Raw genomic sequence first — 142,883 nt, forward strand, 5'->3', positions numbered from 1 at the left:
TACATCAAGGGGAGAATAATCACTTTATATTTTCTTATCATAACTTATTGGTCATGCTTTGTTTTTGAAAATATAATAAATACATCATCAGTTACTTAAGTTTTACTCTTCTAAACGGACATATCAGCAGTCATCTGGAAAACTTAAATATACAGCAATGCACAAAACACTACAACACCAACGTAAATCTCTTAGTTTTGAATTTTATCTCCTCAAATAGGGTTTTTTATACACACACACGCACACAGGTACACAGAGTCTGTATAAATTAAAATGATTTGAAATAGCTGAAGTTAATGTCACTAATGAAGATATTAGCCAGTGGCTTGGATTGAAAAAGTGAGCATAGATTTTATATTTTATTTTCTTCTGGTTTAATAGAACATAGCTTGTATATTTGACTACCAAGCCCTTTAAGAGCAATAATAAACAAAAATATATCACATTTTTCGTCTTTTGCTTTTCAACCACGTTAGGTTTAATAAACTTAAAGCTATAGGAGCTTTATCTGTCTCCACCTTTCAAAATTTTAATTTATTGCTTGATTGTTTAGACTAAATGTCATGTTCTCCAGTGTGGACTTGCGAGCTGACTGCCACGGATTTCAGCACTGACTCTGAAGATGAATGGTTCTCAGGCTAACATGGACAGTTGCTTTTGGCCCTGGCAGCACTTGTTCTCATGAAGAACAGTGGGATTTTCAGTTCCAAGGTAGCATCACATTGACCTACGTCTAAGAAGCTGGTGGGAGAGCTTGGAGACTGCTGGCATTGTGCCTTGTCTCAGTTAGGAAAGCACAATAAGCTGATGCTGAAGGAGGACCAGATAACTGGTATCCAAGGGTCTTGGCTCAGCAGGGATTAGTTCTCAGTTGCTCATCGTGGGCTGAAAGTGCTCTTGCAGTTGACTTTGTATTACTGAGCAAAATGTCTGTCTCCAGCACAAAGAGCATGGGCAACATTCCTTTGTTCTATTTTATCTTGAAGGGCTCTACACTTAAATGCTGACCAATGAGTATGACTACTACCTTTGTCCTAATTGCCTGGTATTCACAGAAAAAAAAACAGTTATGTCTGCTCACTTCCACGTGACCCCACTTGTCTCCATCTACTTCTGTATATTTGCTTGCCCGTATCTTCTGCACCTCGTTCAGTTACAACCTCTTAGCTGGAACTTGGAGCTTTCTAGTTGAAACAATCCTAAAGAAATTCTCACGCAGCTGGGGCTTTGTCTTCCTGCGTTTTGGTGCTGGTTGGCATGCTTGGTAGGTCTGAAGTGGCATAGTTGTGTTAAGTGATAATGCAACTTCTGTGGCTTCAGAGCAAAACTTTATTAGAGGAGTCATTCCCAGGACATCTCTACCTGATAGCAGATCCTGCTGGCACTGATCAAGGCAATAAAAGTGAGAGTTGGGACAAGGTCTTCACTAACAGTTGGAGTAACTAGTGAGCAGGGGTTACTGTATGTCTGATAATTGCTAAAGATACTGTTTTTGTCAGGGACTTCCCCAAAATCTGCTTTTGATTAAAGAAATTTGGGGTTGGAGGCTTTTAATAATGTTGAGTTTGCACTAGGCAGAGCGTTTCAGCTTGAAGACAGATAACATTCACAATTTTTGGCATCTTGGAGAAGTGTGTATGAAGTCTAAGGTCAAGATTGGACAGACCTATCCAAGTCTGTTTCAGTCAGATGCTTGAGGACAATGCAGATAGAAGTGAAAAATCTGTTCCTAGTTTGAAAATCAGATGCAACAGTGGAGCTCGCAGCATCTCCTGGCTGCCTGTGCATTTACGTCACTTGGTGTGAAGTTTCTGGTTCACAGCAGAGGATCACTACACATTCTGGTTAACGCCTGTGGAAAGAAATGCGTCCCTGTAATGGTGATGCTTACTTTGTACTTTGACCCAGTTTGCCACAGCTACTCTTTTCAATATTTCTGAACCTTTTGATCCATAATGCGCTGCTCCAGAGCTGCCTGTGCTGAGCAAAGCCAGGATTTGAAGCAGGTAGGAGTCATGCTGAGAGCTGCAAGATGTATCGCTGCAGGAAGAGGGAGCACTGCAAGGTGCATCGCTGGAAGGAGGAGGAACACCAACTGATGCAGCCAAATTCTTGCCCTGAGAAGATGGAGCAGCTTGCCAGGAGCTTTGCAAACCAGAGAGAAGTGTGTATGTGGGCAGGCAAACTCTGACTGCAATACAAACGTGAAACTTTCCTATGACAACTTAGAGGGTAACCCTTGCCATGTTCACTGGATTGGTGCCAGAATTTGTCAATAAGGGCTTGTTACAGATGGCAACTCTTCTGCCACACTTCCCACTATTTATCTTGAAGACAAGTTTATCCAAGTGTCTCAGCAATCTCTGCATCACGGTCCGTGCAAGTTGTTGGCTGTGGTTTATTTACTTGCTTGGTTTCAAGGAAAAACTTTCTGGAAGTCAGTATTACAGGCCCGTGCTGTGTTTGGTAGCCACCGGAAAATACCATGAAAATATTTCATCGTTCGGAACTGGGAAGACAGTGGATTGGCTCCTGTTGGCCAGACATGTATTTCTCCTGTCCTCACCCACTCTGGGTTTGTGGGAAGCTGTCCGTATGTCTTAAAATGTTGTGCCTGTAGTTACAAGCCACTCTTCAGTTTTTGAAACTGTGAAGAAAGTTCATTTGTGCACTTCCACTTTTGAAAGTGGTTGAGTGTCACTGATTGTCTACTTCTAAAAAGCTTTACGTGAGCAGAAGCAGCATTTCATCTTTTTAAGAGGAAAGGTATTTCTAAAATAGACACTTTAGCAGGAACTGGAATACAATAGTACTTTTAAAATCTGAATTGGAAACTTTCTTTAGTACAGGGTCTACCACTACCAATTTGCAATTTAGACAAGTTTTATGTCTTATTTTAATTTTGGCCAAGGTGTGTTTTCAAGGAAAATTGATTTACTGGTCCTACTAAAACCTAATTTGCAAAGGGAGGAAGAGTGGGCAGCAGAGGCTAGTAAGGAATTAGTTTTTTCTTTCCCAAGGCATGAACTGGTTCTCTAGACCCTTATTATGTGCATGTGCATCTGTGCAGAGCGCCGAGCTGTGCCCCTTTGTATTCTGTTGCTTCAGCCTTGTCCGAGCTGTACCTTGTGACAACTGAATGCTACTTTGCCTGGACACCAGGCAGCCACTGTTGGCTGGTGCGTCACGCACTCCTGAAGATCACCAGCAAGTACTGTAGCTTTAATGAAAACCACCTCCCTGAGAAAACTCACTGTCCTTAACTCAACTGATTTGTTACAAACTTGTCCTTTGGAGGGAAGTGTAAGTACCGGATGATCATTATTAGCCAAATCTATCGAGTAATAAAACTGTATACAGGGTACGCATTTACTGTGCATGTGTATATATTTTTTGTACATTTTTACAGTTATTTCCTACTCTTGATTTTATGAGAGATGTGTCCGAATCTGGTTAAAAATGAGAAGCTATTAAGGAAACCCAACCCTGTCACCTGCTGTAGTTTCTGCTAAGAACTGTGCCCAAACAAATAAGCAGATTTACAGTGCTATGCAAATATTACTAAGTTGTCTCTTAAATTTTGCTTAAGTAGTTCACGCTGTTTTTACTGGGCTTTCAGAAAGATTAACGCAAAAGATTCATCTTGTAAAATAAAATAGCTTTGGCTGTATGAAAGTATTGGATACTAGAATCTCATTCACGCTTTCAGTTTCTTATTTTGATTGTGCAATAATATGCTGGCATAGAGAGTTTTTTTAATTGTACTTGAATGAAAAAGGGTGACCACCCAGCATCTGGTTTTCTGCAGTGTTACTGAGTAAGCAGTTGATAATGTAACTAGGAGATCTGCATCCTTTTCCTATTTGCCACTCTGGTTTTGTAACTAAATATGCACTACTAAGGGCTATTTTCTTTTTGGTTTGGTTGGGTTTATTTCCATTTGTGCTTTTTGGTCTCAGTCCTGCAACCTGATCCATGTGAGGACCATGTGGCTGCAGCAATAATCTGGCTGGATCATTTTGTCAGGGCTGGGAGCCGAGGAGTGAAGAACAAGCTTAACCCTACGGTTGTTCCTGCACTAAGCCAGTCCTTGAGAAATGGGAAGGGATTGTGTTACTGTAGCATTTATAGAAACAGCATATGAAGTTTTGCATGGTTCCTTCAAATGACCAGGATGGAGGGGATGGATGTTCCTTTCCTGAAGAATCCTCCAAAATAAACCCAAAGCTGTATGATCTGAGAACTTGAGATTCCAGCGGGGTAAGCTGGCTGTACAGATAGATGCTGTAGATTAAATCAGTTTTTCAAATCTGTCATTTTCAAGTTTCTATTTTTCACTGGAAGATTAAGACCTTCACTCTTCCTCAGCTGTACGTCATATCATACATTCCTACCTGAATGCAAATGAAGACCCACTGGAAGATCACCTGGCATTTCTTCTCCCTTTTCCATATTTTTATTAGAAGGGTGCTCAACAGAAGTGTATCTCTAATTTCTGTCTCAAGTATATCCCTGGCCTGCTTCTTGGTCCCCTAAGACATCAGCTGTTCTTCAGAACATTTGTGCCTGTAGCAAATGACAAGCTGTGGTAAGATAGTGTTCTCTCATCTTGCTAGACTGCAAGTGCCGAGTTCTTGGTTTCTTGTGTTGGTTTTCCCTTCCTCTATGCCCTGCTCCTTTGAATATTCCAGGTTGTACTGAGCTGCCTTAAAAGATAGATCAGTTGCACCGTGTGTTGCTATACAGGCAGAGCTTTGTGTGGACGGGATGGGCTTTTACCAGTACTCAAGCAGAAACAGCTTTTTGGTTCCTTTTCTAGTTTGCACAAACACAGCTTTTCTTATCTCTGCGCCTCCACTGAATCTCCTCAGACCCCTCGTTCATTTTTAATGGCCAGTGATTTTGATCTGGAAATCCGAATGTTTTGTTCCAGGGCTATGTTTTTCAGCTTTAAGGTGGAAAATATGGGTTGGATTTTTTTTTACCAGTACAGCAAAATAATTCATTTGATCAAGACAGTAGGATCCTTAGTACCTGCATACAGAAGCCAGGCCATGAAAAGTAAAGCACTGGCTGATGGCAGCTGTGTTGCTTAATGCCTGTTGCTGTGTGCTACAGAAGAGACATTTCTGTTGTTAATTCTTGTCCTCAGAGATACCTGCCTTCCCTCACTGCTTATCTACCTGCCCTTTTGCAAGTCCTCTTTCCTGAGCTGCTTCCTCTTGCTGAACCAGGCTGTGTCAAGAGGTCACGTGCACTTGAGAAGGAGAAGCAGACGTGTGTATGGACAAGGTAGGTTAGTGGGACAGCGTGTCACCACAGCATTTGATGGGCAGCACTGTGTTAGGTAGTTGGAAGAAACAATTTGCTACTTGGATATGTTACTTGCACAGGGAATGTTTTTAGGTGGTTTGTTTCTGTATTAAGCAGTTTGCACCTCGGTGACCTTTAGGTTGTGGGAGCCTCTTACACATCCTCCCTTTAAATTGCAGACCTAGTAGGAAGTTGACTGTGGAGGCACTTTTTGGGGGTAGCTCTTCTAGATTTCTTAAACTCACTTATTTCTCCCTTTTTCTTCCAATACTGCATTAATATATTCAAGAAAACAGCTTGGAGTGCTATAGAAGCAATGCTGTGTCCTCAACACCAGACACAATCAGTGGATTCGTTTGGAGCAAGTTAGCATTTCAAATGTGCTACACTCCTGACAGTGGTTTTGGTGAGCAGAAGGTTTTCTGGGTGGAGGAACAGGGGAATGCACTTTCTAGATACTTCTAAAACTGGAATCTGTTCCTGACAGGCTTGACAGTCTGCATGCATCTATAAAATAAAACTATGCAAGTATACTATTTTTATAGGTAGATATAGGCTTAATAACTGGTGTATGGGTTAATTACTCTTCTGGACTTTGCCACCCTATGGGTTCACATCCACAAACCTTCTATTTTATGTGTGTGCGTCAGAGTCAAATACTCTCACTGCCTTTTAGATATCCCACATGTAGAGGGGGTGATGTTTAATATCAGCTTTACTTGTTTGAAGATAGCTGTTGTTACATGGGATTTCTGATTTAGCAGCGTGATACAAGTTATACTGAAGCCCAAACACAATACAAAATGTAAGTTACGCTCAGCAAAGTGCAGCAGTTGCACTACACAGTTCAAGCACAATGCCAATGGGATCTCCATCTCCAGCCTTCGTAATGTGCTCACCGTCAAGATGCTGGGCATCCCCAGTCACTGGTAAGGAATAGATAGGTCGAAGCCAGCTCGCACCCATTGCTCACTTTGAAATTATTTTGTTAGTTATTTAGGTTTTTGATTCTGGCTGGGGCTCAGCTATGGATTCATCTTCCCCCCCCCCCGCCCCGTGCTGCCAAACTCAGGGAGATGTTTACACCAGCAGCTGATCACTCAGTGGTTGATAGCTGTTTATCTAAAACAAAGGCCATGCTCTGGTGCCTTTTGTGTTGAGCTAAAGTCAGCTTGCTTTGCAGCAGCTGCCGTCAGTTAAAACCTGCAATATTCCCTCAGCTTCACAGGTGCAGGACCCTTGCCCATCTCCACTGAGCCTTCTTCCCTTCTAGGGGTTTACTGGTCAGTCACAATAATGTCATATATGATACATGGCATGATATCAAGACATTGTATGATAGATAAGAGTCAAGGTCCTTGAATGTCTCCAGAGGACAGCAACAAAGCTGGTGAAAGGGCTGGAAGGAATGTCCTATGAGAAGCAGCTAAGGGCTTTGGGCTTGTCTAGTTTATAGAAAAGGAAGCTGAATGGCGACCCCGTGGTCTTCTACATCTTCCTGAGGAGGGGAAGTGGAGAGGGCAGTGCTGATCTCTTCTCCCTGGTATCCAGTGACAGGAGACATGGGGACAGTTCAAAGCTGCAGCAGGGGAGGTTTAGGCTGGATATTAGGAAGCATTCCTTTATCAAGAGTGTGATCAAACACTGTAACAGGCTCCCTGTCTAGAGGTGGTTGATGCCCCAAGCCTGTCTTTCAGAGACATTTAGACGATGCCCTTAATAATAGAGTTTAACTTTTGGTCAGGCATTTGAATAGGTGGTCATTGTAGGTCCCTTCCAACTGAACTATTCTATTCTGCAGATGCATCCCCTATAATACCAACATCATTATGTTCCTACTGTGATAAAAATGTGAGCCAAACTGGCAGGATTGTGGTGAGCTATATGGTGAGCTGGCTGGAGCTGTGACACCTAAGGTACTGTGTCTGGAGCAGGCATTCCTGCTCGCTGCTGGAAAGACAAAGCACTGCTTCCCAAGCCATTTGTTAGAAAACAGACTACTAAAAGGAGATGCTACCTTTCCATAAGTGGTAAATGCCTCTGCTTACAGGCTCAGAACTGACAGGCTATAATGGGCAGGGACTGATTGCAAAGAATGTAGTACAGAGCATAGTTGACTAGGAATACAGATTGTTCTTTTTCACTGTGACTTGTGATGCGAACTGTCTGTTTTTCACCTTGCTGATGTAGGGTGACACTGGCAAAAGCCAAATTCAGCAGTGGCCTAGTTGTCTTGTGACATGTCTTTTATTCATTTGCCCAAAGAATTTATAAGCATCTACATGCTAGTAATTGCTCCATTTATGAGGAAAATCAGTAGAACAGAGAAACTAGACAGGGCTTAAGAACCTCCTCCCACCTTGACTGCAATGAAGTACAAACTCTGCAAGTATTTTCAGGAAAAAGCTATTTCTGGTATTTTTTCCATCAGCTCAAAGCTCCTTGTCAAAGGCAGGAAAGTGCTACACTCTCCTTTTTTCCCCGTCTTTTAATTCAGCAGTAGCAAAGTTAAAGAGTCAATACTGGGTCTGGAAGCTGCACCTTTTAATTATAGACCTCTACCATGCAGATACACTGAAGTGTGCTGTTATAGGCTGCTTCTTTCCTTCCACAGAGAGAAGGCTCTCATGGCAGTGATTTGGGCTCTCCCTTGGCATTTGTGTTTCCCCCGTTACCCTGGGGAAATGTTAGCCCCTTCATGGTGGTTTCCAGAAAGGAGGACAATGCTGCACCTTATTCCATCTGGTCAAAGTGCTCCACTTTATAATCCAGGACCCAAGGAGCAGAATATGGGCCCTGCAGATTTGTTTGGCCATCAAACATTTCCATTTATGTGGTGACATTTAAAATGATGAGTTTATTTGACAGAAATCCTGTTCAGACCATCGCGGTGACTGGGTTGTGCATTATTGTCTCCTTAGCCATTAGAAGGCAGAAAACAGCCCCATACAGCTGATACACTTACCTCTTTGTAGGCAAGAGAGGACAGTAGATGGAGGACTGCAGACCTACTGACCACCCTCTTCTTCAAAGCTGGTTTGAAGGTTGCATAAGTGGGGTCCACTGGTGTCCCAGAGCTGAGCTGATCTCCTGAGGCTTCCTGGGGGAAAATCCTTCCCATTGCAATTGCTCCTCTCTTCACACAATATCTATGAGTGTCATGTTTGAGTCAGTAAGGCTAACTTGTTTTACACAGGTGGGCTTTCTTCCAGCTGTAAGGCGTTACTCTAAGCAGTTGCACAAAAAATAAGGCATAAGGAAAATGCAGTCGATGCCGAATGGGTGGACTAAGCCCTTCCTGTTTCTTAAGTGTTTTTCCCTGTTTTGCTGCTTTCGTCCTCCCATGTTACACCCAGCACACAATCACGTAATTTACAAAGCTTTATTCCAAATCTCTGATATTTCAAAGGACTATATTAACTTTTTTTTTCTTTTTATAAGAAGTTAAAGGTTTTCAGTCCAGAGCATTTATTCAGGTTACAGTGGCAGAATTCACCTCTTCTGCAGTGCAGAGGAATGGGGAAGCATCGCTTGACTCACTACTTGAACGTGATAAAAGACTTTGCCTGGAAAATCCAGTGTTTCTTATCTGATTACTTTAATGTTGATTGCTTACTAAAGGATTGAAAAGACCTTCTCCAATTGGTAAGAATTGCTGCCATGAAAGGGCTTTTGAATATTCCGCAGCTGTGAGGTGCAGAGAAGACACAACCATGTGCTGCAGAGTGAAACCCTGTATTTTTGGAGAGGGAAGCTTGCTCAGTTAGTCCTCTGTCAGATGGGCACAAACAACGTCCCGCCCACCCCTGGCCCAGAACCACAGCAAGAAGGGAAACTTGCAAACTTGTTGTTTCCTGAGACTATGCACTATTCTGCTGGCAACAGGACAAGAAGGCAGCTGGCCTGTCTAAATTAAGTACTGCACATAATGGAACATAAATTACTCCTGTTAACTCCAATGCGATAATGTGGTTAGGGAGAACAAATGGCACTAAAGCAATAATTTCTTTTTTTTTTTTCCCTACTTTCAGAGGGATCTCTCAGTGGAGCAACCTCTGGAGCTAATATTAGGTCTGGGAATTTCACAGGCACTAATAGGATTAGGCACATGACTTCCTTCTCAGTCTCATGAGAGTCGTGTTTAATTCCCTTGGGCTTCTCTCAGCTTTCAGCATGGATTCAAAAGCAGCACCCAAACCATCAATACATGCAGATTTTCCTCTCTGGCTGTCCCCCAGGCAAGGAGAGATTTGGCAATCCACCCATCAGAAGGGCAAATGGCCTTTCCAAGGAAGAACATTTGCTTTGCAACCTGGGACAGAACAGTACTTGAGCCCACTCAATATGTAAAACAAACCAAAGTATCCTAACTTTGCATAATATCTCTGCCAAGAATAATAAGAGTTCACGTGCAAGAGGAAATCTGTTCTCATTTACCAACAACTCATTTGAGGCAGGTTTACAAGCTTAGTCTTACCTTTAGTTGGTGCATAAGGCAAGGTTCATGGTGCCTTTCTGTCTTCAGTCACAGCTGAAGAAAAGTTCCAGCATGGTAGAAGCAGTGAACACTTGATCACAGTGCTATTAGAGGACTTTGGATGTAAATTGCATCATCCATTAGAAATATTTGCTGTTTTATTATTTGGGGGGCAGCAGTGGTCAGAACAAGAATCGATGAGCGATTTCATTGTCCTATCTTGCCCATCAGTTATAACTTTTTAGTAGTTTTTACTAAGAGCTTTACTAAAAGCACCAATAACTAATAGGATCAAACCCTGAAATAGAAATCTGTGGCAGAAAAAGCCTGTGCTGCCAGGATGTTCTTGTGATCTCAAAACTTACATTACTATTGTGTCTCTGGTTACTTAGTCCTCCTTCTCAGTAGAATCACATATACACTGAATTTAAGATGTGGCAACTGTCAGTTGAACCCTCTGTGAGGGGGTACTGTTATAATGGTAATTAGGGTATCAGGCCTTTCCTTCAAAAGTGAAGGCTAGTGTTGGCAGAGCACCTTACCATTTGGTGGTGCTATAGGAAGAAGTCCCCACTTAATGGCAGGCACTCCTGTGAATGCTTCAGCTACCAGAAACCACATTTCATCTCTGCTCCTGAGCATGAAAACATCTGACACCTTCATAACTATGTTCCAGTGCACACGTAAAAGCTGCCCCTTCTCCATCCAAACTCAAGATTATTAGTTTGATTATACCTGTCATGTCACTGCAGAACACAGTTCTACTGATCTAAAGTAGGCAAAAAATTACTCTAAAGTGGAGGATTATTACCTGAATATTTACTTTTATGTTTATCATGATGGCTTTCTGTGCCTCTTCTTCAGACTTCATTACGCTTGTAGTACTTCCATTTTGTCACTCAGGGAGGGCTTGCCTAAGGTAAGCTTGCAAGGGAATCTAATTTCTAATTAATACTGCATTTTAATTTAATAACTAAAAGCTTTTTATGTGCTAATTTTGAAATGAGCTTTCCCTTGATGAATTCAGAGATGAGTGTTTAAATAATGGTGTAACGTACATTAAGATTGCCTCCTTCCCTCCTCCCATCAGTTTTTAATTACACCTTGGATGTGTGAGCTGTTCCCCAGGCTGGTGTGATGGCCAGAGAGAGATCCTTATTGCCTACAGAAAATCAAATTATAAATGTTATGGTCAAGCTTTTACCACATGCACCCGTACTCTTCAGAAGCTAGTCCTGAGCAGGAGGATAATGAAATTAACAACCCACAACTACTCTGTTATGGTATGATTGTGCAAAAACCATAATTAGTTGGTAAATGTTCATTTTATTAATGTTTACTTTAACATGTTTTCTAAAGTGACTTCTAGAAATGACCACACATATATGTGTCTAAGAGTGTAGTAAGTAAAAATGAATAGTCTCGTGTATAAGCTGGAGGTGTAAAATACTGGATATGTAAGCTATCTCCTACCATTTCATGAAAACCCCAGAACTGTTCATCTGCCTCACAAGCTCTATTTTACATAGTGGTGATGCCAAAGTCAGGGCATTGTTTTATGAGTATCTCTGGCATAATCTGACACTAAGCCGTGTCAGGAAAACCAACCCAACCTGTTTAAATGGCTGGTTGTTGGGAAAACAAAAGTTGGGCACAGTTTAACTGGTACTAGTTTTTGTGCCTCCGCCATAAAGCTCTGTGAAGAAGAATCTTCAAGACCTTCTAGACAATTGAAAGTTGGCATAATGATGATCTAAATGACTTAGATATGTCACTGGATGTGACTGGGATGGAGTTAACCTTCATAGCAACTCATGTAGCACTGTGTTCTGCATTTGTGGCTAAAAGAGTGTTGCCAACACTCTAAAGTTTTAGCTGTTGCTGAATAGAGCTTGCACAGCATCAAGGATTTATCTTTTTGCCTCTCTTCTCCCTCAGCAAGGAGGTTGGAGTGGGCAAGAGATTGGAAGGGGATACTGTTGGGACAGCTGCCCCCAGCTGTCCAGAGGGCTTTTCCATACCATAAAATACTGACTCCTTGAGATATAGACTCCTTGAATCCTCCCTTCGAGATAAGGTTTCCCAATACATAAAATACTGTAACATCGCACTCAGCAGTAAAAACTAGGGTAAAGGAAGAGGAGCAGTTTTTGGTTTCCCAGGCTGCTACTATTCAGACTGCCTGGGCATCAGTGTCCTTGTGGGAAGTGGCAAGTGATTTCCTTTGCTTCATTCTTTTGTCTCTTTCCCTTACGTATTAAACTGCCTTTATCTCAACGTACATGTTTTCTCACTTCTGTTCTTCCTGTTTTCTCCTCCTGTCCCACTCAGGGTTGACGAGTAAGCAAGGGGTTGTGTGGCTACTGGCCAGGGCCATCCCACCACATGAAAGAGGGGGGGCTTAGATGCAGGGAATAAAGATACGCTTTTTCTTGAAAAATCTTTCTTTGGAGGTCATCAAATGGGAGTGCTGGGATATGTGGATTAGAGGCAACAAGGAATTTTACATTCATGACTGCTACTGCTAGCAGGTCCCAGAATCCCAGCATCTACCATGACACTGCCAGGCCTGTTATCTTAATGGCTATCAGGCAGTCAAAGCTGGGGAGAGAGAATCAACTTACACCGTGGACACTGCTGGTTTTGTCTTTGTCCTGAACACAACCTGGCACAGGAATTTTATTTTCCTCCCACCACACCCTTGCCTGCTGGGTATCATTTCCCTTCCTCAACACCACTCCCTGTTTGTGTTCTGTTCTCTCTTTACCTCCTCAAAATAGGGTGGTTGATATAACCGTCAAACACAGCAGGAAGATTTTCAAACGTGGATTTCTGCCTGTAATGGGCTTTCCATCAAAACATAAGGTAATTGGGGATACAATTTAACTGCTTTCCTTCCTTCTTTATGCTTCTTAACTATTTGAAAGAATTTGAACACAGGTTGTCCCAGTAGGGACCTGAAGACTGACATCATATTTTAGGATTTAGTATTATAACAATGAGCCAGGGTTTAATTAACCTTCTAGCCCTTTGGGAGACCTGAGACAGAGGATCCAGTTCCTCACAAAAACACTGCTTCTCTTGCAGTTATTGAGCTCATTAATCTGTCTGATAGTATACTTAGGACTACAGCTATATTTGATTTTGGTCAAGTTAAAGTGCTAAATATTTTATAGAGATAATTAAATTCTTTGTCCTGCTTTGCAGAGGATATCATTCGAACAAACCAGTAACAGAAGAACTGAAGGAAAAATAAGGAAAGGGAAATTCAGAAGCAGAAAAAGGTGTGGGACATGTTGATTCCCATTTGCCTGACACCTGTGCCATGTGGGTTTGTGCTTCAAAACATATGGAATGTGACAGAAGGGGACAATGAGAAATTTAGCCCTTTAATTGTTTACATTAGCCACTGTACAATATATATGAATGGCACATCTGAAACCAGTTTCTTTCTCTGGAACAATCCTAACATTTCAAGTAAGACTTCATTCCTGGTCCAGGGAGAGAGTTCCCCAAAGCCACAGAAACTGCCCATGAAACGAGTCTAACCTGAAACGAGCCATGTAACGTGATTCATGTTATACTGATGGCACTACCTGATTGCAGTGACAATTGGGCGTCTAAACCTCTAAGCAATCAATGACAAGAAACATTACAACAGAATATTAACAACTGCAACTGTGCAAAATTTTAATGGGAGAAAAGTTTAAATTCTCTATGATACTTTATAAATCCTATTGCAGAGAGAAGTAATGAAATGAGGAGAAAGCAACCTGGCTAGAAGATCAGAGTGCACATAAAAGTAAAGGTAGAAAGAATAAACACCAGCTATTGTTATTGAAACAGTTAACCCAGTGAAGTATAAAAAAAGTTATCATGAGGAGCAGTGTCTCCACTTTCAAAAGGAAGGAGTGAATTTGTGCACCTTGTTTTGGGACAGAGTCCACTTCTTCCCAAGGTTATTTTTCCTACTAGTATGTTCTCACGCGCCCAGAGCCCTTTTCCTACAAACATCCACCTAAGGGAGTTGATGGTGTGTGCTACAGCCCATCCAGCCAGCACGCCTCAGCTGCCTTTGTGCAGAAACCAGACTGTGGAGTACAGACAAAAGGAAGGGCCGGCACGTACTTCTGTCCACACCAATTTGAAACCCAAAAGAATTGCGCACAGACCTGGAAACCAGAAAACTCTTCTTGGTCTAGTAACTTATATGTAGTCTTTTAATCCAGTCATACAGATGCCTCCCAAATTAATGTGCTCCTTTATACTGCATCTCAAAGCCAAGATCCATCCCTGTGGTGACCTACTTGGGCCTATTGCTATAATAGTGATGATAACTGCTGATGCTTAGAAGCATTTGCATAGGCTTTGGCTGGCTATAAAGTGCCTCAAGTTCAGCTTCTCTGATCTCATGGATTCATCATTGAATTGCAGGTATAATTCTGCTCTGCTAATGTGACTAAGGAAAAATGTCAAGCACCTGACAGCAAACAAACTGAAATGATGAAGAGAATTCGCTAACTGCTTTGCTAAAGAGAATGTTTTGTATGAGTGGATGTAATTTTATCTTGCCAAATATGTAAGGTTGAAAAATTGGAGAGAAATGTAGCACCATTACAGCTGTGGATACAAAATTAATGTTCACTTAAATCATGTATGATTATCAGTAAAGATGGAGAGTATTTTAGACATTGCTGGTGTGAAGGAAAAAGGAAAATTCTAATTGCCGTTCAAATTATGTCTGTTTTTCCACTTTCCAACATTTTTCCCCAAGGGAAAATTTAATCCATTCATTTCAAAATGCAAGGTGAAGTCCCAGTTCCAAATGCTTTATTTTTTCTCCTTATGGTTTGCTAAAAAGGACCTACTATTTCCATTATAGAACAGTGAATTTCAGCTCCCAGTCAAATTAAGTTTCAAGTATTTTTGGCAATTAAACACCTGAGAACACAGTGAAAAGTTGTTTTCCTTAGTCTTCAAGATCTCTTTGCCTATGTTAATGTCTGTCTCTTTTTTCTGTCTCTTTTTTGGGGTGGTGGCAGGCAAGGTGGAGAAAGATAGTGGGGAAATAAACCACAAACGCAGATGTATTTATTCACTTGCTATCAAAAACAGTTAGCAAGGTGAGAACAGACACTCTGTGGGGTTTTCTTTTTTGTTTAATAGAAATAGCTATACTGCAACTGTAAAAACCTAGAGAGAGGAGGGTGAGTGTATATGAAATTCTGTGGTGATTAAAACTTTAATCCAAATGAACTATTGACCTCAGTTCTAAGCTCTGAGAAAAGGGGACGAGTAGTCTCTGCTAAGGGGAGATTGCTGGAAGAGATTCTTGCTTATTTGACTTGGGTTTGCCTGTTTTCCTACCTGTGTTAAGATTGCGCAGGATGGACTATCTGACAGATGCATGAAATGTGTTACTTTGGGGCTTACTGGAAGTATTTCCACGTACTTAATACTTACAGTGTAAAATATATAACATTATATTGTGCTCTATAAGATTCTTAAAAGTTTTTGCCTTGTAAAGAATTTTGTAGGAAACAAGTCTCAAACAAAGTGAGAGAGAAGTTCTGTGCAAATACCGATGAAAATAGTTGAAGAATTAACAACCATTAATCCCGAAAGCAAACCAAGATAAAATTAGGAATATTCCTATGCAGTATGGGTTGAAACATGCTACAAGGGTGCTGTAATTATTTTTGAAACAACATTCTAAGCCCAGGAAATAGGGTTAAGATTTTGTTGAAGAGAAAACTCTGAACAAATTGACTTCTGCAAACACTTGAAAAACACCCAGTCCACTTCAGCACAACGTTACCGTGCAATAAACAGTTATGATTAATATACAATTATTTATAGTCCTACCTTACATTACATTTGGTTTTACACATGTATGCAGTATTTTTCGGGTTTTTTTACCCCTTCTGGTAGATGACTTTCAGAATGGTCTCGTACAACTTATTTACTTATATTTAAGCTAATAAGTCTAAATCTTCCAAGTTTAGAATTCATGATTCTGAAGAAACTGCAGATAACCAAATAGTAGATTTATTAAAAACAAAGGAATATGATCTCAGTCTACTGTAAAGCAAGGGTCAATTTTATGAGTACTGAAGTCTAGTACAAGTAATTAGACCCAACAGAAGCGTAATATTTATTATTTCTATACATTTTTAAAACCTACAGTATAAACCCTTGAACTTTAAGGGACACATTCGCTGGTATACTCTGCTGTGCATTGCTCTGGAACAGAACTATGATTGTGCCTCCTTTGCGTGAGCCAGTTTTGCACTTACATCTCATTCACCATCACTTACTCATCTGCCCACGCTACGTGCTCTTTTCTATTCCCTGTAATCTTCCCTCTGAGCTCACATTCCATACACACAATTCCTCACCCTTTCTTCTTCATAGTTCCCATATTCCAAGAAAGCAACCAGCAAATTATAAGGCCAGCCATCTGTTGCCTGATTCACTATGATCTGCAAAGCCCATCTTCAAGATGTCCTGCAAACAAAACTGCTTAAAGTATTTGAGGTCAGTGGAAAATACAATCCCTAATGCACTTATTCCCATTAACTTAACTGAGCTGTAGGCTCTAACAGCCATGACAATGACCTAGGATCTGAAGCATGTGCCACAGAGTCCTGTGAATATGTTTTATTTTCCCTACCTGGGCAGAAAAAGTAGCAGTAGCTTTCCATGCTGCTACAGGGGATTATTTGAAGAGCGTGAGAAGAGGCTTAAATCCACTTGTGAAAATTGGCAATGCATCTGTCACACGTCTCCCCCCAGTTTCTTCTACGCCCAGAACCACCACCTGTTTGCCCTCGGGCACAGGGAGAGCACAGCCTGGCAGGCCCCCCTCCCCGCCCCTGTCCACAAAGCCCACCACAGCCTTACACAAGTCCTGGAATGATTTTTTTAACAAGATTCACGTCGTTCAGGCTGGGTATCAGTGAACTGGGCAGACTGGGCGGGGGGGGCTCTCTCTCACAGTGCCCCCAGAGCACCCAGCAGTGAACTGGGCAGACTGGGGGGCTCTCTCACAGTGCCCCAAGAGCACCCAGAATCACAGAATAACCAGGTTGGAAGAGACCCACCGGATCACTGAGTCCCAGCAGTTAACTGGGCAGACTGGGAGGGCTCTCTCACAGTGACCCCAAAACACCCAGCAGTGAACTGGGCAGACTGGGGGCGCTCTCTCACAGTTGTCTCAGAGCACCCATCAGTGAACTAGGCAGACTGGGGGGCTCTCTCCTACAGTGCCCCCAGAGCACCCACACTGGGGGTCTTTCTGCTCCCCTTTGCCCATCCTTGCCGGGGGGGGGGGCATCCCCACACCCGCTCCGCGCGCGCCCCTTGGGCGGGAAGCAAGGAGGGCGTCCCCCGCCCCCTCGCTTCGCAGCTGCGGGGAGTGGGGGGGGGGGGGGGCTGTTAACCCCTGCGCCGCCGCAGCGCGGCCTCGTCGCTCCCCGGAAGCGGTAATCGCTCAGCCGGTGATCCAGGAAGCGGATGAGCCCGCCCGGCCGGCCGCCTGCCTTCCCCTCCGGAGCGGCGCCGGGGGTGGGGGGGGTGGGGGGGAAGAAAGGGAAGGGAAGAGGGTGACGCCGGCGGCGAGACCCGAGGCGGAGCGGTCCGGCGCCCCCCCCCCCTCCGCTCCCCTCCTCCCCGTCCCCGTGGCGCGGGGGGAGCGGCGTTGTTGTTGTTTCCATGGCGCCGAGCGGGCGGGGGAGCCGGGGCTGAGGACCCCGCCCGCTCATGGACCCCGCCGAGGAGGAGGGCAGGGAGAAACCCCCCGTCATTTACACCATGGAGAACAAGCCCATCGTCACCTGTGAGTGCGGGCGGGCGGCAGCGGCGAGACTGGGGCGGGCGTTAACGGTCCCGGGCGGGCGTTGACGGCCGCTCATTGAAGGGGCGGGGGGGCCCTGCCCGCTGCCCCCCAGCGCTGTCAGGGAGCGGCCCTGGGGGTGGAGGCGCCGCCAGGGGTGGCCCTGGGGCTGGCCTCGCCGCTGGCTGCTGCCCTGGGCAGGGCAGGGGGAGAAACGGGCTCGTTTCTGTGTGTTCCGGGGCTGTAGCAAGCGGCAAACTCGAGTGTCGCGCTTACAGGTGCTCAGGGGGAGATATTCAAATGCAACAATAATTATAAACCCTAAACTTCTTGCCATCCAGCTCTGCATAAGAGGAATCACGGGTAGTAAGGCATCCTCTGTGGGGAGATTCCCACTGGTGGACTCCCACTGATATTATAATTTAATCTTTAACTACTGTGCTTTGGATCCGTCTGAGACGCCTTATTTAACAAACCGGTTTGCATGGTTGCAGCAATGAATTAGGTCTTTCAGGTGTCAGAAGCAGGCAGCCAGATGTGCACACACCAGTCCAGGTCTAAAACCATCAGCTCGCACTGGTCCTGGCCTAAAACCATCAGCCTGTGCTGGTCTTAGTCTAAAACCTGTTCTAAAGCCATGAGCTCGCGCTGGCCCTGGTCTAAAACCATCAGCTCGCGCTGGTCTTGGTCTAAAACAATCGACTCTTACTGGTCCTGGTCGAAAACCACCAGCTTGTACTGGTCCTGGTCTAAAACTTTCAGCTCCTGTACTCTTACAGGTATAGAGTTTGGCACAAAGTTCACTTAATATAAGCACATGAACTACATTTACTTCTGTGCTGGCTTCTGCCCTTTGTGGGGCAGGGGTGAAACTTGGGCCTGTTTCTGTGTGTAAACACCAAACCCGGATGTCGTGCTTACAGGTGCTCAGGGGAAAGATATTCAAATACAACAATAAATTGTAAACCTTAAACTTCTTGCCAGCGAGCTCTGTGTACTTTTGCACTGGATAGGAGAAGTAACTGGAAGTAAGGCATCCTCTGTGGTGAGAAGAGATTCCTAGCTGATGGATTCCCACTGGCATTATAATTTAATCTTTAACTACTGCACTTTGGTTACATTTCTGAGACAGCTTATTTATCAAACCAGATCACATGGTCACAGTAATGAATTAGTTCCTACACGTGTCAGAAGCAGGCAGTCCAGATATGTGCACGCTGGTCCTGGTCTAAAATCACAAGCTCCTGTGCTCTTACCAGTATAGAGATTGGCACACAAAGTTCACTTAAAACAAGCACATGAACTACATCTACAATGCTCTTAATAAAAAAATAAGGTGGATGAGATCAGCATAGAGAATTCTGCCTTTTTTTCTTTTAACAAAAGGTTAAAGTGGCTGTTAGTTCCCAGTCAACAATATCTCTATCGATGACATAAACAACTACATGTTTGCACTTTATCAGTAAAACACTGGGAATGCTTTATGTGCTTATGAAGTAGAAACGTTTCACAGGTATGCCTTGTCTTATTGTGGGGTAAACACCTACTGATGATTAAGGTCTTAAACTGATATTGGTATTTAGAAAAAAATATCCCAACTTTAACCTCATGTCTATAAAATTATGGAACTCTGTGCATTTTCTTCAGAGTTTTGTGAAAGTGTTTTTTTTTCTTCCTTACACTTTATTTGGATACAGTTCATAAACTGAAGTCAGTGGTATCTGTATTGAATCTTCTGTACTCACCTACTTCAAGACTTTTGAAATCCATTTCACTTCAGGTTTAAAATCAGAAAAATGTACGTATCGGAAACATCCAGAGGGTATAATTGCCTTCCTTGTTGATGTTATATTCAGGCTATAGCAGATTGTTTTTCAGATTTGCTGGCTTTATCCTGCATTCAGAATTGGAGAATCTGTATGTGGTTGGGGGGGGTGGTGGTGGTATGTGTCAGTCATTACTGTGCAATTTCAGTAGGTAACGTATTTTTCAGCCTGTTGAAGTACATGCAGTTTTATGTCAGGCTTGTTTTTTTGTTGGTAAGTTCAGAAGAGGACTCTGGCCTCCTTATGCAAGGATTTTTTCAGAATTCCAAACATCAGGTTCAGTCAAGCCCAATTGTCTGATATTGAAAATAGTATTGCTGGTGATTTATGAGGAGGTGCAGCTTGGTCTTCCAGGAAAAGAATTGTTGGCTTGGGGTTGATTTGTTGGAAAACACATTCAAAGCCACGATATTAGAAGCTGTTTAACAAATACAGTTTATATTTTGCTTTGTGGTTCTGATTTCAGCCAATTGGAATTTTCTGGGATAACTGCCCCACCTAGCAGGTGCACATGAGGGGAAAATAGACCTGCAAGAGGAAGGCTAGATTTTGATCATATGAAGAAAGGGTGAGGGTTAAGTGAGGTTGTGTCTCAGAACATAAATGTTTCCCCTTGTTACAGGATTTAGATTAAACTCTGTCAGGTAAACACTTATGTCATGAAATACTTCTGTTAACACTTAAGCTTTATTCTTACGAAGGGAGAACTGAAGAGAGAGTTTTGTTTGGAATGAAACTTACTTTCAACACTGTGCATACCGGAGATGTTTTGTAAACAAATGTTTTTATCTACTTGAAATAAATTTGACGGTACTCTGAAAGGAATGCCTCTTTGGTAGAGAGAGTTATGCATTCAGATCTGTGAGTTAGTCTCTATTTTAATGGTAGTTATTTGCTATATTGGTATAATCCTGAACTTAGTGCTCTATGTCTAGGCTGTGGCCTGTAGAATAAAAATTGCAGCTCCCATGTGGCTTGTATATTTGATGCTGATTGCAGATGCAGTTATCACCACCCTTTTCATGGCAGTACTGTAACTTAATAATTTTGTCCTCAGGATTTGTGTGTAGATGCAGTAGTCTTCTATTTATGTTATTTGCAATAGTCACAAACCCCTTGTCGTTTTAATAGAGAGTTTAGATTAATAGAATTCAGCTAGGTGAACTGTCTGAACAAAAACATCAAAACACATATTCTCTGGGCAAACAGACAATCATAAAAGTGCGTAAAAAGTAGTATATTCATGGAACGATGCTGTTCCTCTATGTGTTTTCCTCTTTTCTTAAGATGGTAGTATTCTCTTTGATATTAAATGATTCTTGTCAGGTAGGACTGAGTGCTGTGACAACTCCTTTCCAAATTATTTTGAATCACTTTTTCGTACTGTCAGTCCTACTAGATTGTAAACCCACTGAGGAGTTGCCCTGTCCAGCTCTGGTTACGCTTGCTCTGGTGTATTACCTTGCAAACTCTGAATTCAAGTTTGTAGCAATCTATCTTATTACTACCAGACCTTGTATGTCTACAAAGTATTTTCAATCAGCTTCTAGCTTTCTTACTGCTACAGAAATATATATTTTGGCATCACTGTTTTTTATCTGAAGAGCCAAGTTGAGTGTTTGCATCGGACATCTTGAATGTGCAATGTTGACTTGACATAATCTTTAAAACAATGAGGATTGCTTTCCTAGGAAACCTAAATAATGTTGCTTCCTTCTCATGAGACCTATGTGAAACTTTGAGAAAGTCTTCGGAACTTCAGTGTAATGTTCTTGCACATATATATTATTCTGATGAAGGAACTTCTTTGGTAGCTGGTTTGCATTTAAATTATTAGCTCTGTCTGTCTATCTGAAGAGGAAGCTGAAGACAGTCCTGCTAAGTGAAGTAATTAATAGGTTTTTCAGAGCTTTCCTAGCAAGTTGCTTTTGTAATTATCCTCATGCAGTTCTTGAATATTGTTTACCAGCTTGTCATATATGTTTCCGTGTAGCGTGTGTGCATATTTGTTCTCACTGCCAGTACTCTGTGTTAGTGCAATGAACATATATATAATCTTTGGAGAGAATGGGATGCATCACTTTCATCTGGTCCCTATTCAGAATATTCTGTGATACAGCAAGAGCAAAACTATTGGCAAAATCATTGTAGGCCCAAGAACGGAAAATGTTCTCGAATATCTACAAGAGCGGCATGAACAGAAAAGGTTAATAGAAGTAAAAGGGAAGTGGGAAGAATTTTATGTCTTTTTGGAGTGAAAATGCTTGCAGTTAAGAATATTATCCTGGAACTGGAAGAGCTTGATTCAAGAGGAGTTCTGCTACTAGTTAGGTAGATATAATAAAAAAATGTGCTGACAAGAAGTGGTGTGCAGCCCGAGTGATTAGAATGATTTGCTGCTAGTGAGACCCTTTAAACAATTGTATCCTGTAAATGCATTTTCCCTGTTCTCGAACAGCACGCCTGTCTGAATTGTAAGTGATCACTATCTTGTACTCGTTCCAATATTATTCTGTACTTAAATACCTGAGTACATGTCATGTAGAAGCAGCAGCATATTCTTGTTAGTGTTAACACCAGTTGTAGAGATTTAGTAGTGCAGCAGTAGTAAAGGGGTAAAGCTTTACTAAAAGGATTTTCTTCTTCAAGCTGTCTTGTGTTTTTGGTTTTGGACCTCTTTTTAAAATGTATCTGGGTTGAGGGGAGGAGGATCTTTAAAACAAGCTAATAGGAAAAAAAATGTCAACCTTCCAAAACTTCCAAGTGGATCCACTTATAATAGGCTAGTGCATTATGAAAAAAGATTCGCAGCAGAACTCTTTGCCAGTGGAAAAAATAAGTGGGGTCGCAAAGGTTAGCCATGTCAGATATTTGGGGATAAAAACTAAAAAAAACCACACTAAATTGTAGTCTTGGCACTGAGCTCTTTTAAAGGTATTTGAAGCCTTTTATCTAGGTTAACTAGGTTTGTCATTGGTATCAAAGAAAAATATTTGCCTGCTTTAGTCATCTGACCTGAGGAGTTTTCGTTTTACACTGCTTATGTAGTTAGTGAGTTGGAATAATTTCCTCTAGAGGAAAAAATTAATTGTGGGATATACAAATACTGCAGTGACAAAGCCTATAAGCAGCTGAGACATTTGGGAAGTGTTAGAAAAAAATAAATTAGATTCTTAGGGATTTGGGAGTTTTTAGGCAGGCGTCAAACTAAAAAAAAAGACAGTATTTTATGGTTATTTTGTATCAGTCAGCTGCCTCAAAGAGTGCATGTTCCTCTTCAGAGTCTCTTTATCCTGAGGTGGTCCTCTTCCTCTCTGCAGTCCAGTAGCAAGCAGTTAACAATTTAATGTGCATCTTGCCAATCTCGTGGTCCTTACAAGTCCTTACTGCTTCCTAGCCTTGCTGTTTGTCCCGCGTCAGTGCTGATAACTTCATTTTTAGTGTTTTTTTGCTTGAACTGCTCAAACATGCTGATTACAGTAGATGCAGGGAATAGCTGAGCAGAATCTGAAGTGTTATAGACATTTGGGTGTTTGTAATATGTGGTAACAGTGTTTCATCTGTGTTAAAAAATAGCTGATGTATTTTGCTTTGAAGATCTGTTCTCCCTCTTCTTCTAATCCCAGAGGATAGTCTTACATCTGTCATAAAATACATTCCTGTGTGTATTTTATGCCCTCAGAACCAATGCAGGAGGAAAAATTGACTGGTTTTAGAATACATATATCTTTCTTAAGCTGATAATGTGATGTGGTTATCTGGAATAGCAAGGTGCTTAAACATTATCATTTACTAGTTCATCTGTATTCTGGAATAATCCTTTTTACTGAACATGCTGTATTCAGAAGTGACTTTTTGGCATACATTGGGGTTTTTAGGTGCAGTACAGCAAGAGCACTTTGTTGAGGTAAATGACATAGTTTGTTCTTTCAGTCAGGCTCCCAGCTTCATGGGCTGTCATTTTGATGTGGTGGTCATGCTGTTGCTTAATCACTAAGCTGTGTTTCCTTTTCTGTGGGCAGCAGAGAGTTGCAAATCAATAGACTGTTCTTCATGGTCCAGCTCGTAGAGGTGGTGTAACCTGGTATAAGACGGCATTAACACTATGACTGACATTTGCTTCGGTATTCATTTTAGATATTCGTTTATGGTCTTAAATAAGATTTGATGTGGAACGCTTAAGAGTCAAGAAGGAAGTGCTTGGTTAGTAGTTTTCTGGAGGCTCAAGGCTAAAGCACTGGTAGTAGAATGGGGATTTTGTTTGTGTTTTGGTTTTTAACTATTCAAGGAGATTCTGTCATTGAATAGCTGTTGTGGTCAGGTATCAGAAGAGCTGTTTTTGCTTATTCTCACATTTAATCAGTCTTTTAATTTTTATTTTTTTTTAATTGTGTGGTGGTAGAATTATGCTAGGTGCTGATAATCAAAGTAATACATATGAGAAAATTGGGAAAAGGTGTGTAAACTAGAAAAGGGTTTCCAAGATAAACTAAAGCATGCTCAACCACAGTAGAAGTAATTCCTGGCTGTGTGCCAGGAAATGAGATTGCTTGGTGGGAAGGAGAAGCCGTGATGTCAGGTGCTTATCCAACTTTAGCTTTCAGTTCCATGGGAAGGTAAGAAGATCTTTCTGTTCAGATTGAGCTGTACAATGGCAGATGATTGTAAAAAGGAAAGAGGTGGAAAACTTCTAGGAATTAGCAGAATTGCTTTATATATCTGTTAAAATCTTAACTGGAAAATATAGCTCTTTAGCTCAAGAGCCTGGGAAGGGGCAGGGAAGGAGTAGAGTCTGTTGGAAACAAAAGAGGAGAATGCAGCCTGCCAAATATGAGGCAATAAGGATGAAGTACAGGGAAGGGAGCAATAGCTGTGATAACTCAGGGCAGCATACAGGTAAGAGATTTGATAAGTTTAAGGGAAACAAGTATGGGCCAGCTCATTCTCCCAGATTTAGGGAGAGCACATGACATAACAGATTTTAGAACTGTGATCAAGGGCAATGGTAGATGTCTTTTTTACCTTACTCCCTTCTCATTTGGATGTGTCTGTTTGCCAGAGATCAAATGGCATGTCTTCTGTTTAAGTGCAATGAAATTTGTGACTCTTTGGGCACTATGCATTGGCTAGTATGGTCAGCTGCTCAGTTTGAATTCATACAATGTCCGACAGAGTACCTTGTTGCAGAGTTTAGCACCTCTTCGCTCAAATATGCTGATTTAGATCAGAAGTTGGATGAACTTACTTTAAGCCTGTCTCTTTCTTTTCCTTGTCTTGTCCTCCATGCACCCGAAAGAACAGAATTTAAGAATTGATATTCACAGACTGCTGATTAATGTTTTGTTGTATATAAGTAGCTACACCAATGGTGTTGGCATTTCACGCAGTTGCTGAAAGCTCAAATGATTAAAGCCTAGCCACAGCTCTGTGTGTTTGTGTAGGGCCAGCTCCAACAATCCTGCACTGAAGACAGCAAGAACAGCATGGTGGGCACGGAGCTGCTTCGAATTAACAGCAGCCCCAAAAAACAGGGAAAGAGGAATCAAACCCAGTAAAGCACAGAACATGTGCTAATGCTCATTTTCTCATGGTAGGCCCTGTTACAAAACGGATGTGAACCACTACCCAACCGGTCTTCTGTTTTATGAAGGCTAGAGTCTTGAAGTTTTTAAATACACTTTGCTTAGCCAGTGACTCTGGCTGAGGAATGGCGTGTTTTGTTTTTAGAGCTGGGCGAGCTGTATGAATGATGCTCTCTTCAGTGTATGGATTAAGTAGCTATGTGGAAAATCATAAGAGGAAGGTCTAACAGTACGTGTCATGTGCCTTGTGAAAGTGTTGTGTTAGGTTGTGAGAGCATGTGTGGAAAAAAAAAAAAGTCTAGATCAGTGCTAGACTCCAGTTTCCAGATAGCAGACAAATTAAATCTTTTTATTGAAACAAAAAACCGTTAGTAGCATAGCTTATTAATCTCTTTTCTGTAATTTGCATATGCTACTATATAAATGCTTTTCACTTTTAGGTGCTGGAGATCAGAATTTATTTTCTTCCTTATATCCTACACTTTCTCAGCAGCTTCCTAGAGAACCCATGGAATGGAGGAGGTAAGCTTACATTTTATTCTATGATACTATTTCAATGTGTGCTTTTAGAAGGGGGAAAGCGTGTATTTGTTGTGCACAGAGAAGCTTTCACCATAAATTGAGTTGACTATAGCAATTGCCTTGGGGAAAGGAGAACTCGGGTAATCAAGGTAAATGTGCACTTCAGGATGGTTGCCACGCTTCAGCTATGTTTAACTTCACCTAAAGAAAAATGGTAGTAGCGCTGCGTTTCTCTTTTTGGTTTTGTGGTTTGTGGGTTTATCTTGGTGTTTGCTTTGATGTGCTCTGGCAGCCACATTTTGAAAGTGACATGCTTTCATCTTAATGATAATATAGACAGAACTTATGTGGAACTAGGTGTGCTTTTCTGCAGAAAGTTTGGTATGGCACGCTGTTTTCTGATTGGAAAAAAATATTTTTGGAATTTTCTTATTGCCACTTTTAGAGGTCCTAGAGGTACAGAAAATCTTTTAATGAAAACATCTAGCTCCTGTTCTTGCTAAAAGTAGCATCCGTCTAATTTCAAATGATACAAAATTTTAGTTAACTTTATACAAACTGAAGTAAGCATAGTTTGTGAATTTCCAGTACTCAGCCGTTTTAATTATTCCTCTTCCCAAAAATATACATTCAATTTTGTATTCTGCTATGTATATCTCATATACTAATTTAAGTTTTTAACCTGTGTAGGTCTTATGGCCGTGCTCCAAAGATGATTCATCTAGAATCTAACTTTGTTCAGTTTAAAGAGGAGCTACTACCCAAAGAGGGGAATAAGGCTCTTTTGACTTTTCCCTTTCTTCATATTTACTGGACGGAATGTTGTGTGAGTATTAGGAAAACATCATGAAAAACAGAGTGCTCTGATTTCAAAATGAAATTGTTTTGATGTTCTGCATGCAGTCTCTGGTACTTTTTTATTTGCTTTTCATGCTTATTTGAGCTATTAACTCTGTTCTGTAAGCATGTGTACCCAATATATTGGAAAGGAAATTTGGTCAGCTTGAGTCCTTTTTGAGTCCTTTTTACCTTAAGCAGTATCTCTTTGTAATGTTGCTTGACACTAAGATAACAGGCTTTTGAATAACATTTTTTCAGTATTTTGTCACAACCCCCCTCAACAAGATCTAACAGTGTTACTGCACTAGCACAGCACACTTGCTTCACGATGCAGAAATGTGGCTAGATTATTGCAATTATGAATTATCAGTTTACAAGGTTCATGCTGCAGATATTTTTTTTAATTTAGTTCATCTTCTACGTGTTGTATATTAGTACATGTCAGCAGTCTAAACTGGACAAAATTTGGAATGTCTTAATCCTGCTTATCTACAGTTCACTGCTTTTTGGTTGGCCCCTGTTATGAATTAATTATCCAGTTGAAGGACAAAGGTGACATCTGACCTGTGACCAATCAGAAAGTATCCAGAACAGTCTTTAGAGTTGTCTGAATTGATCTGTTTAAAACCAGTCCAGAAGCCAAAAAAGTGCCAAGCAACAGACTTCTGTGGTTTCTGGTTTCTATGAAAAAACTTTTAAACAGTTTAAGATTTGAGCAGTGTTGGAAGGCACAAATGTCACACTTCTGTTACTATGTGAGAATAAAATAGTTCAGCTGTGTAATTTTAAACATGTTTTTATTGTGAAGTTCAAGTACGTGTAAAGTAAGAGTTTAAATTATGTTTAAAAATCTTAATTTCAGTAATGTAAAGAATGATAATATACTGAATACTATCTTATAGTTACTGTTACCGAAATAGTAGAAATAAATTCGATTCAAAAACCACAACCTCACTACACTTTGCCTCGTTTGATTTCTTTCCGTAGGTGAACTTATTGTCAACATATTTTTCTGTTTGTCTTCTGTTGGAACAAAATTTGCTTTTTGAAACTGTTCAGAATGTCTGTTTGATTTGATGATTCACCACTTTTCATCCCAGGACACGGAAGTGTACAAAACTACAGTCAAGGATGATATCACCAAGTGGCAGAATGTTCTCAGAGCTCACAACTCGGTGGACTGGCTGATTGTGGTAGTTGAGAGTGATGCCAAGAAAAAGAACAAAACAAATATCCTTCCCCGAACCTCTATAGTAGATAAAATAAGAAATGATTTTTGTAACAAACAAAGTGACAGGTAAGCATTCCTTTCCTTGCAAACATTTTAACCTTTGACTAGTGTGTTGATTTAAAAATTGAACTCCCTATGTAACGGGTTCCTTGCTCATTCAAGGACGTGCTTTGATGTCCAGAATTCAAACTGATGGTACCATAAGACCTACACTTTGAAGAAGGCTGGCATAAGCAATAAAGGGAGGAGTTTATTTTCAGTTCTTCCTGGAGTTGTGGTGGCTTTGAATTGTGTTTCAAAAAGCTTTCAAGTATCTCCTCCTGCCTGAGAGAGGAGAACAGTATGGGAATAATTAGTTTTTAGTACTTCAGGATTTCTTGTTTGCTTAGGTGCTTGCAAAAAATTTTACCAGAATTATAGGTAGTGGGAGTGAGGTGATAGGGGAATATGAAGCCAGTAGGGCTTGTTTTTTACTATTTTACTTTCTGCCTTGTTTTCTTAGTGACCTTTCTGCTATGAGATAGTTGACTTAAAGCCAGTTTCTTCGGGTGTTTTATTCTAAGGAACATAATAAGGAATATATGAAAGTTTCTGCTTTCATTAAAGTCAACAAAACACAAAAATTTTAGTTTGAAACCAACTTGAATACACTCTGTCTTCCTTATTCTGAAACATTACACTGAATCTATTCTACATTACATTTTTTTTCTTTTAACCTTAAGAGTTAACTCTCGATGGGAGATTTCACCCTTAAGAATGAGTGACAAGATGAACATCTGAGGTTGAAAAGGGTATATGAAGGCACTTATTGTACCTTGCTATGAGCCGAGAGTGGCTGGCAGGTCAGCGTGTTATAACACACTGTATTTTGACAGCGCTTTCTTTGTACACAGGCAGTGTTTGATATGTTACAGGATTACTTCAAACATATAGTTTGAAGAACTCTGATTCAGTTTGCTTTTGGTTTCTAACTGATTAATTGGCTTTGTTTAATCATTTTGCTGTAGGACAAGATGAGTTTTCTAACCAGAAATTGTGGTTTTATCTTGGAGAGTTTTTTCAGCCTTTAGAGAAACTGGTAGTTTTGTGAATGCTACTAAATTGTGGTAGAAAAAAATGAGGAAAGAAAATGATCTAAAAAAGGCTGATTTAATTTTGAATTAATAGGATCTGCTCCATTATTCCACCTCTGTGTCCTGGAGAAAAGCAATGGAAGTTTTAGCACATAGGATATGTAAAACCAAATTGAGATACTGTAAGAATATAGTATGGAGGATTATTTTAAGTGACTTACGAAAAAAGACTGACTATATGTGATCTAATGGATCTTGATTTGTACCTTGCATAAAACCTTGCCAGGAGTAACTATAATTACAGTTCTGCTGATTGTACTGCTAGCAGACTGTTTTTTTTCCCCTTGGAGAGCTATGGTGTTACTTTTGTTTATGTAATTGTAATAATGGATCCATTATTTGCTTTAAAAACAGTAAAGCTTTATAGAGCTCATTTTGTGGAAAACACTTAAGTCTTCTCAATGAATGATACTGCATACTTAAACATAAACAGAGAAGTTTTTAAAAAAACACCAAAAAGCATTGAAACAAAAAACACCCCAAGCCTCAACATACTTCTCCAAACAAACAAATGTAACCCTTGACCTTGTTTTCCTCTGATTAGTGTTCAATGAAAAATTAAATCTTTTTCACTTAGAATCTGTCAGTTTTGTGTAGTATTCAACTTTGCATTTATGTGTGGTCATGTTTACCTCCTCAAAAATAATTTTCATCATGTCTTTACAGATGTGTGGTACTTTCTGATCCTTTGAAAGACTCTTCCCGTTCTCAGGAATCTTGGAATGCCTTCCTGACCAAACTCAGGACATTGCTTCTCATGTCTTTTACCAAAAACTTAGGCAAGTTTGAAGATGACATGAGAACTTTGAGAGAGAAAAGGACTGAGCCAGGGTGGAGCTTCTGTGAGTATTTCATGGTCCAGGTAAGAGTCTCTTTTTATAGAAGAAAGTGCTTGAGTCCTAGCTTTAATAATGGCTCTTTTATTGTAGTTAGCTTTCTGGTACTTCTAATGTCCTGCTCATTCTTTGAGGGTTGGGGCAGGCATTATGAAGGTGTATAAAACCAGCATTTTCAGATCTCGTTTGTGGCAGGTTTTTGTTACGTGGCTATACAGAAGCAGAATCTTTTCAGGCTTGTCAAAGTTTTATGAACTGCAACAGGAGCAAACAAGTTAGATCTGGAAAGTGTTTTAGTGGGTGCTTTTGATTTTTGGGTGGATGTCCCATTACTGTGCTTGCGCAAAGACACTCAAACTTGTAATTGTGGTTTAATATGAATGTTACTGTGCTTTTTTTGTTTATGTTATTATCAATATGTATGGAGATGTTTTTTAGATAAACATCTATTTTGAAATAATCCATATAGAGAATGCCTTCAGTTAATTTTTTTTAATTTTTCTAAATATGTGTTTGTTTTAGCTGCTATAAAGAAAAGCAAGAAACTCTAGTTTGGTAGAATTAAACGTCTGGATTCCTTTGGAATTTTCTAGCCTCTGTACAGTGCCATTCTGCACACCAGTTCTGCCTCACATTCATATCTCCTTCAGCTTAATGTTCTACCTCTTGCATATGAGAATTAATTCTCAGATTTTTTTCTATTTACCTCCTCAGCTGTCTTGTCTGTGTATAACTGAACCTGTATTGATACTACAGTTGCTGTGTAAACAAAGGGGAAAAAATATTACAATTACTGGAAAAGAGTTTTCAGCTTTTTTTTTTTTCAAACTTGAACTTCTGGTAGATGTATGAACAATATCTTGTAGTGACTCAGGATCTGAATACACAACAGAATTTACTGGCATAGCTGTGGGATTTAACCTTCCTTTGTGAACCTACCTGTGTTAGGAAGAAGTGGTGCATGTGCTACAACAGCAGGCTTTTGTGTATGTGTAAATACTGAAAAAGGGAAAAATGATGGAGAAAGTAGTTCCTGGAATTCTGTGTATGGATGAGGGCAGGCTGTAATGCCAGACATGATTAATATCAGTGACATGCTCGTTGTATTGCTTGTGTGTCAAAAGGAAGAACTGGCCTTTGTCTTTGAGATGCTGCAGCAATTTGAAGATGCACTAGTGCAGTATGATGAACTGGATGCCTTGTTTTCACAATACGTTGTCAACTTTGGGGCTGGTGGTAAGTGTCTTACACTTATCATTTATTTAACGTTTTATTAATTTCTTCACTGTGTTTCCACTAGAACAACCCTGTGCATTGGGTACCATATGTGTACATGGGAGAAAAAGATGGGACAGTAAAGATGCACTAGGCAGTTGGTGCTTTTGTTTGATTCTGTATTCGAACTCAAGATTACATCAGTTATATTCTATTATTGTTTTTTTTATCTCTGAGGCTTTTTTTAACGAAAAGCTATGTTTTGCTCCTGTTTAGTGATCATTACAAATGGAGCCCTGAAACTCAGTAATTACCCAAGTATCGACCTGGCTGGGTTGCATTTGCTGTTTTCACGACTCATTGCAAATTTATTCAATAAAGAGCTTCCTGGAAAAATGGTTTTAAGTTTTGCCTCAAATTACTGGAGACATTTGATAATCACTAAAAACCTGGATAGAGATATGTGCAGAAAATTTAATGTTCTCTTCAAGAAAAAATACTGTACAAGAAGGGTAACTCTAAACTGTTATAATGAACTACAGGATATGTTGTTACATAACAGCAGCTTTAAGCAGATATGTGTTGTGTGTCCGGTAAAAATGTAGTCCAGGAGTGATTGCAGTGGAATATTTGTCCTCACTCAATTTGATGCTGTACCTGAAATTTGGAGGCACATCTAGCAATGATGGCTGAGTAAGGAAAACTTCTGTAGATAAAGCTTGTTTGTTTTGAACTTCAGATAGTCTTAATTGCTGAGAAAGAAGTAACAAACCACTATACGATACTATACTAATAACACCACTATACTAATAACAAACATACAAGTAAGGCAAAATGATGGTGGGATTTAAATGCTGAAATTCAGTTATCGACTTAGCTGTGGAAGTTCTGCTGTTCTTTTGTTTTGTTTTTAAAGTTAAGACTTTAGGTCATTTATCCGTACGATAAACTTCAGAAAGAATGAGCCAGCTCACAACCTTTGGAGAGAGGAAGAAGTGGCTTTGATAAAAAGCAGTAGTTGATGCTTGGATATTAACTTTATTTACTTAGATGGTGCAAACTGGCTGACGTTTTTTTGCCAGCCAGTGAGGAGCTGGAATGGTTTGATTCTCCGAAAACCAATAGACATGGAGAAGAGAGAGCTAATTCAGAACCAAGAAGCTACCCTACTGGACTTGCGTAGTTACCTGTTTTCTCGCCAGTGCACGTTATTAATCTTCCTGCAAAGGCCATGGGAGGTTTCTCAGAGAGCATTGGAACTTCTTCACAACTGCGTGCAAGAACTCAAGCTATTAGAAGTGAGTCAGTGTAATACATTCCATTATGTAAATTATTTTGATGTAATGGTGATATTAGAAGATTTTTAAAGTTTAAATGTCAGTGACCAGAATACAGTAAACACTGCCTGTGAGTTACCAGAATGATGCTGTGATAACAGATTGTAACAGTGCTACAGCTGAATGTTTCATCATGAGGATGTCTTTGGGAAGAAATATGGAGATCACATCCAAACCCCAAACCTGTATTTAGTTAAACTGTTCTAGTCTTCAACTGGAAAGTTAGCTTCTTAAGCTGGTAGGTAATTTGTCTCCTCCTTTCCTGGATTTATTATCAGTCTCTTGAACTATAGTTACCATCCTTTAAATCCTTTACAGTGTTTTATTGATGAGAGTAAGGCAGAGTTGTTAATATATTGATATGCAGGCTAGTAGTTTGCAACAAAAAGCAGTTTTGAACTAGAATGGTATCTACAGTAGAGCTTCTTATGGCCCTGCATGCTGGATGCTGCTTTGATTGCCTTTTGTAGTTCTTACTTTGTAACTGCTTTTGGTGCCCAGTAATCCTCTTCTGCATTACACGTTATGCATGTGTCTCTGGCTATCTCATTTAGTGGCAGAAACAAGTGATGGTGCTCAAAGCATTTTGTCATATTGCACGTTTCCATGCTTTACACCTCCTCTTTGCATACTTTAGTTTCTGCTGGTACATTTTAATGCTCTGGAGAGGCTTTGTCTGGGTTGTTGTACACTGATCATCCTCCATGTATGACCATAGATGTCTATGAATTGAAGTATGTCTTTAAGAACAGCATAGTGTACTTGAGAATGTTTCTGGATTTCATCTTGTGACTCATCCAATGCCTTAATCCTGTGGGTGTCTGGTTCTTTGTTAGTTTTTCGTGCTGCAGCTACTAAATTATGTCTGTCTGATATTGTGGTAGTAAGTACCATGAATTCCATCTGTTCTTCTGCATTTAAAAACTGAAAATCTACTTCAGATGCATTGCCAACAGCTTCATATATTCTAAAACTACGATGCAGTTCCGATACGTAGTGTTTTGTGTTTGTATTTTGTAGGTTTTTTCCAATTCCAAAATAAACACAACCAGCCTTCGAAATCTCTGAAGGGACTTCCTGCAGTCCCTCTTTTCCTCCACCCCTAGACTATCCTGTGCCTTCAGTGTATGGGACTCTTCTTTGCACCATCTCTTATTTCTGTTTCTGTCGTCTTGTGGTGATCCAAACTGAGTGCAGACATTCGGGGTGTGAGAGAGCCACCACTGAACGCATAGTGGAAATCTGAATTACTCTGTTCTTACAATCCTTCTCTTCTTCAAAATCCTTTCAGAATTCCGATCTTTGTTATTTTTTCAAATGCTTGCACGTTGAACTTCCCTATCAAATCAGTCAGTTACCTAGTTTGTTACGGACTTCAACACTTTCATAATCTTTATAGAGGGATTATTTTTGCATTGTTTATGAATGGGACTTTGAGACACCATTGCTGTGGTTATATTCCAGATCTTTAGTTATGCTCATCTTTGTCTTGGTTCTTGAAATATTCTAGTATCAAACTCTCCTATATCCTGACTGTTATTCCTTTCTTGGTCTTTTTTTTTTTATTTCATTTTCTTTCTGTGTGGCGGGTTTTATTTTCTGTTTGATTTTATCTTCATTCTTTATTTAACTGTCCATGACAGTTGTCTCATCCTTTGATTAACAAACTTATTGTTGTGAAGGGAACTTAAGACTAATTTCTTTTTTTTCATTGTTTTTTAATTGACTACTTATTGTACTTCTAATTTCAGTCCCAGTTGGATTTGATGTCTCCTTTGGAAAGTAGTATATTCACAGAACTTTTTCTTAACTCTGCTTTCCTTAGTCTCAGTTTTCAAATTTTTGGAATTTTTCCAAGTACCTAGTACCTATGAGTCATCTTTTCCTTCTTTTTCATCTTGATGAATGTATCAAATCTAGTGAATGTAATCACTGTTCAGTTGCTTAGCTGTCCTTGTTTCCTAAACGAATATATGTAAATTATTCAGGAGGTAGTGAGAGTTTGCTTGTTTTTTGTATATTCTTAGAGTAAGCTCTGCCAAGAGGCTCTACTATGTTGAACCAAGAAAAGTGTTTTGCTGAAGTATTTTCTCATTTGATTAATGTTTATTTTGCAGTTAATTTTACCTGTTCATTTTCAGGTCTCTGTTCCTCCTGGAGCTTTGGATTGTTGGGTATTTTTGAGTTGTTTGGAAGTCTTACAAAGAATAGAAGGCTGCTGCGATAGGGCTCAAATAGATGCAAATGTTTCCCACACAGTTGGCTTATGGAGCTATGCCACTGAGAAGGTGAGCAAATGATGTGTTGCAGTTGTAGTATTGCAATTTTGAAATAAAACATTTTTTTTCTGTGGAACAGATTTTGCGCTCTTTGTTATGGAATATAACAGGAGGGTTTGTATGTTGTCTTGAGTCTAGTTTAGATGAGACATCCAGGTTAATATCCACTTTTTCCACTCTCATACATATGAGGCCTAGAAATAACGAGGGTGTGTTCAGCTCTTTGTCCCCTCACCCTCACCATTAGTTTGATAACCTGATCTCCTTCTATAACCAAGTGACTAGACTCTTGGATGAGGGAAAGGCTGTGGATGTAGTCTTCTTGGACTTCAGTAAAGCCTTTGACACAGTTTCTCATAGCATTCTGCTTCGGAAACTGTCAGCCTCTGGACTGGACAGGCGCACACTCTCCTGGGTGGAAAACTGGTTGGATGGCCGGGCCCAGAGGGTGGTTGTAAATGGTGTGAAATCCAGCTGGAGGCCAGTGACAAGTGGGGTTCCCCAGGGCTCAGTGCTGGGTCCAGCCCTGTTCAATGTCTTTATCAATGACCTGGATGAAGGCATCGAGTGCACCCTTAGCAAGTTTGTGGGTGACACTAAGCTGGGTGGAAGTGTGGATCTGCTGGAAGGCAGGTAGGGAGGCTGCAGAAGGGATCTAAATAGGCTGGACTGCTGGGCAGAGTCCAATGGCATGAGGTTTAACAAGGCCAAATGCCGGGTCCTGCACTTGGGGCACAACAACCCTGTGCAGTGCTACAGACTAGGAGAAGAGTAGCTGGAAAGCTGCCCGGAGGAGAAGGACTTGGGAGTGTTGATCGACAGCCGACTGAACATGAGCCAGCAGTGTGCCCAGGTGGCCAAGAAGGCCAATGGCATCTTGGCTTGTATCAGACATGGTGTGACCAGCAGGTCCAGGGAGGTTATTCTCCCTCTGTACTCGGCACTGGTGAGACCGCACCTCGAATCCTGTGTTCAGTTCTGGGCCCCTCATCACAAGAAGGATGTTGAAGCTTTGGAGCGAGTCCAGAGAAGAGCGACAAAGCTGGTGAAGGGGGTGGAAAATGGGTCTTAGGAGGAGCGGCTGAGAGAGCTGGGGTTGTTTAGCCTGGAGAAGAGGAGGCTGAGGAGAGACCTTATTGCTCTCTACAACTACCTGAAGGGAGGTTGTGGAGAGGAGGGTGCTGGCCTCTTCTCCCAAGTGACAGGGGACAGGACAAGAGGGAACGGCCTCAAGCTCCGCCAGGGGAGGTTCAGGCTTGACATAAGGAAAAAATTCTTCACTGAAAGGGTCATTAGGCAATGGAACGGTCTGCCCAGGGAGGTGGTTGACTCGCCTTCCCTGGAGGTGTTTAAGGTGCGGGTGGATGAGGTACTGAGGGGCATGGTTTAGACATTGGTGGGAATGGTCGGACTCGATGATCCGGTGGGTCTCTTCCAACCTGGTGATTCTATGATTCTATGATAACGACTGGCTAATAAAACTCCAGCATGAACTCAGTCCATTTCAGCTGAGAGGAAGAGCATGAATTTTGGTTATAGCAGAAGCTGCCCATGTGTGAATGCATTAATCATTACAAATAGAGAAAGATGACAGCAATCTGCGTAGGGAGTTCATTATTTCTTCAGTATGCTAGTATGTTAGTAATAAATCCGTAATGTTACTGAACATGTTAGGCTTGGTGGCTTGTGAAAGAGGCAAATAAATAACAGTTTGATATCTTCCAGTTACCACTCCTTACCGTAAAGTAAAAGTTGTGCAGTGGCCTTTTAAGTTGGGTCAAGCCTCTTCCCTAGTAATGTTAATACCTTTTCAAGTTCAGCTTACTCCATTTCTATGAAAGCATTGTTGTCTATGGTTTCTACTGCTTTCCACTGTCGAAAAACAGTTTTGAAAGATGGCATACTCCAGAAATTACTGAAATAGCATACTATGATCTTTGTGGATTTTTTTGGAAGACCAGCATAAGCTCATTCTTTTGTTTGCATAGCCTGTAGAATATTTTCCATTTATTTTAATTGTAGTTTGTTCATACTTCAGTAAGCTTCAGAATCATCTAACTGGCTCTAGGAGGTCCTTGTCTTATTACAAAAGCATTGAAAGAGAATCTCACCTCGAAGAGTTATTATTTTTTTTTTTTTTTACTTTTTAAATAAGGGGAGTGTGTGTCAGAATAAAGGAGCCAAAGAACTGTTTAAAGCGGTGATGAGTGCATCAGATTGTTCTCATTATCTTTGCATATCTTCTGGAAGGTGTATACCTAGACTGGAAACATTGCTCCCATTCTTAGCTCTTTTAATAGAAAGAGTAAAGGAAAAGTTGTAAAATAATGAGTATCAGTATGAAGCAAACTGAATGAAAGAAACTTAGCAACTACTGACAAAAATTAAGTGAAATTTGAAAAAAAATAGTTAAGGGCCATCCCCATTTTATGTGGTGTGTTGTAGTATGACAAGCTGAGGCCATTTTTATTTTGGTTGGCTTACCTTTGTAGTTGATTAAGTCATACTGAATGAATTAAGCAAATGACCAACAGAACTGAACTTCAGGACAGTATACTCTGACTTCTGTGTCAAGCGTACCAGCTGCTGTCTAGAAGGGATTTTATGGTTGTTGTGTGGCACTGTTTTAACACTCTTAGCTATGCAATCATCTCTTTTTCCAAAAGATTTTTCACCCAAATGCTATACTTTGGTTGAATTTGCAAGCTTGTCTAGTCAGTGTATTGGAGACTGCCTGCATTTCTTGGTCAAATAGTTTTCAAAAGTACAGTCGCAGTCCCTAGAAATTATTTTTGGTGATTACTGCTGAACATTTCAAGCTATGTCCATACTTATATGCAAAACCACAAGGATTTAATTTGATTAGGTCTTAAGCCTGTAGGGATGTGTGTATATGCATGTGTTCCAATGTTATTTGAATCAGTAACTTATGTGCCATTTAGTTCTTAATAAAACTAATTACTACTCTAAGAATAACATTTCTTTTGAAGATTTTCTATTTTTTTCCCCATGAAGCAACTTTAATACAGGTCCTATAAGCAGTATAATGTGATGGCAATGAAAATATCTTTTATTAGGGGAATGATGTAATAGAGTAAAAAGAGTCTATATTGATTTTTGTAGCATATTGAAAATAAGCATCTGGTTTCTCTTGCAGTTAAAATCTCTGGGTTATCTGTGTGGACTTGTATCAGAAAAGGGACCCAATTCAGAAGACCTTAACAGAACTGTTGATCTGTTGGCAGGGCTGGGAGCAGAACGCCCTGAAACAGGTATTATGAGGAATGTACGCTTTATTTCTAATAACTGACATTCATTAATATGTAGCATATAAATACATCAGTCATAATAATTTCCAGGTATCCCTCCATATAGGAGGACATTGCCAGAGCTCTGTTATCTCTTACCGAGTTATTTTAATGTGTGTCTAGTACTTTAAATTATCAATGTATTTACTGTTGCAGGCGTAATTTTTCTCATTAGTGCTCCGTTTATGAGCATTTAGGTAAATAGTCTTGAACAGTACTGGTTTTGAATAAAGTTTTTTAATACTTTCAGACAAGTATTAAAAATAAAATTATTTGAAAAAGAAATGGAGCATCCTTGATCTGATGCAAATAGGAAACCTACCACTGTAGCCACAAAGTGATATTATTTGAGTGGCTGAACAATCAAATTTATTTACTGCGGGTGGATTTTATCACTCACAAGGGTATTTCTGACGGGAAGAAGATTTCATATGTTAAATATGCTAAAGTAGTCAGTATCTTCGAAGCATTAGCTGACAGGCTGACACTTTGCCTGCTTTTGCAGGTATGATGATGTACGATTCTTAATTCAGTTCTGTGGTGCCTGTTGTATTTATGGTGCCTGGGCTATTCAGAAAAAAACTTGATCTTGTGAGCCATTTTCCTATGAAGTGCGTTATTTGACGTAGTAAAATGTCTTCAAATTACAGTAGGCTTCTGTCATGCTGATTTGTAAGTCCACTGATGGGGGGGAGTTGTGGGAATATTACTCCTGCCACAAGGTGGTATTTAAGTACAATTGCCTGTGTTTCCACATTGAATAAATGTTATGAAACATTGTGTGGATAAGTTAGTGATCTGTCTCTAAGTGGTAGTGACATTTCCCATATAAAATTAGTTTTAAGATTTCTCTCCACTTTCAACAGAAGGAAAAAGGTGGTGGGGTGTTCATTAAAGTAAGAATGTATTTGTGATACCTTGTTCTGCACTTTTTCTAAAGCCAATGCATTGCAGAGCCCTTATAAGAAACTTAAAGAGGCCTTATCATCTGTAGAAGCTTTCGAAAAACACTACTTAGTAAGTATGAGTTTTAGTTATTTATATTAGTTTTGAGTGTTTACATTTAATATTGAATAGGGACAAAATTTTCAAACTGAAGAAGATAATGTTGAGAACGTAAATCTGTTTCTGTGTTTTGGTATCAAAGGTTATTGTATGCACACTGAGCACTACAAGGCTGACTGATTTTACTACCGGAACTCTGTATGGGTCCCATGTTTCGAATTTTTGGATTAATTTTAATATTAAAGTTATGGGTTAGAAGTTATTATCTGTAAGCATATATACTTAGTTATTAAAAAGTTCTGGAGTCCTCAGCACAGGAAGGACATGGTTGTGTTGGAGTGAGTCCAGAGAAGGGCTGCGAAGATGATTAGAGGACTGGAGCACCTCCCATGCGAGGACAGGCTGAAGGGGTTGGGCTTATTCAGCCTAGACAAGAGGAGGCTCCAGGGAGACCTTAGAGCAACCTTCCAGTAGCTGAAGGGGGGCTACAGGAAACCTGGAGAGGGACTCTATCTGGGAGTGCAGTGATAGGATGAGGGGTAACAGTTTGAAACTGAAAGTGAGCAGATTTAGATTAGATATTGGGATGACATTTTATCCTGTGAGTGTAGTGAGGCACTGGCACAGGTTTCCCAGAGAAGCTGTGGCTACCCCATCCCTGCAGGTGTTAAAGGCCAGCTTGGACGAGGCTTTAAGCAATCTAACCTGGTGGAATTGCAAGGGTGTTGGAACTGGTGATCTTTAAGATCCCATCCAGCCTAATCCATTCCATGATTCTATGAAAAAAAAAAAGCCAATGTCATGGGTATCATATTCTGCGATCCCAAATTCAGAATTAATTGGATCTTCCTCAGGTGAATATTGATGTGTGAATTCAGCTTCTTTTTGAAGGATTTAGACTTGCATCTTGCATTAGGTGTTAGGTGGTGTAAGCTACAGTTGAGTTCTTTATGTAACCTGTGGGACATATGGTTGCAGCTGTCACAGACAGAAATACTGGAATTCTCATTGTGCTACCGTGACAGGTCCCTTATCAGGGAGTCATTGTAATGGTCTTCTGATTATTTTTATAAAAGATTGTTAAAGGAAAAATGCTTCTGACTCTCACAAGGATATGTTTGGTTTGGGGGGGATTGGTTGTGTCCATTGTCCAGCCTTTAGAGTTTTCTGGGGAGAAGTTGGGGAAAAATTGGGTATTTTTTATAAATCTGAAAACTAGGTGGTAGTTATTTTTACAAAGTTGTTATTGAAAGAAAAAGTCTTGAAAGATTTTGTCTGAAGATGCCATATTTAGTTTTTATGTTTAATTTCTTTATAAGACTAATTGGATAGCTGGAACAAAACTAAAATCTTCAGAACTGCTAGCTGCTTTTACATCTTCAGTTCGAGCTTGCACCTGAAGATCTCTGCTAAAATCAGCAATAGCTTCATAAATGCAAGAAACTAAGTAGGATCTGCAGAGTTTTCCAATGAAAGACTTGCCATTGCTGTTTGAATTTGACTACACTTTTATGCACAGAAATTCAGATATCAGATACACTATAAAAGATAGTTTTATGTGTAGTTGTCACATAAATACGATTTATATATGCACCCATATTTTAGCCGTGTATTCAGTGAAGAAGAACATAGAAGTAATTAAAATTTCCAGACACAGCAAAGATAATTTATTTGCATTTAAAATTTTAATGAGTCTGGAAACTAAAATGCAGCTTTTAAAACATGTTGAAAGCAAGAAATGATGAGCTTTTGTTACCAGAAAAGGCTTTGTTCGCATTCAGTGGTTAGTCTCATGCAACAACTTCAGAATCTTTTGTGTGTGTCAGATGATCTACAAGCATTTTGTCTTGTACTTTAATTTGAGGGGAATGTAGCTTTTTATTTGTGTTTATAGCTGATCTCTAAGACCTCTCTGGTTGTACTGTCTGTTAAACATTGGTCACTTAGTCTATTTTAGGGTTTTGTTGTAAATTCTTAAATAAGGAAAAAAGTGATTTTTCCAGGCTTTCCATAAGAAACAAAAAACTGCCTAAGAAAAGCTTTCTTTAGGTCGTTTTCCCGCCCCGTAGGAATAGATGCTTTCTGACAGATATTCTGCAGAATATTTAGGCAATTGGAAGCTCCTGAGCAATTTGTTTGGAAGGATAGAGTAGTTCTTGAGACACTAAGTGAAGCAAAGTGAGCTTCTATGGAGGATTGCTGACAGTCAGAAGAGGCTGTGGGTTTGTAAGTATGATGTGAAATGTTTTTATGTGTCCTTGAGGAAAAAAAGTATAGTGGTGGTATATAGTGTGTGTTTTAACTGCTGATTTTGTGAGAAAAAGTTGATGCTGTTATTAAAGCTTAGGGCAAGGTGAGGAAGGTGATGTGTAGACAGTGTGGCTGCGCTGGAAGTTAAGCTTGAAGATAACTGAGCAACTTCAGTTTGGGATTGCATTGCTTCAAGCAAAATTCTTTTAAGGCACACTTGTGAAAAGGGTCTGGAGCACAAATCTTACGAGGAGCAGCTGAGGGAACTGGAGTTGTTTAGCCTGGAGAAGAGGAGGCTGAGGGGAGACGTTATCTCTGTCTACGACTACCTGAAAGGAGGTTGTAGTGAGATGGGTGCTGGTCTTTTCTCCCAAGTAACAAGTGATAGAATGAGAGGAAATGGCCTCAAGTTGCATGAGGGGAGGTCAAGATTGGATATTAGGAAAACTTTCTTTTCAGTAAATAGTGGTGAAGCATTAGAAGAGGCTTCCCGGGGAAGTGGTGGAGTCACCATCCCTGGAGGTATTCAAAAAATGTGTAGATCTGGCACTTTGGGACACGGGTTAGTAGGCACAATGATGTTGGGCTGATGGTTGGATTTGGAGATCTTGGAGGTCTTTTCCAACCTTTATGATTCTATGAAAAAACTTATTCTGATTGTAACTTAGCACTTTCTGTTTAACTATATGTTTACGTACTGCAGCCTTTCATATACTTAATGGTATATGATGTACCACATTCTGTATGTAGTTGATGTGCTTTTGAAGTATTAGTTGTGAGTCTCTGGGGCAAACTCTAATATCGTTCTAAAAACATTATGCTGTGATGTACTCTGGAATGACAGACTACACAATCCTGCAGTGGTAGTCTAATGGGATATAGTCACTGAGAAATAGGTGCTCTCAAAAAAAGACGGGAGGATTCAAGTGTAATGAAGTTCTTGAAGCTGCATCTCATCTATTGTTTTGGTGGGCTTGAGTTGTCTCATCTATTTTTGATAGTTTTTTTCATCTGCTATGTATAACACGGATATGGGATCGTGACCAATTGTAGAAAAATTGAAGATGACTTGTTGCAAAGTGCTCTGTATCGTGTGCTGGGGCAAGGGGAAATCTGAAAAGTGCCTTATTCTGGTCATTTTGTTGCAGTAACTTAGTTACTGAGTTTGTGTGAAACACCATATAGCTACTAATATATATGTGTGTGTATCTATATATATTTATATATATATAAAGCTTACAATAGTTTCTTTTCTTTTAAACAGGATCTGTCCCATGCCACCATTGAAATGTACACTAATATTGGAAGAATTCGCTCAGCTAAGCTTGTGGGAAAGGACTTGGCAGAGTTTTATATGTAAATGAATGTTTTAAATGTGTTAAATGCATTAGCCTTGAAAAGTTTGAATATAATCCTTGAGGAAATTTTGCATTATTTAAAAAGTAATTTAAAAAACTATTTTAAAACGTGTAAACATACCCTAAATTTCAGTCTGTATTACAACAAACAAAAGCAAAACCAACAGGAATCTCTATATCAAACTGTAATTCTCACTTCATGATTTAGTACTTTTACTTCTAACTGTTCTATATATTTTAGCTTGATCCTTTCTTCTAGGGAGAAAGGGATATTGGGGTGTGGGAGGTGAAGAGGTAGCTTTGCATTTACTATAGCCTGGTTTGCAACACAGTTTCTGACTTGTTTCAAAGTCTGTAGTTATCTTAACTACATACATGTATATAAATGCCTAAGAAAAGACAGAAAACATGTACTTTGGAGAGTAATCAGTTGAAGTTATGATTGCAAAACAGTTGTTTCCTCCCCTGTGAACCTTACAGTGATTTTATTCCTAATTTGCAAGTATGGGGTTGTTTTTTTGTTTATCCTTGCTGTTAAATTCCACTAAAGGAACCTCCTGCATTGTTTTTCTATTTAATTTTATTTTTCCTATTTAGAAGAATTTGGGAGTCCTGAGTGTTTTGGGAAAACATTTTTGGGCCTGCTTTTCACCTGTGTTCACTAAAGCAATCTGATCTTCTAAGCACAACAAATTCTCCTACATTAACTTAAATTTTTATCTGAGTATAATATTAGGTTTAAAGACTGTCATGGAACTGCTATGAAGCAATAAAATAATGTTTTCATTGAAGCATTTCACTGCTATAATGAAAATTTCCTTTAAAATTGTTGAGTGAGCATGTTTTTAGTTAAGTGTCAGAAACTCGAAATGGCTTTTTTTGCATTTGTTGGAGGTAGCTTCACCTCACTTGCTCTGACTTGGGATAGATCTGTACGTGAAGTCTTTCATTGGCACTTAATTGCAGTTCTGCTTGCTTAAGTGAATCACATAAAGGTAGGCCAATATGTTGATTTGTTACCAGCAAAATAAATAGCATGATGGTTGAATTCATCTTGTTCTGCATTCATACGCAGTATTCCTCTCCCATCACCAACGTTTGAAAATGTTTAGAGAGTTTTTACGGCTGCAAAGGTTCATATATCACTGTGTACTCATTTCTTTATTCTTGAAGGAGGAAGAAAGGTCCACAGAAGGCAGAAGTTTATCTTCAAGGAGCACTGAAAACTTACCTTGCTGAGGGCTGGGCATTGCTCGTCACACATACAAGAAAACAGTTAGCTGAATGTCAGAAACACCTTGGGCAAATAGAAAAGTATCCTCTAAAAGGCAGAGCCAGAAAAATCAAGATCGGAGAAAATGATACTTCTGATTATTTTCTGACATATCTCTAACTTTTATTTAAGAGTAGGGACTGCCAGACATCAGAGAGCTGAGTTATCTCTAGTTTCCATTGTTGCTGCTCTTTTGGGAGGGTTGGGTTATTTATTTTTTGTTTTTTTATTCTTTTAACATCTGGTTAACTTAAAACATTTTGCCTGTGGTTACTTTCTTCATTTTAAATGTGTTTAGGCTCTAGAGAGTGGTGCAATATGGACAGTGTGAAGCTCGTCGTTAGATCAGCAGATACCATGGAGGTTTTTTATGATTCTGTTTGTACACCATCATTATCAAACTTGTTATGTGGTACTGTTTTTTCTCATTTGATAAATACGGCATTATAGTGTCTTCCTATATTATGGGGGTTAATTTCTGAGCTTTTTTTCCTTAACTGCTACCAACGTTTTCCTTTATCTGACTTGGCAAAGACTTTTCTGGCATTTGTAATAGTGACTTTTCTCAAAAGTTAAAACAGAGGCTTGGAAGATGAAAATCTTGTGGCTTTGGTGTGATGTGTGGTGTTTTAATATTTTTTGCTATTAGTTATTTTTTATTTCTGGCTTTGATCTCCCCTTCATAGCGGGAGTGGGAGTTGTTTGCTTTCAAGTTATAGAGAAGCTCAGTCTTTAATGTGTGAATGAAATCTCTGTAAATGCCTCATGAACACTAAGTAATATTTTGAGAGAATGATTTGCCCTAGTCCCAATGTTTGACGGTCTTCCAATTCTTCACTTTATATGTTATTTTCACGTACTGTCTCTATCTGCTACAGCTGTATTTGTTTAAATATTAAATCTGTGTTACGGTACTATTGGTACTTTCAAGATGAGAGGTCTGTGCTGGGGAAAAAGCCTTGGATGTTTCGTTCTAGTCATTTTGGCATTAGAAACAATGCAATTTGAATTCTGCTGTTTGTTTTAGCCTTTTATGTTGTTTCCTAAACTTGGTAGATAATTTAAGTAACTTCATTCTAATCTGAACTGTTGTGCTGTGTGCAGGATGTTATTATATTTTATAGTAAAATAATTTCATTGTTTTTTGCTGTTTTGTGGGAAAGGTACTGTTTTAATTGGTGCCATATTTATAAATGGAATTCCTCTAGGTGTTCCAAACTGGGGTGCTCAGCTAAACAGAGTACTGTCTACAAGACAGTTCTTGTGGAAATTGCTGGGAAAGACAGGGTTTTTTTGAATGATCCTTCTAGCTTTTTTAAGTTGTTGGGATTTTGTTTTTGTTTTGGGGTTGTGGGTTTTCTTCTTTGTCCAAAAAGTTCATATTTTAGTCTCTAAATGACAGTGCTAGAAATCTTACTGTGGCTGAAAATCAGTTGAGCTAAGTTCAAATTTGTAGTGTATTTTAGGGTTTGTTCTTTTTTTGTTGTTTTGTTTGTTTGTTTCTTTTAGAACTAGACTTAGACATTGCAAATGTAGGCCTCCTTTGAAAATTCTTACATCACTTTTAAACACTCTTAAATTTTTCTCCTTCAGTGCAAGTGCTTTTAAAGAATCTGAGCCAGGAACATTGCAGTCTTAGTTAAATACTTAAATAAGGTGTTTAGTTCTAATGTTGGGCAGTATAATTCAACACGATGTGTCTTTAACTCACATGCTGCATTTATCATCGGATAATGAATTTTCTATGCTTACTAATCTGTTTAGATGGGGGATGATTGCACAGGTTAATAACTGATGATATTTTGGTAGGCCTACTAAAAGTAGCGATTCTGCAGTATTCTCAGATGATAGTAAATCTTCTATTGTTTCTCTTCTAATGGAAGCGTGTGGTGGTGATAAAAGCGGGTCTTGCATTAAAAGATTAGGAAACTAGTACTTGAACTGTCTCATTTCCAGTCACATTTCTGAATGTTGTAGATTTCTGCCTCGTGTTTCCTTAACTTTGTTAGTTATCTTCAAACAAGCAGCTTGTTAGCTGGTGATATTCACTTAACAGAAGACGAACGCAAGAGGTTTTGCCAAGAAATACTAGATTTTGCCAATCAGCAGGCAGAGAATCAAGGTAAGTCAGGTTCTTTACCTGCTCTGGCCTGATCCTTCCCTAGAAGTAGATTGGAAAACTTTTTTGATTGATTTCATTACCTTGTCTATAACTTCTGAACCTACATGGTTCTTGTAATCTCCAAAATATTTATAAAACTTATGCAATAATTAAGAGTAGTCAAAGATAAAGGAGTAATTAACATTTTCATCCTGAATACAGGAAAGTCTCTGTTCTCCTCCTCTCCTTTCACGGCTCAATTATTTTTTTTTTTTATTCCTAACTTACTTTTGTCTCTGCATTGCTGACGTGTGGATGGCAGCTCTGTGATCACGCTTCTTCTGAAGCTAGATTTGTTACAATCCACTTCCAGCTTATTGTTTTGACCATCTCTTCTCCTTATTCTTCCTGCTGCTTCAGTAATACCTTGTCCCTAGGTATTGATCATAATTCAAGTTCATAGAGAACTCTTCCTGTGAATCGGAAGATTGTTAATTTTTATGCAGAAGTTTTACTTGGTGAATGAATGTACCATTAATGATATGTTATTTTAGACTTACTTCTTAATTAAGTTTTGGTACTGCCTCTGTGTTTGGTTTTGGAATCTAGAAAAGAGAATGAAAAACCCTTGCGTGCTAAAGCTAATGGGTCAAGTCACTAATTAATTAAACTTGTACTTGCTCTTAATTTGGGAAGTTTGTCATTTATGCTACCATGTTTGTGTGGAACACTTTATGTAGTAATAAAATGTTAAACTTCTGCTTAGACGCTGTCTCCTAGTTTAGTTGTCTTTAATAGACCAAGCACTAAAATTGTATTAAATGTAACTGTTAGAAAACAAATCTCAGCATCTTTAAGTCTCATTTCTATGCAGATAAGACTTAAGTATGGAAGTGCTATTTGGGTGTGTGAAAGGATTAATTGCGAAAAGTTATTATTTAATCCTTGGGGTTACATTTTTAAGAGAAAAGATTTGCTGATCCCCAGCAGCACTATCGAAGAGTAAAATCCCTGGTTTTGTCTTTCCAGGTCAAAAGGTTATATTGCCTATGCATTCCTTTGCGCAGTTGAAAACTCTACATTTTGACCCTCCAAATGCTGTTGTCCATGTGGGAGGAAAGTTATCTATTGAGTTGACTTTGCTGAGCCAAATGCCCATCCCTGTCCAAGTGGATCAGGTTGCCATCCATGTTCACTTTAGCATTGAAAAAAATAGTTACAGAAAAACAGCTGAGTGGCTTACTAAGCACAAAACTTCCAATGGTGTTATCAACTTTCCAAATGAAGTTTCAGGCTTTCCTTTGTCAAGAAACAACCTGCCAGCGCTGGAGCTATATGAAATGTATGAACGGAGTCCATCAGATAACTCTTTGAACACAGCAGGAATTATCTGCAAAAACGTGCACATGCTACTACGAAGGCAAGAGAGCAGCAGTTCACTGGATATGCCTTCAGGGGTGACGTTAGAAGATGGGGCTCATGTTTTGAAATGCAGCAACGTAATACTGGATCCGGGGGTCAATAAAATAACATTCAATACTCAGGTATGTCTGTATAGTTGAGTGAATGTAGCACTCATGAAAGGACAGCTGAAAGCACTGGTTGAGGAAGAGCATAGTGCTCTCAAGTGGTACCTGTATTGTTTCCTGTTACAGCTTGGGTGATACCATTCCCCTTGTGACTTTCTTTTCATTTTTCTAGACCTTCATTTCCGTTGAAAGAAGGCTACTGTGCCAAAATGTATAGGTGACTCTGTTTGCAGTCATTTGAGTCAGTCTTCCAAAACTTATTTTAAACACCTTAGTTGTTGCTGCCCAAAATTGAACTGATAAATTTATATACAAGGTAGTGTACTGCTCATGAAGCCTGCCTTTGCTGTTGAGGGCATTGAGAATAATATTTCATAATTTTGATGGGAATGCGTTTTCTAGCCCTCAGTAAGTGACTGTGTGGTTTAGTTTGGTTTATAGCCTGTTCTTCACTGTGGAAGGAGGTAGAATGTTTTTTCACTTGATGGATGTAGTAAACCTACTTGCAAGCAGTATGACAAAGTTAAGCTCTGCTTAAAATACTTGAATTTAAAATATGTCAGAATCAAAATTGCCCCCATTATTCATCTTAATCACACAAGGAATGAGATGACAAGAGCATAAGGATTCTCTGCAACTTGAAGACTAAATATGCGTGAGCAAAAACCTGTGAAAACAGTGTGTCGCCATCTAAATGTCATGGTCCTGCTTCTGACATGTAGCGTTGTACGTCAAAGTTCCTCAGTTCCCCTCTTACACATGCACTCTAAGTCAGATGGATATTTGAAGTAATCCTTTCTTCCCTCCCATTCTTCCCCCAGCAGGCTCCCAGTAGTTGCTGAAATATTTGAGGACGGTAGTGCTCATCACTTCTGTTTACATTGCATTCCTACTAGATGCATTATAGCTGGAAATCAGCAGGCCTTTAGTATCAATCCTGTTGGTTGGTTGTGGTGGTAGAGCTTTGATTTTTTTGTTGTTTGGGGTTTTGCTTGTTTGTTGTTTTTAAACTGCTGCTCCTTCTGTGGCCTTGTAGTTCACTGATGTGTGGCTTGTGTGCTTGTTTTAATGAAATGGGGAAAGGCATTTACCTGCTGGTTTAGTCCTAGGGAGTGAAATACCAAGCATTTTCAAAAGTGAGACTGCACCATCTGTTTGGAATTCCAGGAGTAGGAGCTTCTGGCTTCAATTATCATGTTGTTCTGCTCTTTGGATTTTCTTTAAATATTTTTCTAGCTCCCTCCCCACTGTAACCTTTCATAGGGAAGAACTTAGTAGAGTTCAATGCTACAGTAATGAACATCAGTGCAGGGAAAATTTGAGTGAAAAAATAATGAGAAATCCAGTGTAGCAGCTGAATAATTTACAGGAGATGGTGCATAATGAAGAATACAGCAGGTTTCTCATAGTTGCTTCATTTTCTGAGCAGTACCCAGCCTGTATATTGAAAAGAGAATGAGTACTGTGAAGAGACATAGTATTTTGTAGTCACATATGGTATATAGGCCTGCTAGCCTTGACATTTTCTAATTGTTTTAAGTTAGCTTTGGTCCCTTTTAAAACTAATTTTGAAATAAGAATCTATGTATCTGCTTCTGATGACTAAAAATTGGTAGCTAGACAGAGCTGGCCAGGTTTCTTTAGCATTTTTAGCATATTTTAAGTGTTCCACACCTGAGATTTTAACTTTCTCCCTTTTTTTTTCTTTTTTTAAAATTATTAATTTCTATCTTGTCATAGAACTTTGTTTAGAGGGAAACTTTTTGTAGGCTTACATATTATGCCTTTTTATTCCTCCAGTGTTGGGGCAAAAAATACTAGAGAGATGTGCTTGGTATGTGTGCACATGAACATTGTGGAACCTGGGTGGACAGCAGGTATCTTGAGATGGAAGTTGAGTTCAAGTCCCTGATGATGCAAAGTGAAATGTCAGTCATGTCATTTGAACTACCTCCTGATGTAAATTTTAGGTTTCTCATTCTTTTAAAGGCCTGGGACAAGTTAATGGGATTTGGAGATGTCGGAGGTCTTGGTGGCCGCAAATGTAGTTTTCTGTAAAATAAATTAACATGTATGTAGGACTGGATTTCAGATGAAAGAGCCTCGCTAGAAGTAAACTGTTAGAGACTGTTCTGAGCGGTCATTTTGGCTTAGTGGGATCAAGGTGCAATCTAAAACCATGGAAGAAAGTATACAGATCAAAAGGTTTGCATGGGAAGACTGCTCAGTGTGAGTCCTACTTATGGTTGAACAATTGTATAAAGATGACTTATCTGTCCTTAAAGGGAAAATCTGAATATGTTATGATTTTTGATAGTGTATTACTCTATAAAATGATGAAAGCTTCTCTAGATTGGAGCTGCAGTATTCACTAAATATTTACTAGAAATCCATCACTGTAGTAGCATTCTGTGTCACTTCTACTAGATTACAGAATCACAGAATCAGTAGGTTGGAAAAGACCTCAAGGATCATCGAGTCCAACCATTCCTATCAACTATTAAACCATACCCCTGAGCACCTCATCCACCTGTCTTTTAAATACCTCAAGGGATGGTGACTCAACCACCTCCCTGGGCAGCCTCTGACAGTGCCCGATACCCTATCTGTGAAGAAATTTTTCCTAATGTCCAATCTAAACTTCCCCTGATGCAGCTTGAGGCCATTGCCCCTTGTCCTATCCCCTGACACCTGGGAGAAGAGGCCAGCTCCCTCCTCTCCACAACGTCCTTTCAGGTAGTTGTAGAGAGCAATGAGGTCTCCCCTCAGCCTCCTCTTCTCCAGGCTAAACAATCCCAGTTCCCTCATCTGCTCCTCCTAAGACTTGTTCTCCAACTCCTTCACCAGCTTTGTCGCTCTTCTCTGGACTCGCTCCAGAGCCTCAACATCCTTCTTGTGGTGAGGAGCCCAGAACTGAACACAGGATTCGAGGTGCAGTCTCACCAGTGCCGAGTACAGAGGGAGAATAACCTCCCTGGACCTGCTGGTCACGCCGTTTCTGATACAGGCCAAGATGCCATTGGCCTTCTTGGCCACCTGGGCACACTGCTGGCTCATGTTCAGTCACTGTCAACCAACACCCCCAGGTCCCTCTCCTCCAGGCAGCTTTCTAGACAGACTTCTCCTAGTCTGTAGCACTGCATAGGGTTGTTGTGTCCCAAGTGCAGGACCTGGCATTTGGCCTTGTTAAACCTCATGCTGTTGGTCTCAGCCCAGCGGTCCAGCCTGTTCAGATCCCTTTGCAGCCTCCCTGCCCTCCATCAGATCCACGCTTCCATCCAGCTTAGTGTCATCCGTAAACTTAGGGGGCTGCTGACCAAAGGACAGAAACTGCTGACAACTTACTTTATAATTTTTCTTACAGTAATGCTTAATTGCAGTATTTTAACAGAAAGAGGAATGACTGTGCTTCCAAGATCCTGGGGGAGTTTGATTCTTCTTTAGATCTTAGACTGATGACTCGCAATGTTTATGCTGATAGCAATCTTTCGGTGTATTTTTTTCAAGCTTTAAAAGGGATCAGAAAGCATTATCTAAATTCTTCAGACTAATATTCTGTCCCATGTTGAGGTTTAAATTATGTATGTATTATGAAAAACTCACTTGTGCTTTTCTGTTTATAAAGTATTCAAGGGATAAAATTTAGTGACTTTAATGTCAAAATGCATAATACTGAATTTTAGTCAGCATTTGCTTTGGAAATAGCTGTGTAAATGAAGTTTGAATGTTAAGTTGTTACAGCTTTTCTCCATAACTTCTAACCTTTTCTTTAGATTTAATTACGCCCAACATTAATATTTATGTATTACACTTGGTAAAATGACACATCGGAAAAAGAAAACATTTCCCATTCCCTAGCAGTGATAGCCAAGAGCAGATAGAATAAAGAATTAATACACTAGCAGATATTACAAATTTGCTTTTTATAATGTTATTTGAAGAATATCCAGAATCCCCTTATTCAGGGTAAGGGAGAAGTTTCAAATTAAGTATGTAGATATTACTTTTTTTTGTAAGTATTCACACAGGGTGTGGTGTAGGGAAGTGTGATACCTTGAGCTGAAAGCTATGCCTTGTGTAAATGTTGTAGGATTTTATGAATGTTAGCCAAATAAGCATGTCACTGCTTACTAAATATGGTTTCAGTACTTAATAGATTTATATTTATTTTATATTTTAATGTATGTGTCACCTAGGAGTGGGACAGCCAACAAACAAGACAAAAGGAACCCAAACCCAACTATTTGACAGCATAGCTACTATTTTAGTTATTCTGATTATTGGTACTTGTTACTTATAATGTTTTTCCTTGAATCAGCCAGCACTCTAGAGCTTCTGTCTTACTTTGTGAAAATCTTATCACTTACTCAGAGATAAAGTCTGTCATTTTAATTTACAAATGCAAAGTATATGATAAAAAGGAGCTGAGAACATGTTGCTCTTTAGTAGAGGGTTTGTTCTAGAAGTAAGTCCTGAACTGAAAAATCCATTCATATGTTTTCTTCAAAGGCCAAAGAACCTGGGACGTACACGCTCAGGCAACTGTGCACTTCAGTGGGAAAAGTACAGTTTGTCCTTCTTCATATTTACCCAATTGTGCAGTATGATGTGTATTCTCAGGAGCCGCAGCTAAAAGTGGAACCAATGACTGGTAGGTACAGCTGCTATGCTGAAGTTGCTTTGATGATTTCTTTTGTACTCCTGTGGGATTAGGTAAAATGTTTTCTGGCTTAAATACTACTCAATTTTTTTTTTATTACTCTTAATTTTCAGTCTAAAATAAATTATCACTTTTCAAATTATCCATCAAGTGTGCTTTGTCAATGATGGCTTGTTTTCAGCAACTTAATTCTGGTGCTTGGCTCTGAAATGTGTAGTGTCACTTCTGAGCATGAATTTGAACGTGTAGTGTCCCTTTAATATCAGGTATAATTTGAGCTACCACACTGATTAGGAGAAGTAAATATTTTAATTTGTAATTGACTGAGCTCGGTGTTGATTAGTTCTGTGATGCTGCAGTCCCTTTTGGTATTTACTAGAAATGTGCAAGAACTGGGATTCTGTGCTAGCAGTGATAACAAACTTAATAAAATCTAATACTGAATACGTCCATTCTTTTTATTAATAACTGAACATTACTTGTTTTAGAGTTTGATTATTAAAGTTTGTAAGTGGAAGTTAATAGTGATTTTGTTTTTGGGCTATTAGTTGAGGAATTAATATGCATTTAGTGCTGTCATTCCAGTTACAGGGGTTGCAGTCTGTGCCAAAGGAAGAACAGGCATATTGGGCATTAATCAGATTAGCTACCCATATGAAACTGTTGAGTCTGTGTGTGTACTGGCATTCTTGTTATCTTGATAATGTAAATATGGCACGTAGGTATGACTAGTGTTGTAAGTGCAAAAATATAAAGCTGCCTGCAACCTAGAGAACTTAACAAAAAGCTTAGTAAATTCTTAGGAATTATTGTGTTTCATTGAAGTCTTTGCTGCCAGATTTACATGATATGTGAGCCAGGAACATCATCTAAGCCATCCAGTGAACAATGGTTTTGGTCAGTCAATTTGAAACACCCGATTTCTCCACACCGATGTATCCAAGCTGGGTTTAATGTAGTGAATAGCACCAAGCCCTGGCACTTCTAAGTCGCCTTAACATGTGTGACAAGTTGTCTGGGAATATTGCTAACAAGCCTTAGCAGGGCGTTGTGACCTTCAGCTGAGGAGTATTGGAATCTCTTCACAATTTCTGCTTTCTTTTCCAGATAGTCTTTTGGCTGGCATTCCCCAGAAGGTAAAATTCACAGTGACTACTGGTCACTACACCATGAAGAATGGGGATACTTTGCAGCTCAGTAATGCAGATGCCATGCCTATTCTATACCATCCGGAGAGCAAGGCAGTCATCTACTCTAACACTAGGGGTAAGCAATGAAGTTAAAATTAATAATCTTTAAATGGCTGAAAAAAACCAGTAATCCTGATGCAAACCTGTACTTGCAGTATTAAGAACACTGGTGCTGTCTTTTTCAGTAGTCTTTACTAAGAACAATTCTAGGGACTTCAATGCAAGGAGGATCTTAAACTTTCACCTTCAAAGTAGTAGTATAAACTTTTCAGCAAACATGTAGCTGGCCAACTTTTACTTTCATTAATGAAATTCGGCAGGCATGGTGAAGCTGCTGCTGAGGTGGGTATCTCTAATGATTTCCAAGTGAATCATGATGATCTTTTATTACTTTGTGGGCTCTATTTTAACTAGACCATTTTTATTGTGAAGTAGTTGTAAGTGGGTTTTTACGTAGTGTTTTATGTAAATGGAGTGTTTTCTTTGGCTGGGGTTTCATTTGAACAGATGATATCCAATTTCTTCTTTTTCCAAGCATAAGTACTGTATAGTCTCCTCGGTTGCTACAACACAAGCAACTTATATGTAGATGGAAAGAACAGTCTGAACAGACTTGATGAAATTAAGATTAAAGTACACAGAGGCACCCTGAGTGTAGTATTTTGTAGAGAGATTGTAATGGTTACCCAGAATTCTGATGCATGTGTGTTCAATAAGTTGCAAGTTTGCATTAAGTGAAATTAGGAGAACAGGGAGGTGTAGGACATTGTAAGAACTTCAGTAGCTGTCATATGAAGGTCTAAAGTAGCTCTTCAGCTAATTTCAAGCTTGTTATCAAATTGTTCTCTTTTTTTTTTGAATGTTGGAAGAGACTGTTAGATGGAACGTGATGGCTCCCTTCCTGCAGTTTAAGAAAGAGTTTTACTATTGGGTAGTTGTAAACAGCAGTGGTATTTAAGATGTGTGGATTGTAGTTCATTTGAAGAGGTTACTGTGGACTTATATAACATGGTTTCTTGTTGCTTGTTTTGCAGACATGGAAATGGCATGGCACCATGTATTTTTTTATGATGCGTAACTTTTAAAGCTAGTTTCATTGTGTAGTTACAGATAAAAGTGAAAATTGGGAAGGGATGGATGAGTTTTTAAATCTACTTTCCTCCCCCTCCCCCTTCTACATGACTGCAGAAAAGATCTCAGAGTCATCATTGAGAATTCAGTCTTCAGAAAAAATCACAAGCATCAGTTTGCCAGTGGCTCCTGCATATCATTTGATTGAATTTGAACTAGAAGTCATGTATTTGCCATCAGCCACAGAATCTGTAGCGGAGAAAGAAACTACCACAAATAAAGAAGTTCACAGAAAAAACAAAGAGAAGCAGAAACAGGACAACTGCATGGCTACTGTTGACCAAAAAGTAAGATGTTAAGATGTAATTTAATGTTTTTATTATGAAATCTGTTTGATCACAGGAGCAGGCACCTCACAAAATACAAATGGTAGTGACGGGGGGGAACAACCTGATTGTGTTGAACTTACTTTACCTTAAAAGATATGCATGCAAAAATCACAGCACATGTTATAAACGTATAGAGCATTAGTATAAGCGGAAATATACACTGTGTTTACTCTATTGCCAACTGTTCCCCTGGCTAGCAATCCGAGTTTCAGTGTTCTAACACTCAGTTGATAACGGATGAAGGATACTCATGTATTTGTAAAAGGTGGCATGGTGGTCTTTAAATTCTCCCTTCTGACTCATAGGAAAGATATTTTGTCCCCTTGCAGAGATTCTGTATGCTGCGTTGAGGTACTGTAGTGCTTCAAGCTATCATGTTATTTAGTTGGAGGTAACTTTTCCTCTTAATTTCATTATGAAGCTTGAATAAAATAAGTAGTATGGGAAGAAGCTCTTCAGCTGACAGCAAAAGGGTCTTGAAAACATCAGCTTTTACATTGTTACTCCTTGTTAACAGTAACCAAGTGTGCTGCTGTGTATCCTTGTGTGTGAAAAGTTGGTTAAAATGGAATAGGTGTAGACCAGCATTGCTAAAATGTGATGTGGCAAAAGATTTCTTTTTTCCCCTCTCTCCATATAAAGATACGTCGTTAAATATATATGCTTTAGAATTGGAAGAATGGCAGCATTCACTTCAGGAGTAAATCTCCAGCTAAGTGTACTGCTTCAAGTTAAAGCAAATATACATTAGATAAGCTTTAAAAATATTTTGAGCTCATATTTAATATATTAAAGTGTTATAAAAGCATTCAGTAATACATTTTATAGCAATTTATTTGACATTGACTTTTTACCAGATTATTGTGTTAAGATGCTATTGGTATTGCTAGTGTCCTTTTATCTTTTCTTTATTTCTTTCCTTTATTTCCAGTCTTTGAAATTGGGACTGTCAGTCTGTCTGGGAAAGCTTCTTCAAGATTTCATATCCTGCTGATGGGAAAACAGAAACCTAATATTACATCAGATTAGTTTTTGAGATACTGATTTTTTTTTTGATTGTTTTCTTCTTCCCCTTCTGGATGCATTAGATGCAGCCACTTGCCGAGAGAAGCTCATTGTAGAAATGAGAAGAAAAGCAAAATCATTATGCCCAAGACCATTATGAATAAGAATTTTGTTTCCTTTTTCCTTTAGGTAACCATTGATTGTCCTTGGTCGATTTACTCTACTATTATTGCATTAACATTCTGCATACCTTTTAATGCCAAGCATTCCTTATTGTCAGCTGGCAAACGGTAATGTAGTCATTAAGTATTTATTGTTTGTTTCTTCTTAGAAAATATGGAGCTGGAGTTTCCCAAATAATATCTATAGCAGCCTTTCTTTTTTTCTTTTTAAATCTCACTTTTGTTATCATACACAGCTTCCTACTGAAGCTTGTGTGTTTCTTCTAGTGTTCTTTCAAAACAATAAAACAAATTTGTGGTTTCAGCTATTTTGGAAATGAAATAAACCAAGACTAGCCTATTTCTGTGTAGTTGCTTGGTTTTGTTTAATATGAAAGAGGACGTTTTAGAGCCTTGTTTCTACAGATTCATAAGTATTGAGGAAAAAAATGAAAGAAACAAATACACCTGCCATTCTGGTTTTGCTTGTGCTGCGCTCTTTAAAAAATACTTTAGACATGCACTCTTTTAATATAACTGCTCAACTTTTGTTGAAGAAACTGTCGTGTTTTTCAGGAAGTATGTGCAAGTCTGTGTACAGAATTTGTCAGATCTCTGTTTCCAGCTTTCAGACAACAGCCTAAAAAATTCTGCTGACTGTTCAGACTTGCAACTGGTACCTCTGAACCCTGAATCTCAACAGGTAAATATTGACCTGATGTCTTATGAGGTTGTTGACAGGACAGCTAGATATACGTTCTTGTTAGGGAAATTATTAGCATTTCTGCACATAGTCTTTGTAGTAAGGCAGATAGCTGATGTTAGCTCAGACCTTTGTAGCCCTTTGATGCTTAAAGATGCTTTAGAAGGCATTTACACCCATAGATCTCAGATTAAATTCTAAAACTTGCAAAGATTATTTGATGAATTTTCAAACTTGTCCATTTGCCTCATGCAAAGCATTACATACCTGCTTGAACAACAGCTGTACAAATGAAATATCCCTTATGTCACAGTTAATGTTTAATTTGTTCAGCTGCTGGTTTGTCATTAGGTTTTAGGAAAAAAAATCAGATGGAGATTGTTTTTTCAATTGAATATAGCTGTAAACTAGTTAACCTGCAAAACAGTCCCCTTGAATTTTCTTTCAGCCTTGTCCTACCATGATATTAAATTGGTCATTCTTGGTGCCTAGGAAAAGTGTGTAAAAACATTGTTAATATCTTTATTAAATTTGACTTTTAAATAAAATATTTTCCGTTTGTACTTGAGTGTGTAGTGTTCCCTTCCAAAACATTGATTCTGACAGTGAAATGTTTCCCTCCTTTAATTAGATGTGCATTGTTAAAAAAATACACTATCGGTTATTTTGGTTGCATATTTTCCCTACTGATTTATTTAACACTAAGCAGAAAATGTGTTTTTATGAACTATATTAATGGCAGAATAGACAAACATATGTATGTGCATTTCCACTTCTGTTTCAGAGGAAGGAAGGAACTAATACTATAACGTTCTTTTTCAGGTCATATACAGTAAGCAATCAGTATTCTTTGTATGGGAACTGAAGTGGACAAAAGAGCTTCCTCTCTCCTTGCAGTGCCTGTTTTCAGTCAGCTTTTGTCCAGCTACCTCTGAAGAACAGTCTTTTACCCTGAAGCCGTTCACTTATGAATTCCAAGTGGAAAATTTTTTTGTAAGTACTCTTCTTAGTGTAGCATATGTTAACCAAACATAGTTTCCTAATACATGGAAAGGGAAAGTTAAGAAATGTATTAGAAAACGTCTGCTTGCATACTTAACTACCTAGAAATATTGGAAAGCCAATTTGTTGAAGAACAGAACTGAAGCCTGATATGATATAGTGAAAAAACATTCTTGCTACTGGAAAGGGGCAGTGGTGGGGTGAACATAACACTGGAGCAAGTGTCCTTAATTTTGTTTTGGGGTTTTTTTTTTCTGTGTTTTTGCCTTCCTGGGATTGTGCTGTGGAGACTGTGCTTAGATTACTGATCTGCTGTTCCCCTGCTGCCTTAAGACTGTGCTTTCCAAAGCAAATTGCAGTTGCCAAAGTAATGTTTGCTATTGAAAGCATTTGAGTTGTTTCTTGTAGTGCTTGAGATAAGTTCCTCTAATGAAATATTTAGGGTTTTCTAAGCCATTATCATAAAAGTTTCTTCTTCCCCTTTACGGACAACCGTTTTATTCCTTTGATCAGCTAGGAAGCTTATAGGCTAGATATAGGTTCCTGTTCAAGGAATTCTATCAATCTCATTTCTAAACTCAGTCTTGTGTTACCCTTTTTCATGCTTGGGTAGCACCATGAGAAGACTCATACTTTGTTAAATCCTTTTGTCTGTTTTCAATGTTGCTGTGTTTTCTACCTGCTTGTTGCAAACTGACATGGAGTAGTATTTTAAGAATTTTTTTACCTACTGGCACATAACTAGCATTTGTTGGCACCTGTAGCAGCATTTTCTGGAGTTCTTAAACAGAACTAACTGTGTTAAACAGTGTATGTGTGTTTGATAGAAATATAATTTTGTACTATTTAAAATTTAGATGTTTGATAATGCGGACACCATTATTCTGGGGACTGATGGTAAAAGTGATGAAATAGTTCTCCTATAATAATCAGAATTTGAGGGACGTGTCTGGAATTGAGGAGCCAGGAAACTAATAAAATTTTTTTTAAGTAGTAGTAAGATGGCATGCTCACTGCTAGTATAAAAAATGCAATAAATCAAATTTGGTTTGATTACTTTCCAAACTGAGCAAGGTAATAAAGTGAACATAACTTATAACTGAATCTTGCATTAAAAAGATTTAATAGGATGTGGATGTCAAATGTATGTTAAATGTCTGATATGTGTGTCAAATGTTTATGCTGTATCGATTGTCCAATTCAAACACAAGTAAAATGCCACTTTTTTCTTGATAACAGCACTGTTTTCTTCCTGACAGACATTGTATCATGTGAAAACTGAAATTTTTCCACCGTTGGGGGCAGAGTATTGTAAAACAGGCTCACTCTGCTCTTTAGAGGTGTCAATCACCCGACTTGTTGATCTCTCAGAGGTTGACAGAGATGAAGCATTAACAGAATCAGATGGGTATTGTACAACAAAGCTTATGTATGAAGGTAAGAATGTCTTTCTTAAGCATAGTGACAAAATTCCCCAGTAGTTTTGTCTTGATAATGACATCTGCCAGATCTTCTATGGCATTTGTTTTGCATTGCTCAGTAATGCAGTTTTCATTTTGCTAGACTGAGAATATTTTATTTTTTCCTCGTTAATCTGTCTTCAAGTGGAATGTAAATGCTGTTCATTACTGGATGGATACTTGCTTGAGGCTCATCTATGGTTTCTTTTGTGTAGGTCTGTTTTCTTACCTTGTGCAGCTCTTCACACATGAATGCTGATGGGCTTTTAGGCGTTGCTAAAATACTGATTTTAAAAGTGTTCCAAAACTGTACTGAGGCTTCTTCATTTTTCAGAAAAGATATTTATAGTGTTTGCTCTTTATTCTTGCAGTTGTTGACAACAGTAGTAACTGGGCAGTCTGTGGAAAAAGTTCTGGAATGATATCTATGCCTGTAGCAGCTCGAGCAACTCACAAAGTCCACATGGAAGTGATGCCACTGTTTGCTGGATATCTACCTTTTCCTGATGTCAAATTGTTTAAATACCTCCCTCACCATTCTGCTCACTCCATGCAACTCGATGCTGGTAAAGCTGTCTTGACTACATGGCTACTTACAAAAATGATTCTGCTTCTCCTGTGTCCTTGTGTAAAGAGAAAAGCAAGGCGAGGGAGTATATTGGCCAAATACTCATAGATGGTTTTGTTACTTACCTTCACTTGGGGTCCCGATTTGAACTGTACAAATCTTGCTCTAGAGGAGGAAAAAAATTGCATGTGTTGTTTTCTTATATATCCTTTAAAGATCATTGTGTAAACTAGTTGTCACTAGATTCATAATCAAGTGAAAACTATTTGCTAACCCTCTAATCCTGCAGTTTCATTGTCTGTAAACTGCACATCTGCTGTGTCTTCATTAGCTTTGCATTTTTTTCCCAGTTTTTAAAAGGATTAAGTATGAAATAAAAACTGCTTAAAAATGTGGCATATAAAGCAAATTAGGATTACCACAGCCACCTAGAGTATTTATCTGTACTGTTGGGTAGTCCTAGAGCTGTAGTGAGAATTCACTCGTACAAGCAACTTGCCGTTTGTCAGCAGAGCTCCAGGAACTGCCAGTATGCACCCTTCTAGCCTGTGACAAATGTGAGGTAATGCTACCTAAATTCTCCTTAGAAACCATTATCATTCACTCTGTTATATCTGCTGCTGGCCAAAACTGTGCACAGATTGTTACCTCAGCAGAGATGATCAGTAGCTGTTAACATGCGGTAAGTTGACTGTACATCTGGGCTCTGAAGTAGTTTTTAAATTGTTCAATCACTCCATGGACTAAAACTGTGGGTTTTTGTTTTAAACAGATAGCTGGATTGAAAATGATAACCTATCTGTGGACAAGAACATGGATGATCAAGCTGACAGTAGCAGCATAAGGAGCAGAGGTAGCTTGCATTCTGCTGCTAGTGGGGAACACAAAGGTTTGCCGATGCCCCGTCTGCAATCCTTTTCATCTGGTCAGGTCTTCAACTGCAGCACGGGTATGCAAATACTTGTCATTCCCAGCAAGGATGACCATGTTCTGGAAGTCAATATCACGTGACAACTTGGTATGGAAACAAGGAAAACAAAACCCGTTAGAAACTGGATATGAAAGCACTTTAAAGGATTATGACCTGATTAGTCTTCGTTGTAACATTCTAACTCTAAGGAGACCTATGGCACTCAACATGTACCAGCCATGGAAGCACCAGACAATTGTATCAATTTAAATGTACAGTGAAGCTTGTGTCAGCTAGTTTATATTGCCACTTTAGTATGTTTTGTGTAAGCTGTGGGGGTTATCTCCCTTTGGTCACATCTTGCATCACAACACAGGGCAACAAAAAACAAAAAAATCCAAATATTTGGACCACTTTATTTTTGTCTGGCAGCTGAAAGATTTGTTTCATGCTTCCTACATATTTTAGCATTTAGGGTTGGATGATATAATTATCCAAAGCTTGGATTTTTATATAATAATTTACAGTCTTTTCCACACGTGCCAGAAACACAGCAAAGCATACAACAGCACATTCACTGGTGTAGTAGTTGCTTTTCTGTTTTTTTTTTTTTTTTGTTTGTCTGTTGCATCATCATTAATTCCTTCCATTGCAGTTTTGTATTAAACTTCCATCGATTGCGTACTTAGATGCATGGAAGAGCTACTGCTATAAACAACCTTAACTGAACAAAATTCCTTAATTTTTTGAGGCTTTCTCCTTCACAGAGTAGACACTGTGATGTCACATATTATTTGGGGGTGGGGGTTGGGTCATTCTCTTGCATAGTTCTTACCAAAGAAAAATACTGATAGAATTTAATAATAAATTATTTGGCTCATTGAGTTCCCAGATTAATTTCTTTTATTACCATTTCTAAGTGGCTTGGTTTGCTGTCCCCAATTTTTAAATTGGGGCAAAAATTTCAGTATGATGTGATACTTGAACAGTCAACCTTTCATCATAAAGGCTTAGTGTAATTATTACTGATTAGAGGCCAGACTTCCGCATTCATGATGGAAGAAAGAGGTTGGTTTGATATAGGAAAGCTTGCAGATGTAGAATAATTGTGAAGCAAAGTTAAAACATGTAACTTAAAGAATTTCATTATTTATATCTGAAATGTAAATACAAAAAAATGTAAAAAAAAAAAAGTGTAATTTTTGTGAATGTTGCAAATCCACCTGTGACTGGAAAAATTACAACTTCTAATGTCCTGCTTCTGATATTGAAACGTGTGCATTTAAATGTGAGAATGACCTTTTCTGCTTGCAGATCTGTAATGGTGCGTTGTCACAGACTCCACAGAGGAAAACTGTCCCATATCGAATACTTGTCAGTAAAGCTAAAGCGAGGAACTGCTCATTAGACAAGTTCATTGTTCTTTATTTTTTTCTAAACTCAGGTTCTGCTGAATTATTAAGGGGAAGGGGAAAACAAGCTCTCTTTCCAAAAAGAATCGCTATTAAATTGAAAAATGAATAGGCACTCTGCACTGGTCTAAACAATTTTTAAATTATTGTTATTTTTTATTTAAAAACCCCAATATTCCTAAATAGATGTATAAAGTAGACCCGGTAGCTGAAAATGTTCTTGTTACGCATCTTCTTTCTGTGAAGGAATGCCCTTTCTCTGTGGAAATCATCCCATTTTATTCTGGATAAAACCCAAAGCATCATTTAGTATGAGTGACTGCTGGGATTCTTTGACTGGAAAAGGTAACAAGTTTAGTGATTCTGACATTGCAGGTATTACGATTAATTCCATTTTCATGGTTTGCTATTAAATCATTTTTCACATCGTTCTGTAAAATACTGTTAGACTAAACACATTGTACTAAGATTGATTAATGAAATTGTAAGCATTACAGTTCTAAATATACATGTTTTAAAAAGAAATCACTTTCTCTACTGCTCTGTGACTTCTCCCATTCCTTTTGTTTGAAGGAGCGACCGTTTCGTGTTTCAGTTAAACCTCCTAACAGATGTTTTCTGAGCAGATTTAGGGCAGCGCTGTAAGACCTCAAGGCTCACCTCGCCCAACCCGTAGTTTCAGTGAGATGGCCCAGCACCCTGAGCAAGCTGAGCCTTTAAAGGGTGCAGTTCAGGGGAATCCACCGCGTCCCCGGGGAGGTTAGGCCAACGTTTAGCCTTTCTCCTGGTGACACAACACGAACCTCCCGCCGGGGCTCCCGGGGAGCTGCCAGGGGCGCGGGCCCCGCCCGCCAACCCGCCTCAGCGGCGCAGGCCCCGCCCACCCAGACGCCTCAGCGGCGCAGGCCCCGCCCACCCAGACGCCTCAGCGGCGCAGGCCCCGCCTACCCGACCGAGCAGCGCAGGCTCCGCCTTCCGTCCCGCCTCCTCCGCGCACGCATGCGCCGCTCCGCCCCGCGTCAGCCTCTGCCGTTCCGCGCGCCGCTCACGTGTGGGCGCCGCTGCCGCCACCGCCATGAAGTTCGCGTACCGGGTGAGCGCTCGGCGGGGCAGGCCCTGCTCCCCCTGCCCTCCCTGCCTTCCCCCCCAACCCCTTCCCCTGCTAACCCGGCCTCCGCTTCCCTCCCGCCGCAGTTCTCCGGGCTGCTCGGCACCGTGTACCGCCGCGGGAACCTCAGCTTCACCCGCGACGGCAGCGCCCTCGTCAGCCCCGTGGGCAACAGGATCTCCGTCTTCGACCTGAAGAAGTAAGCGAGGCCCCCGGGACCGGGAGCACATACTGCTGCAGAAAGCGTCATGCCTGTGGCTAAAGCTAAAATACAGTTAAATTTCACCTCAGTAACTACATGTTTTGACTGTGCCTGCCGGCCCCTGCCCGCGGTGGTGGTGGGGGGGGGGATGGCTGCAGAGCCACAGGGAGGTGCCTGCTGCTGCCAGAAAGGATTTTGGGGGAGAATAAAGCTCACAGGGCCTTGTGGAACCGAGTTAGGGCAGCTGGCACGGGCCGGGGCTCGCATGAGGTGCTGGCATTCCCAGAGTGTCCGGGAAAGTTTCTGGCTTAGCGTTGAAAGGTAGAAATCTGACTAGCAGGGTAACTACTGTGGTGTTGTACTGTGCAGACTTTGTGTAGTCCATTGGGAAATTACCGTAAGTAGTGGATGAAGATGTGCTTTAGAAACAAATGAAGAGAACTGTAAAATAGTTTGGGTTGGAAGGGGCTTTAAAGATCATCCAGTTCCAACCCCCCTGCCATGGGCAGGGACATCCCACTAGATCAGGCGGCCCAAGGCCCTATCCAGCCTGGCCTTGAACACCTCCAGGGATGGGGCAGCCACAGCTTCCCTGGGCAACCTGTGCCAGGGCCTCACTGCTCATGGTGAAGAAATTCTCCCTTATGTCTAGTCTAAATCTGTCCCTCTCCAGTTTGTAGCTGTTCCCCCTAGTCGTATCACTACAAGCCTTAGTGAAAAATCCCTCTCCAGCTTTTTCTTATAGGCCTATCACTTTCCTACATTCTTCTATTCAATCTACTGTTTTATATTTGTCTTCCAGTAATAAGTGTGAGACTTACCCATTGGCTACACGGCTTAATATTGTCTGCGTGGGGCTCTCTCCAGATGGAAGTCTTGCCATACTAATTGATGAAGGTACTTTCATAAAGGAGACCTTTGATTCATAAAAGAATGAAATAAACTATAGAGGAAAGTCTGTATCGCTAGATATTTAGCCTTAGTACGAATTAGAAGTGCTTATCTTTAAAAATTATGTTAGAATACCATGGTAAATTGTGTTTATTTACAGCATTTTAAAAGAGCTTTATTTACAGAATTTGGAAAGTGACTTGTAATCTCAGTTGTATTTTCTTTCTTAATAGTACTAAGCACACTGCCTTGAAAAGTTTGAGGAGGCAATTCCCAACCTGCCTTTAGGGAAAGAAACTAAGCTTGCTAGGTTTATGGTGTCTTTGGAAACTGGATTATTTCCATTATCTTTCTTTTTCTGCTTGTGCAGAGGGAGCTGCGTTGCTTGTCAGTTTGATCGGTAAATGTGTGATACATCGCTTTTTTTTTCACAAGCCGGTTCACAGTGTCAGCTTTTCCCCTGATGGCAAGTAAGTAAAATGTGCATGCTTTGGAAGAAAAACAATAGGAAGTACCCCATAAACTAGCTGTAATTATTAAGATATTCTGACCGCTCTGAGGATGTTACGTATTGATTAACATAGGAAAAATTTTGAGCTGATCACAGTCACTTTATTTGTAAAGTTGAGAAGGCAAAGAAAGAGGAAAAGCAAAGCCTTGGAAACAGTTACTATAGCTGGAAAGTTGCCTGACAGATATTGTCTGCCTGTGGTGGAACTCTTAGACACACAAAAGATTTTCTGTGTCTTAACTGTTCTTAAGTATTGTAGGTAAGACGAAAGAGCCCATATGATGGACAGTCAGTGCTGCAGAGTTGCATAATGGCACATGTAGCGGTGCGCTTTTACTGCTGACTTGGATTAGTCCAAGACCTGTGCTCTACTGAATGAGGCAGTTCTCTGAATGGAATGCTTGTGTGAAACGCATCCCTTGCGTTTTAATTGCATGATCATAGATCCAAAGTGTGATGACATAAATGTTAGAAGCATCAGAAGGGTGAGAGGAAAAGGCGTGGAGCTCCCCTTTTGGCAGCATTCCTCAGTTGGATTGGCCTAAAGTGATTGTGACTGAGTTTTTGTTTGAAAGTTGGAGTCACAGTTCTGTGTTAGGGAATTATAGCAGCACCAGGACCATATTGAAAGGTATGTGTTACAGGGAAGCAGATGCTTTGTGTTTGTGAGAATGAACACTATATGGGGGTGAAGAGTGGTTGAAATAGAATATCGTATTTTGAATGTTTGAACTTTTTCTTCCTTTGTGAGAATTAAGAGAGTAAATATTTTATTTTTCAACTTAAGTGATTTTTACTAAAGGTTCTGTGTCTTGTAATTAATAAAGTATACCTGTATTCATGAAGTTGGAGATAATATCAATCTGCAGATGATTTTTTGTTTCTGATTTGAAAACAATCCATATTGCTTCAGTAATGCAGAAAACTTTTTAACATTGTTTTGTTGTGTTGTATTGCAGACCGTACTGAATAATTGTTTGCTTTAACAGCTTTGTGTACAGTTACACTTTTTTCTCTCGTATGTCAGGAAATTTGTGATTACAAAAGACAACGTTGCTCTCATGTACCATGCTCCCGGGAGGAAACGAGAATTTAATGCATTTGTTCTGGACAAAACTTACTATGGTCCATATGACGAAACAACTTGTATCGACTGGACTGATGATTCCAAGTGAGTTGTTCAACTGCCTACCGGCTCACATTGTTAATTTGCTGCTCTGAAGAATTGTAATAGTTCTGAAAACTTTTTGTCTTGTCTCTTTTTCAAACTATCTTGAGTTTAAAAAAAGTCATAATTAGGCAGAATAGAAAGTATAAGATATGCATGTCTTAGAGATCAACAGTGCATTCATAGTTGAAAATAGTTATTCATAAAAGGAACATGTGAATGTGAGCATGGTTTTGAATGTATTTAATCCCATCTACCTTTGCTAGAGTTGTCAGCCTCAGTTTACAGCTCTGTTGTCTGTAAAATTACTTTTAAAGTACTGACTGGTGTCTTCTTGTTCAGAATGTTCTCCACCCAGTGAAGAGTTTTGCAGATCAGTGTTCTAATTCAAATTGCCTTTTCTTTTGTAGATGTTTTGCGGTGGGGAGCAAGGACATGTCTACATGGGTGTTTGGAGCAGAACGATGGGCAAACTTGATCTACTATTCTCTTGGAGGGCATAAGGATGTAATAGTAGCCTGCTTCTTTGAAGAGAACAGTCTAGATGTATGTATAATCACACAGCATTCTTGAATTTTAATATTAAAATGATTGATGCAGAGTCTTATTTTTAGGTGAGGATGCTGACTATTTAGTTAGTATCTCAGAATTTAGAAAATGCGGAAGTAATATGTCTCTCTTTTGCCGTGGTTGGGAGTTTACAATTCTGTGAACATTTGAAGAAGTAAACTTTAGAAGGATAGGGAATTACTTGAAATTACCCCACAAAAAAAAGTTATAAATTTAAATACAAAATATTAATTAGCTGTTAATGCCTACTGAAAATCAGATTGCTTTCGTCTTTTAAAAAACCATCAGAGAGCAGGTAAATTACCAGTGAACCTTCCAGATCAAAGCACTTTGAATTCTAGACAACTAAGTAATATATTATCCTAATAACAGAGTACAGAGTTGCTTAACTCTTCTGCAATTCTGTGTTCATATCATGACTGCAGAGTGCAAAACTTAGGTATTGCACCATGATCGTATGTCTATGTGTTTGTATTCTAGCTGTACACAATTAGCCAGGATGCAGCTCTCTGTGTGTGGCAGTGTGATACAGAGCTCGATGGTTTGAAGCCCATGCCCCCTAAAGATGCAGCTAAGGAAGATAATGGAGAAAAAGATGAAGAGTTTCTTGAAGAGCCAAAAGGTGAAGAAATTCGTGGAAAAGCCAATCCAAGTGAAAAAGAATCTAGAAATAAGGTTAAATATTCACGTGTTGCAAAGTAAGTGATTTTCATTTTTCTGAAGTTAAGAGGTTTTTATGGGGATTTACTATATTGGGTTTTTTTTTTCACTATTTATCATTCAGAGCAGTATAAACTCTGCCTAAGGTTTAATAAGTTACTGTAGATGCCATTTAAAATAGTTTTGATAGAACACCTGTTTGTCTTACCTTGACTATATGGAGGGTGTTTCCCTTCATGTTCAGAATGTCCTACAAGTTAGTGTAATTTTAATAATATTAGAAATGCTGACTTATGGTGTATGTTTTAGAGTTTGAAACTCAGACAAGTGTAAGGAGATCATCAGTACAATACCCTGTAAGTATAGAGACTTTCAACTCTTGCTAGAGAAATTGTATGATTTCGAAAGGTCACAGCAATGTTTGGTAAAGATTGCTCATCAGTCTCTTTACTAAACTACTTGTAGATGCCTTCCTGATTGATCTCCCTAGTTGTCCACATCAAAGGAGAAGAATAATCTGGTTTTAAGATAGTTGCAGCATTTGTCTTTGCTTAGGATAGTGTTCATAGCTGATTTCTTTGGTTAGTGAACTGAGTAAGAAGTGGGATGCATGTAGGGGCCAATGGGAGCACGTGACATCAAGCTTTCTCGGTTTCTCTGACCGTAAAGGAAGTGTAAAGAGAGTACCCTACAGCACCTCAGGTTGGAATTAGCCTTGGGGAACATCACATCCAAACTGAAGGAATTTGGAGTATACAACTGTTGGATAATGTCCAAATGTCATACTTACCTGTTTGGTTCCAGTAAGGGTTATAGCTACAAAGAAACTGAGAAAGCATCCTTCACCAGGTGTATAACATTTATGAATATTGCCTTGGTTCCTTTCTCTTTAAGAGAGCTCATATATATAGAAGGATAACCAGTGAATTCATGAGTCACTCATTGACATTAGATGCTCAAAAGGAAATGCTCAGTGCAGTTCTGCTGAGGTTAACTTTTAATCTCTTTCATTGCATGTAATCAAGTGTCACTTCTGATAATCAGATCACTGTAGCAGCTGTAAAGAAAGGAAGAAAACTGGCTTTCACTAGCTGTGTAAAGAACATATATTTAGCAATTCCTGGAGCTACTGCTTTTTAGTTTTATTGTGGGATACCTTGATCAAAATACTTGACTTATAATGAAATGCAGCTATAACAGCTTATTTTTCTTTCATGTTGTTTGTGGCTTTTTCTTACTTCTTTGATACTAGGTATTTTTTCAATAAAGAGGGAGATTTTAATAACCTGACATCTGCAGCTTATCACAAGAAAACACACCTTTTAGTCACTGGTTTTGCTTCTGGAATCTTTCACCTCCATGAACTTCCAGATTTCAATCTGATCCATTCATTGAGGTGAGTTATGGGATTGTGGTTGTTTTCTCATTTGGTTTTGTGTGTGTGGAGGGAAGGGCATTTTTTATTTGTTTGACTGAGAGCACACCATGTTTAGTAGTGAAGGATGAATAATCACAGCACAATAATCTTAAACATGAGTATCTATTTAGATTTATAGTTTCTGGAAAGGGAGAATCATAGGCTTAAAACACCACACAACTCCATTCCATAGCTTATTATGCACAAGTGAGGTCTGAATGTGTAGCTCCTGAGTAGTTAGCTGCTGTTCATAGGTTTCTTTAGTGGTTAGGACTTCATGTTGTCTGTTTCCTTGTAGGAAAGTATCTGAAAAAAAGGAAGTTCAGCATGTGTAAAATTATCTGTAGATTTTCTCTACTTTGAAAAAAAGCCAAACAAAGACTACAGTTCTTTTCCATTGGTGTATGATGCTGGCTAAAGAATGCATAATTTCCCTGTACAGAAAGTTGTTGGTTTTTTTTCTTGAATGTGGGGAGTTCTCCTGTGTGCTGGCAAGTATGCCTTTGGGATATACACACTCTTATCATCATTCCAAATAAGGAAGTATTGTCTGTCTGAAGTTTTTGATGCAACAGTGATACACAAATTCAGTAAGGTAATTGACGAACCTGTTTGAACAGAGGAAAGAAACCGTAGATTTGAAGTTCTGTTACACAAGGCATGAAAACACAAGGTTGTTTACTGGGTAATTCTCTTTGTTTCAGTATTTCAGACCAAAGGATAGCTTCTATTTCTATCAACTGTACTGGTGACTGGATAGCTTTTGGATGTTCAGGTCTGTAAACTGTTTTCGTCTGTGTGTGTTTTTTGTGGCTTGCATTTGCAGAGCCTCATAGTTGTATTCATAATTCTGGTTAATTCTTTTTGTGTGTTTATAGGTTTGGGTCAGCTCCTGGTGTGGGAATGGCAAAGCGAGTCCTATGTGCTGAAGCAGCAAGGACATTTCAACAGCATGGTTTCCTTAGCGTATTCTCCAGATGGACAGTACATAGTGACTGGAGGGGAGGATGGGAAAGTAAGTGGTGCAGTATCACTGAAATATGAAATGAAGTCTGAATAACATAGTAAGCAGCTTGAATTTCTGTTTTATGTAAAAGCTCTGTTACTGTAACTGATACATATTAATATAAAGTAATAATGTTTTGTCCTTACTTAAATGTTTTAACTTTTCTCTCTAGAGCATTTTTTTATCAGCTATTATTGGTATCCTCTGCAAATTGCGTGGCTTATGCAAGTTAACAGATTATTTTTTTTAATAATAATTGCAGTCACCATAAGCATAAAAAGATGTAGTTCATCAGATGTGTGTGTATGATGGTTCCTGGATGCTTTGGGATGAATGATTGTCAGCAAATTCATGCCCTTTTAATAAGTGATTTTGATGCAAATTTCATTTCAAATTATTTATATAAGTGCAATTTCTAAACAGGTTTTTCTGAAACGTACCACTACAGAAGCTTGCTGTTTAAAAGGAAAATTAGCTTCTCGTGGTTGACTTGTGTTAAAATGGTAGGCTGGGTGTACATGTAGTTTGGGGGGTTTTAGAGGATTTTTTTTGAGTAATTCTGCAACCTCTTGGACATAAATGAGATGAATATAGTATCTTGTTTCCTGTCAAAACTTCTGAATATCAGTTTCTGAGACCTGCCAGTTGATGGTTTCTGCCATTCAGATTTAAAATTGACCAAAACCCGGAAGTCTCAAACTGTAGATAGCTACTATGGATAGCTAAACACCTAATGTTTTTGCTCAGAAAAAGGGATTGAATTGACACTTCACTTGTAACTTCTGGGATGGCTTCACAGTTGGTTTTGAATTTGAATTTGTTTGTCAGAGGATAGTCCAAAGTTCGGAAGCCTGAAATGGTTGCCAAGTGCTTTAACTTTCCTTGAAAATTAGAATCATAGAATAGTTTTGGTTGGAAGGGACCTTAGAGATCATCCAGTTCCAACCCCCTTGCCGTGGGCAAGGACACCTCCCACCAGCCCAGGCTTCCCAAGGCCCCATCCAACCTGGCCTTGAACACCTTCAGGGATGGGGCAGCCACAGCTTCCCTGGGAACCTGTGCCAGTGCCTCACCACCCTCATGGGGAGAAATTCCTGCTTATGTCTAGTCTAAATCTGCCCCTTTCCAGTTTACAGCCATTAGCTTGGTTTTAATTTTTTTGTTTGTCTCCATTTAGATTTTCATGGTGTATGTGTGGTTTCATGGTTTTAATGAGAAGCTGTGCCCTTGTTTCTCACTTGCGCAGAATTCCATACTGGTAGTACTGCAAGTCCTTTATGCTATTGCAGAGTTTCAGGACCAACTTTTCTCTATTCTTCCTTATGTTGTAAGGGAAAGCCTTCCCCTTAGGTTGCCTCTGAAATGATGGTGAATGTGCTAAGAAGGCTTTTCCTCTGTCTTGCAGGTGAAAGTGTGGAACACCTCAAGCAGCTTTTGTTTTGTCACTTTTACGGAACACAACAGTGGTGTAACGGCTGTAACTTTTACTTCCACTGGCTATGTCATTTTGAGTGCTTCCCTAGATGGAACAGTGCGTGCATTTGATCTGCACAGGTAACTATAAAAGCTTGTGTGTCTCATTTAGTCTTAAGCTTTTATCCTCAAAAATACAGCAAACTGTTGATTGCTTGTTTCAAGTTGATGCTGCCCAAATGTGAGTACTACTTTATTCATTTTTGGTTCAGCCTTTCATTCAAATTAAGATAGTAACTAGAAATCCTGTCACTGCATCGGTTCCTGTGAAGGAAATTCTGGAAGGACTTTTCTCAGAGAAGCCAGAAATCCAGCAAGGTCATTCTCTGGCTCTACTATTCCAATGGGGAGAATAGTCTGTCTAACAGAATGTTTCCTGCAATTTCAGCCATTATGATACAACTGTGTACAGTACTGGATGTGTAAACAAGCCCCTGTTTTCTAAAGAATGAACATAAGCCATGTAATAGAAAGCTCTTCTGTTCGTTTATTTTTGGCTGTTATTTCTGCAGAGTTAGCAATACCTGTTTCGAATCTTGCAGTCATGCTGAGGCATTGTATTTAATTTTATACAAAAAATATTTTTCTTTACATGGCTTAAAAGGCTTTATAAGTGTGAAATTAAATCCTTTTAAATACCTTCATAAACACACGTTTAAATCGACCTAAAATGTTCTCATAATTTATTTTCACATTTACAACAGATACCGCAATTTCCGTACCTTTACATCTCCACGACCAACTCAGTTCTCTTGTTTAGCTGTGGACTCCAGTGGTGAGATCGTGTCAGCTGGTTCCCAGGATTCCTTTGAAATATTCATCTGGTCAATGCAGAGTGGGAGGCTGCTAGATGTAAGGACCTACAATGTTGGAGGGCGTGAATGTAACGCTAATATAGATTGTGATGCTACTAAGTAACTTCAGGATTAGTCGGAGGGTTTTAATACAAAATGAAGTGTTTTGTTGAATTGAAGCTACACTGTCTTACTCTGAGCAATTTTTTATTTGTTGCATGGAGGCTGTACTGTATTTGCGTGAGAAAGTGTTTTTATAGTTTTTGACTAATTAGCTCTTTCTGGCTTGAGCTGACACATGGGCTTGAGAGTCTCCTCCAGTAGTTGTTCAGTGGTGTTCTTTTCTATGTACATTCTGCAAGTAATGAAGAAATTGTAGACACTGTCCTAAGATTTATACAGATTTCTTAGACGGTTTTGCTGGAGCAGTGCAGAGGCATGATTTCTTGTGTAGAAGGTTTTTGTGTAGGCCAAAACTCCTATTAAGTTAAGTCCTCACTGTCTCACTGCTAGTTAGAAATGTGTTCTCTTGTGACTGGCTATAATAAAGGAGAGAGAACACTTCCGAAAAAATAAAGCTCACTTTGTTTTTTCAGTTCTTAAGCATTATGTACATCTTGTACAAGTAGATGAACTCAGCGATTCATGTATTTCATTCGGTATAGCTGTTGAATACAGATCACTAATAGTAGCTCATAGACTTGAGTGGATCTCCAGAGCTTTTGAGATTAGTTTTTTTCCTTGATTCCTTCTGAAAGGTGTAGGAATTCCCTGCCATAAAAATCTGTATTGTTCACAGTTATTATTCATGTTTTTTTCTTAAATATTTTCAGTTGCAGGACATACTGAATGCTTATAGCAGTGACTTGCATTTTCACAGTTGGTCCAATTGTTCTGATAAGCAGAGGGATGGACAAAGTGCACCGTATTCCCCAAATCTTGATCTCTAGAGAGACTATATGCAAGAGTGTCTAGCACTTCTGTGATTTTTTTAATTTAAATTCTGAAAATAAAAAGTTGAGAATCTCTGATTTGTATCATGTTACATAGTCAAAAGTGACCTCAGGCATGTGTGGACAAGTTAGTCATGGTTTCATTGTTATGCTTAGAGTTTACTGAATGCAGACTGCATGTATTCCAGTTTCTTTCACCTAATTCCATTTTATCTTTTCTTTTATTTAGATCTTATCAGGCCATGAGGGCCCCATCAGCAGTTTGTCCTTTAACCCAACAAAGTGTGTTCTAGCTAGTGCCTCTTGGGATAAAACTGTCAAGTTATGGGATATGTTAGACAGCTGGAGAACTAAGGAGACACTAATACTGAACTCTGATGGTAACCTTTATTTCATTTTATATCAAATTAAAAATACTAGCAAAAATATTTCAAGAGTGACAGAACATGTCAGATAGAGACTCGCTCGTTCTTGGTAAGGAAAATCAAAAGTTGAGATAGTTCTCTGTAGTACTTAATTAACAGTGCAAGAAATATTTTTCTATTTAATACTAGCTTTAGCTTTATAATTAGTTTAACACTTGTATGTTGTCCAGGTAAAATGTACAGTCATACTTGCTACTGTTAAGCTTCTTCTGTTAGTTAAGATAAGATCCTAGAAAAATACAGGGTATTACCTTACAAAAAGGTCTGACTGCATTTTTAACTGTTAATTAAATTCTTTGCAGTTCTTGTTGTTGCTTTCCGTCCTGATGGCAAGGAGCTTGCAGTTGCTGCTTTGAATGGACAGATAACATTTTGGGATCATGAAAATGGAGTGCAGACTGGCTCAATTGAGGGGAGACATGATCTTCAGATGGGAAGGAAGGAGCTTGATCAAATTACTGCCAAGCAAGCAGCCAAGGGAAAGTAAGTAAATGAACTTGAAGTGAAAAGAGGGTGCCACGATGGCATTTGCTTTGAATTGTTTCTTTCCATTTGTTTTTTATGTGAGGATTTCGGAGTGCATCTGCTGTCCAAATATTTTGGTTCTGATGTTGAATTTTAAGACTGCCTGAGTTGATATCTGCATGGATCCCTTTTGTCTTTTGCTGTAAGCAATGTCATTCTGAGCATCTGTTCTTCTTCATCCATTTTAAATGCAGGTTACCAGCGTATAATCATAGAATAGTTTGGGTTGGATGGAACCTTAATGATCATCCAGTTCCAACACCCCTACCATGGGCAGGGACACCTTCCAGCAGGCTGCCCAAGGGCCCATCCAGCCTGGCCTTGAACGCTTCCAGGGATGGGGCATCCACAGCTTCCCCAGGCAACCTGTGCCAATGCCTCACCACCTTTATTAGAAAGAAATTCTTCATGATGTCTAATCTAAATTTTTCCCTCTCAAATTTAAAGCCATTCCCCCTTGTCCTATCACTACATGCCCTTGTAAAAATTCCCTCCACGGCTTTCCTGTAGCCCCTTCAAGTACTGGAAGGCCACTGTAAGATGTCCCTACAGCCTTCTCTTCTCCAGGTTGAACAACCCAACTCTCTCAACTTGTTGTCATATGTGGGAGGTTCTCCCACCCTCTGGTCATATTTGTGGCCCTCCTCTGGACTTGCTTTAACAGATCCATGTCTTTCCTGAGCTGAGGACTCCAGAACTGAACACAGTACTCCAGGTGGGGTCTCACGACCCCATAATATTAAGCTGCTTATGAGAAGTAGTTCGTTGGACAAATGTTATAGATATTTGAGTGGATAACTTGTTATGTAGCTACTGGTGTGTAATTTTTTTTAAAAAAAATAAATACGCTGAGAGTTTATTGCACGTTACTAATGCATGTGAAGTAATGTTTAAAGAGAAGCTGAGTTAGTATGCTGTCAAAAAGCATGACATAAAAGTAATGTGTTCCATTCTCTTTTTCCCTTGAGCCCCTCTTTTTTCTTCACGTTGCTCCCCTTTAAAACAAAATGAAAAAAGAAATAACTTTTTTTTCTTGGGAAAAAAAAGTATGTTTTTGGTTATGAGTTCTCAACCATCTTTTTAAAAAATGCCATGGTATTTGTTCTTCTCTAGCTCGTCTGTTCTTTGTGTGCTGTGTAGGGTGTAGTCGAGAGCTCATTCATTGAGCTGTGACTCATTCAGAAGTATAGAAGTACTTCAAAAAGCTGTTGAAGTTCTAAATTGTTTGTGATTCATAGTTAAGCACCAAGTATTTGTTTGAGGTAAACATTTTTGTGTATTAAGTACATCCACTGTGAATGAAGACCTCATCTATTTCCATGGTGTGGTCTGTGTCTTCACACTGTACCCATGTGTTTTAGCTTGGATGTAGCAGTGAAATTAACTCCTTTCTCTCTTTCTTTACCAGGTCTTTTACTACTCTGTGTTACTCGGCAGATGGTCAGTCTATTTTGGCAGGTGGATTGTCAAAATTTGTCTGTATATATAACGTGAAGGAACAGATTCTTATGAAAAAATTCGAAATCTCATGCAACTTTTCTTTAGATGCAATGGAGGTATGTGATGCCAGGAGTTAGTTTTTCTCATTTCGCCTCCTGACCCCCAAGACTTTGGTTTTGGTGTTACATCTTGTTTAAGTGGGATTCATGAATGTTTTGTTAAGCATGGTTTCATTTTTCCTAGTTTTGTGCAGGAGTAGGGTAAGGAAATACTCCTCAGAAAACAAAATTGCTTCATAATATTCAGCTAACTGAAGTCTTGTCAGATTGCAATGTGTTTGTATTGAATGAACAGACCTCTTACTAGGCCATTTAGCACTTAATGTAAAATTGAAGAGCAAATATGAAAATTTGTGATCAATATTTCGTTCTAAGCTAACTTCCCTTGGATGTCAGTTCCTTTTGTTAGCAGAGAAGTGAAGGATTTTGCTGTGGACACAGAAGAACATCACAGGCCTTTACAAACCTGATTTCTGGGTATTGCCGAACCCAAGATTAAGCTTTTTTTAAAAGTGAAGTCAGTGATGAAAAGCGTCAGAAGGAAAAATGCCCAGTAACCCTTGTAACATTCCCTTACCTGGAAGAATGATGATTGTTCCAGTGTTCATACCAGTCTGTATTTGACTGTGGTTCCAAATGTGCTTCTTTGACATCAGTGGTTTATGAAACAGCTTTCATTTCTCTGCTGCCCTCTTTTGTGCTACTGTGGCTCAACACATGGCTTAAAAGGATACTGGGAGTGAGCCAGCTGGAAAAGAATCCTGGAGGGGACAGGTTTTTAAAAATGGGGGGTTGGGAGGTCCCTAAACCATCATTTGCATAGCTCTGCCTCCACAAACCCTATATTGGCACAGTGCGGTTATGGAACCTGAAGGGGAAGGAAGAGTAGGGCTGTATCTGAGGAAATAGTACATCTCTTAAGTATAACAATAATATAATAATGCAAAACCACAGTCTAAACTGAGTTGTGCTTTTCTGAGGCCTTGAGGCTGAAGCAGCCTGATTCTTGCCTGCAGTCAGACACTATTGTCCGCTATTGCAAAATTGTCAGTTTTCTCCATTACTTTGGAGATGCTTTTGGAAGAAAGTGCACAGCAATACTCACTAGGTAATTCCTGAATGTTATGGAGAATTGTAAATCAATACAGATGTTTAAGAGGAGGTTCAGTTCGATGAATGGAATTTATATTTTTTTTTTCCAGGAGTTCATAGATCGGAGAAAAATGACAGAATTTGGCAGCATGGCTCTGATTGACGAAGGAGCTGGAGATGAAGATGGTGTTGCCATTCCTCTTCCTGGAGTAAAAAGAGGTGCGGCTTCTGGCTTTGCTGTTTTGAGGCTGGTTTTATATGGATCAAAACCTTTGATGTAAAGTCAATACTAGATAAGAACTGATCTCCTGGGTATGGAACCCAGCAGTCCTGATTTCATTTTTAAAGAGCAAAATCAGCCCTACCACTTATTTTAGCTGTAAGATCTCTTGGACATGGATGATCCCTTACTTTTCCTGTCTAACTTTGCCAGGTTTTGGCATGTTTCTCATTTTTCAGCATAACGATAACAGTGTATTTAGAATTGGTAGCCAGATGGTGAACTTCTAGTAAATCGCTTCTTAACTTCTCCTTTAGGTGACATGAGTTACCGACACTTTAAACCAGAAATAAGAGTGACTTGCCTGCGATTCTCTCCTACAGGTGAGTAGTGACAATTTATGTAATTTATTTTCCATATAGTACAAGCCAAAGTGTAAAGCATTGTAGGAGTAATGAATTACAAATGCCTTGGATGTGGTCTCTCCAGGCGTTACACGGTGCTGGTAGGATTGTAGTCTAGTTTCCTCTGTGGTGGATAACTAGGAGACGGGACTTGGCTGATAGCGGTGTGTGGTTTTTTACAAGCATTGTCATTGCCGACGGGTCCATCAACAATGCATGGTTTTCAGTCTTACCCACTTCTTGTAAGCAATGAAGAGCCATCTGTTTATCATTACTTTTCTGTTTCTACCCTAGAAAGCCAGCTCTGTTCTTAAATACTGTTACTTCTATTCTAGGACGAAGCTGGGCAGCCACTACCACAGAAGGTCTTCTTATCTATTCACTGGATGCTGGGCTAATCTTTGATCCTTTTGAGCTGGATATTGATATCACACCCAGCAATATACACAAAACACTGCGTCAGAAGGAATACACTGTGGCTATTGTTATGGCTTTCAAGCTGAATGAAAAGAAATTAATTCAGGAGGTCATAGAGGCTGTACCTAGCAATGAGGGTAAGTGGATCTTCCTTGAAATTTGACCGTTAGCAGAGATGTGTAAGCCAAATAAGTTCAAATGTAAAGGACAGAGGTTAGCTTGGGGTGAGGGTGGCAGAGTTTTAACATTGATATTTAAGGAATTTTTACTGTAGCTGAAGACTAAAAAGGAAGGGATGGTCTTTTGTAAAAAAATAGACTTTTTGGTGTTAATTTATGTTTTTAATTTTGCTGCGTGCTCATCTAGTGACTTTTCAAAATGGAATTAGGTCAGGTCTGGATATGCAGATAAAGGTTTTGGATGTCAGTTCTCAGAAGCAGCTGATATTAAGAGGGGCACAGCAAGTTTAACGTGAGTTAGCAATGTGTCTGTGTGATGAAGACAGTCAACTGGATACTGGGTTGTACTACCAAGGATATAGTCAGCAGTCTGAGGAAAGAAATTATTAGGTTTTGTCAAGCACTTTTGAGACTCCGTCAGTACTGTGCCTAGTTTGAGCTTACCAGTACAAGAAAGAGATTGATACTCTGGAGGTTCTGGTGGAGGGCTTGGAAAAATGGTTGGAGAGCTGGGGTGCATGACAGCTGAGAGGTGGCTTAAGAAAGATGGGTTTGTTTAGTCTGTAAAAGAGGAGGGGGATATTTTGATTGTTTTGAAGTGCCTAAGGGGATGTTAAGAAAAAAAGGCAGAAACCGGACTTGGAGTTGCACGGTGATGTGACAAGAGGCAACAGAGCTCTTGCAGCATGGGAAATTCCAAATAGATATTAAAACCAATAATATGTTGGGGGTAGTCAAACAGTGCAGCAGGTTGGCAAGGGAGGTAGTGGAGTCTCCATTCTTGGAAGTGTTCAGCCCTCAACTGGATAAAGTTGTGTGCTGGCTGCTCTAAACTAGTCTTATTTCGGACAGCCAAAATTTGGAGCAACTCTGAAACTGATGGGTTTTGTTCCTTTAGTTATAGTATTTGTGAAATTCAGCCCTCTAAACAAATGTAAATATGGCCTTTATAGGGGCTTGTGTTCACACAAACCAAAGAGATTATTAATTAAGTGCCAAGCTCTTCTTAACAAGACAGATACTTTCACAATTGTGACACGTTAGAAACAAAAGAAACAGGTAAGATGTCACTCAGCTTTGGAGGACATTTACTGAAGTAATTCTTTAGCACCTGTTCCATCAATTTTAACTAATATGTACTTTCATTAGCTATATATGGTAGACACAACCTTAAAAATAACCTTTCAGTCATGTATTTTACTTAACTTCATAACTCCATTAACAGTTCTGTCATAGTAACTCTAAAGTATATTTTTGTACCTTTACCTCACTGTTGTTGTCCCAGTAAAAAGTACTTATTTCCTTCCAGTGTTTCACATGTAGCAAATAGAAATTCCTCTGGTCACAGCATGCTCGAGTCTTATATATATATAGTTATTATATATATAATGAGGTCATCACAGTTACATGTGAGATTATTTGAATGCTTAGAAGTCATGCTTCTTTGTGCTGTGCAGATGTTAACAGCATTCAGACACTTCTGTGAGCAGGAAACTTTGGTTCTGATTATTATCCCTGACTTGTTACACTGAACACAGAAAATTGTACAAAGTCAGTAGAAATAAGACTTCAATAAAGACTAGTTACACTGAAAGGAGGAAAGAGTGGAAGAAAAAGTTCTGAAGGAAAGATGATGGGCAGAGTATTCTGGTAGGAGGAAGAACTTGGGGAGCAGGGGAGCTAAGTTCTTGCTTTTAAATACAGTAGTGATTGGAAGGCCTAAAGAGGAAAGACTTGGCTCTTGAGAGACTGGTAGTGTACTCTGAAGCACAATATTAAATATCAAGTGGTTGCCAGGATGATGCCTTCCCCTCTTTCCCTATGTGCTTTACTATGGTCTCTTTCATGTTATTCTGAGTAGTAGTTAAACTGTGATATCTGTGGGCTTTTTTCTTTTTTGCACAGTTGATGTCGTGTGCACATCACTTCCAGACCTGTACGTAGAGAAAGTATTGGAGTTCCTGGCCTCTGCTTTCGAGACGTCTTGTCATTTAGAGTTCTATCTTATTTGGGCTCATAAGTTACTCATGCTGCATGGGCAGAAACTGAAAACAAGGTGAGATCTCATGGAAGTCAAAAAGCTGACAAGCATTTTAAAATACCTTTCAGTTTGAGGTTTTTAGTTAACAGTGACATTCTAGATAGATGCATATACAACAATTAAAACTGCATAATTTACATTTATCACACGTATATTTAATAAATCTTAAATATTTACATTTATTCATAAAATTTACATGTTAATTTAATACAACTAACAAGGTAGAATTTGAATGCGTTGTGGGATTTGTAAGGATAAATTGCAAAAACATTTTTAATATATATAACAGGTAAAACTGCATAGCTTGGTTATCCCATAAATGTATAATTATTTCAAGAGAGATACAGAATCTTGGAAGTGGTGTTTAGAAACAATTAAGTATATTAGGTATAACTGAGAGATTAAGTGCATTTTGTAGACTTAGCTTGTGATTAAAGCATGGACTTTTTGGCTTGTTAGTGTTCTGCTTTCCTACACAGTTCTTTACAACTACACGTACCTTCCATGTGAATTATGTTCAGCCCACCCATAGTATTGAGTTTATAAATTTTTGGGAAGAAAAATAGGCAAATTTACAAATGTAAAATAGGCTAAGCAAGAGGTGGTCTGAGAGGGAATCTTCCAGGTTAAACAAATAGTGTGTTTTACAGCTATTTCCTTACTTCAGCAATGTTTTAGTTGTGACTAGAAATGAAATTAATGGAACAAATTTTCTCCTTTTGTTGCTGATAAAGTAGAAGAGGACAACTTAAAACAAACTCATCCTTGTTTAGAAAGTATCGTGATAGTGGGATGGAAATGTCATCATTACAGCAAGCAGCATTAGTTCCTGAAGCTGCAGTTTGACATTAGAAAAAAATATTCTCTGGCAGTAATATGCACTGGTATTGAGTAAAATCATTGAGGGCAAAGTCAAAAGCAAAAGGCTTTTGTTTATTTAGCGTTAACTTAAAATGCTAATGTTTAAAAGTTACCATGTATGCTTGTTAAAATTTTGAGAATATAGAGAAGTTCTAGATTTTCATATGCAATTACAAAGTGTGCTGCAAGTTGCATGTTTTCTGTGTTCAAGGTCAGTGAAGCTGCTCCCTGTGATTCAGTTCCTTCAGAAAAGCATCCAACGTCATTTTGAAGATGTTTCCAAACTGTATGTATTGTTACATTTAAAAGTTTAAATCAAAACCCTCCACAAAAGTGTGGAGTAATTTAAGGGATGGTAGTGTGGTATTAGAACTTTGGAGATGGTCTTTTAGAGATGTTCTTCCTGTAGCAAGAAATTAAATCTTGTTTCCAACATCTTGCTATTTATTTTTACAGCTGCGAATGGAATATCTACAATATTAAATATGCATTGGCCATTTCACAACAGCGAGGCATGAAACGTCTGGCAGAAGAAACATCAGTAGATGAAGACAACTTGGATTCTGACAGCGATTATTTTATGCAAGAAGTTCATAAAGACGATCTTAGTTCCTAGTTACTATTTGTGGGAGGGAGAAAACCTAAGCAAAATAATTCTATGCAGTGATATTCACTGAGAATGAGTGGCCCTCATAGTGGCATATTTTAACTCTTTTTAACAACATGGATGGAGTTAAATGTGAGTTATAGAAGTTGCGGGGGGAAATGTCTGGAAACTGCTAACTCAATGATCTAATTAAACTGTATGAGAAAATGTTACAAATGTGGTCTTTTTTCTCATGAAAACCCTTTGTTGAGTTATTCTTCTAAAAAGTTCTTATTAACATATGAACGTCAGAAACTTTTAGTTTCCTTGGTTTTGTGAATTGGCATGAGAATTGTCTAATAACAACAGCAAGGTCCTGAACAGAAAGAACTATGCTCGTGGTTATAACGCTTTAAAGCCACGTGTTGAAAGGGCTTTGTTAATGAAGATAACTGCAAATATTAGTAATGAGCCAGAATTGATTTTTTTTTACAGCATATTGTGTTGTTTTGGGTTTGCTTTCTGCTATGACTATTAAAAACTGTTGAATTAAAAACCGTCTAAATTATACAGCAGCCACATACAGTCAGTTTGCAGAATTTCAGTATACAAAAGAAAGATGCACTTTCTACTTAAATAAAACATTGCAAAGTGGTTTGTTCTGTTTTTCTTACAGTAAAATGTTTAAGAATATCCCCAGTTGCTGTTCTCTTGCCTCTCAGCATTTTTGTGGTCATGCCAACGTTTCAGGGTCTCGGGTGTGAAGGAGTAGCTGAGCTGGAGCAATGCTTGCAGAAGATGCTCTGTGGTGCTGTGTTAGAGTTGCTTGTCATTCTCCACCCCTCTGCCTCTTCCTACCAGCATAGAAAGTAGGCTTTCTTCCCTAAGTGGAAGGGGGCATAGGTGGGTAGCACAGGAATAAGAAAAATCTCTCTTGGGTAGAACTGAAGTGCTTAAACTAACTTGAAAAACATGATTGCCTTACCTGACATATAGCGTAGTTGTTACTTCTTCATCCATTTTACTGCTTTTCATGTACAAATTGTCTTTGCATGCTCTTCAAAGACAACGTTCGTTTCCCATACTATATAACCTGTAGCAGATGGGCTGTAATCATTCTAGAACTGTTTCAGCAATATCTTCCACAGAATCACGGGGTTGGAAAATACCCACAGGATCGAGTCCAAGCATTCCTATCAACCACTAAACCATTCCCCTGAGCACCTCATCCAGCTGTTTTTTAAATACCTCAAGTGTGACTCAGCCACCTCCCTAGGCAGCCTGTTACAGTGTCTGATGACCCTTTCGGTGAAAAATTTTTTCCTGGTATCCAGTCTGAACCTCCCTTGGCAGAGCTTGAGGCCATTCCCTCTTGCCCTGTCCCCTGTCACTTGGGAGAAGAGGCCAGCACCCTCCTCTCCACAACCTTCTTTCAGGTAGTTGTAGGGAGCAATGAGGTCACCCCTCAGCCTCCTCTTCTCCAGGCTAAACAACCCCAGCTCTCTCAGTCGCTCCTCATAAGGCCTGTTCTCCAGCCCCTTCACCAGCTTTGTTGCTCTTCTCTGGACTCGCTCCAGAGCCTCAACATCCTTCTTGTGGTGAGGGGCCCAGAACTGAACACAGGATTCGAGGAGCGGTCTCACCAGTGCCGAGTACAGAGGGAGAATAACCTCCCTGGACCTGCTGGTCACACTGTTTCTGATACAAGCCAAGATGCCATTGGCCTTCTTGGCCACCTGGGCACACTGCTGGCTCATGTTCAGTCGCTGTCAACCAGCACCCCCAGGTCCCTCTCCTCCAGGCAGCTTTCTAGACAGACTTCTCCTAGTCTGTAGCACTGCACAGGGTTGTTGTGCCCCAAGTGCAGGACCCGGCATTTGGCCTTGTTAAACCTCATCCCATTGGACTCTGCCCAGCGGTCCAGCCTGTTCAGATCCCTTTGCAGCCTCCCTGCCCCCCGGCAGACCCACACTCCCCGGCAGGGGGCGCTGCTCCCCCCGTCCCGCCCCGCCGCTCTCCCGCCGCCATGCTGGCCCTGCGGCTCGCGCTGCGCCGGGCCGCGCCCGCCCGCTCGGCCGCCCTGCACTGCTCCGCGCGGCGGCCCCGCCCCGCGCGCGTGGCCGTGGTGAGGGGCGGGGGGGGAGGGGGAGAAGAGGGTGGTGGGGCCGCCGTCGCGCTGTGGGGCGGGGGACACCGAGAACTCGGGGAGCCTTGGGGCTTCGGAGCCGGCTCCGCCTGGCCCGGCCTCGGAGCTGGGAGAGGCTGCGGAGACACCTCCGCTCCGCAGGGCGGTATCGGCTCCGGAGAACGAGCCGCGGCTCGATACGCTGAGAGAAAACGCGCTCTCAGAGCGATGTCCTGTCTGCCTTTCAAAACAAACCCGCAGTTACTGAGCTGGAACTTAACTCCGCTTTAGCCTAAATCAAAAATATTCTGCTTTTTGCAGCAGTAACTGCTTCTGGTATCAGTGCTGGGAGGGTTCGGTGTGGCCCCAGCCCGAGGGGGTGAAGCTCGCCCTGTGTCTGCAGCAGCCGGGAGGCCTTGGGAGAAGTTGGAATTGAGAAAATGAAGCTGTTTAGAATTGGGTTACCTTAGAGGAAGCCAGACCAGGAGCGGGAAATAGGTAGAAATTGGCTTCTCCTGTAGCTGTTACCGGCCTGGAGTTGAGTTAGAAAGAGCTGAACTTGAAATACAGTGTAACCAGCGGGGAGAAGGAGGGTACTAGGAGTGCTGAGGGAAATATTTAAGTTATGCTTTGCTGTAGGAAGGAGGTAGAGCATGCTAAAAGCACAAAAGAAAGGGAGCAGATGGAGGAGCTGCAGTTTGCCAAAGGAAAATTTAGACTGTGGATAACATTCAACAAGGTCAAGTGCAAGGTTGGGTCAGGGTAATCCTGGGTTTCAATACAGGTTGATGTGGTTGAGAGCTGCCCTGTGGAAAAGGAATTGGGGGCTACTGATGGGTGAAAGGCTGGATGTGAGCCAACAGCGTGCACTCGCAGCCTAGAAGTGCAGCCATACACTGGGCTGCATCAAAAGGTGTGTGACCAGGTTGAGGGAGGTGATTCTGCAGCTCTGCTCTCCTCTGGTGAGAACCACCCCCCCCGGGGAGTCCTGCATTCAGTTCTGGAGTCCTCAGCCCAGAAAGGACACACGGCTGTTAGGGTGAATCCAGAGGAGGGCTGCAAAAATGATCCAAGGGCTGGAGCACCAAACCTAGGAAGGCAGGCCAAGAGGGTTGGTGTTGTTCAACCTGGAAAAGAGAAGGCTCTGGGAAGACCTTATAGCAACCTTCCCGTACTTAAAGGGGGTCTACAGGAAAGCTGGGAACAGAGTCTTTAGCAAGGCCTGTTGTGACAGGACAGCTAATGGTTTTAAGCTAAGGGAGATTTAGACTGGATGTAAGGAAGAAAATTTTACAGTAAGGGTGGTGAAACAGTAGAACAGGTTGTCCAGGGTGGCAGTGGATGCCCCATCCCTGGAAACATTCAAGGTCAGGTTGAGTGGGGCTCTGAGCAACCTGATCTAGTTAAGGATGCCCCTGCTCCCACAGGGGAGTTGGACGAGATGGCCTTTAAAGGTCCCTTCCAACCCAAAGTATTCTGTGATTCACAAGTGGGTACACAGTTTTGGACCTTAGTGGACAGTTTCTGGAACCCCAGCTTTGCATAGTCTTCACAGCAAAACATGTGAAGAAATGAGGCAGCAAAACCTGCATGAAGAAATCTTTTTGGGGTGGAGTTGGCTCAGGAATGGGTAGAATGCAAGTCCAAATGTCTAAGACATAACTTACCAGGAATTATGTAATTTTGGCAAACTGCAGCTTTTTAAATAGTGGAAAGCAAATGTTACTGTTGATATTGGTGACATAAATTCCTGACTGTGATTGGAGACAGATTTGTCACCAAATAGATATGGAAATAACAGAAGAGGATAGTTTTTTAGCACTTTTGTTTAAATGAGTTTCAAAAGCATTTTAGAAGTGTTACTTACAGGAGATAACTTTAGCACAGCTGCTTGTTTATTCATTCTGAATTGAATGAAAGAGAAAAGTTGGTGAGAAGGTGGCTCCTAAATACTGGAGCAGTAAAATTGTGATTAACATGGACAGAAGAACATTTGTGAATTTTACTCATTTGGTGGAGTGATGGTGGCATGTTTTGCCTGAGAGTAGTGGACTGGGTGTTGTGGTCTGAAAGCCCCTTCGAGTCCAATGTTTCTAACCAAGACAGTTTCAGTTGTGAGTTTCTGTTCATGTGCCAACAACTAAAAACCTTCAGGCTCCTAAAATATTAGATAAAAACTGGAGGTGAACTCTCTTCTTTAACTGGATTTTTTTTCTTTCAAAACAAGCAACCAAACAAAAAACCCCATAAGAATTCATATGTAAACTTTCAGGAACTGGTAATAATTTGGATTTTTTGGGGTTTTGTTTTATCCTTACAATTGCTTTTTTCCCTGGGGTTTTTAAAAATGTTCTTGTCTCCTTCTACTCTGTGAAAGACTCTCTCCACCCACACAAGGATAACTGATTGCTTTGTGCTTTTTATTCTCCAGTGTATATAAACAAAGTAATATTACTGTAGTAATAGGGAAAATGATGATTAATATAGCATAGTTGGATGAAAAGTGATTTAGCTATTGATCTGTGATGTGGATCCTCAGACAAAATACAGCAGCAGGTAAAATAGTTTGTCTTAAGTGCCTCCTTGAAGTGCACTTTTGTCCACCTTCTGTTTGATGTGCACTTGGATGAGAAGTTATTTCACACAGTTATGGATGTTTCATCAACAGGTGTATGACAGTCAGAATGACACTCATTTTATGCACAGTAAAAACATACCTAGGATATTGTGTCAGTTTATTAACTGAGGAATAAATGCGGTAGCCAAGAAAGAAATATTAGGTATTTCTGAGACCTGTCTGTGAGGGATAGCTATAAATAGCACATGCCAGTTCTGCAGTCTGTCAACATCGGTGCTAAATAGCATGATGTTAAGTGCCTTAGTAAAGACCTTGTGGCTAAGTTTGTTTTGTTTTGGGGGTGGAGGGAAGTTTGTTGTTCTTTGTGGATTGTTTTGTCTTTTTTTTAAAAAAATCTCCTACACTGTATATGAAAGATCCTGTTGGAAGTTTTTTATCACCTGAAATAGTCTTGATTTTCTTACTGCAGGTCCTCTCTGGTTGTGGTGTCTATGATGGCACAGAAATCCATGAGGCCTCAGCGTAAGTTGTGTTATGAAACTGTTGGCTCAAAGAAACCGACGTTCTGTTGAATTCAGTTTTGGTCTCTCTGGCCATCAAAATTACCCTGAAAGATGTATGATGAAGCTTCACAGCTTCTCACAGTGTAAGTGGGAGCTCAGGCTGCGTTCTTGCAGTACTCAGCAATGATCCAGAGGTGCAGCACGATGCACGTGATGCCAGAGCAGTGAGTTTGAGAGAGACTCTTTCCTTCAGAAACAGAAAATCAGAGTTCCAGAGTCAATCGCAAGAGAGTTAAGTAAAGACTTCATTTCATAATCACTTTGAATACCTGTTCCAGGGCCTAAATCCACCACTAGATTTGTTAGTACACAGCTGAATTACTGACTCTTAGAGTTGATTGCTAAGAGATGTTTCATTGAGACCTAGATTAAATATACTCATTGCTATGTTAGTCGCAGGACTCTTCCATAGTACCTGGGGACTTGGAATGAGAAAGGAAGTTTTTATTGTTCTGGTTGTGTGTATAAGAACGCTGAACAAAGAAACTTGTCTCTAACTTACCTGACCCTGCCTCCAAATTGATTTTCTGCTCTGCTTTGCACTTTGGTGTTAAAGGGATTTTGCTGCTTTGGTGGGATATGTGTTTCTCCACTTCTTTGAAAATCAGGTGATGCAATATTTGTAGCAAGACTTAGGGGTCGGGTAAAGCCTCTCTTACAAGTTTTTCAGCATGTTTTATCTTGTGTTTTATAGCATACTGGTACATCTTAGTCGTGGGGGAGCTGAGGTTCAGATGTATGCTCCAGATGTTCCTCAGATGCATGTCATTGACCACAGTAAAGGGCAACCAGCTGAAGCTGAGTCAAGGTAAAGTCTGTGTCTAATGCATTTGTATGACTGCTGAGTCTCAGTCTTGGGTATTCTTCAAACATAGCAGCCTGTAACTGCAGTTGTAGCACTTTGCTGACTGGCTTAGCAGCTTTATGCTAGCTGGTATTTTTATCGGAGAGAAAAGATTAAACGAGTTTTCTGGTCTTGATTATATACAATCTCTTAATGTGCGTGTTTCCCAGTAGTGGTATTTTGCATCAGTAACTTCAGTGCCACTGTTCTTCTTGCTTTCTCCCTTCCTCCCCCTCCTCTTCCTCTGCCAAAACTTTATGCTGTACCGTGTGCACATGCTTAATTCATCTCTTTGGTTTATTTCTTCAAGGAATGTTTTAGTGGAATCCGCAAGGATTGCTCGTGGTAAAATTGCAAGTCTGGCTAAGCTTACTACAGCAGACCATGATGCTGTGATATTCCCTGGTGGATTTGGAGCTGCTAAAAACTTGTGAGTGCCAACTAAGCATTAGACTCTTCAACTAAATATTCATCATCAACTATTCATTATCAGCTATGATGCACACAATAAAATCAGGAGACGTTAAATGGCCTTACTTACTACATGTGTAACCTCTGCTTAATAAGGAAAATGCTGTTCAAACTGTTGGAGTTAAGTTGTGCTGTTGATGATGGTTTCGAGTGGTGATTCTTATTGGCGTTGTTTCATTTTAAATTTGCTGAACAACGTTGGTGAGAATTCTGGAGTTTAGATACTGCGCAAGAAGACCTTTTCTCCCTTTCACCGGTGTGGTGATTTTTTTTTTTAGTCCTGACTGAGAGAAATGAAGGTAAAACTTTAATAGTTTCAGGTGTCCCTAGTGTTATTACTGTTATGAGTGTTGTTTCATTGTGTCTGCCTACCAAAAAGTCCCCTCTTGCATTAGTAATGATTAAGCAACATCTAGCTCAAAAAAAGGTGGGGGTAAGTGTTAACCAAGTGGATCACTGATTATCCTGTTGTTGACCTGGTATTTTGTTGGCTTTTAGAAACCTGTTATTTCACCTTCTTATTTTCTCCTTTGAAAACATTGTTGTTCCACTTCTCATTAATCCTAGTAAGCTGATTTTATAATTCTTATTTCTAGATGTTTATACCAAGAACTTTATGACATACCAAAACCTTAGAAGTGAGTAGTTTTTAAAGCATTGATGGCCAACTATGTGCTTTTTCAGCCACCTTTTAGAAGCTGTTAGGTTTGTGATGACTTTTGAGAGCCAGTCTCAGTGCAGACAGGCATCTCTCTTTGTAGGTTTATACTGAGATATGCATCAAGTTTCTTGTTGTGGCAGATCTACCTTTGCTGTTGATGGGAAAGATTGCAAAGTGAACAAAGAAGTTGAGCGTGTCTTGAAAGACTTTCACAAAGCAGGAAAACCTATTGGGTACGTATGTTTGTTGGAGGGATATTTGTTTGATAGCGTGAACATGGAGACTATGTCTGTTTTGTTGAAATGTGCAGCTGTAATTGTTGGAACCAGACAAAACATCTTCCATTTTGTTTCAGTTGTAGTTTGTTTTTTGAAATGTGTTTTTCAAGATGCATGTGTGTGTAGGTGTTTGTCAAAGAAGCAGCTAAGGAAATGCTGAGTGGAAGTTGCCTTGTGATATCTTTCAAATTTGTAAGACCATGTCCATGTGAATTTTTTCAATTATGACCAAGTTTTGAAAAAGTGCTGTTTTTGAATCACTCTTATAATTACTTTTCTTGCAGTCTTTGCTGCATTTCACCAGTGTTGGCAGCGAAGGTTCTTTCTGGTGCTGAAGTAACTGTGGGCCATGAAGAAGAGGAGGGTGGCAAGTGGCCTTATGCTGGGACTGCAGGAGCCATTAAAGAACTGGGAGGAAAGCATTGTGTGAAAGAAGTAACTATATCCTTTCCTGTTAATTCTCATGTTGTGAGACAGTTTAGTAATGTGTCATTACAGTAATGAATACATGCACGATCTATGCTTTTCCACTTACGGTTTAGTGGGAATATACTGTGTATAGCAGATGACATGTAATACAGGGCATGATTAGAAACATTGTCTTCTGTACAGAGCTGTGGAGTTAAAAGTCATCCTCAGATGTTGCCGTAGAACTCCCTTTGTCACCCAGGAACACAGTAAATGCCAAGTGAATTTGCACATAAAACTGGCATGAGTTACAACTGGTCAGTTCTCTTTGAGATTTTTTTTCTTTTCCTGAAAGCTAATGCTGCAATCAGACTGTAGTCAGAGACATTTTATTCACAGTCAGTAAATTTCGTAGGATTTCTTGTGTTTCTGAGTGTTCCCACAGATTACTCTTCCAATGTTTGTATTTTGGCAAAACCAGCTTCTGATATCTTGGATTACAGGTTGCAGCTGTCTTTGCAGCTGGACGGTATAATCTGTTTGGAAAGTGCTTTTTTGTAGGATAGTGAAGTTGTGAGGTTTTGTCTATGGCAGTTTATTTTGCAGACAGCATCTGCAAGTGAGACATAAGCTGTGTTTTCCTTAACTCTTTTACGAAGCTCATGTGGATACAAAAAACAAAGTGGTGACTACCCCAGCATTTATGTGTGAAACCGAATTGCATCATATCTTCGATGGCATTGGGGCCATGGTAAAGAATGTGCTAAAATTAACTGGCAAATAAGAAAAAAAATCAGGAATGTTTAAATTTAGGATGTAGTATCAAATATAATATGGACTGATGGAAACATTTTCACCTGCTTGTCCTATTCACGCTCCAGTGAATGCTGATCCGAAGCTGATTGATTCCCAGCTGTGGGGTTTTCCATGCCCTTTTGGGGAGAGGGGCCTGCAGAAGGGCTTATGGAGTATAGTCTGGCCTGAGACACAGAGCATTTTCTTGAGCTTTTTCAGCTGGAGATAGCTGTGTGGACATATTCTGAAAGCAGTCCTTCCACTGCACCAGTGTCAAATAATTTCTGGGGGGTCAAAAAGAGAATAAGGGCCCTTTCAGAAGCTAAGGGCAGATGTGTTGTAGGGATATAGAAGATGCGGTGGCAGTGTTATGTAGTGGATTAAGAATGGGAGTGGAGAGGAATTCATGAGTGGTTCAGGGTTTATGTGCTCAGGCCTCTATCTCTGAACTAAAATGCAGGATCAGCTGTCAAGGGAGTAGACATCTTCCATATTTTAATTTTAGCTTGGTATTAATTAAAAAGTAATGTTTTGGTTTTCCGTTGAAAAAGATCTAGTTTTCGTGAAGGAGCCATTGTCAGCATCATTGTCATCCATCAGTCAGCAGCAGGATACATCTTAACTGTCAAAACATTAGCGCTTTGAAAAGTTCATCTGTTGTCCTATTATAGCTAAAAAGGTCTTGAAATGAAGGAGAAAATATCTGCTGACGTGACGCACAATTTTTAAGTGTAATATCTGTGTTGAAGTAGTTGCCTGGCTAGCAGTGGACGGAAAAAAGAATCTCAAATTATCCTTGCTTTCCCTGCTTTAGAGTAATAAAGGTTCCTCCAAAGAAATACCAAATGTCTGGAATAATTATATATAAATAAATCAATTTCTGCCTTTGTCTCAACCTTGTCCCTTCACTTTTGTTTGATAGCTGTTTATGTTAACTGGTTGATACATTCTAACAGTTTTTCTCCTCTTCAGTTTTCTTCATGTCTGAGACATTTTTTTCCCTGTAGAATCCAGCAGAGTCTCCTTCCAACAAACAAAATGACACCCCTTACCTTCTATTCAAGTTCCTTTTACATGACAAACATGCTGAAGGGAACCTGTATTTTTAAGGGAGAATTGTGTGTTTCATAAATGGAATCTACAAGCCTTAGGTTCAGTTGGAATACTGTTTGTGGCTGAAGCTTGCTAGGAGTATGGAATTACTTTTATTTTACTGAGGGGAGTAAAGAAGTGGAATGCATTTTGAATATGAGTGGTGTGTGCGCTCATCTTGCTCGGTCACTGCTCATGGAGGAAGTGTTTTTGCTTCTGGAGCCTCTTACAATGTGATTTATATTTTTGTCACTAAAAATCATGTTAGGATTTAGAAGATCTGAATACGTACTTCAACGATGTTGCTGTTGGAGGATTTTATGGAGATCTCTTGCGCAGATTGTAAATTCCAGCATGGTTACAGAGAAATACCCACAAATCAAGTCATCATCCTAGCAGGCATGGTTCATAAAGTAGATTTTGGAGATATTTGGTAACTTTTTTGTTTGTGCATCAAATTTAGGCAATTTTCAGTATCAGGTTGATAAGAAAGAGAATTTAAAATATCGATGCTATGTAATTCAGTGCAAATAAAGCCTTTCCTCTATAAGCTCTGCTTGTACACAAGTGGATGTTTTTAATACAAATTCTGTACACAGAGATCTAGCAGACCATGGGAGGTCATTATTCATATAAGATGTAGTGACTTGTAAAAAGATGTATCTTTTGTACATCTGCAGGATGTACAAAAGAAATTTGGTAACATAAGAAAGTATCACAAAACAGAGATGGTATTGAAATCCCCAGAACAGAAGGAGAACAGCTGCTGCCTGTGTTTATGGTACCTTACTCTGCTCTGAGACTGATCTAAATTGAGCTCAACTCTTGTCTCTCCATTAGCTCCCCTCACCACAGCAGGTTGCGTATGGGTATTTTGAGTGTCTCATATCTGCAATTCCCAGCAAGTGCAGCCATGGTGGCTTAAAGCTTTCTTAGGTTCTGAATTTTAGATTCCAGTGTCCTGAGGGAAAAGACGGTTTCTTGAAGAAATTGCTAGCATCATGCAGTGACCAGCTGTTGCAGGTTGGTGGGCAGATCATCCAGATGCTGCCTCCTTTTACAGTCCTTTGACATCCTTTCTTGAATCCAGAGACCCAAATAATGAAGACTACTAATAATTTACTATGTATCTCTCTAAGCAGATGCAGTGGATCCCTGAGCTGGTGGCTTTCAGGTTGAATTGTCACAGTAGCACATGCTTAGAATCAAGTATAGGAAGTGAAAAGCTCAACTAATTTGGCACAACCTCTCATCTGCTAAATTACAGCAATACTCTAAAATGATAGTCTCAATATCAGTGACTGTTTGAGGGCTAGAACTGTGAGTTGTAATGGGAGTAACTAAGGAACCAGCCCCTTCTCAGTGCCTGAAACATTTTTCAAGGTAGTTGCAGAAAGCGAGTTACCCAGACAGTGTGGTCAGTGCTGGAAGCTTGGGCATTTAGCGGGGATGGGACAAACAGATATGCCCCTAGCAAACCAAAGACAAAATTTTATTTTCAGAAATAATCACATTTTAAAGTATCTTTTAACCCTTCTTTTTTTCCATCATTCAGAAATAAGGGAGAGTCATGAATTGCCTTTCATTGTTTTAATTTGCTCTAATTTCACAGTATAGTGCTGAGTACAAACCTTTGCTACACATATTATTTTTTTTTTTTTATAAATAGAAGACCTTTTAACTTTGCTGGAAGATTTTCGTCTTGGTTTTCAGCCAGTGTAAATTTGGAGGGAAATTCCATGTGCGTTTAGAGATTGATAGAGACGTTTGTCTGCCAGGCTGGGTTTTTCCTTTACTTCCATAGGGCTATTTGGAGGTGCAGAGGGGTTTGTTAGTTTCAGCCTGGATGGAAGTTCATGGTTAATATATTTTGTTAAACACTATTAGAAATTAAAGAATGTGTATTCTTCAAGCTTCCACAAGGAGGCATGCAATATCTGGCTTGTGGATCTTGCCATTTTTCATCTTCAGAAAGCGTTTAAGAACTGAATAGCAATAAATGCCCCTCCTGCTTGCATTGGTTCTCTAGTTATATGATGAGGTTAACCTAAGGGGTGCAGGGTGCAGTTGTTACCTCTCAGTTATGTTTCTGTCTGCTCCATTTTTCCCTCATTGATGCTTACACACAAAACCCATTTTACAAAATGTTTCTCTGCAGGTTGTTGTGGTGTTCACAAATTTGATGGTGGTGCTTTTTTCTTTGAAAAGCAGAAATGAGAGTTAAGGATGGAGGTGCACTTTTTGTTTTTTCCCTTCAGTTTGTGGCTGTGCTAGAACCCTGTTTGGGGTGAGTAGGAAGGCAGGGGGCTGGCACTGTGTGAGCAATGGGCCCTTAACCCCAGCACAATGTTCCAGCTGTTGTTTTCTGTGTGACAATGCTATGGTGACAGTTTGGATGCATAGAGAGAACCAAACAAATAATGCTTCCTGTTTATTTTGGAGTAGAAAATCCAATTCCATCATCATGAATGCCTTTGTCCTGCAGTCTTGTTAATACTAATTTTTTCAACACAGTGACTTATTTATCCCCCTGAAAGTATAATATCAAATATACTTTCATTAAGCTCTGAAGCCTTCCTGTGATATAGTTACCTCTAAAAAATGAGGAAGACTGTAGTATAAAGTCATAAAAGTACACAGTGTTTTTTTTTGATGGTGGTGGTGTTTTTTTAGGTTTTCATTTTGCCTTATTTTGTTTGTTTTTGTGGTTTTTTGGTTTGTTTTTTTTTCTTTTTAAATAATCTGTTATAGCCAAAGTGACCTAAAACCACGGTTCATGACAAGAAACTTTTATCAGCCCAAGAAATACCCCTGGAAAGAAACACACTGTTTCTGGAAGCTAGCAGTTTCTTATATATGTGTGTATACAAACATATTTCTTTATTTTTTCAGTGTGGGAGTTTAGATAATCCTCCATCTGCAAATAATTGAGAGTTGCCTGCATTCCAGGGCTTGAGCCTTCTGTTTGAACTGTTTTTCTTCCTCCTTTCCATGGCTTGAAATGGCTGAGGGGAAGTTTGCTTGTTGTATGGGTGAAGAAGAATTAAAGAACTGATATCTGGTTATCAGGGTGACTTCAGTGATGGTCAGAATCTCTGTGGAAAGAGATAGAGAGGGAGGGAGAGAGAAGGGACTAAACTTGGACAATCCCAGTTGCTGAGACAGGAGTTGCAGTGAGGATTGCATTACACAGAGCAACATGAGATTTTGTGCTGTTTTTAAAAATGATCACTTTCCATTCTTATTTTCAGTACCCTTTGTTCAACTGCTGATTCGCATGCTATGTAAATGACTGTCTTCAGGCTTAGCTGAAATTATGGTGAAAAATCTGCATTAAATGTATTGCATTAATTTCTTGCTGATGATCTATATGGGCCATTTCTTCCGCATCATATGGAACTGGAGGGAGCTCATTGGAAAGCGTTAACTGGCCTTACTTTAAACTACAAGATGAACAAACTCCTTTTTGTCTCTCACCAGTGTTGCTGTCAAACATGAAAAAATGAACCTGCAGCCATTCTTTTGCAAAAGTAATTGTGCAAGGATCTCTTTAAGAGTTTCTTGAATGCGGCAGGTTATCCACCAGTGTTCTTGCAATATGAACTATATAGGTATGGGCCACCAAGGTACTACAAGTGAGAGAAGTGGAGATTTCCTCTTTCTTAGATGTGTGAATTGTTATTGTGCTTCTTAATTTTCAAAGCTATCCCTCTCATTTGTGATGAAAATGAAAGAACAGTATGCGCTGCTCATGTTCTGCACATTGAGTAAACTTCAAGACATATGCTTGCTGTTTGTCATCACCCAGGCAAAGAAGGACAAATCAAGGACTGCTAGTCATTCAAACCTTCCCTTGCGCTCTCCGAGGAGAATGAAATGACAGTTGGGTATTACTGTGGGGAATGGCATTAACTACAGCTCTGGGAAAATAAAATGAACAGGGACATTTAAAACATCCCAAGTGCTGTTGCAAATCAGAGTCATGAAAAACTAACGTTGTAAGCAACATTTAGAGGTCACCTAGTTTTCTTCCCTCCACCCTTCATTCCTCCTGCCTTCGTCTGCTCATGTGCTTACTGTGATTCATACCAGTTTGCACAGGCAGGGAGAACCACTTACGAGGATGAAAGAGGCAGACAACTGAGAGAATTAGGCATTCCCTGTAGGCACTGGCCGGCACAATGCCCACTTTTAAATATACAGCTGGGCTGTCCCTCTCCACATTTCCAGAACAGTGAGGCTCACTTCTAGCCCTGCATGCCCACATAAAGGTATTTAAGTGATCATTCATTTGCTTGCCCAAGAAATTTTTGCAGCTGTTTAGTCACACATCTTGCACTTGTGAGTGGAGGTGCTCATGCTGGTCATGTGCCTCCACCTTTTGAAAAGCGGAAGACTGCTTAAGTAGCTATTAGATTTACAGAAGTCATACAGTCTTTGAGATAAGGGCAAGCAATGCAGACTTTTGGGATTGACAGACATGTACAAATTCCATCTTTTGGACTTCCTGATTACACAGGGAGCTTAGCTAACTGTAGGAACAACACCAATACAAATAAAGAACTCTCAGACACCAAATTATTGCTCTCATAAGGGTTTTTCTTAGTTTTTTATTTTTAGTCAAATTTTGTTTTGAAAAATAAATGGAATCTATGACAGACATTTGGAGGGTAGGACACAAAAAGACAATCACAATATGTGCAGTTCTTATACTCAAATCTTTCCATGAAGAGGGGCCCCAGCTGCTATGCAAAGCTGCTCTGTACCCAGGGTAGCCTAAGTACCAACTGAGTTTCACTGCAGCAGCAGCACAGGCTGTGCATGGGATTTTGTGTCTCTTCCCCACCATGGGAAAGAGCCCTTTGTTAAGAAAGTTAAAGGTAACTATCTCCTTTACCTCAACACCATTTTAAGCTCTATTTTATTCTGTTCCCTTCCTTGAAAAACCAACACAGTCTTTCCTTTGAAAAGAGGATGGAACTGCTCCAAATCAAAATGACTTTATGTGCATCTTTATGAGTCATTTCCGTCTGCTTGAGCGCTCTGCCAGAAGGAGTGCGTTGCAGTTGCCGCTGTTCACCAGCCCGGGTGAATAGTTCTCCAGACACTTCTCAGTTCTCTAATAGTGTGGTCACAGCAGCTCTGGCCTGAAACTAAACTTCTGCACTTTCTTGATATTGTTGGTATACAGGAACCTTCCAGTCTTAGTTTTACACAGGACAGTTATGCTATGTTAATTGAACATTTCCAGAGCTAAACCTTTTTAATTTGCATAGGTATCATTTACAATTGTTCTGACCAGTTTTTAATTTTAAAAGTAGCAATGTCACAGTAATAATTTCTTATTGCACAGTTCTAGCTTAAGAATCCAGCTTTTGCATAAAGATCGTATTTACCTTGCCGTGTTTCATGACAAATGGAGTAAATACTGAATTCAGCCTTCTAAACCTTTTGGCTTATTTAGAAGTCAATTTTGTAATAATACATCACTTCCTTCTTCTATGTTGATGTTTTATGAACTTCCATCATCTTTCTTGGTCAGCTTCACCCTTCCGCTGAAGAAATACTACATTGCTTGTGGAAAAAAATGTTACTGATAACCCGTGAAGAGTGAAAAAGTTTCACAATGTTTCCATCCTTACATTTCACAAAACACCAGCATCTTCCTACTTCCAGTTTTTATCTGACACAGAGTATAATTACCCCTTTTCTTCCTTGCAGTTCTCTTGAAGAACAGCAGATGATATCTTCGGCAAAAGCTCTCACTAGGTTCAATTATAACGTGACCTTGTAGTTTTGTGAGTCATTAAAGCAAACCCACAAAATCCAAAATAAAAAGTTCATTCCGGCAGCACTAAAACTGGCTTCCAAGAAACAATGAAAAAGCAGACTTGCCACCTCCAGTTTTGCTGCCTTTGGCTTTGTGGAACACCAAAATGCAGGACGTAAACACCTAATGCTAGGTGTGTTTCAGCTAGGGGTGTTTTCTTCCACATGGCTCTGAAACAGTTCTCATGCTAACCCTTCAGAGCCGTTCTGCCCGGCAAGGTTTTCTGGTGAGGAGAACTCCCAAAAGAGAAGGTTGGTTTCTCCAGTTACAAGTGCCAAACCCCTAGCGTGACCAGCAGGTGGAAAGAGAGGGGAAGCATAGCCAGACATGGTGCATCTGCAAGGCTTCTCGAGGAAATCTGACTGTGTCCTGAAAATTTGAAAAAGAGAATGTCAGCATGTAACTGGTGGGTGGTCAAGAAGTGTTTTTGATGTTTGTGTGATATATTTCACGTGAATGACTCTATGGAAGATCGTTCGTAAAATCATGGGGATTTGGACTCATTTTCAAAGTTCTCCTTTGTGCATATATGTGTGCACTATCCAGAAAAAAACCAGTAACGAGGTACTGTGACAAATAATTTTTTCTCCTTCATAGAAAAGGTACAGTCAATCAGCAAAAATGAAGAGAACTTTCTTTTCTGAATGATTGAAAACACCTGTTTAAAATCTTGATAAAACAACAACAAATGAAAGAGTATAAATTACATTATCATTCTACCTTCTCAGGGCCTGAGGTTGTGATTAAGAGTCCATAAATAATGGTAAGAGGTATTAAAAGGTCTAGGCCACAGACACATAGGCTGTAGCAGCACTGCGTGCCTCTATTGGTATAGAAGCCACAGTGTAGACACGGGGCACAGATTACCCTTGCCACAGGTGGTACCTGCAACCTATGCTGGACATAGTACAGATGTAAAAAAAAGATTTTTGAACCACTGACTTAACCAGTAGAGAAATTTTTCTTAAAAGCCTTTAGATCCAAGTCTTTCTGTGGGAAGATCCAGCTGTATATTGTTTTCTATACCAGTTCTTAGGCAGTTCCTATTGCTGTGGTATCAGCTTTCAGTATGTTGCTGCAGTTAAGTTATCACTAGTAGGGTGCTTCCTCCTATTCCTAGAAGGAGTATGTAGTAGTAGCATGTAAAGAGCAAGTAAATATTGGGTAGTCTCTTTGACATAACTGTAGGGTTATAGCAAGTCTCCTGGCCTACTGTGACTCTTCCAGGCCTAGGCAAATTCATTTCTCTCAGGAAAAAAATTAAAACAGGTTTTGATTGATCTAGAAAGAGTCTTTCAAGAAACCCAGAATGACAGTAAAATTAGGCTCTTTAAAATAATAAGGAAAAAACGTCAATCCAGCAAATAAGCAAACAGAAAGGATGCAGAGGTGAAATAGAAAAGAACTGTTTCTGTTTTATATAAAAATAATAAATATATGCCAATCTGGTTATGATGGTTACGAAGTGTGAGAACTATTTCTGCATCTGTGTCTTTGTTCTCACGAGGTCATTTAACCTTCCTAAGTCCTTTCCAAAATAACAACTAATACAAAACAGATTCTACCTCCCTTTCTTAAGAAATTGCTGAAAATAAAAAAATGGCAGATGTGGCTGATGATTTTCTTCAAAAAAGAGAAATGATAGTTAAAGATTATTTTCTTTAAAAGGAATTGACAGCAGGAAATACCTTTTCCTTTTTTGCAAAAAATTATGTTTAAATAATTAAGCTTTTGTTCTTTTCTCCATCTCCAAGCTCCTCAAAATCCAGCAGTGCAAGAACCTTCATGCGTCTAAAGTGTATGATTCAGTTTGTTCTCCTGTAGCAAAACTGAAACACTGCCCCTTGTCCCAATCACTTTTTAATTTTCAGTGACAATACCTTTCCATGGTAAGAAATAGTTTATATTGAGAAAAAGTTTTTGACTGAGTCAAATGTCTTTTCTACTATCTCCTTTAAGTACAGTCTAGTTACCTTTTGGTTGTGAGAAACTTCCATTGTTGACTGCATTCAAAAGTTTGGCCCTTGATAATTTCTTATATCTCGTGGAAGGTAATGGCTATGGATATTCTAGCTCATGTTCTCTTTGCTTTTATAATGTTATATTCTGGTGCTGTGTCACTGATACATGTGATAGCATATTGAATTTAACTTCATATTTTTTTAAGACCTTTCAGCCAGATTTAGGAGCTATCTTAGGCCTAAAAAGGATATTTCCTTTAATTTTTCAAGTTGTTTATTGCTCATGAAGTACAGAGCTGATTTCTTCTGTGTGGTCATGGGATGAAACACTGAAACTTTTATTTTCCTTAGTTTCTATTTGATTTTATTGCTGCTTAATCTGGCTGTAACCTAGTGCATTGTATTGTGGCTGAACTTACTCTGTTAACTGTAATGTAATTGTTGTTGTGTAATGGATTATATCTTTCAGGTACAGTGAGTAAGATACAAATTGCAGCTATTGATTTTTACATGACAAAATGTTACAGGTTTGATACCAGTTGATGATTTTGTAGAGCTAGTAAGAATAATTTGGCTTACAAGCAGGATTTTTACAGGAGAATTTACTGACACAGAGCTGAACAGTCTTTCTGAATTGCATTCACTCCAAAAGTGTTTACAAATGCCTGTAACGTAAGTAGTTCTCCATAATGATTAAACCTAGACATTAGCATCTGCACTATAATTTCTAATTGCCTTTGGATGAGATCTACCTTAATTTTCCCAGAAGAGCTTATGTAGAGTTATTAATCATGCATTTTTAGAATATTTATTACCTTATTTACCCCAAAGGACTCCTCTCCAAATCTATTATCTGGTAGTTCATTCATACTGAGGTAATTTACAAAGGCCTTAACTCCCAGAACCAAATAGCTTTCATGTTGCTTGCTTTTAATTGATTTTTATGATGCCCATAATGGTGAGTAGCTTTATGGATTAGTGACTACTGGCACTTCATTGTTCTTCTTTCTGGGGTCTAGGTCTGTCTTAGTGGTGGGGGTATTTTTCCCTGTCTGGGATGGCTACATTTTACTAGACTTAGTAAAAGAGAACAAGTACCATAGATCTATTGGAATTTCTTTATGTAGCATATTTTACCAATCTTCCAAATTCAAGTTAAAGCACTGGATAATCACTTAAACCCTTATCAGTTTAAGCAGTATTGCCTTACCAGAAGGAGAAGGTGCTTCCTCAGTGCTAGATGGAGCTGGAAAAAGACACAATAATCAAAGTTATTTATTTAAGCAAGAATAGAAAGAGTACTAACAACTAATCTAAGGATTACTGTTTTTTTCTGAGAAAGAATACATTCATTAAATAAATTGAAAGTTTAAATATGATCACAGAATTAAATCAGAGTAAAAGATACTTTGCTGCTCTCAAAAATGAGATAATGAAAAAATTTTGATTCTGCATTTTCAAAACATTTTTTTTCATTTTGAAAACTGCAAACCAGTTCAGGTTGAAGTTTTCTGGACCAATGCATTTCACTTCACATTTCAAAAAATTTTTTTTTCTTGTGTGAATGATGTGCATTAAAACAAAAGATTTTAAAGGGTTTATATTACTTGAAAATTAACTTTTTCTTTTCTATTTTAAGCCAAAATAATTGTGTGTTGACCATAATGAAAGTTTCCAGATGATTTATTCAAGCAAGACCATAAAAATATTATTTTCTTTGTATTCGCTTGCATCCCCCTTTTTCAATTTCATTTTTCATTTGGGCAGCTGTTCATACTCAATTCCATTGGCCATGCTTGTAGGTGATTCAAACATGTTAGCTCAGTTGTTTGGCATTATTCAAGCATGTGCTATAGTCTCACTTATTTTTCTAAGGAAGGAAACTAATAATTCTTGTTGCAAGTGCCCAGCCTTGTCACCAGATCCAGGTCTTTAAGGGAAAAGGTAATTCGCAACTGCCTGTCTTTCATCTGAAAGGACACGGCCTGGGCTTTGAACCAGTTACTAGGGATGAAACTAATGCTGCTTCACAGAGCCAAGTGCAAACAATGAAATAAACTCTCCCATTCCTCTAGGACAAAGTGGATCCAGGACTGTAAAAAACTATAAATGGCCAAACACTTAAAAGTTGGGGAGACATTATTACTCATTAATGTCGCCTGCAAAGGGAATGGCATCTTGCCTCCAGAAGTCCTGCTACTTCTGTGGATGTGCTTTGCTGAAGCATAACGAAGATGTATTTTTTCCCCCTTCTCATTTCTTAGCCTTCCCAGAAAAGCAAGGAATAGAGTGAAAACGAGTGAAGACGTTCTTTAAAAATTGAAGTTGTCCTAATCAATGGCCATATATAGCTTGTCAGCAAGAAATTCTGCCCTCAAATCCCTCTCTCTGGACTAAAAAAAAAAAAAAGTCCTACCTGACACAATGAGATTAATTTTTGATTTCTGTGTTTTGTTGGGATGATCCCCAGTCTGTTTGTAGATGCAAGTATATACAGCTGCATCCTGTAACTGGATGTTGGAGAGCTTTAAGGAAAAGTTGCCGTGCTCCATCTGATCCAAAAAAAGACTAGTTCTGCCATGGTAATGTTCGTCCTGTCTCTCAAGTGAATCCTGCCCATTGTGGAAAAAGTGCACTATGACAGATCCTATCTGCCAGTAGAGCATTGACTTGGAAAGGGCCAGTTCTCCAGGAGAGGTGGTGGTGCAAGGCAAAACGACAGTTTCTCCAACAAATGCACGGCGTGTTGTGTCTAGTTGACCTGGAATAAAGAACAACTTTCTCAGCGTGCAACAGAGCTGGGCATACACAATTTGCCTTCATTTCATTATCATTATTGCCTCTCTTTTTCCCCACTTCTTCTGCCTATGTTCTCCTGCTCCCAGCCAAGCAGGAGGCAACGTGTGCTATGCCAGGACTGAGGACCCTGGGTGCTCAGTGCCCAGCCAGCTGTGCAGAAGGAGAGATGTTGCTGTGGGCAAGTTGCCTTCACTTTGTCAGTATGGATGCTGCTTGAATTCATCTCCTTAGCTGGTGATTTCCCTCCCGCCTTCTGGGGATCTTAGTCTTTGAGATGAAGTGTCAGGTTTGATTTTAATTAATCGGTCATTTCACAAGGGGAGAAGAGGATGCAGAGATGTGAAGATGGGCAGACATGATTAAGCAAGTTTTAGTTTTGTAGGAAGTCTGGCTGAAAAAAGGAGAAGCATCCAACCTGGTTATTCTGTGATTCTGTGATTCTGTGATTCTGTTACATCAGCAAGAGAAAAGTCCTGGATGAGTATGGTTTCCCCCAGCTCCCATTGCTTACCTATTGGATTGTGCCTCCCAATTTGTAAATAATGTGGTAGAGGCCCCTGTTTCCCTTCTGCAACATCTTGCAGAGAGTCTGACAGAACAGGGCATTTTTCTGCAGGAAAACTCTTACTAGATCGTGGTGTTACGTTTTCTACGGGAGGACTGGATTATGGAAGAAAGTTTGAAGGTTTCTGTGCATTTATAAATTATAAATTATATATACATATATACAATTTATATATACATATATAAATTATAGACAACTATAGACAACTAGGTATTTTCAGCAAAAAATGCGGTCTTAGATTAACTCTTTGACCAAAACTGTTTAATAAAATGATTTTATAAATTAAAAAGCAGATGAATTAATTTGAATGGAAAGCTCATCCGCAGCAGGGAACAGAAAAAAAGCAGCTTGAGTCTGCAACTGTGCCAAGAAGAAAAGCTGAAATTCACTGTGCAACAACTCAACCTGTTTTCATGGCGAGCATTCTGTGAAGCATAAGGGGTAAGTGATCAGACTAAATACAGAAATAAATGTTCTCGGTCACATTGTGGTCGTTCCTGTGTTCTAGGCCTGCACCAGCTCTGTGCATGTGTTAGGCTAAAGACCAAAGAGAGTCCCAGTGCTCCCTTAAAATCACTAACATCAGTCAGGGCTCAGCATTTCACAGGCTTGGGCCTCTGTTTCCGTATTAATCAGCATTTGGTTTGAGGCTCGTTTGGTGTTACATTGAGGTGCTGAGGGGCATGGCTTAGTGATTGATAGGAATGGTTGGACTCAATGATCCTGTGGGTCTTTTCCAACCTAGTGATTCTGTGGTTCTGATTGTGTCCATCCAGACAGACATGAAAGCTGAAGAAGTATAATTCCAAAAGCTAAATTCCCGATCCCGGTAAGTGTCTTTGATTATTACTCTGTCACCAAATATCTGCTTTCCTCAAGTTTTCAGATTTTTCATTTCAAAATCTCAGTCCACTTTTGCCCAACAATATAAACCTTTAGCTGAAAAGGGATGAGCTCTCCACACAGTTAAGTGGAGCTTCCTTCCACTGATAGCCAGAAATAGCACCGGAGAGATGTATTTTCAGCTAAATGTGCATCAGTCACTGACCAAGTTTTGCTTATCAAGGAGAACCCGAATTACAACAGTATCCAAACAATGGTCTTATTTTATTTATAGTACAGCCTGGCCTCCACAGTACTGTACCTGCGCTGCCATGGCCTGTATGATCCTACACTCCCCAAGGAGACTGCCTGAGCCCTGCAATTGGTGACATACCCAGGCCATTAGCTGTACCCAGCACAGCTAGAAGGACACCACCAGCTGAGGAAGGGCAAGGAGTGGAGGAAGCTGCCTGAGAGCCACCCCTGAGCTGTTTGGGTCTGGGGAAGCTGAGTAGAACTCTGCTCAGCAGAGTCTTTCTGAGGCAAGGCCACATCTGAAAGCAGACTGCGGTTATGGCTGACCGTGGGTTAACTATCCACAGCACAGAGATTAGTGTGCCTGACGCTGCTACAGGTGTTTTGTGAGACCTGCAAGAAGTGAGTCTCCAGAAGAGCTTTCTGGTGGGAAAAGTCCTGTCCTGAGGATGCCATTAGGAGAGAGAGTGGTTGCAATGTATGATGTTGCACATAGATGAAGAAAAGATAATCCTGAAATAAACAAAACTTGTAGCTCCATTCAGAAAAATGGACAATAAGCGTTTGTTTGATGAACAAAAGAGGGAGAGAGAGGGTTAGTCCTATCTTCTGATTGCTGTCACTTGTAAATTTGATACTGGTTTTAGAAGTGCATGTATCTACTCTTCAGCTTTTTATTCTACTTCTAAAGATGAAGAACAGTGGTGCCCAGCATAGTAGTTCCTTTCCTGCATGGTATGGTGTACAAACCTTGTAATGCTTGTGATGACTCCATAAAAGCCCGTCCCACTTCATGCTGCTTTCAGCTGGTAAAACCAGCACAGCAGGAGGCAAAAAAAAAGGAGGTATTGCTGAAGTTGCCTGGGACAAGAGCAAGTGACTGAAATCTGGCTATAACAAGTTATTTAACAGAGCCTACAACTGCATGAGGTCTTTTGTAGGTGGGAAGAACAGAGTCTGGGTACAAGTCAAATAAGTGCCTTTACGGAAGCCAGTCTTGAGAAGAAGAGTAAAGCTATGCTGAAGACTTGTGATGTTGTGCTTCTTGCTGAGGCTATTGATGCATCAAGTGGTGTGGAAGCAGAATGCTTCCTGGCCAGAAGGCTGAAGCACCATGAACAGTGGGGATGGTGGCAGCTGCTGCTGGTGTATACAAATAGTGTTCATCCAATCTACTTGGTAAGCTTTGCACGTGGAAGGTGCCTTTCTTTACCTTGGTAAAAATGCGTGTTGGTACACAGCTTTCACTTGGCAGCTGTAAGACTCAAATGTAAAGTAAGATGAGTTTGTTTTGTGGATATTTTTGGTTTTAAGTAGTTTTAAGTGTTGCCCAAATGTTTAATATTATTAAGGTGAAGTTGAGCGTGCAAATTTAATGGATCTGTAAGGTTCCTTTAATGAGAAAACACTGCCACTTCAGTATCCAGACTGTGGTGCAAGGAAGCTCAAAAAGACTGGGCTTTTTGTTTCTCCCCCCTTTCTCCCCCTATCTAGGGTAATAGTCTTTGCTTATGAGTTATGTATCGCTTATACCAGAGGAATCTGGGATCTAGTAGGTGATCTGGAGTTTATGCCTTGTGGAAAAGGGCTTGGAAAAGGAGAGGTCTTGAGAACATCTCAAGTTCACTGTGGCAATACTAGCACAGTTCTGATAGCAGACGAAGTAGCTTAATAGTGGAAGTAATAGGTGAAGCAGAAAAGTGTTCCAGTGTTAGAAACAAGGCAACAGGGAATTTCTTGTGTTTCTGAGTACTTATGAGCTCAAACTGAAACATGTTATGCTGACAAGAGGATGATTGCTTCCAGGCTCGTTTCTTACCTACATGTATAAGTATTTTGGGATGAGTAGGGAGCTGTTTGCAATACTAGTGTAAATACTCAGAATACTGAACTTAAATTCCCTTATTATGAGGGTTTGGGGAGCGGGAAGACAGTCAAAGGGTTGTCACTTAGATGGCTTACAGGTGCAGTCAGCTACTGAAAGAGTACATCTGGAGTGGCAATAGACTTTCCACACTGTTCTGTGGAGAAGCCTGAAAATTTTCTCTAAAAATATCGGTTGTGCTTCCAGAAGAGAGTTGGAGACTGGTTCCAGATGAAGTGGAACTCCTGGACCATGGCCATGCCTGGTGAAAGTGAAGCTTTTCTTGGCAAACAAAGGAGTCTTGACCACACACAGGTCTTAGTATTGATGGATTTAATCTTCAGACAAAGAAATTACAAGGAGTTGCCTGTGCAGCTTATAGAACCCCCGCACCGGCTCATACTAATGTATCCCTTTCATAGGGAAGATCATATCTAATCTGCATACGTCAGCTCTGCTAGAACTTGGCAGGGCATGTGCAACGATTCAGGGAGAGACACTGCTGCTGGGCTCCGGTCCTTTCACTTATCTGGTTATGCCTGTAGTGACCCCAGCAACTTGGTGAGTTCAAACTCATCAAAACCAGATGCTAAACTGTTGAGGGTTGTAAAGGATGTGATTCCCAGTCATCCTTAATGTTATGGTAATAGTAGAGTATTTTGAAAGCTGTGGGCAGGATGAACTTTATAGATACATATTTGTGGGCCCGAAACACCTTAACCTTGACACCACTTCCTTCAGATATAGAGGTTTATCTGAAGGTTATTATTTGTACTTGCAAACCTTGGACTGTGATGGAATATATTCAACACAAAGCATTTATTTGTCTTGTTTTGCTCCAAGACTTTCAGTTTGCAGTTTGTGTATTCACATATAAGTACTTCTACAAATTCCTAGATGTGTATTATAGCATATTTACCTCTGTGCAGAGATGCAAACAGTAAGCAGGCAACCATCCAGAGAGCAGTCTCCCTAATAAAGTGAGAGAGAGAGAAATGCCAAATGCTTTGTTACAGTGCTGGAGCAGAGATCAAAGACCTTTCCTCTGGCATAATTTATGCCCTGTTACACAACTCATCTGTGAGAAGAATTTGGATATGAAGCTGGGTGTGTTAGAAACTCTATTTGGCATGGATTGTATGTCCTGCCTGTAGGCCTGAGGTTTCTCAATGGCTGTTAAATGGATGGGGCTTCAGTCGCAAACACTGGACCCATGCCTCTTGCTTGTGTTCTCATGTGGACAAAATTGTGTATATGTAGCCCTAATTTGCTCTTGAGATCACTTTCTGTTGGTAATTAAATGGAATTCCCTCTCCCCTCCCCCCCAAATTTCAGCTGCTTTGCAACACAAGAAAAGCGTAGCTTACCATTTCATTTTTGTGTCTTCCCAGCCCTTGGGAATTCTCCCTTGTTGCAGACTTCACCAAACACTCCAGCTGCTACTTCTGTCTCTGGAAAATCAAAAGAGTGAAAGGCTCTTAATTTTTGTTGCCATAAGCATTTCTCCAGAAGGGGATAGTTTATTTATTAGTAATTCATTTGCTGTGGTTCAGTCTGTTTGTCACCCTGTGTGTATAATAAACACAGTATATTATATGTACTTTATATAATGCAGAGAGTGTATGCAATGGAGTGTATTTACACTCTAAATATTCTTACAAAACGCAGAGCATATTTATTTTCACAAGTAGTCTTAGACAAGCTGTGCACTGACTAGCCTTGAGCTTTCAACTCAGTGAAGGGATTCTTGTTCTATAGCCAGCTGAGATCAAAGAAGGTGGGGAAATCTAGTGGATATTGTGTTTATCAAGAAGGGTGTAGATGCTATCTCTCAAACTACCAAATACCACCCAAGCTGCCTTATCTACCAACAAAATACCTACAGCTAATACAGGTAAGAGGAAAAAGCTGTTTAGAAGAGCTACTGCTTTGAGGACGCGATTAAATCAGGTAATTTTTCAAAGAGGAAAAACCAAAGAGGGTGTGCGTGTAGAAAGTAGGTTTTGGCCTTTCTCTCCCTGTCCTCATAGTATCTGGTAGCTTAAGGAGTACACATATCCAAGAGATTGTTCTTCCCTGGTGTGCTCCAGAGGTAATACTGACAGTGGAAATGGTGGTTTAGCCAAAGTCCTCTTCTGTTACCACCGAGGCAGCCCTGTCTGGGGAAGGTGCTGGTGCTGTTCTCCTGCCTGTTGCTCCTGGTGCAGTGGTGCTTCCTGGGGTGACCAAGGTCCAAGAGCTGCATTTCTGTGTTTCTCCTTCTCTCCTCGTGGCCAAGCCCTGGTTATGCTTCGTTTACCTTCCCCTTCCTGATACGTAATGTAAGGCATGTGCAATCTTTGGCTTCTTTGACATTAAAACCAGTGTGTCCTACATGTTTTTTACTAACTTCTCCCATGGTTGCCTCCCTGTTGTAATGGTTATTGTTTCAAGGAAGGGTATAAATTTATGCAAAGAGAGCTTATGTTTCCTTTCTGCCTGTCTCATGTAAATGATATTGAACAGATGGTCACTCTTATCTGCCTGATTAGTTTTTCATGGTGCCCCATGTAGTTTATCCTCCCTCTCTGCTTTGTACAGTTGTTCTACTCCATATAAGGCTGCTCTGCAAAAATACCAGGACAAAACTTATCCCATACACTGGCCTGGCACTGGTACAATAACGAGGTGGATCAGGAGGGACCAAGGCTCTGCACCAACTTGCTGATGGGCAGCAGGGAGGCCTTTTGCCAGACTGAAAGAGGGCAGTGTTGCAGCTGATTCTCTGTACTCACACTCTGTAGTGTAGTGGTGCTGTGACTGTGCCTATGTCCTCCACAGGTAAAGGAGGTCGTTATCTTTCCCTGTGCAGAAACACCTCAAAATCTGGGAGATGCCAGGTGTGTGTAAAGGTGCCATAGCAGCAGATGGGAATGACCGAAAAGTCAGAGCTCTTAGGAGTGATGTCATTCCTCTGAAGAGTCAGCCAGTTTGGATTCTGACTCAAGAACCATACAATTGTGCCTGTGTTTGCACCTCTGGCTTTGGCTGGCTCTCTCCCACAGAGTCCCTGTGGGGTGTCTGGTTCTCAGAAAAGCCCATAACGGAAGTCTTGCATCAGGGGAAGTGGAATCAGACCCGAAATACCAAATTGCATCCAAATTGCATGTGAATGTTAAGTGCTCTTGTCACCCACGTGCTTTTGTCACTTCCCTACTGAAGTTTAAACTTGCACATAAAGGAGGAACAAAGGAGGTTTTCTTTTAGGAAGCTGCATCTAACCACAGGGGCGCTTTAGAAATGACTAGCTGGAGCACCTAACCCTTAATTTAGCTTATACCACTGCTCTTTGTTCAGTTGAAATAACATTTCTTACTGTGATGTGCGGGCATATGATATAGGGGAAACAAAAATGTTTATACTGAGCTTCCAGAAAGATTGTTCTTGGTACACTAAAGGGGGGATCTGTTCTTGTCTGTGCAGTTCAGCTGGTGTAAGATGTTTTGGTCACCATGTGGATCAGCATTTAAAATAAAGAGTTTCTATTAGGTACTTAACTTTTTTTTTCCCTTTATTTTTTTTGAGTGCTGGCTTAAATGAAAAGGAAGTAGAGGAACTAACAACTTTTTTTCTTTGAATTTTTTTTTTAAATTTAGAAGTTGTTCCATTTGCTGTTCATTTTAATCTGACAAAGGAATTATTTAGGACTTATTTTTCAGAGTTGAAAACATTTAACTGAGTAAGGCTGTAGAATGAAGAATCACTTCCTGAAGAATTAAAATACTAATTTATAACTTTTTAACATGGTAACATACCTGAAATAGTTAAGGCATGCAATGTAATTAAAGCTTATGATTAAATTGTGAAACTCTGAACTTCTTGGAAATGTCTCTGTCATCCAACTCTTTTGTCACGTGTGTGAAGCCATTTACTGAACACATAAACTCAGCTTGCAATAAAATTAAATTGGTCAAATAGGCAAGTAACCAAATGTTTCCAAATGCCTACAAAATAGCAGGAATTTGTGTCCCAAATTAAAATGATTCATGCTGTATCTTTCCAGTGCAGGAGGGGTGAGGGTGAGAAAATGGCTAAGTGCTCCTGTTGAAAGCTTTACGCTCTTGGAGCACTAAAACTCTTCCTTTAAAATAAGTTAAGAAAATGATATTTTCCATAAGTGCTCTGTTAACCCTGGAAATAGCGTCGCTGTGGTATACTAAGGATGTCGCCCTGTGAACAGCTCTGTGGGTCAGGGATCTGTGAACTGAATATAAATAGAAGGATGGTGAGATGTTGTTATGTGATGATGATTTGAAGCAAGGTGCTGGGCAGGGAGGGAGATGCTGAGCTGGAACCCTTTTGACTTGGAGTAGGTACCTCTGTGTGGTTACTCCAAAGTAAATGGTTAAGAAGCTGTTGTGAATTAAGTGGACATGACAATTTGGATGTTATTTTGAAGGGAGGGTTGATCTGCTTGCCAGCTCTTCCACTTGTTTTGCCAACCTCCAGTACTGGCTGAGTAATGTAGGTAAAGCAGCTGGGCACTGAATGAATGGTGATAACCAGATGGGACTGGCACCAGCTGGGGAATTGCACTAGTAATTCTGAAAGGATTAGCCAGAAATCACCTAGCCTAGGAATGAAGGCCATTGCCAAGAAGGAAACGGCTTATTATGCACCTGGCAAAGCTTTGCAGCTTAGTCACTGATAGTTTCTTCAAGTGATTTCTCCCTGTCCTCCCTCTCCCCCTCCACTGTATGCCTTCAGCTTTGAGACCATATTTATGCTAGCGGACTGTTACAGAGGCTCATAGGAGGATGAGGAGACCTTTGTTCTCAACTCTGAAATCTTGAGAGCACCCTGAGCACAGAGGTGTCATCTTACTATTCCTTATCCACATCAATGTGATTTTCTGTAATTTCTTTAAATGCTTTCTTCTTATGTAGCCACATAGTCCTTCTACCCTTAAATAAAAGTTCATAGTTAGTAGAAAGTTAATCAGTGAGTTTGCAACTGGAAATTGCAGTCTGGCTCCTTAGAGAAAGTTCTTATGATGCAACAGTCTACTGAAACTGGGTAATTACTTCTGACCTTACCTGACAGCAACCTGTAAACAAAATGAGGCATCATTTAGAGACCTGTTGGGACATGTTGGTGTGTATCCAAAATCCTATCCTATTTTAGGGTTTTAGCTTTTGCAATAAATTACTCTAATTTGAAAATGATCTTCTGGATATTTGTGAGCAGTGGCAGGCAGTGTTTCCATATCTAACTGCTGTGATTCACACACTTGGGTCAAGTCTGTGGGAAGTAGTATCCTCTGCCTCCCGGGGGAATGCTTGGAGCTTCAGGCTGCAAAACATCCTGTGATGGCAGCCAAGTCTCGGTTTGGGGGATCCTTATCTTCAGGTGCACTGTATAAAACTTCATGCACTTACAAGGGTGGTTGATCTGGTTGTCATATTGTTTTAGCATAGTTTATAGCTGTTCAAGACTCCCTGAACTTGACCTTTTCTGCTGTGGACTGGAGAGTGGAGAATTCTGGCCATGCTCCCTCTCTTCCCTCACTGTGCTCCAGCTGCACCACCTATGCTGAGGAGGTGGCTGTACTGGCTTTAGGCTTGGTTGTTTCCCCATGCTGCTGGAATTTCCCATTGCTTACTTAAGCTTATCATGGGACACAGTTGGGCTCTGGGGACCGAGAGATTGTTATTAAATGCATGTCTAATCTGAAAAGTTATTCTTTTTCAGGGATGAATCATGAATCAGCAATGGTTCATAACTTGCTCCCAGCAGAAAGCTACACACCATACAGAGTACTGAGCAAGAACTTGCACACCTTCCACTGGCTTTGAATAAATAGTTTTGGTAAGGAGGAGTTTATTCACCCATATAGAAAAAAAAATATATAGGGTAAACAGAAATCGCAGTTTATATCTGGTCAGAGTTTCCAGGATTCAAACTCACAAACATCTGTCAAAAGGTTTTGGAGGAACACAGCAAAACTCACAATGTGTCTGGCCAAAACCAGAGTATGTAAGAGCTAGCACACTTGATAAACTAGAATGCTCAGCAAATTGGACTTTATTCTTGATTTCAGAATAACCTTTCTATTAGCTCTCACTAAATTGAAGTTTTTTGTGGCTTTGCAAAATGGGACTGGTTCTAAATGTGGCGTGTTTCATTTCAAGTTTTGGAAGGAAGGAAGCACGCTTTTGGTATGCAAGTGAGCAGAATTCAATGCTGATGAAATGATGCTATGGTCTTATGGGTAATTAGTGGTTTCATGTTATGTTTGGTCTGACTGAATTCTCAGGCAATCAAGATCTGTGCCATCCTTATTACCAGCTGTCATTTCTGACTAATTTTGTATCTGTCATCTACTTGGTTTGCTTGGGTGAAGGTCAATCCAGGGACTAGAAGGATGCCCGTACAGAGCTCCCAGAGGGACGTTATGTCACTGCTGGCTAGGGGTTGGTGTTAGGCAGCCTTGTAAGGCAACTGTCTGTAGTTTTCAGTTGTGGCCTCTCGCCCCATTTTCTTAAAACATGCTTTTTCCTCTATGTAATAACTTCTGTGCTAGATTTAGCCATTACATCTTTCAAGAGAACACTACTGCTGTGGACAATGGCAGGGAAATGCCTCTCATTTGCTTTGTTTCTGTGGGAAAGGGTCTTGACCTAGGGAGTGATTTCTGCCCTCTGAATCCCTACCAAGTGACCACAGCCCCATCTATCCCTGTCTTGCACACTGTAAGTCCTGCTGTGTTACCAGGTGCTGCAGATTTGATGCTGTCTGGGTGGAAGTTCAGGAGGCACAGCCTAAGCAGCAGTATCCTACTTGTTTCCCAGCCTCGTGCTTACCGGGTGAGACTTATTCCCTGTGACTACTGGTGTGTGGTACTCTCATGCCCTTTTATGAAATTGCTGAAGAGAAACCAAAAATTCATTGTTCCTTTTCTTAACATCTTTCTTACAGCTCCCCCAAAAGTTCCCCTTTTTCTTAATTCCTTTTTGCTCTTCTGAGAGTTTCCACTGCTCTTCATCTCCCTCTTCCAACATTTTTTTTTTTAATTCTTGATGAATAAATTCTTTTCAAGAATAAAGACCTGCTCTTTCAAGAGATTGCAGCTACACAAAAAAAGGCGTAGTTGTGTGTGGGTTTTATTTTACTTTCTAGAAGATTGTAGCCTTGAAGTAGCTCACAAGTTACTGTGCAGAAAGAGGCAAAGGTTCCTTCAGCTGGAGAAATATTGTGTATTTTTTCTGACTTTGGTGACAATTTCTGTCTGAATATCTGCTTCTAGTAGTCTCTAGATGACATTTTGTTTTACTGATGTTTAACCTCTGAAGATAGAGGTATTGTAGAGTAGAATGTTAACATGAAAATAGGGACTTAAGTTTTTCATTATTCACTGTGGTTTGTTTGTTTTGGCTTTTTTTCCCTCTGGCATCTGCTCAAACTGACCCTTAAACTGATGGCATTACCTGATTCTAGAGCACTTTGTTCAACAAACAGACAGCTGAGTTGATGCTATGATTCACCTGTGTGAGGACAGCTGAAGTCATGATTAAATGATGTCAGTAAAAATGTTTGGATTAATACAACGCTGACCAATACTAGTATTTCTAAAGTGGATGATCTTAAGCTAGTTGTGAAAATGAGACCTGTTTTTGAAGAGAGAGATGATCTTGTTTGGGTTACTGATACTGCTTTAGAGTAGAGAGCTCAACCTCTAGGCAAGTGGCTTACAGAGATTTCCTACTTATTGCCATAACATCTAAAAAGTTTAGTCAGCCCTCTTACTGCTGGGGTGTGTGTGTATGAGGTTTCAAGTTCTTGCCGGACATAGGTTAAGGAGAAACTATTGTAGGCTGTATTAGGGTAGGAAATAAACAAGATACAGGCAAGAAGAACCAAAATGGATTTAAACACATGGGAACTTCTTGCACGCTATGGATGTGGTAGGCAGGTATTTCCCCTTGTTCTTCTATGCCTTTCTTGTGGCCTTTCCTTCCTACTGCAGTTATGATTTGCTTTATGAGGATTTTGTACAATCTGGATTAGATTTCCTATGCAAAGTAATTATTTCTCAGTGGAGGACTGGATTGTTAAATGCTGCTGTTCATCTGCTACTTGTAGAAACATCCTTACAATGAAGTATTTCTGCCTAGATTAAATTTCTGCAAAGAATTTGCAGCTCCATTGTTCAACGGGCTAAGCTCCCCAGCTTGTATCTACCTTGGAAATCTCACGATCATTTGAACCCTTCCTTTGTTACTAAGCTCCTGCAGAGGGACAAAGACTCCCTGACACATACACAGTTAGGCATATCCGAAGCTGGTTCAGGCTTCTGGGAAAAGTAGGCTAAAGAGAGTATTGCTGCTAGAGATCACAGAAAGGACAGGGCACAGGCTAGTGGTTGGCCAAGAGATAGGTGACATGAGGTGCTGCCTCCTGCTATGGGAGGTATGGGCAATGCAGGAGCAACAGCTGCTTCGTCCTTCTCTGCTCCAGCCAGCCACCAGCCCTTTGGTTCAGCAGGGCTCTCTGTGATTTGAGGGAGAGCATGTTTTGCTGTGCCTCAAGCTGAACTTGCTGTCCTGCAGATGCTGAAGCAGGCACGTGGTCTGACCTTGGCTCTCTACCTAGCACCTACGTTACCTCAATAGTCTTCGATTTCTTCAGCTGCTTACAGCTAGTAAGTCTCTAAAAGCTCATAGAATCATTTAGGTTCAAAAAGACCTTTAAGACTGAGTCCAACCATAAACTTAGCACTGCTGAGTCCACCACTAAACCATATCCCTAAGCACTACATCTACATGTCTTTTAAGTACCTCCAGGGGTGGTGACTCAACCACTTCTGTGGGCAGCCTGGTTCTGTGCTTGACAACCCTTTCAGTGAAGTAATTTTTCCTAATACCCAGTTTAAACCTTTCCTGGCACAACTCAAGGCCACAACTTCTCTCATCTTATTGCTCGCTGCTTGGGAGGAGAGACCAACACCTGCCTCACCACAACCTCCTTTCACATAGTTTTAGAAAGCAATGAGGTCTCCCCTCAGCCTCCATTTCTCCAGGCTAAACAACCCCAGTTCCCTCAGCTGCTCCTCATAAGGCTGGTTCTTTAGCCCCTTCACCAGCTTTGTTGCCCTCCTCTGGACACGCTCCAGCAGCAAAGTATCTTTCTTATAGAGAGGGGCCCAAAACTGGACACAGGATTTGAGGTCCATCCTCCCCAGCGCTGTGTACAGGGGTATGATCACTCCTGTAGTCCTGCTCGTCATGCTATTTCTGATCCAAGCCAGGATTCTGTTGGCCTTCTGATCCACCTGCACACATCTGGCTCATTCAGAATCACGAATGCGATTCCTTTTGTCTTTGTTCTCTATCCCATCTCTACAGTGTCTTGACAGAATGTAGTTGAAGGGCCATAAAACTTGATGAGGATATAACTCAACAATAATTGAGTTACTTCGTGTACAGTAAGAACTGTATTGAGATATTTATGTTGTGAAGCTCCAATGCAGAAAAAATAACCTCTTTTTTTAAACAAACTCACATCAGTTAGTGTAATAATTTCATAAATATTTGAGGTGATGGCTTTAGCTGCGTCTTTTTGAATATATTATCCATGTTACAAGTCTATTTTTTTCTCTTTAGTCAGCAGTTATCTTTCACAATAAGCCAGGATTATAAAACCCCCAGCAGAAAATGTCATCAGTCCAAAGAAGCAAAACTCCCTCCCTTGAACTTTCAATTTTGTGTAGGATAAAGCCTGGTCACAAGGGAGACAGAGAAAGGGAAATTCCGGGGGACTTTCCTAGGAAGCAGAAGGGAAACTCAGGCTCAAGAAACTGCTTTGGGCTGATGGGATAGTCAATTGAGTCTTTATTACTTTTGTTCAATGCCTTGTCTAGGAGGAAGTATAACGTACTAACAACAGAGAATCTCCATTACCCAAAATTGCTTTCCTGTTATATGTTGTGAGAGCAAAGAAAATCCTGTCCCGCAGATGTTTATTTTTGTTGGCAACTGTTGCCAGCAACAGGCTCAAGGACTGCTAATTGCATTTCTGTATTAAGTCTTCTCTACTCGTAGATATTTTTAATTCACATATTGTAGAAACTGCCTTTTTTCAAGATGATGCTTCTGATACGTATACGTAATTCCACTAAATAGTCAGTTTATTTTTTCTCTGTTGGACCTATTACTAGATGATGCATTTCCTCTCTGACTTGTAACCTAGAATCAATTGGATCCATATTTCCTGACAGGTGAGAAGGAAGAAAGTTGCAGAGCAAATGAAGTTCAGAAAGTATTTATTATTGTCCGCTAGGAAGGTGTTAAGTACTCATCAGAAAAGTGGTGAGCCTCATAAGTACATGAAGCTAATTAGTAGCTGGCACTGTTATAGTTGCTGCATTGGACATGGAAGCACTGGGAATGGTGGGTCTGAAAATGGAAGCTTTGGATGTCAGGATGAGAGAAGAAAAAGAAACTGAGGTGGACAGAGGTTGGTGTGACTTGTCTTTACTCTTCCCCAGAGAGTGATATTAACTTGTGACTGAACTGACCTTGTGTCAGGTACTTCAGTAAGGATTTGTATACTTAGAAGACAAACTCAACAGGAATGGCTCCTCTGACCAAGAGGAACCACCTGAGTAACATGCTGAGATCTTCTAATAAGCTAAAAAATGTAACTTGTGGAACGTGCTTATAAACAAGCAACTGCTTGTTGTGAAGTCTTATAGCCCTGGAACAAATCTGAGGGTAAATCAATGGTATTTTATACATATATAAAAAATACATATATATAATTATTAATATATCACTGATATCAGAGCTACTGAACTGACAGGAGCTAGGCTCTGCCTGAGCTGGTCCTTCTGGAAGTATTGCTCTGTTAAAGCAAAAGTGAAGGTTTCTGGGTTTTATTTGTGGTTTGTTTTCTTTTAATTGTTGCAAAAAGGCCTGCAGCTATTAAGGCATTTTAGGGGGAGGGAGGAACTGATTAGACAACATCTTTCCCTGAGAGTAATTCACGGTATGTACCCAGTACACTACCTGTGTCCAGCAAAGATCTTGGATACTCCTGCATCTTCTAGTGGCACTTTTTCTAATGGAAGTTAGAAAAAAGGTAAGTGCAGTGAATGTGAATAACTGAGAAAAGGAAGAGCTATTTCCTTCTCCAGGTGCCAGTCTTGGTCTTCTCCAGAGCCACCCAGTGAAAAGTATGAAATGATCATGGAATATACTGTACTAGTAAAAAGATTAAATCTTAGTGGTTCAAGGACTCAACTCAGTGACAAAAATAAGGCTGACTGTTGCCAAATATTGCAGAGTTGAACCCATCCCCCTCCTCCCGATGGAATTGCCTTCCCAACCCCTGATTTTTGGAAATACTTACAAAGCTGAAGTGCACTCAGTCTTTTAAACCTAGCTGCTCTAGTATCAGAGCAGAAAGTTTCTGGCTGTGCATCTGTGTTGCAAGTACAAGATTGTTAGTGTCCAATTAACTTCTGTCAGTTAGAGGACACAAATAGGATCCTAAACAGGAGGCCTCTAAAAGCACCTGTAAGCACTTCATGCTTGTTTTGCTAAGCTGTAATTGTTCCAAACAAAGAACAGTCCTACACAGAGTTAATGGGATGTTCATACAATATACAGCATAGAGTTGTGTTGAGATGCTCAGGTTGTTCTGCCCAGGTGTTCGAGGGCTGTAGACTATTGGTTTGGTAACTGAAGTACATGTATTTAATGTCTGAAGGAAATACCTTGAACAAATAACTTACATAAGCAGGAAAAAGAAGCAGTTTCTTAGCATAAGCACTTTCTGCAGGCCTTGTATTCTGGAATGTTTCTCAATTTCCTTAGGACTTTCAGATTTTTTGTTAATGCTAGGTTCAGAATTAGATCAGCCAAATCATTTTACAAATGGAAGCCCCTATCTCTCAGGCATTGTAGTCATGATCAGCTCGTCTCATTCTTGTCCCACTAGCAAAAGGGCTTTTTCTGTTGCCAGTGCAAGACCTTGGCCTTTTTTTACCCCCATCTGTAATCATGAGCACACAAGGAGGTGCTGGCTTCTTTTCAAAATAGCAAGCTTGGGGTTGGGAAGTGAAAAAAGCAACTCCTTTCTTTCAAACTGTTCTTGGACACCACTTGTGTTTGCTTTCTATAGATGTGTTTCTATTCAGAACCACGGCACAAGAAAGAGGTGGCATCCTCACACATACCCTTCTCTGACAAGAGTACCCTATTCTTCCCATGACTGTGTGTGTACAATTAATTTTCACATGTTATCCACTCTATCCTTTAAGTACATATGGGGAACCTACTGCAAGTTGTTTAGTTATTGTTAACTGTGCATGAGTCTTGGTAGGGGGAGGGATGTGTGTTTTTGTTTTCCTCTTTCTGTGATGGTTCAGTGTCTTGACTTTCCTGCTGGAGACAGTAGGACTTTACAGAGTTTCTTGTGAATGATTTTTAGTTAGGGTTTTACTTTCATGAAGTGTTGTTCTTCCAGAATGGGAAGATGAGTTTCGGCTTGGCATGAGGCATGTATTTTTAAAAAAAGATCCAGAGAGACCTCCTTCGATTCCTTGTCTCCCTCTTCTCACAGTGGTCTGCTTCTCAGTAGAAGGGTCTTTTTCCCCCAGAAGAAAGCAGAGGAATTGTGTAAAACGGAAGCCACAATTTCTTATGCTGTCACATTTCTTACTGCAATGTCTTTCTATGACTTCATTTTCCTGTTACAAATCACTGGCAGCCTTTCAAGTTCTTCTTCACAGGGTACTGATCTCTTCTTATTCCCCTTTTCCCCTTTAAATATTCTGCCCCGTAGGGTCTCTGTCTTTTGACTTAAGCTGCAACATGTTTTGAACTGATAATGATTTAGATTTCATGCACTGGTGAAAAATTGTCTCATTTCCTCAAAGTGAGCTTATTCAGTGACTGCCATGTAACTATTTCACCAGTCATTGTGCTTAATATAGTAAAGAAGACCATAACACTTTTCACTTGAAAGTAGGACATAGCTGAGAGTAAGCCAGAGAATTAATATCTGAAAGCAACCGGATGGTGTCAAACTTAAGTCTTGTATTGTAATAGCATCTGATGGTTACTTGGTAATGGGCAACAGGGTCATCCTGAGTGTTGTGGTGGAGTTTACTTTAGATATGGTCCTGGGCCCAAACAAAGCATCTTAGCAAGGAGTCACTGGATCAGCTTTGCACAACTCTGCTATAAAGCCAACTTGCTGGCTAGGTAAAGCAGGCTACACCTACACTAGGAGAGCAGTGCATGGGTAACTGCTGTCATCTTTTTTTTTTTCCTGTAATCAAGAGTCCACCAAACTTAATCTTTCTCAGCGTCAGAGATGCTGAGCAGAACTTATGTATGTTTATGTTGTTTTAAGCATGTTGGTAAGCAGTGAGTTGAAAAGAAAGAGCAGCAGCTTGTGCAAAACCACAAGCTTTCATGCTATGAAAAATCAGCCTGACCTCTCTGCGGTTCAACACTTTCAATATAGGAAACCCCCTGTGAAAGTTTAGGTAAACTAAGTTTTACAGTATATTTTTAACTAGCCCCAAACTGGAAGTTGAAGGTGTGAAATGCACATCCCATATAAGGCTTGCAAATTCATCAGTCCATTGCATTGACCTACAGTTTGGTCTCTACGCCTCACCTTTCCCTGTTGAGGAAAGCTTTGTGAATGGATTGGATTATCAGCCTCAGGAATCATAGGTGCGGTCAAACATCTTTGCAATCAATTAACTGATCTGAAGCAAAATAGTATGAAATTTTATAGGGATTTAGTCCTGTGTGATGGGCCTCTGCACTGGTGTGGCAAGGAGGATAGTAGATTGCGAAGAAGATCTCTCCATTTTCTTACTTTAACTCCTTCTCATCTCTTCCTCCTTCTCTTTGCTCTGTAGTGGCAGGGGTGACCGAGCCCTTTTCTTTCCAAAACAGCAACATGTAGCTTCCCTGGTGTGGCTGAGAAGTCTTGACAATGCTTTAGCTGAAGCACTCCTGTGACATCTCCCTGTTCCCACCACACACACTTATCTTTGTTGAATGCCCGCTCTTCCCCTTCCATTGATGGACATCCTGTGGAATATCTTTTGATGGCATCTCACATCAGGTTTTTTTCCTAGGATAATCCAGGCCCAGCAGCTCCTTCAGCAAGGGCTGAACAAGTTGCAGCTCCAGTGGTTGTGATCTAGTAACTCTGGCTAGCTGGAGAAGGTAGTCTCTACAGTGCCATAACAAAGATAAACAGTAGCAGGTGCTGAAGGCACATCCATTTTGGCACCCTTCAAGCTCTTGGGTAGAGCTGTGCACAGCAGGTGAGGCTTTGCATCACCTAGGTAACTGCTCTTTGGAAGCCTGGGAATATGTGGGTTGGAGCATTACAGTGATTAGTTCTGTGCCACTGATTTTGTAAATGCTATTAAGTATGTGTGTAGTACAGCAACAAACTGCTAGTTGGGAACGTGATGTGCCTTGGAGAATAAAGGACACTAAGATGCTGTGAATTGTTCCAGCAATATAAAAAAATCAAAGTATGTGTAAATGGAAGCTTTTGATAATATCACCCCACAGCTGTGCATCCTTGGGTACCTTCTCCAAGAAATGTCAGAGAACTAATGTAATTCAGGAGGCCTCCCATAACTGAGCAGATGGTTATGACTATGTAGTTGCAGGGCCAGTCTTCTCAAGTCTTTCTCTGTTCACATACCCTAGAACTGTGACTTAAATATCACATGTCCTAGTTGTGATAATTCTTAAAAGCTTTTCACTCTCAAGCTTTTTTGATAGTGATCTTTAGTGATCTCTTAACATGCATAGTTTACCCAAATCAGAGACAGGGACAAGGTCTTAGCTTTCTGTCGTATCATACACATTCTGAGAACTGTAAACACAAGCGAATAGCCCTGTTTTCTGTAAGTGACAGCAAGACATGTGAAAGAACAGCTGAAGGGATTGTAAGTGTTTCTGGATATGTGAGATTATTGTCTTTGGGTTTCTCTAACCAAAATCTCCTGTTACACTTTTTCTAAAAAAAAAAAGAAAGACTACTTTCCTTTATTCGGTTCTTGCAGAAGATCCATTTAAAAATCATAACTCAAATACTTTCACATAGTATTTATCCGTGTGCAGACTACAGATGTAGGACCTTATTTGGCTGGGTTTTATGGCATCTTGTAGTATGCTGTGGATATCTTGCATGTCTCAATACTTATGAGTGTTTTTCTGATAGTAAAACCCTCCTAAACCACAATATTATTTAGTGGACAGCTGTTGCTGCTTGAGTAAACAATTGATTTTCTGCTTTGCCATCAGATTTTAGGGAAGCAGACAATTCCAAGGAGATGTCAGAGTGCTGTAGCAACTTGATAAATTTAGCAACTGAGTGAGTCTTTATACTGCTGCTAGGAAGAGATGTGCTCCCTTGTCATCACTGTTTCCCACGGCTGGGCTGCCTGAATCCATATCTTCTCTTGCCACTAGTACTTGGTGAAAACCTGTCTTTTAGAGGTGGCTGAAGCCTAAGTTCTGACTATTTGTGGTAGTGTATGATGAGACTTGGGACCTCAGAAGTAACTAAGCTTGGAGTCAAAACTATACAGAAACTTTTATTTGAAAATACAGGTTTCCTTCCCCCATTTGCAGTTGCTTATTGGTAAAAAGAGCTGATGCATTCAATGAGAACTTAAGTTATCTCATCTTTGATGGGAACGTGGAGATAATCTACTGCTTACCCAAAATACATCTTGTACTTTCAGTTGGGGAAGTGGGGAGAAGAGCGTTTAACAGGAGTTGTTGCGCAACTGACTGCATACCTAAGTCTCACAGAAAAAGGTATATATGATATTCTCGGATAGGAAAGTACAAAGGGTTAATTGATTAGATATGGCACTGTACCTAGTTAACTGGCAGCTGCCAAACATCTTGAGGACTCATAATGCAGTTAAGCAAATATTTTGGTTGGATCTTTAGAGCACTATTACATGGCATTAAACATTACAGCTGCTCTTTTTGTTTAGACAGAAATGTCTGAGAATGTGTAATGAAACAAGTTCTTTTCCCCTTCCCTGCTGGCATGTTTGTGGAGGGTTAACTAGCAGTTATTAGGTATGATTGGTACTGGTGCTTTAACTGATAGCTGTTCAACAAAGTAGAAGCTTGTGGGTTGAACACAAGGGAGAAAAAGTTTGTAGAAATCACACAAACTATGTAAACTATGGCCTAGTTTTGAAGCACTTCCTCTGGGCACTCACAGAAATTTTCTCAAGATGTGAGCATGCTGATCTCATGCTTTGAGGACCTCAAAGCCCACTTTGGCACTTCTAAGTCTGTTTATTTAGAGGACTGAATTAAGAGTGCTACATGTTGGTCTTTCATAATACTATACTCAAATTGTAAACAGTCCCTTGGGAAATGATGTTGAAGTAGCAGCTGGAGAAGGACAGTGAACTCCTTAGAGCAGCTCTGAAGTGGAACACAGAGGCTTGAAGAACTGAAGCAAACCTATTTCTCAGCAGTTGTTTATGGGAGGCCTGAGGATTAGCTTTGCAGCCCCCAGACTCTGGAGCCACCCAAGATGAAATACTTGCCCTGGTCTAAGCAGGGTAAGTCACAGGGGGTCTCTGCTCTGCACCTTGCTGGCAGTGAGCTGATGTTGGTCTTATCCACAACTTCTGTTACGTCAATTGTGCCCTATTTCTTACAACTCCTCTACCCCAAATCCCCTGTACATGGGCTGCAGATGCAAGGAGGATTGGAGCTGAAGTAGCATATTTACACACCCTGGAGATGACCCTTGACACAAGGATAATTTCTATGTGGAAACCTGTTTATGCTTTTCTCACCGCAGAAGAAAAGTAAGGGAAAATGGGAACCGAGACAATAAAGTGAATTTTAATCAAGACTATCTGAACTTAGATCCTTCTCACCCTTCTGAGGTATGGAACAGATCTGTAGTTGGGGTGAGGTAGGGACACACTGCCAACCATGTCAAGCCAGCACAGTTGCCCTGACTTCTATCAGCTTATGCAAGTCACTTTGCATCTAAGTCAAGAAGTCCATCTTCACCTGTGAAAGCTGTATTCAGGAGACACCTGTATGTTAATACAGTGGCCTCATACCATGACTGCCATGAAACCTGCAGCTTAGTGAGGTACTCAAAGGGTGAAATTAGTTGTGTAGAGGATAATCTTTGAGGACAGAAGGTTCCCATGAGGATATTCAAAGTTCCCCAGCCAGACCTGCCGTACAACCCTGCTAGCTCTTTAGTTAGATATTTTGGTTTTGATTGGAGATTATTAAGGCTTCTTCCAGACTGTAGTGTAGCCTGGTGCTATGCTCTGTAAGGCACTCGTGCTCTCCTTGGCCTTAATGGACCCTAACTGTGTGCACAGGAGCCGTTTGTGGAGTGGGTTTCCCCAGAAAGTACTTGTTGGGAGGATGGCAGTGCCCTAGCAGAAATGAAAGTGCTCTTTCTGCTTCATTCCTCTGTGAGGAGTGAGGAAGTGGGGGAGCAGGTAGTGAAATGAGCGTTGTAAGATTCTGCCACAGATTAAATGCTGACCCTTGACTCTCCAGCCTGGCACAGCTAATTCCCAGCCTGTCTTGCAGAGAAGGCCTTTTAAGGGAAACCTTTTAACTTTAAAGTTTTTGCATTATTTTTTCCTCCCCTTCTCCCAGAAGAGGACTTGGAAGATACAAGAGATGCAGCACAACATGGGTACCACAAGGAGCTCTTATTCCCATCCTCTTAACTGCATATTTTTGCAATCTTTCCTGTTAGGAAAGATTCTTTCCTCATCTCAAATAAAAATATCACTCTGTAAAAGAATATAAATTTTGCTCTAGGGGACAGTAGAAGCTCTAATATCTTCTACTCTATAGATCCTAGCACAAAGGGGACTGAAGTTCCTACAGTCATGCTCTGCTTTCAAAAATATCTTGGAAATATAGCTCCAATGCTGTTGCTGCAGGATGTGCAAATGTCTAAGCCAGCTTTTAAGCCACTGCTGTGCATTTTGATGAGCAGTGTGTGGCAGTACATGAGTTGGAGTATGCAGCAGCTGATGTTTTTAGCCTATGTCAAATGCTGTGCTGCCCCTGGCACTGCAAACTATCTGTAATTCTGTCAGCTGCAAGGAAAATTTAGCTTGCAGACCGAGTAGACAGAAGCATTGCTCTGGATGATTGAGTGAGGAGTGCACAGAAGTGAATTAACCATGGAATAGCCCTTGCAGGATGTGTGGTACCATCTCCTCTTGCCTATTTGATTTCATAAGTGCTCCTGGGCATCTTCCTCCCCACTCAGAAATCCTAATTGTATATTTCTGGTGGATGAGCGGCAGTAATCTGACCATTAGGCAGGTTCCTTCATCATAGCTGTTTAAGAGATCTGTCCTCTGGATAGTAAAGTGCATTTGGGTAAAAGGAAATTGTCACCTTTGAGAAGATAAGAGTTCATGGTAACTGCAAGAGACAGTAACTGCAAGATAACTAGCTTGGGTGCAGTTCGGTGTTGTCTGCACTGTTAGTTTGCTGTAATGAGGAAGAAAAAGATGATGCTAGCTCCTCCAAAGCTGAGTAGCAAGAATGTACTGGGTCTGCAGATGTACACAGTGATCAATTTATGTGCATGCAAGGATACAAAAGGCAAAATGCAGCATCTGCCTACAGACCTTGTAAATGTACTTAAAAAAAACCCAAAACAACAAAAAACAAATGCCCAAATGAAACAAATTCAAGCTGGGCTGCCTCAGCAAGGGAAACATAGGGACTTCTGGCTGCTTTTCTATTTCCTGATGTTAAAATAAAAGAATTCTTTTCAGAAGTGATGGCAAGGATCTGCTTGGCTCTAGCTCAGATAGTGCGCTTGAACTGTGGTGGCAGCTGATGTTGCTCTGGCAAGGCTACTGAGAAAGGAGCTGAAAGCAAGTTTGCTTTTACAAAAAAACCTCCTGGTTCAGACCTTATGCACATGGCAGTATAGAACACACGGAAACTCAGATGTTAGGGAAAGACATCTGGGAAACCGAAGGTAAGGAGATTATACTTCAAATGCACTTAGTTTAAGAAATATATTCAGACTCCTCAACAGACTGCCTACATTCATAAACTAAGAGGGGAAGAAAATCAAGCAAATAGCATTCTCCTTTCTCTCATTGTGCCTAGTCTTTCCAGCAGCCTTGCAAGGAAATTGTAGGTGAAATAAAATAACATGGAAAAATATACAACAATATATGCACAAGGAAGTGTGAGAAGAAAATACTTGCAGGTAAAACTAAGTTGTAGAAATAATTTTTAAAATTAAAAGACCCTGGTGTTCTCTGTATGAGTAATTTAGTAGTTTTCTCCGTCCTTTCTGCTCTTAATTAAAGTTGCATTCTTCAACTACACCAAGCAAAAGCTAAATTACACCAGTTGCCAGCACTCTTTGTTTACAGAACAAGTGTGAATTCGGAGTGAAACTTTGGTCAATTGCAGAAATCAAAGCTAAAATACTTGAAACGTATCCTTGCAAATGGCACTAAGTCCTGTGGTTTCATTCACTGCCGGTGCACTGTTTCAGAATGCTCCTGAGTGCTCTTACCGTTGTGCTGCATTAACACCCGCTGAGCTCTGAGTGTGTTGAATAATTCTGCTTTCCAGGGGTGGTATATTGCTATATGGGTTTTGGTGTTAGCTCTTGATGCCTTTGTAGGTCTATGCAAATGGCATTTTACTCTCTTGAAGTGTTTCTTATGCATTGTCCTGTCTGCTAACAGAGCAAGTTACTTGCTGAAAGAGCATATAGTTGAGCCACCTTCACTTGCACTGAGTAAAAGATTTGTTAAAGCAAACTATATGCAGGTACCATTTGCTGGAGTTTCTACCCAAAACTTAGCAAGGCATGGGTTCAAAGGCTTCCCCCCGCCACCTGCAAGGAGATGGACGCTCTGAGATAGTGGTGGAGATTAAAGTATTTCTATTGCCAATGGGGCCGTTAAATTGTAACTAGAAAAGCTGTGGTGGGTTGAGCTTTTTGCTGTGCACAAGGGAATGTTTTTCCTGTGGTTGCTTTAAAAGCAAAACTGAAAAGTGGTAACCCACAGATGGGAGATTAAAAAAAGAAAAAAAGTACAGTTTTAAGACAGTTGGCTTTGGGATGTCAGAAAATCTTAACTGAACTTAGAATGCAGTCACATGTCTTGTAAGAAGTTGCATAATTTAACGTTCATGAAGTCAAAGCAAATCTTTCATGCCTAGAAATTGTCTAGCTTGGAGTCCTTGAGATAGCTATATGTTTATTTGTCTCCTCAGCACAAACAATTTAAGAAAATCTGCATTCTTAGGGGCCGATAGGCACATGGAGACCTCTGCAGTGTAGGACTTGCATATTCTAGTCCTTCTAGAATAGATTATACTTTCTTCAGTTTGTGATATTTCTTTTTTTAACTTTTTTAACCCCTCCTCCCTTATTCAGCAGGTATCTTGAAACAGATAATAACTAAGGGGTACATGCTTTCTTCCTTTGGTCTTACTGGGCACCTTGAGGATTCTGTCCTAGCACTAGCATTTTATTTCATTCTGTTATAGGTACTACAGTGACTAGCATAGGGAAGGGCTAGTCAGAAAGTCTAGTGGTTGGAATTAGGTTTTAGAAAAAAGAAAATACAGAGACTATAGAAGGAAAGGCAGCTGACAGAACAATTGAACCTGGAATTAGCTACAGACATAAAATGGAGATTTCCTTTAGTGCTACTGAAGGTGGCCGAAGTTTGATTTGTTCAGTACTCTGTGTGAGTAGGAAGGAAAAGGAAAACTTAAAAATAACAAAACAAACACCACCACCCCCCAAAAAACCCCAACCCCCCCAGGTTCTCCTTTTGCCTTCCCCCAGCAATAAACCCCATGAAAAACCCAAACCAGTATGAGTTCTGATGTGCCTCTGCTGTGCATTGTAAATGGTATCATTGCCTCAGGTAAGGGCTGAGCAGCCAAGAATGCCCACGCAGCCCTATGCTGTGTTGATCTGAGCTCATTTCCCAGGCCAGGAGCAGCAGCGTTGCCTGCTAGCGTGGCAGGGAGCTGCAATTGGTAACTCCCCGTCAGCACAGGAGATTCACATCAGTGCAATAGTACATGGAGGCAGTGGCACTTCTCCAGACCCTGTTAGCCCAGGCGTCTCTGCACCACGCCTTTCCATATGGTTAAGAAGTGCCTGAAGGTGCTGAGGTGCTGTTTAAAAGATATATGGGCAGATGTGAATTGAAATCAATGGCTGGAAGTCTCTGAGGCTCAGGCTGCTTTGAAAAGTCTGACTGCAGGTACGTTTGCAGTGTATATACATCACCACGTGCCTCTGAAAATTCTCAGTGTTCAGCGAGATGTTTCACGGAATATATATTCACATTCATTATGTGTATGTATATATTTAATGAACTGCGGCAGAAAAGTATTTCATCAGTCAGAGGATAGTTCATATTTTTTTCCCTCTCCTCCCCTCCCTTATCTCACCTGTTGAAACAAAGCTCTGTCCATTGACATGTTCCTGCGGTGTCCCGTCACCTGGATTGGACTGACACCTTCCCTCTGTGTGTGTTTAGGAATGCTCAGCTTCTCTAGGAGGTGATTTTCTCCTTGTCCCGAGTTGGGAGGGAAGGCTGTAACACAGTTCGGAAAAGGAGTTAACTAGGGGTGTAAGAGACAGAAATCAGCACAACTTTTCCAACGTTTTCTTAAATGCTAATCTATAAGGGGCCCTTATAGATCATCTAGTCTACCCTCTCTGCCACGGTCAGGGACATGTTCAACTAGCTCAGGTTGCTCAAAGCCCCTTCTTGAACACTTCCAGGGATGGAATATCTACCACCTCTCTGGGTATCCTCTTCCAGGTTCTCACCACCCTCCCCATAAAGAATATTTTTCTTATGTCAAGCTAAATCTACCCTCTTTCAGTTTAAAACCATTGCCCTTTGTCTTGTTGCTGCAGGGCCTGGTAAAAGCCTCTTTCAGTCTTTCTTATAAGACACCCTTAAGTGTGGAAAGGCTGCAATAACATGTCCTGAAGCCTTCTCTATGCTGAATGGCCCCAAATCTCAGCCTTTCTTCAGAGAAGAGATGTTCCATCCCTCTGAACATTTCTGTCTCTCCTCTCGACCTGCTCCAACAGGTCCATGACTTTCTTGTCCTAGCAGTAAGCTGTAGGTGCCATCTACAATGTCCACTAAAGAGGTGGCTGTGCTGGTGGGTGTGTGGATGTGTGGTTGTTTCTTTTTTTTTAGAGTAAAATATTCTTCCCCCCACAGAGTGGCAGACAAAATATCAGGAAGTGGTGACTGTTTCATCAAAAGATCAGATGCAATATACCCATCCATGCAATCTTATTTTAGGACTCTCATAATGGTAGACAGCGTATTGAAGACTTTTTTGGTAGTGTTCAACCTGGCAAATGTTTCAATAGCCTCCTCTGTGTTACAAGAAGAGGGCTTGGAGATAACATTTTCCTACCACCTTCTCTTCCTTTCTAGAAATAACTCTCTAGAAGGAAAAATCTGTGCCCATCTCTACCTTTACATTGCTTACACTTCTTAAAAAAGTCAAATTAAACTCAAAAAATAAGCAAGCTTCCTGATTTCATGACAACTGAGATCTATAGCTGTGTGGTTTCGCTGCTCACTCAGGATTCAGTTTTAGTCAACTATGGTGAAATTCTTCTGTCAATTTAGTCTTCAAAAAGGCAAAATCGTCTGGCGCAAGCTGGCTCTTGAGGGGCCCGAGTTCCAAGTTCACACAGAGGTATGAGAAATTTGGCTTCATGGCATCAGTTGCTTTGTACTTTTCCAAGGTGACTCTCTCCTGCCCTCTCTCTGTGTGTTACCTTGGGGGGTAGTGTTCCTTCTGAAGAACAGACAAACTATCAAGAATAAAAATAGCTTTTAAAATGGAGAAGTTGTTTTAAATGCCCTGCTGTATGTACATGCTGAATGAACATCAGTAGTTGTGTGTTTGTTTTTATTCATCTAACATAAACCTTGCATCAAAATTCAAAAGCAACAAGTTTGCCGGAACTCCACTCATGCAACAGCTTGTTGTTAGCTCTTTCAAAGTCCACAAACACTTATCACAGAAACCATGGTGACTCACATCTTGGGCAAATCTTCTTAGCAAGTTCCTTGCCCTCTTTCTTGTCTTTTCACTCTTGCACTTGATTTTTTTCACTAGATACAAGCAGAGATCTTGGATTTTGTGCAGTGCTGACTTTGTGTGTGCAATGGGACTCCTTGCTTTCCTCCTACAGGGTTTTTTAGCTGCTGTTACACATTGTCAGTTTGTAAACAGTTGACCATTCAGAACCTGAAAAGTTAGGTAGGGCTCTGGTTTTGGTGTGACTATGCTGAATGTCTTGTCTGAGCCTTTTCTCTTACATTTTGAGCCAGTAAGTGTGATTATATATTTTCAGCCCAGCGTTCGTTGTCTGAACTTCACTAAATGGAAACAGTTTGATCGCCTCTGTTGGTCTGTCAGTTTAGTGACTAAAGAAAAGGAAAAAGCTAAAGAGCAGAAATAAAGGTAAACCTGTACTCAAGTAATAAATTAGTTGGCAATTTCAGGGTGTCAAGTGAAAGCTGCATTTTGTTTTATTGGTAGCCTTAGCCTCACTTCTCATTTTGCAGTCTAAGTGCAGCCCAGCTGGTAGTCAGTGAAGGCAAATGGAGTTAGAACCGAAACGTTTTAACTGGGAAACCCCTCAATCTGTATTTTTCCTCTCCAGCAAGCCGGCACATTTGACAAAGAAAAAAAACAAACCAAACCCAGGTTGTTTCTTTTTCATTTTTCCCATGTCCACATTACCTGAAGGTAAAAGAAAACCAAAAAGCTGTAGCCCAGACATGGGCTAAAACCAGACATGGGTTTTAGCAGTTTCTAGTACAAGACAGAAAACTTTATCTTACTTACCTATGTGGAATCTCTCGGTATCCTGTCTGGAAGTGCTGGGGTTCAAACAAGCTGCTGCAAGGAGCTCCTGCCTTGAATGAGGAAGCGCTGCAGCAAGGCAGGATGTGAAGCGATGACTCAGATAGCGAGGGCTGCGTTTCTTTACTAGGGCTGCGTTTCTTTACCAGCTGAGGAATAAAAGGAATGATTGACAGTGTTCACTATAGTGTCCTCAGATGATGTAAGAACTTGCTATTTACCACTTTACCGGTAGTAGAAGCTCACCTTTTTCTTTTCCCAACCTTTACCTGCTTATAATAATGCAATGTCCTGGTACTGCAGACCTTTCTAGGAGGACTATCTGCCTTTTGTTTCTGTCCCTGTTAAGAAGCATTTCTTTGCATGAATGTGCCACTTGAAGAAATTCAGAATAAGGATTTTGGTAATGGTTCCGAAACAACTCTTGCCTCATAGTTTAAGCAGGCACTTGAGACTTTGCTTGGTTATTTATGTAAGGAAAAGAAATTATTTACAAAAAATAAACATGTCTCTTACAATTAGTTTGAACTGACATTCATATACTTGGTGTCCCATTTCCCTGAACAGAGGCTAGTACTTAGTTTCTAAGCATGATTTTGCAAGATCTCTCTCTTATTTGCTCTGCAGTCAAGCATTGTTATTTCATTGGCTCTCCACTTCTGATGCACAGATACTGAGAATTGTTCAAGTCTTACGTTTTCTGCTAGCCAAGCTAGATACCTTTCTCTTTCTCCTTGAAAGAGTTCTTGCTTGTGTCTTGCTGACCTGTCAGCTTTGGGTATGGGTGTCTAGCATGCTTTACTACGTCAATTTGTAAAGGAATTTAAGTTTTCTTTCAGTGGGCAGTTGCTAGCATGGCCATTGTTTCATTGAGGTTTTGTTGCCCATCATCACATATTTGCACAGTTCAGCACATCAGAAATGGAAATACATTAGGTGGATTCTGTTCAACTCTCATCTTTAAACGATCAGTTTCTGGGTAGTCTCTCTTATATTGAAACAAATCCTCCTGACACCTCCCTTTGATTTTAAGAAGTGTGTATTTACGCAACTGTGTTGAACATTTTATTTTATGAACAAGCCATAAAAGGCATGCTGATTGATTTAAAATAATTAGCGTTCCAAACACCATTCTCATTCATCTCAACTCCTCCTCTGCTTGGGCTAAGCGGAGAGCTAGCTATTTATTTATGCTGGATGAATTTAAGTAATTTAAATTGGTATGTAACACTTACACAAAAGAACTGCTTAAACTTTATAGTAAGCCTGAATTTTATACTATTAAACTGGCATTAAAATAAGTGAAGAAACTCTAAGAAATCATTTTTTATCATGTGAGAAAATAAACACCCTGTATTAAATGGTTTGAGAAGTAACATTAGTCAGCTTCTTGGTAATATTTTGACAATACAGTTTGTCACTCAAATGATGCTGTACTCGAATTGCTCATTCTCTCCTGTGACAGTAATGACCCTGAGTATTTCCTGAGGCACTTCACTTTTGGAAAGCTTTGAATGCCTGATGCAATTTGCATCAGATAAGTGGTAAGAGAGCACAGAGGAAAGTACTTCTGAGTTCATAGAAGCTATTCTCTGGCACTGAAGCATGAAAATAGAAGGCTTCTGAGCCTAGAATTCCTGATGAAGTACCAAACCCATGTAAGGCTGCGCTAATGACAGAAGAAACATTTGTTTTGTATTTTTTTTCTCATGCTCTTCTGAAAGCTCATTTCTTGATAGGATACTACTCTTGTAGCTCCTCTTGCATCAAAGCAGAAGTATGGTTTGTGTTAACACAGCTGTTGGAATCTGACTCTCAGATGCTATGTCCAACTCCAAATCACTCCATAATAAAGTTCAAGAATTTGAAGGTGTATCCTTAAGGCTTTATATGAAAATTCCTTCTTTATGTGCTTAGAATGGATCTGTAAGTTCTTGCTATTGTTATGGCTATGCAATTTGTTTGTATTCTCTCAAAATCCAGAATCACAGAATGGTTGAGGTTGGAAAGGATCTCTGGAGGTGATTTGCTCCCACTCCCCTGCTCAAGGAGAGTCACCTGCTTGATCTTCTGGCAAAGCCTTCTTTGTATGTTTGTGCCCATTGTCTCTGGTCCTGTCACTCGGCATTACTGAAGAAAGCCTGTCTCCATCCTTTTTGCACCTTCCCTTTAGGTATTTATATAAATTGAGATTTCATATGACCCTTCTCTTTTCCAGGCTGAACAATCACAGCTGTCTGAGCCTTTCCACACGGAAGAGACACTGCAGTCTCTTCATAGCCTCTGTGAGGTGAGGCTGACTGGCCTGTGGTTCCCTGTGTCCTTCTTCATGCTCCTTTTGAAGTTAGGAGTGATGTTTGTTCTTCTCACAGCTGCCATGATCAATCAAAGATTATCGAGAGTGGCCTTGCAATGATATCTGCCAGCTCCCTCAGCACTCATGGGTGCATTCCCTGGCCTGATTCTTTTCCACTGAGGATACATCTTTCTTGCTCCAGACTTGCCCGTAGTCTCTGAGTCTCAGGATTCTTAAAGGCCAGTCTTGCTGGTAAAGACTGAGGCAAAGAAGGTGTTCGGTACTGCAGCCTTTTCCACACCCTGTGTGACCAGGTCCCCTGACTCCTTCACCAGTGCGACTACATTTTTCCCTAGCCTACCTTTTCTTTTGTCTCCTATGTATGTATAGAGGACTTTCTTGTTGTCTTTGACATCCCTGACTGAATCCAGCTTCATGTGGACTTCTGCTTTCTCAACTATGTTTCTGTGTGCTTAGACACTGTCTCCCTATTTCTTCTAGCTTACCCACTCATGCTTCTACCCTCTGTATATTTTCTTTTAGTATTTGAGTTTTGACAGGAGCTCCGTGTTCACCCACACAGGCCTCTTGGTGGCTTTTTTTTCTTATTTCCTACTCATTGGGATGGACCGAACCCAAATGTGTTGAGACAAGCTACCAAGCTGGCATCAAGTTCTTAGGCTGATTCATGTACTAAAGACCATTGCCTAATGCCTTGTTGGTTTGCGGTCCCTGGGGGTGCTCGCTTCAGTGTTTGGAGGTGTTGAAATGATCACTAGCTTTTTCATGCTGTTATGTAAATGTGCGTTCTTTTTCTCTTTTCCCCCCACCCCCGTCAGTTTGCTCATATCCTCATAGTTGCTGAAAGGCTTCCAACAGAAGCAAAATACAGGTTCCCTTTCAACAGAATACAGCAGTCTATTTTATACAACTTTCAAGCTTTGTTACAAAACACAGTTGCTTACACATCTGCTAATTCAGACACTGTGAGTTGAATGCTTTCCCCTGTCGAAAACAGGCTGTTTCCACCACATATAGGTGAGTGGGTGGAAGAAGGGAGGGTTTATATAGTTTAATCTCTGGTACTTAGAATATAAACTTGGATTCAACTAAGCACTGTTGTAGACTGGGCGAGGGGCCTGTGTAATTTCCTTTGGTGCTATGTTAGTGTGTTGTAACCTTGTGATGTTCCTCTTTTAGTTGTATTTTTCTGTCTGCTTGTGTTTTAAAGTCAGAATGACTTCTGACCCTGCTGTCAGAGTACTACAAAAAAAGCAAGTCACATGTTTTTGACTGTTATGCATCACTAATTGGTACTGATGGCCTTACCTGATGTTATCAATAAACTTGAAGTTTTGTTTTTCCATCACTCCCGTTTTGTTATCGGATGAACCAAATAATACAAACAGTCTTAATCAGGCTAACTTCAGAAGGAAAGTGCAAACTCTACTTCATGTTTTTTCTGTGGTTAAGGCAATACAGACCACCAGTAGCTGCATCTTGGCCATGGTCATCTTCTCTACTTCATTTTGCTAAACATTATTAATTCTTCTGTTCAGGTGGAAGTAAAACGATGGTTTACACCAGGCAGGTGAACACTTGAGATCTGTGTACTTTATTTGCCATTTTTGATCTGGCTGTAGAATGAGGCTTTCCAGCCAATGAGAAACATTCCCAGTTGTGACTGGTTTCACTTGTTTCTGCCTATGGGGCCTGTTCATGTTACATGTTAGGACATGTTAGGACATTTGTCCCAAAATGAGAGCAGACCTAGAGATATGAAGAAACAACGAGTGTTTATGCTGGATTCCAAATTATTTGAGCAACTGCTGAGGTTCTTTCATGATGCAACTAGAGTAGCAAAAATTGAAGAAGCATGTTCATTTGCGAATGAAGAGGCATCAGTCAGCAGTGTTGCCGTCCAAGACAAGAAATGTTCTTTTAAGTTCTGGCAATAGGAGATAGTTGGCAAGAAATACACACATGTGGCTGAGGCCTCATGACCTGAATTTGCAAGCAGAAATGGTAATAAAAATTCAGCTTGACTGTGAGAAAGAAATGAGTGAAGCTGATCTTTTGCCCTGTTTGTCAGTCTGATCTCTTAAGTGACAAAGCTTCCAGGATGATCAATTAGCTGCTTGTTCCTCTCGAACTAACTTTTCGCCTTTTTTCAAAGTACCCTGAAGTGTGTGGTCACCTCAGTGTTTAAGATCTCAGACATTCAGAAGGGACAATTCATGCCTTTTCTGCAAAGGTATTAATGATTGCACTTGCCGTAAGGCTTCTGGGTTTTCCTAGGGAATAGAAGCAAGCACTGGGAGACATTGAAAGCTGAAATTGCTCCATGTATCTCTCTCTTGCACAAGCAAGACATAGACTAGCTCAGCTGTAAGGGACTGGTCATCTAGTCCAACTACCTTACTGCTTCGGGGTGACCTGAAGTCAAAGCACATTAAGGGCATTGTCCACTGGTCTGTGAAACTCTGACAGGCATTTACCACCTCTCTAGGAAGCTTGTTCTGCTGTTTGACCACCCTCTTATTAAAGAGAGGTTTCTTTGTATCAGATCTGAACCTCTCCTAGAATAACATATCTCGAGTTCAAAGGGACCCATTAAGTCCAACCCCCTGCTCCTCCCAGGACTACCTAAAACAAAACCATATGACTAAAAGTTGCCACGAGCACTTCCTTGGGGAGCCTGTTCCCCATCACAGCTTTGAACCATTCCCATGGGTCCTGTCACAGGATCCCAGGAGGAAGAGCTCAGCCCCTTCTTCTACACTTCCCTTCCTCAGGAAGCTGTAGGGAGTGACGAGGTCACCCCTCACCCTCCTTTTCTCCAAACTAGATAAAATGACATGGGCTTGCCTGCCTGGTGAACTGAGCAGGGCAGAAGATGAGTTAGCTGGGCAGAGACGCCTGCCCTTGCTGCAGCCAGGGGAGCCTGGTTGCTGCTTGGCAGATCCTTGTGGTAATCAGACTGTCATCACAGGTTTGACTCTCTCCTCAGCTGTATATAGACTTTCCCAGCTTTCCTGGTGCTGCCTTGTCTTTCCAGCCCACTGAGCAACTCGGTGAAAAAGCATTTTGTTTCATTTCCTCTCTCTGTGCTGGACTCTGACGTATCTCAAAGGGTGCAGGTCTCTGATAACTATCTCTTTCTCAGCCACAATCAAGTGCATGTGTTTGATTTCCCACTCTCTACCACGGAAGAGGAGCTGCCAGGGGTATTCCTGTGGTTCATGTTATAGGCTGCTTTCCAGGAAGACTATCAGCTCTGCTTTCTTCTAAATCCATTTTTCTGCCCTGCCCTGGAGACCTAAATCTACATGCCAACCTTAAGACCTGTTTGCCGTCTGCACATTGTGCAACCGCTGATAGCTACAGTGACCTGAGTGTTCCTGAGCCTTATTTCCTTCATGCAAGGCAGGGCTAAGTGAATCATAATGCTTTTCTTAAGATGTGCAAATCTCTTTTTCCTTTTATCTTTGTGCCAGCTTGGTTCAAACCCTCTCTAAAGGAGGGATGCCTACCAGGGTTGACTGAACCGTTAGCATGCAGTGAGACAAAATGCCCTGGTTTAGCTCTTTCCTCCGTGCAGCTCCTGCTTTCCTGGAAACTGTAGCTGTGATGGGGAGCTCTCCCCTCCTCTGCAGGGTGCTCCAGTCCTGGGGGCAAAGGAACTTCCCTTTCTGATCATGATGAATCTTGAGCTTTGCTGAATACAGTACTGCAGCTCCAGGTACTCATGACGTTTTTTTGCAGTGGGCTATTTTGGTTCTGGAAGGTTATACTCTGTAGATACTAGTAGCAATTAAAGTGCCCATTCTGCAGATGCTACCTGCAGACCTTTACCCCTGACCTATCAGAAATTGGTCTGATAGTGGGAAAATTAAAATTGTTTAGTTTGTCAACATCTGCTGTGTTGTGAGTGACCAAAGGCCCTCATAGCCCAATACCCTCTCTATAGCTGTGACCCACGTAAGAGAGCAGGGTGAGCAGAGGCTTTGTGATTAGGGAAGCACATAGCAGTAACTCTCTTTATCTCTCCCTGGCCTTCAGCTAGACACAAGGAATTGATTTATTTTTTTTTTTAAACTAAGTTTCATTAGTCGAAGCACATTTTTTCCTAGTGTGAAAGTTCAGGCAGGTTCTAATAACTGCCTATGTAATTAACTTGCTGGTGTTCTGCCAACCTGTGGGACGCAGCATCTCAAGAGGGCAAAACAAGTATGTGCCGTCTTGGCAGTAAACAGTGACACTGGCTTTGAAATGTTGGGGTGGGGATGGGGGCAAGATAGGATAGCAATCTTCCCTCCCTGATAAGTACATAGTCTAAATGAAAGCAGTGATGTTGGGTTTGTGTTTGCATTCAGTCTTGGCACTCCTTCCACAAGGACAAAGGTGAGCGTTCATTATGGGAGCCGCATGCTTTCTCATCCATCTCTTTGCAAAATCTGACTTGCACTTGGCATGCTGCTCAAGTGCATTTTTATGTTGGTTCAAATACATTTTGGTACGCGGCTCTGTTGTGCTCATTTCTGTGCAATGACACTGACTGCTTGCATAGAGTTTCCAGCTAGCAGAGAAATGTTATACAATTATATATCTACAGGCTGAGTGCTCTATCCTATCCCAGCACCTAGGTATGCAATAATTAAGACTATAGGATGCTTTTCTAAAATGTGTAGTAAGCCAATGCATAAGAGCGTTGGGCTGTAAAGCCAGAGCTTCACAAGAGGAGGATAGGGTTCATTCCCAGCTTCATAGCAAACTTCTTTCCTGGCATCTGCTTAGGTGCATAAGTTCAGTGGTTTCCTCCTAGGTGTCTGGAGCAGCATTGCCTAGAGACTAAACCAAACTGAAACTCCTTTCCCCTCCTGCCCTCCAACCCCACCCCAAATCCTTCTGAAAAGTATGCAGGTAGGGGCACACCTCTGTGCCTGGGACCCCACCCTGTTAGGGGGGCTTATGCCTGAGCACCTGTGACCTGAGGATATTAGAACCAGTTTTAATTAAAAACCTGGTTCTTACCAGCAGATTTATTTGACATGTGGAATACCTGCTATGGTTCCCTAAGACTTGAAAGGGCTACCAAGGCAGTAAACATAGCCACAGAAATTGGTGGATTTCTTTTGCCGAGTTTTCTGTTTCTGAGGAACTGTTTGTTTGACTTTGTTTGTTTAGAAATAAATTGCCATACAGATATGTTGTGATGCAATAGGAATTGCTCAGAAGTGAAGCTAAGATGCATTGTATAAAACCTGCCAGCGGCTGCTGCATTGCCAAAACCGCTAATGAAAGGCACTGGCTCACTGTATGCAAGTCTGGTAGGTTTTGTTGCTGATGATTCCAGCCAGTCAGAGAATATGCTTGTTAATAGGAGCTCTTCTAAAGGGCTACTTTTTTAAAAAAAAAAAAAAGAAAGAAAAAATTCTCACACAGAGCCTCATCTCCAGAGGCCTCATGAAGTGTTGCTAGGCTGGAACAGATTAAAAGGTTTTAATTATTTTTCCTTTACTTTTCCTGCTCTCAGCTGGACAAAACTGCTCCATACCTTGCAGGCAGCTGTATGCCTCATGATAGTCATGAAAAATTCAACTTTAAATAGATAAGCAAAATAATCTGAACTTGAACAGACGTGTAGAGTTTAGATTTGGGATTTTTTTTTTTTTAATTTATTCATTTGCTTTTTCCTGCTCAAAGGTACTTATTCCTTACAGCTGAGCTGTGCCCTGACGTGCCAGGACTTCTGATGGGGGTGTCTGCCTGCTGGGCAGAGACCTGGAATGGCAGCTTAGCCTGCCGGAGGATCCCTGGAAACTCATCTGTCTCCACTAGCCACTCTTCTACCTCTCTAGTCCTTCAGTTTCTGTGCATGGTCCTTGAGTGAGCTGGTGCCAGGAGACCAGAAGACTTTCCCAGGGTGCTGACTCCCTGCCTCAGTCAATGAATTGCCTTGGAAAGAACAGTTATTATCTGGCCAGCCCTGTTGCCTGGTTCAGCAGGTCAGGAACCAACACAGAACTGGATTTTTTTTCATGATTTTGATTAGATAATGTATCTCAAATGAGAAAGCAACCTTCTGTGCTGCACAGAGTGCTAGATAGATATGGAAATATGAGCATATGTACAGAAAACCAAAGAAAGGGCTTTAAAAGACCAAGTTTATGATAGGAGTTGTGATACTTCACTGACACAGAGTTTAGTGTCACTGGTAGTTTATCAAAGCGATCTGATCTGATTAATATGATTTCCAGTAAGGTGATAAAGATACCTTGTGTTTGCCTTCTGCTATGAAAGCAGCTACACTGCTTTGGTAATCGTTTTATGCCATTATTTCTCGACCTCTTTTTAGTTACTGTGACTGCATTAGTGATGTATTTAAGAAGTTATGTAAAATAATAACTGGAGGTCTGACTGAAAAAGTGATGAATCAAGAGGAACAGAATTGCCTCTGGTCCAGCATGATGCTGTAGAAAAGAAGTTTTTGCAAACAAGCTTGATTTTGTTTTGCAACTACGCATTCAACCTTGTAAGAGCAATTATGTGACAGCATAGATCTCCTGGCAGATGAAATTAAGAAGGAAATGTTTGCATTCAGCCTCTGTCCACATTATGGCTGCATTGGTGTTGCTTGTTACGGACACATTCTTAAAAGTTTTCTGTTCTCAACTCAAAGACATTTTGTCATCTTTTTCCTCTTAACAGGTTTATAAGGGCAGACCTTTTTTAGTGCAACAGATAAGTGCAGTCTGGCAGTTTATATGCAATCCTATTACAAAATAGTAAATGGCTTCTGTTGACTCATGACGTCTAGTGGGGAGAACACTGCAAAGAAGCAGACTAGCCAGTCCAGCAAGTGAGAGAAGGTCTCTGCATACCAGAAGCGTGAGTTCAAGCACAAAGTCAGCTACAGCCTTGTGTGTCTGTAAGCACGTGACTTCTGTGTCCAAGTTTTCCAATTATAAAATGGCCCCAAGCAGCACTTCTTGAAAACACGGTTTATTAAAACAAGTTATTGTTTTAGCAATAAACTGTTGGGACCTACTTTGGGGCAGTTGGAAGGTCCGACTAAAGCTGTGTTATCAGAGCGTTTATCTCTACACAGTAATTTTCTGCGCCAGACTAAATTGGTAGTCAAGCTGTTTCCTAACAAAGTACTTGAGTTTGTTACTAATGGTGAGGTTATGAGTACTTCTCAGGGACTTGTGTTTTGCAGCGTGGGGCATTGGTTTGGATACAGTGCTTATATTTATTGGTGGTACTGATAATGCACGGAGTGTTGGAAGCATTTTTCTTGTGTTGGAAGGTAATTGTACAAATTGCCTTGTCATGTAAGTCTGTCTTGAAAGATGAATGAGACAAAAGCTACTGGTCTGTAGCCTGTCATTCCCTTGGCTGCCAGATGCAGAGATCACCTCAAGGAACATGTAAGATGCCCTTAATAGTTCTCAGGTGGGAACCAACTCACAATGATTTCATTCTGTATTATACAATGAATATGGTAAAGGTGCTAATGCCACATCTCACACTGAGAGGAAGAGTCCCAAGAGCCTACATAACTTCTATGGGGTGTGTGTGGATCCTCTTCCTGTGGAGCTGGGCTGTACTCAATTATTCTTTAAAGCAGTTTCTCTTGCCCTGGAAAAGAAAGAGGCTAGAGGTATTACCCTTACGGGGTTATGTGAACTGCTGTGTGTTTGCTACAAACATGAAAAGGATTAACTTTGCAATCTGGAAAAGCAACTAATAAAGTATCATGTAGCATGAGGAGCTACTGAGAAGAGTGTTTGGAGTCAGGGTCGTTGAAGTGGAAAAAGGGAAAGTGTTTTTGAGCAAAAGAGTTATTTCAGATCTCACAGGGGAAAAGATTTAAATAATGAATTTGACTAGAAGAGAATGGATTCAGATCACTAAGTAGCAATGCATACTCTCTCTTGGGGCTTTCCATCTGTGGTTTACCAGCCATGCCACAACGAAAGCCTTTCGCTTTTCTGTGAAAGTGAGTCCGTTTTACTTAGTCTTCCCACAAAGCTGCATCAAGAGGTGTTTTCCTTTGCTTGTGTTTAAGTTGCTTGGGACATGCATTTAATGTGAGCTGCTACCTTTAATGAAGAGAAACAAGAGGGACACCAGTGCCCAAGTACAACACTGACCTGGGACAGTACAATGAAATGGTTTCAGTTCTGGAAAAGGGAAGATGGGTTGTATCTTTGCTCTACTAGGGGTTGTTAAATCAGGAGAGAAAGGAATGTATTAGCTTAGTGCTGCCTTCTGTCTACTGCATGGCTTTTGTTGAGTTTGTTCAAGGTATTTTCTTGTGCAAGCCAAAGGCTAAATTAGCTTAACAGTATATTGTGAAGAGATTGCTAGGTAACTTCTTACATATCTAAACAGTTACAGCTTCTTGTAGTTGCACAATATAAAGGTGGAAAACTGTTCTTAGAAAAGGCTTCTGTCCGTTACAGCAGCACCAAGAAGCTGAACAAAACAACTTCATGTGATAGACAGCGAGGAAACGTCTGCAGGACTTCTCACTGAACCACTAGGAAATGGTTACCCTTCACATCCGCACAGATGTTGTTCACAGTTTTAAGGTGTCTGCAAGCTTGCATGATTTCTTCAAGAAAAATCTCTTTAGAGTTCACTGAAGACTAGATATAGACCCAGAAACTATCTAACACCTAGATTAATAGATATGAGAAAATACAAGGAAAAACTGATGTATAAAGTAATTTATGGCACTTTGGCAACCTTATCTGATGAATATTTTGAGCTAAATGGCCTACCTGATAGGGTATGTTACACTTGTAGATTTGAAGGCAGTAGAGGACAAAAGCGAAATTAATAAATAAAACAGAATATCTTTCACAGACATTCAAAATCAGCAAATATACAATATACTTTTTTTTTTTGACATGAACAGATAAAATGTCTTTAAAAAACCCACAACTGTACATGGTTATTTACAATCTAAACAGGAGACAGGAGCTTAATTAATTAGCTGCAGCTTGGTTTTTGTTGTTTTTTTTTGAAATCCAAACAACTTGCCCATCCTTTTCAGATTAGTGAGTAAGCCTAGATTGCACCAAATAAGAACTAAACTAGCTTTTCTCTTAAATGATGTGGAGGCTGAGCCTGTGCAAATGCCCCCAAGATACTGGCACAGCAGAGGTACACAGCTACCCAACTCCGAGCCTCCTTGGGAGTATTGCATCAACAAAAGCTAGTTGTCTATTGCCATATGGTTCTGGATTCCATGTGATGGGAAAACAGGACCACAAAATTTATCTTCATTGGGCTGGGATTTGAAAGTTGATCTTGATATTAAAAACAAATGTCTTCTCTCACAGTTGGCACTGGAATGCGTCCCCTATGCAGAGCTACGGCAAACAAGGCTGAGACCTAATCACAAGATTGGCAGAATTTTAGTCTAGCAGCTGACACAGGAGAAGCTAAGTGTTTCCAGGGCTCAGGTTAAAATCATCTTCACTCCCTTGTGACAAGATGGTAAGAACTGCTCCACCTAGGCAAGAGAGCTAGTAGATTCCTCCTACTTCAAAACCTCATATCATCAGCAAAGTTTACTGCTCTGCTATTTTCAAGCAGTTGCTCTTTACTCACTTGGGGCTGAACCAGTGAGGCACAGACAATGGCAAAAGGAAACTGCAGTTCTTGGCTTTTCTTGGCTTTCTGGACAATCATGGAGAACACAGTGATACAGGCTGCACTCTTTTTTTTTTTTTTTCTTTTCAAATTTCACTTTACAATCCTCTGTGGAAGCCACAGGGACGTGCTTAAAAGAAGATTAGCTGAATTGAGCAGATCTCAAACAGTTTTTGTTCCATCCTGAAAAGGGCAAGTCCAGGTAACCCAACATTATCATAGTAGAGATCAGTTTTTAATTGGTCAGATTTCCACAGCCTGTTCTTTCACACAGTAGGCACTGGCTTCTGTTGAAAGTGGAATTCCCCTTTTCAGTGGAATATTCGGTAAAAAACAATGTTGATACCAAGTGCATTTAAAGAATTCATGTTCTTTTAGATTTACACATGCACTGCGACTCCCATTTTTGGAGGACTGGGTCAAAATGTTCTACCTAGTTCTGTACCCAATAACACGCAGCTGGTGAAACTAGGTAATGAAAGGATGTACTGTAGATAAAAAGAGGTGCAAAAGGTCACAAATCTCACTTTGCAGAGAGTCCTTCAGTTTTCTTTTTCGTTTGTTTGTAGCTGCCATTCTTCACATTCAGTAGTCATCGTTGGGGTAAGCAGAAGCGGCCAGAATTCTCATGCTCCTGAAAGGCAGTTGCTTCTGCTAGTAACTGGTTGAGTCCCCATCCCTGGAGGTGTTTAAAAGATGGGTAGGTAAGGTGCTCAGGGACATGGTTTATTGGCAGATAGGAATGGTTGGACTCGATGATCCAAGAGGTCTTTTCCAACCTAGTGATTCTGCGATTTCTGTAACGCAGTCCTGAAAGGTAATAACAAGACACTGTGCACTCAACAGATTTCAGCACTCTAGCACAGAGAATCTAAGTCCCAGGCTTACAGCTTTCTCCAGTGCAGGAGCTCCGTGTGCTGATTGACTATCACAGAGCACTGTCCAAAGTGGTTAGCTGGTGTGGTGGTATGACTGTTGTGTGGACACAGCCAGTGGCTGGAACAGTAATCCAGCAGATTTTTCTGTCTCTTGTGTTGGAGAAGCTTTATGTTGCCATCTCTCTTGGCATGCACTGCAGAAATATGTCACTTGTATTGCGAACAATGCTGCCACTGAAAGAGGGGGTGACACTTCTCTTGACACAGCTCCAGATGTCCAAGTAGTTGGCAGACTTTACATTTAGACAGGTGCTGTAAAAACAAAAAAAATTCTTTTAAGAGAAAACCGTTACAAAAACCCCCCAGACCTAATACTGTCCTACCTGTTTTTCCTACATAAACAATGGAACAAGCTGCAAAGATGTATTCATGCTGAAGAGAGAGAATTGGCCGGGGTGAAGCCCTGCCTCTACTTGGGTACCAGAGATATGGGGGGCCCTCTGTCCTTGTGCCCCAGACTGAAAGTGCTTCTCTCTATGTGCAAATGTAAAAAGTCGTCTTCTGCTAATATGTCCCTCCCTTGTGAAGGGATGCCAGTGTCACCTTTGGTTTGTTTTATGCTACTTCAGAGAATGAGATTCACAAAACCTAGTGGACAAGAGAAACCAGCTTCTCAAGGCTCCTCTACAGGCAATGGAGGGATCCCTCCATCGGGCAATTCAGAATTGCTCCAGCTTTGCATTTCTCTTCAGTGGAGCACCTTGCCTCACTGACTGTAATGATGCCTGGAGAGACTAACCCCACTGGGATGAAGTTATTCTTCTTCAGTCTGCCTTCTCTGCAGTTTCCAAACCATTCTTTCTAACAGCAAAGCTAGTCTTGGCAGCCTCTTTTTGTTTAGCAGCATGACACTTTTTTGCAGTACGTGGGATTGCCACACCCTGTGAAACAATCCTACCTTCTACTTCTGTGGGTTTCACTTTATGTAGAACCATATTTACATTGGTATCGAAAAGCAAAATGCCATGGCAAAGTATCTCTGTGAGTGAACCTCCACAATGCATTATTCCCTACCTACCACACAAAACTTGTTTGAAAATTTCAATTATCATAATAATAATTTCTCCAAGAGCCCATCTTTTGCCCCAAGTTAGTATCAGCTAGTTCTAAATAACTTCTGACAGATACTGATTACTTCTTTCATTAAGAAAAAAACAGAACAGCAACAATTCTGGACTGACAGAGACTTGCCAGCCTGCACAATTTTTTTGCCTTGGTGTTCAACTACCATTACCCTTGGGTATTTTTTCCTTATACCTAGCTCATATCCTCTTTGTTTAAGCCTGTTGTGCCTTAAGTGCTCTGTCTGCTGGGTTGGGAT

General features: G+C 40.2%; 5 protein-coding genes across 6 annotated transcripts in view; 3 read left to right on the forward strand and 2 right to left on the reverse strand.

The window, feature by feature from the left end:
* The first annotated feature begins 17,398 nt into the window (after positions 1–17,398).
* TRAPPC10 (trafficking protein particle complex subunit 10) lies at positions 17,399–61,947 on the forward strand. The gene is made up of 23 exons (XM_069872685.1): positions 17,399–17,627; positions 25,473–25,554; positions 26,245–26,380; positions 27,495–27,691; positions 29,425–29,620; positions 30,719–30,830; positions 31,860–32,107; positions 34,288–34,434; positions 37,583–37,697; positions 38,674–38,750; positions 42,253–42,344; positions 43,520–43,660; positions 45,629–45,741; positions 46,750–47,264; positions 51,759–51,900; positions 53,017–53,175; positions 54,288–54,517; positions 55,754–55,854; positions 56,302–56,428; positions 57,251–57,421; positions 58,690–58,867; positions 59,262–59,456; positions 60,231–61,947. Exons 1-23 carry the CDS (start codon positions 17,552–17,554, stop codon positions 60,467–60,469), a joined length of 3,789 nt encoding a protein of 1,262 aa, XP_069728786.1. The 5' UTR covers positions 17,399–17,551; the 3' UTR covers positions 60,470–61,947.
* Positions 61,948–62,849: 902 nt separating this feature from the next.
* On the forward strand, positions 62,850–81,437 carry PWP2 (PWP2 small subunit processome component). Its single transcript, XM_069872672.1, has 21 exons — positions 62,850–62,873; positions 62,975–63,087; positions 63,893–63,987; positions 64,352–64,451; positions 65,520–65,663; positions 66,071–66,206; positions 66,711–66,928; positions 68,143–68,286; positions 69,012–69,082; positions 69,186–69,322; positions 70,719–70,867; positions 71,491–71,638; positions 72,763–72,913; positions 73,261–73,441; positions 74,892–75,039; positions 76,185–76,293; positions 76,612–76,677; positions 77,034–77,252; positions 79,200–79,350; positions 80,408–80,482; positions 80,653–81,437. Exons 1-21 carry the CDS (start codon positions 62,856–62,858, stop codon positions 80,810–80,812), a joined length of 2,733 nt encoding a protein of 910 aa, XP_069728773.1. The 5' UTR covers positions 62,850–62,855; the 3' UTR covers positions 80,813–81,437.
* Positions 81,438–82,805: 1,368 nt separating this feature from the next.
* GATD3 (glutamine amidotransferase class 1 domain containing 3) lies at positions 82,806–90,400 on the forward strand. The gene is made up of 7 exons (XM_069872713.1): positions 82,806–82,907; positions 85,955–86,007; positions 86,743–86,856; positions 87,203–87,322; positions 88,165–88,257; positions 88,587–88,743; positions 89,366–90,400. The coding sequence occupies exons 1-7, from the start codon at positions 82,809–82,811 to the stop codon at positions 89,492–89,494; spliced, it is 765 nt and encodes a 254-aa protein (XP_069728814.1). The 5' UTR covers positions 82,806–82,808; the 3' UTR covers positions 89,495–90,400.
* A 5,486-nt stretch (positions 90,401–95,886) lies between these two features.
* On the reverse strand, positions 95,887–128,779 carry LOC138728966 (V-set domain containing T-cell activation inhibitor 1-like). 2 transcript variants are annotated; one of them, XM_069872736.1, is made up of 7 exons: positions 128,642–128,779; positions 126,200–126,345; positions 106,061–106,144; positions 105,613–105,665; positions 100,805–101,149; positions 99,599–99,634; positions 95,887–96,796 (listed from the first exon to the last, which is right to left on the reverse strand). In XM_069872736.1, the coding sequence occupies exons 3-7, from the start codon at positions 106,066–106,068 to the stop codon at positions 96,693–96,695; spliced, it is 546 nt and encodes a 181-aa protein (XP_069728837.1). In that variant the 5' UTR covers positions 106,069–106,144; positions 126,200–126,345; positions 128,642–128,779; the 3' UTR covers positions 95,887–96,692. The 2 variants fall into 2 exon arrangements, with proteins under 2 accessions (XP_069728837.1, XP_069728846.1); XM_069872745.1 differs by lacking the exon at positions 126,200–126,345.
* Positions 128,780–139,681: 10,902 nt separating this feature from the next.
* Positions 139,682–142,883, reverse strand: part of ICOSLG (inducible T cell costimulator ligand) — a 14,489-nt gene continuing 11,287 nt past the window's right edge. The window contains exons 7-8 of the mRNA XM_069872759.1: positions 141,429–141,814; positions 139,682–141,285 (exon numbers count right to left, since the gene is read on the reverse strand). Coding sequence (XP_069728860.1) covers positions 141,804–141,814 — 11 coding nt within the window. The 3' untranslated portion in view covers positions 139,682–141,285; positions 141,429–141,803. The remainder of the gene's footprint in view (positions 141,286–141,428; positions 141,815–142,883) is intronic.

The sequence above is a fragment of the Phaenicophaeus curvirostris genome, chromosome 1 (assembly GCF_032191515.1).
Source record: "Phaenicophaeus curvirostris isolate KB17595 chromosome 1, BPBGC_Pcur_1.0, whole genome shotgun sequence".
Classification (NCBI taxonomy): Eukaryota; Metazoa; Chordata; class Aves; order Cuculiformes; family Cuculidae; genus Phaenicophaeus; species Phaenicophaeus curvirostris.

Bases quoted from the DNA above. Each gene is read 5' to 3' on its own strand.
- GATD3 (XM_069872713.1), top strand. From the start codon at position 82,809: ATGCTGGCCCTGCGGCTCGCGCTGCGCCGGGCCGCGCCCGCCCGCTCG. The intron at 86,857-87,202 runs GTAAAGTCTGTG...TATTTCTTCAAG, and splicing joins CCAGCTGAAGCTGAGTCAAG to GAATGTTTTAGTGGAATCCG. The intron at 88,744-89,365 runs ATATCCTTTCCT...TAACTCTTTTAC, and splicing joins ATTGTGTGAAAGAAGTAACT to GAAGCTCATGTGGATACAAA.
- LOC138728966 (XM_069872745.1), bottom strand. The intron at 101,150-105,612 runs GTAAATATGCTA...TCTTTATTCCAG, and splicing joins GTTTGCATCTCTGCACAGAG to GTCAACTAGACACAACACGC. The intron at 96,797-99,598 runs GTAAGGCAATAC...TCAAATTTTCAG, and splicing joins GGAAGCACCTTCTCCTTCTG to GACACAGTCAGATTTCCTCG.
- PWP2 (XM_069872672.1), top strand. The intron at 63,088-63,892 runs GTAAGCGAGGCC...TTTGTCTTCCAG, and splicing joins TCCGTCTTCGACCTGAAGAA to TAATAAGTGTGAGACTTACC. The intron at 72,914-73,260 runs GTAACCTTTATT...AATTCTTTGCAG, and splicing joins ACTAATACTGAACTCTGATG to TTCTTGTTGTTGCTTTCCGT.
- TRAPPC10 (XM_069872685.1), top strand. From the start codon at position 17,552: ATGGACCCCGCCGAGGAGGAGGGCAGGGAGAAACCCCCCGTCATTTAC. The intron at 54,518-55,753 runs GTAAGATGTTAA...TTTTTCCTTTAG, and splicing joins TGGCTACTGTTGACCAAAAA to GTAACCATTGATTGTCCTTG. The intron at 56,429-57,250 runs GTAAATATTGAC...GTTCTTTTTCAG, and splicing joins TGAACCCTGAATCTCAACAG to GTCATATACAGTAAGCAATC.